The sequence below is a fragment of the Pelodiscus sinensis genome, chromosome 1 (genome assembly GCF_052426305.1).
Source record: "Pelodiscus sinensis isolate ZL-2025 chromosome 1, ASM5242630v1, whole genome shotgun sequence".
In the NCBI taxonomy this organism is placed as follows: Eukaryota; Metazoa; Chordata; order Testudines; family Trionychidae; genus Pelodiscus; species Pelodiscus sinensis.
The window spans coordinates 188,995,142-189,139,320 of record NC_143052.1 but is presented as its reverse complement, the minus strand read 5'-3'; the positions used below and the strand labels follow the sequence as shown (position 1 = coordinate 189,139,320).

Genomic DNA, 144,179 nt, shown 5'->3' with positions numbered 1-144,179 from the left:
TGTGGCTGCGTTCACTTCACAGTGGTTTGTTTTTGACATTTTGACCTTGCTGACCAATGCACCCTCCAATCTTTTCCATCCACCTTCAGAATACGTTTTCATGTGCACCGAGGTGTGTGCGAACGGGCACCGCTAATAGAAATAAAACAACCTAGCTGTGGGCACTCTGCTAATCAGCTGGGCAGCATTGGAATCTCTCCGGAGCAGCCTCACAGGCGCACCACTTAAAGGGAACACTGTGTGGACGCTTTTCCAGGTGGTTCTGTAACATGTTTTTAAACCATCCCCACTGCTCTTGCCCTGCACTGACAGCATGCTGTGGTACAGCTTAAATGTAGGGTGCATCCCAAAAAAATTCTCACTTAAACTGCCCCAAATTTTCACTCCAACCCTGCACACAGTGATGTAATTACCTCCATCAGGAATCAGAATGACACTTGGAGGGCAGGGCAGGCAGAACACAATAAGGCCATCTGCAGATTTTCCAAATCACCTAGAAAATGCACTCCTCTTTTTCCAAAAACTTCTGATGCACCAGCTGCTTCACTTAGATTAATAAATACATGTTCTACTCCAAACAGATGTGATAGCTACCCCATGACAGAAGCCCTGATTCTCCTCCTGAATGTTGAGATTAAAGTGACCCAAAGAAATTCAGTACATTAAAATTCAACCTATCACTCAATGGCAATAGGAGTTTTACCCTTTGACTTTGAAACAAAATACAGGTCTATGTAGCCTTTAAAGACTAACAAGATGGTTTATTAGATGATGAGCTTTCGTGGGCCAGACCCACTTCCTCAGATCAAATAATGGAAGAAAATAGTCACAACCATATATACCAAAGGATACAATTAAAAAAAAAATGAACACACATGAAAAGGACAAATCACATAACAGAACAGAAGGGGGATGTAGGGGGGGGGGGGGAAGGAGGTGAATGCCAGTGAGTTAATGATATTAGAGGTGGGGAAGGGGAGATGTCTGTGAGTTAATAGAATTAGAGGTGATAACTGGGGAAGCTATCTTTGTAATGGGTAAGATAGCTGGGGTCTTTGTTAAGTCCCGTGCAGAGAGTGTCGAATTTTAGCATGAATGCCAGTTCAGAGGATTCCCTTTCAAGTGCAGATTTGAATGTCTTCTGAAGTAGGATGCAGGTTAGCAGGTCATTCAGACAGTGTCCTTTCTGGTTGAAATGACAAGCAACTGTTTTTTCTTTGTGATCCTGTCTAATGTCTGTTTTGTGGGCATTGATTCTTTGGCGAAGTGTCTGAGACGTTTGTCCAATGTACATAGCAGACGGACACTTTCGGCACATGATAGCATAGATTATATCTCTGGAGGTGCAGGAATATGTATTCTTGATCTTATAACTCACTTGGTTAGGCCCAATAATGGTGTCAGAAGAGTGAATATGTGGACAAAGCTGGCAGCGGGGTTGGTTGCAAGGGAAAGTACCTTTGACTTTGACAGCCTTTTGGGCCTGTCCCAAAACTCATTGAAATCAATGGAAAGCCTCAGGATGACACTGGCCCTAACCTCATAGGTAACAATGTGTGTATAGTTTTATATACAGAATACATGGAAATATGTCAAATCGCTAGTCTTCCTGAAGATCTCTCACCTTGTATGATTACACATGCTCTGAAAGGAACTATCTTTACAACGTGTAGCTTTACTCATCAGCCTGCTCAATTTTAAAGTTAGACCAAAGGAGGAAAAACAATTATTTCAGTCAATTACTATTTAGTTTGTCACATTTTAGCCTTTTAAAAACTATACAGTCCCTGAAGGCCTCCTCTATTTATAGAGTGTCTGCTTCACAACTCATGGTTTCTGGGATAGAAGTAAAACTAAAGATTAACTTTGATGTTCTATAGCCCAAAGCCAGAACAGTTCATGAGATGCCCCTACATACGAAGAGCAGAACCTTCAGGGTATCAATAAGAACATGTTTTAAAACATATTTTTTTACTTATAATAAAACTCTTGTTTCTGAACTAAGGGGCTTTGGAAAATACATTGTTATAAAAATATTCCCATGGCTTATGATGTCAATGTGAGTAAGCAGGATAGCCACAGGACTCTGTGTTATAAGTACCATATTGTCAAATGGGGCATTGCTTGCGAACACTACAAATGTCATCTCTCATCCCTGGGACATAGGGGTCACCATGTACTGAACTGCCCTTCTGTGTTGGAGCTAGACTTCTCCTTGCCCTAGGTGAGTGCGAGAGGACAAATGGCAAAAGGGCAGTCCCCTCTGTGCCAGGTAGTTTTCATGCTAGCCAGATTGGAGCCTGATATACCCTCCTAATGGATGATGGAGTATCCCCACTCTTGTACCTTTGAGAGCTCAAAGAGGGATTGGGCCTCCATTGGAAAGCACTGGGCTGAAACTCAGGAGACCTAAGGTCTATTCCTAGCTCTGTTACTGATCTGCTTTGTGACTCTGAGGAAGTAACATTCTCTGTCTGTACCTGTTTCCACTCCCACCCATTGTCTTGTCTGTTTAGACTGTGAGCTCTTTGGGACTGAAAGTCTCTTATGAGACACTTGTAACAGGGTTGAACAAAATGAGACTTCTGAGTAGTACCATAATACTATATTCTAGCACAAACCTTTGCGGTGCAGGAGCGGGCATAGCGAAGATAGGGTGATCACTAATCCCTGACTGAGTGGGACAACACTGAAATATACCTTTCAAGTCCCAGCCCAAGGCTGAATGACTGGAATAGCATTTGTCTCAGATTCTCTGTGGCATTGCTCCATGCCTGCGAGAGGCTCAGGGCCGCATCAGCCTGTTTCCAGTTGAAAGGGATGGAATCTGAGGACCATGAGGTCCTGCCTCTGCTCCTTCTCTTATGCCTGAAGCCCTGCCACTGACCAGGCTAGAAACTGGAGCCAGATAGTAGTAAGAGCCGCCCAGGGAGCCTGGGCTGCTGTGAAGATCCCCAGACCTCTACCTGCCCTGGTCAGTGTACCTTGGGAGCTAGGGACATGAGCTGGTGGCTGCTGTTGAGTATCCTTGTCCCCTGACCAGGAATAAGTGGAAGGTCCATGGCTCTTTTACCACTGCCTAGCCAAGTGGCAGGAACTCAGAAAAGAGGAGGGGGAGGAGTGGGGCCACTGTGGGGGGTGGGGCTCCTGCACGTGTCCCGGTTTTGCACTTTGAAAAGGCGGCCATTCTCAGCACACACCATACTCCACATGGACCCATGCCTGAAAGACACAACTGAACCTGGCCTGCGTGTTATAAACTGATGTAGTGTAGCAGCCATCATTAGTCATTTCTGTAGGATTAGGAGAAAGCAGAGTAGCTAAGAGAGACAGAGAAAATTGTGGAGAAAATGGAGGTAGAAGACAAAAGAGCTCAAAAGAGAAGATGAAGAGAAGGATAGGAGAGAAAAATATGACTTATTATTAATTAATGGCATTGCATTAGCCCCTAAAGGCCCAGCTGAGATCAAAGTTCCATTGTGCTAGGCAGTGTACTGACACAAAGTAAGACACTGAGCCTAGCACAAAGCTTTTACAATCGAAATAGACACGCTAAAGGGTGGGAGGGGAAAGAAAGGTAAAGTGACTTCCCTAAAGTCACACAACATGCCAGGAGCAGAGCTTGACTTAGAACTTACATCAGCACCATTATCCAATTGATCTTGCTGCGTCTCAAAAATACATTCTGGATGCGATCCCAGACTGCAATAGTACCACAGCCTAGCAGTGAAGTCTTGGGAAAGGCTAATTCAAGAGGCCCAGAAAAGAAGTTTTGATGTGTCCTAAAAATTCCCTTTTCCTGCCACTCTAGATATTTGTAATTCCATAAAATGTTCTCTCCCTCTTCATGCAAGAATCACAGGTTCGCCATCTCCATCACTCTCCCCATGATTCTAGTAGAACAGGGGTCTCCAACCTTTTTAACCATGAGATCAGTTTTTGAATTTAAATGCAATCCAATATCAAACCCAAATACCCTTGCCCTGCCTCCTTTGTGCCTCTTCTCCAAGGCCCTGCCCCTGCTCACTCCATGCACTGTCCCTCCCCCATCCTCCCTCCCTTTCATCCGGCTGGGACAGTGGGTTGGGGTGCAGGCTCTGGTCCTGGATTAAGGGATCTGGAGTGTGAGAGGGGCTCTGAGCTGAGCTTGTCGAGGCAGTCGAGGTGGCAGAGGGGGTTCTAGGCGCAGGTTCTGGGAGAGTGTTTGGATACAGGAGAGCTCAGGGCTAGGGTAGGGGCTTGGGGTGCAGGAGGGGGTTCATACCTGGAGCAGGGTTTCGGGATGTGGGCACCAGCTGGGCACCGCTTATCTTAAGTGGCTCCTGGGTGGTGGTGCAGTGGGGCTAAGGCAGGATTACCCCAGCCCTGGCTCTGCACCACTTCCAAAAGCAGCCAGCAAGCTCCATCCCAAATCCTGTTGTGCTCCCCACTCTGCTCTGTGGCGATAGGATACAGGGTAGGAGAGGGGGCACCTTGACATCAGCACCCTCCTCTCCCTGCCCTGCCCTGCCCAGCAAGCAGAAGGCTCCTGGGGGTGGGAGGGGCAGCTCCAAAGAAAGGGCAGGAGATGCACAGCAGTAGGGGGAGGGGCAGCTGAAGTTCTGCGCTTGACAGACTCTTGGCCAAACCAGTCAGGATCCCCTGTCAGAAGCTCCAAGATCTACCGATAGATCCCCATCTACGGGTTGGTGAGCACTGTATTAGAATCATTGAAGATTAGGATTGGAAGGGACTCCAAGAGGTCATCGAATCCAACCCCCTGTTCAAAGTAGGGCCAAACCCCACCTAAATCATCCCACTTAAATCATCCCACTCTGGGTTTGACAAGCCAATCCTTAAAAATCTTTACGGATGGAGATTTCACCACTTCTGTAGGTAACCAATTCCAGTGCTTCACCATCCTCCTACTGAAATAGCTTTCTCTAATATCCAACCTAGACCTCCCCCACAGGAAACAGAGACCACAATAGCTGACTAATTTCACAGCAGTGGAGCTGATTGTAAAATCACCCCAAAAAAGGCCTACTTATTTACCAAAAAGAAGGACCTCTTTTAACAAAGATTTCAATGAACCTTTGCACAGTTTTTCTACCAGCAAATACATTGTGAGAAATTCTCAGATGAAAAATGGGGTTGCATGAGAAAGTCCTGACATAATTGTGAATAGTAAATACATTTCTAAAAAACCCCTCTGTTCATGAACAATTTGTGAATTGGGAAGAAGGGGAAAATTCATCACATACATTGTCACATGTTTGTCCAGCTCTCATGTGTAGAATATTTTGGCTGTTACTATAATTAGCAAATGAAAATCATGTGAAAAATCAGCTTGTTTCATAGTGGGAGACTGTAACGATTGGTTGGCCCAAAACATAATGTTGGGCTTGACACTGTTACCAATGAAGACAAATTCCTATTAAATTGTGTGGAGTGGGACTGGGCCCTGATTAACGTTTGCAAAACACGTCATCATTCCACGTGTCTACTTTTTTCAAGTCAAATATTTCAGTTTCCCTTCCCGCCTCCCCACCCTAACAGTCACGCAAATTGGCACATTCACAATGGAGGAAAAATAACTCAGTAAAGAGTCAGAGTCCATTTTCAAGTTTCCAGGAAGCCATTGAAGCAACAGCATGAGAAACCAATGATTTCCAAAATTATGCAAGTATCATACCGGAAAGAGGCACACACGAGCTTGCAGGAAATGGTTTTTACATAGCAGAGAATTTGGCGTTGGGGGTTGTTATTTTTGCATTGTAATTATTATTGGTTTTTTAAAAGTAACAAAAAGTTGTGGAAATTAATTGGACCTAATATTGCCTTCATATGAGTCTGAACAGCTTCCACTAACATCTATGAGAATTCTGGGAGAATTTCCTGGGGTGAAATTTACCCTGTGTAATTTAATAAGCATATTTTAAGTCATGGAACTTGCTTGGCATGACACTGAGCTGGGCTTTTTCCTGTAATATAACAATAAAATGGGTTCGGTCAGGTTTTCTCTTGCAAAATACCCTCTTCCTTTACTATATTCTCTGGCTAATTTACATGAGACCCTCTTCCGTTTGCTCTTATTTTTGGAGGCCCTGAGCTCTAAACCGTGCCCAGACAAACACTTGAGTTAGAAGAGGTCTCTTGGGTCCCTACAGTGCTGTGTATGTTTCTTCAGCAAAAGAATTTAGGGTCTAAAGTAAAGGTCTGAAAAGGAAGGCTGGGAGTGAAAGGGGGCATGGAAGGAGGAAATATATGTTCTTGTAATACAGAAGGAAGGTTAGGGCCCAATTTAAGCCAGGAGTGATGAGACAGTGAGAAGAGGACACCTTGAGTGGTGGAGATAAACACATGTGAAAAGAAGGAGCAATGCATATGTATGTTGGGATGCAGGGGCAGTGAGACAATGGAAGAGACACCCAGACACCGCTGGGAAGGGAATATTTTGGATGCTTCAGGCTAACATCAGTTATGTAATCCTTTGCCCCAATGAAGGAATGAGACATTAAAAAAAAAAAAAAAAAAAAAAAAAAAAAACTTTGAATCAACTTCAAATATTTGATTTTTAAAATCAGAAGAATATTTCTTATGGTGGTTTTACAGGCCTTGGTGTTAAATAGAACAAAGGTAGAATTCCAATGGCAGAGCACAAACACGTGCTAATGCAGTGGGAACCCATATCACCTTGGCACTAAGAGACATATCTATGGACAGCAGCAACAGCTTCCACTGAACTCTCTTCTGATAAAAAGATATCATACCTATATCTAACAATATTTCTAGAAAATAACAATTACATTCTTCAGTGGGTCAATTAGTTTTGATGTCTGTGACATGAAGACAGAAAAACCTCTATTCTGCCTATCTTCCCCAATGCTAGCTTTAGGCATGTGTCCAATACCAATATTCTTTAATAGCCTGAACTACTGATTGCTTTTTAGCTAGTTAGGAAAAGGGGCTTCCCCCGCCCCCAACACACATACACACAAAATCAATAATAATGAAAATTATATTCATTTTTATTTAAAAAAATCCATATTTTTCACATTTTTGTAAAAGAAATTAAACCCCCCCCAAAACAAACATTTTTCCATTTCAGAAAATAAAACCCAAATAAATTTAGCCAATCAGATAAAATATTTAATGTGACTGAAAATTTTTGCCCAAACAGCCAAATTTTTTCACATTTTTGGTTGCTGAAAACTAAAGTTTTTGACTTTTGTTGCTGAAGAGTACAATTGAAAGCAGGTATTTCTCATGGAAATTTCTCTTTTGACTAAAAAAGACATTTTTCGCTGAAAAAGAAACCATTTCAAACAAAACACTTCAACCAACTGTGATTACAGAACATATATGTTGCTATGTCATTCTGATGTAATTTATATTGTGGAAGCTCTGAAAGCTGCCTCTTCCAAATTAACTTTGCAATTAGTGTCACATACACTGCCATATGTACTCAGAAATCATGGGCACTGGTGTAGTATAAATACCTAGACTAGAGAGCATAGAAACAGACCTTGATTCAGCAAAATGCTTAACCATGTACATATATAGCTAAGTATATGAGTACAGTAGAACCTTAGATTTACAAACAACTTGAGGAGGGAAACTTGTTTGTAACTCTAAAATGCTCATTACTCTGAACAAACTGTTCTTTCAAAAGTGAATAATGACTTGATACAGAGTTGAAACTTTACTATGCAGAAGAAGAATGCTGCTTTTAACCAGCTTAAATTAATTAAACAAGTACAGAAACAGTTTCCTTACCTTGATAAATCTTTTTTAAATTTTCCTGTTTTGGGAGTTTACATTTAACACAGTACTGTGCTGTATTTGCTCTTTTTTTTTTTTTCTTTTTTTTTGTCTCTGCAGCTGCATGTTTGTGTACTTCCAGTTCCAAATGTGGCATGTGGTTGACCAATCAGTTTGTAAGTCTGGTGTTCGTAATTCTGAGGTTCTACTGTGGTTCAAGTAAGTCCATGGGACTACTGCTATGCTTCTAATAGCACATATACTCAAGTACCTTGTGTTATCCGGGCTAGAGAGAAAAGTCAATGTCTTTGTCACCTAAGTGACACATTTTCTTCAGACATAAATCTGTCTAGTTAATGTATAGGGTTGAACGTATGTCAACAGAGCACTATATACAAACATAACAGTTTAGAATACAGTAAGAAGGCAGCCTCATTAATTTACAATGACAATTGTTAGCTACACTGTTTGTGAGAAAAGATTTATACTCTCAAGAGGACAAATATCAAACCCTACATCAACTCACACATGAGAGTAACTCACTTGATCTTCATCAGAAATTTGTTTTTTCCTCTGACCAGAGATTTTCTGTAGCTAGCAGGAACATCATGTGCAGATGAGAAGGCAAAGTTCCAACAGATTCCAGTGTTAGTTCTTGCAAAATAAAAGCTGAAGTGTTACTTGCTTAGAGGTATTTTTTTTAAATATCTGTTAGCACCATCATTCTGTGCTCCGCTGTATGTCACTTGCACTTCTGCATGCAAAAAGGCCAGTTTGCATGAATATATTGTACAATGATAAAAGAGCTGAAAACGTTTCAAACCTGGTGGAATCTTCTAAAATCACCACCACTGTCCAATCCTGCTACAGATGGGATGTACTGCAGTATGTGTATGGTTGTTACATTTTCTTTCATACTGCATGCACTATAATCTATTTCTACTAGACATTAACATTATATTGGGAATTAAGATATGGTTAAAGCTTGAACACATAACAATCAAGTTGGGTATTTTAATGTAGCAGATGTCTGCCTATAACATGAAACTTTATTGAGATTCTGGTACCCAGCAGTCCCTAATTTGTTTTTTCTGAGGTGATTTATTTGCATCGAGTGTGGACAATTGCTGTGGATTAATTTTTTTTTCTGTTAGAGATGATGAGCAACACTGGCAAACTTAGGCCCCTAAAGTTAGGCTCATAACTAAATGGCCTGATGTTAAGAACAACTTTATCTGTGGGTTTTGCTCATGATACTATATATATTTTCGTTAGTCTATGAGGGTATGTCTACACTACCACCCTAGTTCGAACTAGGATGGTTAATGTAGTCAATCGAAGTTGCAAATGAAGCCTGGGATTTAAATATCCCGGGCTTCATTTGCATCTTGCCGGGCGCCACCATTTTTAAATCCCCGGTAGTTCGGACTCCGTGCCCACAGCTACACGCGGCACGGAGTAGGTAGTTCGAATTAGGCTTTCTTATTCGAACTACCGTTACACCTCATTCCACGAGGAGTGTAGATATACCCAAAGATACTATGGGACTACTCATTGTTTTTAAAGTGACAGACTAACACAGCTACCTCTCTGAGATTGATGTTAAGAGTAACTCAACACCTGCACTGCCCATGAGAATGCAGCACCCCAGAAAATTGGGATACAAACTGTTGGCCACATTTTTAGAGATAATTTAGGCACCTACCTTCCATTTATTTCAATGGGAGTAGGATGCCAAAATGCCTTTAAAAATCTGTCCCTTTATGTCTCAATATGGAGTGGAGTATCTAGTTTTACATATTCCTGTTTGAAAAGGTTTTTTTCTAAAGCTTAATGTAATTATAGATATGACGTAAAGACAACACACAATTTTCAGAAAACCACAGACATCTTTTTAATCAGTTCAAGTTCTGCCAGCACAGTCTGCAGCTTTCTTGAATTAGGGTAAGTAGGTAAGATCAGCCTGGAACACCACTGGTGCATTGAGGGGGACACTCTCCAACACCTTGGAAAAGTATCGATATTTGAAATCAAATGTTCTAAGTTCAAAAGCAATGTTCATTCTGCCTTCTGAAAAATACTTTTTCTGCAGTAGGGTCCTTATTTAAAGATATTAGGTGGTGCGGCGCTCAGTGTTGCAATGCCTACCTGGGTTAGGAGTCTAAATCTCATTTTCAAAGGGAACATAGGCATCTGGTAGCCAATGGAATTTAGGCTATAAGAAGCTAATTCCCTTTTCAGTATTACATTTTGGTTCCTAAATCACATAGGCATTACTCCTTAAACTGGAGCACTTAAGCAATGAAAATTAGCCTTGCACCCAAAAGGTTCATCCTCTGGGGAAGCACAAACTTCCCCAAAGCCTACTACATGGCAGATATAGTTCATCCAAACTCTTCCAGTAATAAATATTGAAAATATCCTCTCTGCCCCAGACAACGCTCCCTTTCCCAAATGACCTACCAAAAAAAGACAAGCCAAAGATATAAAAATGTTGGACAAGTAGAAGAAGTTGATGACAAAATTTTGGGACCCTCCTGGAACAATCACACTAGTAGCTCCTCCCTTTCAGAATAAACCAAAGATTAAGATCCTTGTTCACTGACACCATAGCTGATTGAAAGTTAATTACAGGCAAAACCTGGAATACAACATCTCAGCCCTTGGTTTATGCCACTGATTTAAAATCTCCCTCTTTTGTCTCATCTTACTTGCCATCACACGAATCAGAAGACATCCAAACCTTCACAATCATATGCTTCTCTCAGGAACCTCCATATCTCCAGTATATGGCAGAGTTATCATAGAATCATAGAATACTAGGACTGGAAGGGACCTTGAGAGGTCATCGAGTCCAGTCCCCTGCCCTCATGGCAGGACCAAATACTGTCTAGACCATCCCTGATAGACATTTATCTAACCTACTCTTAAATATCTCCAGAGATGGAGATTCCACAACCTCCCTGGGCAATTTATTCCAGTGTTTAACTACCCTGACAGTTAGGAATCATTCTTGTTGCTCTTCTCTGAACCCTCTCCAATTTCTCCACATCCTTCTTGAAATGTGATGCCCAGAACTGGACACAATACTCCAACCGAGGCCTAACCAGCGCAGAGTAGAGCGGAAGAATGACTTCTCGTGTTTTTCTCACAACACACCTGTTAATGCATCCCAGAATCATGTTTTCTTTTTTTGCAACAGCATCATACTGCTGACTCATATTCAGCTTGTGGTCCATTATAACCCCTAGATCCCTTTCTGCCATACTCCTTCCTAGACAGTCGCTTCCCATTCTGTATGTGTGAAACTGATTGTTCCTTCCTAAGTGGAGCACTTTGCATTTGTCTTTATTAAACTTCATCCTGTTTACCTCAGACTATTTCTCCAATTTGTCCAGATCATTTTGAATTATGACCCTATCCTCCAGATTAGTCGTAATCCCTCCCATCTTGGTATCATCTGCAAACTTAATAAGCGTACTTTCTATACCAATATCTAAATCATTGATGAAGATATTGAACAGAGCCAGTCCCAAAACAGACCGCTGCAGAACCCCACTTATTATACCTTTCCAGCAGGATTGAGAACCATTAATAACTACTCTCTGAGTACGGTTATCCAGCCAGTTATGCACCCACCTTATAGTAGCCCCATCTAAGTTGTATTTGCCTAGTTTATTGATAAGAATATCATGTGAGATCGTATCAAACGCCTTAATAAAGTCTAGGTATACCACATCCACTGCTTTTCCCTTATCCACAAGACTCGTTATCCTATCAAAGAAAGCTATCAGATTGGTTTGACTTGATTTGTTCTTTACAAATCCATGCTGGCTGTTCCCTATCACTTTGCCACCTTTCAACTGTTTACAGATGATTTCCTTAATTACTTGCTCCATTATCTTCCCTGGCACAGAAGTTAAACTAACTGGTCTGTAGTTTCGTGGGTTATTCTTATTTCCCTTTTTATAAATGGGCACTATATTTGCCCTTTTCCAGTCTTCTGGAATCTCTCCTGTCTCCCATGATTTTCCAAAGATGATAGCTAGAGGCTCAGATACCTCCTCTATCAGTTTCTTGAGTATTCTAGGATGCATTTCATCAGGCCCTGGTGACTTGCAGGCATCTAACTTTTCTAGGTGATTTTTAACTTGTTCTTTTTTTATTTTATCTTCTAAACCTACCCCCTTTCCACTAGCATTCACTATATTAGGCATTCCTTCAGACTTCTCGGTGAAGACAAACAAATAAGTCATTAAGCATCTCTGCCATTTCCAAGTTTCCTGTTACTATTTCTCCCTCCTCACTGACCAGTGGGCCTACCCAGTTCTTGGTGTTCCTCTTGCTCCTAATATATTTATAAAATGTCTTCTTGTTTCCCTTTATTCCTGTAGCTAGTTTGAGTTGTTCTATCCTTTATGCCATCCCAGGCTGTACAGAGACTTAAGAAATATGGTGATTTATTCCTGGGAGAATTCTGAACCACTGCATGTACACAGAATTCATGTGCCCCCAGAATTTTTTCCACAAAAACATTCTCTAATGAAGTGCTGTAGTTCCACTTTCTACCCACCAGAGATTGCTGTGCCATCAGAACAGAGGGCATCTACTCCTGTAGAGAACAGCCAGCCATGGAGAGTAGAGAGAGAGAGAGAGAGAGAGAGAGAGAGAGAAGAGGCTGCATTCCTCACAGCACCCTGCTCATGAGGCCAGGGGAGGAGGCATGGGATATAGGGGGAAATGGACAGCATGGTGCACATAGGACTGCTGAGAGGGTGACAGTCTGGTTTTGAAAAGGACTAGTGAGGGACAGACTGGAGCAGGGGATGAATTGAAGTAGGATTTTAGGGCCACAAGGGAAATGGGGAAGGAGCTAAATGATAGTGGAGGTACAGAGCCACATGAGAATGCGGGAGGAGTGACGTAACTGAGTGGGGGTACACGCACTCTTGGCAACTGGGGCAGACGTGTCTGACTGAATGGGAGAGGCTAGGGCTCAGCCAGTGTCTGCATGGGAGAGGCTCCGCAACTCCCTAAGGGTATGTCTACACTACCCTCCTAATTCGAACTAGGAGGGTAATGTAGGCATACCGCACTTGCAAATGAAGCCCGGGATTTGAATTTCCCGGGCTTCATTTGCATGAAGCCGGCTGGCGCCATTTTTAAATGCCGGCAGTTCGAACCCCGTGCCGCGCGGCTACACGCGGCACGGAGTAGCTAGTTCGGATTAGGCTTCCTAATCTGAACTAGCTGTACTCCTTGTGGAATGAGGAGTACAGCTAGTTCGGATTAGGAAGCCTAATCTGAACTAGCTACTCCGTGCCGCGTGTAGCCGCGCGGCACGGGGTTCGAACTGCCGGCATTTAAAAATGGCGCCAGCCGGCTTCATGCAAATGAAGCCCGGGAAATTCAAATCCCGGGCTTCATTTGCAAGTGCGGTATGCCTACATTACCCTCCTAGTTCGAAATAGGAGGGTAGTGTAGACATACCCTCTCTGTCCTTCCCCACCCACCTACAAAAACCGCTCCATATTTCTCCCTCCCACACCCAACAACCCTCCAAGTTCATTCCCAGGCTTCTTCCCAGCAATTACTGCCCTCTCGCTCCACACCCCTAGTTCCCTCAAGCCTTTGCACAGCTTCTGAGAGGTTCAGGAAGTACATTTCTGTACTGTAGTTTAAATGAATTATTACGCAGGGTTCTGTATCAATGCCTACTACAGAATCTATTTGTTGAAAAACATTTCCCAAATCTTTTTTGTTGTTAGGATTGTTACACACATACTTGCTAACAGGTATTTTGAAATAAATTACTAAATAGCTGAAACTGGCTATATTGTATTATTTTGACAAATACAAATGTGAAATTTTAAAATATTGAAGACAGAATTTTGTTTCTTTTTTTGGTGCAGAATTCCCCTAGGAGCAATGATTGTCTTTGTAATTACTCCACCTTTTAACCCTGGAACATTCAGAGTTCAAAACCCGTGTTCATTTGGGAGCAGCTACAGCCAGAAATGGCAAGTGGCCTTTGGTTACAAGGGCCTACTCATTCACTGTTCTAAATTAATTTGTTTTGTTGTTGCAATATGTTTCTTGTTCACCCAATTAATGTCACTTTAGTTAATTAAAGAGGCATCATTGGCTTATTTGGGTCTGGGAACATAAAGCTTTTCACAAACACAGAAATACACTTTGTAAATATACGTCTCCTTAACTATTTTAATTAAGAGAAAACATACTGCTTATGTCCAATGATTTCAATTTGTATTCAGTCAATTACTTTTGTTTTTTAAAATTACATTTCAGATACAATTTGAGAAAATAGTGTGATTGGGTTTGTTCTTTTTCACCACTCTGCAGAACTTGGAGTTAAGGGTTAACATACAATAGGAGGCTCTGACATGAACCATGCTAACTAGATATAAGAGTATTATGACATGAATATTAAGCTCTGGTTCTCATCTAAGGAGCTTTCAGAAGTTTTTGCAGATATTACTGCAGAGGGGAAGAAAACAACTCCTAAATCTAATCAATAGAGAAGCATGATCAAGCCCCATGACATTAGACAGAGGAACAGAAAAGCCATAATTAGGTGTCCTTAGTCTCTTTGAACATTGTGTAGCTTTCATAAGTTCTTTTTTGATGGCATAGCCCCAACTCTGTACTTCCTCATTCTGAACTTCAGACAGTAGAGGAAAAATGGTCATGGATCTATACGGTAAAAAAAATCATCAAGTTCTCCCAATTCTAGCACTTTTTTTTTTTCATACAACAGGTCCGATGATAGACATTTGTAACCCTCTTTTTTCTTCCCTGGGTTACTCGGGTGCAGGTCACACTCACATGTGTGCCTGGGCACCTGATGTTTTAACATAAAAGGAGATCCAGAATACCCCAGTAGTGAATTTGTTTAGTTGGGGATTCCCTATCCACCCCCTTGCTGCAATCCCTTGCTCCTAAAGAATATACAGTGGAGGTGGCTCCCCCTGGCTGGCCCTGTACATGCTTATGGTGTGCCTTGGGAGCCTCCAGGAAATAAAATTATTCCAGTAATAATCAGGAACTAACTCCAAAATAACAATTATAAATAAGATATATCTAATTGATTACATTAGAATTAACACACCATTACTTAACTTAAAGAAACAGGGTTTGTGGGGGGCCACCTCTCTCTACCCAGGGGGTACACCCACTTTTTGGGATCCTACGCCCGCTTGAGGTCATTCACTGGCAATTCGCACTCTCCGCAATGCCCACAAAGGGAGTGAGGGGAATCCGAACCCACCCTCTCTCCGGGTCCCAAACCAGGACCCTAAGGTGGGTAGGCTCTTCCCCAACCTGGTTGACGGGGCTGTCTGCCGCAATTCGTCAGCTCACAATCAGTACTCCAGCTGCCCACGCTAGGTTGCTTCCTCACCCTCCCCCCGGGCTCTCACCTGGAAGCAATTCCTCCCACAGACCAGCTGCTGTGTCTGCCTATACTCCCTCTTCCTCCTCCAGATGCCAGCCCTTCACCTAGGCCTGGTACCCTTTTGATGGGTCTGCCCATCTTCCTCCTGCCAATCCCCAGCATTCCCCGCCCCTTCGTGCTGCCCTGCACTTCCGGGTATGACTGCTTGCGTCCCGGTGTCAGCCTCTCCCTTTGCGCATATGCCAGGGCTTAGCACCATCGCTGTTCTCTCCCTCCCCTTGGCCCATGCCAGCTGTCGCATCTCCCGGCTCCGTGCCAGTGGGGTTCCAGCTTTCTGGCGGGGCCGCTTTCTCTGGCACCTCCCCTGCAGTGCAGGGTTCCACTGCCCCATCACAGGGTTGAACAGATTAAAAGTGAACAAAATCAATTAAAAAGGACACAGAAAGAAAGGAAACTTATCTATCTGGCATTTGCAGTGCCACCATTTATCCCACCCCAGAGTGTACACTCCTCTGGATTCAGAATCCCAGACACTTGCTTGTGTGGGTGCACTTGGAGGCCTGCAGCTGGAGTGGAGACAGCTCTGTGCAGGTTCTGTGTGTTAGTCCAAGCTGAGCAGCCAGCTGCAAAATCCCTCTGCCACTGAAGCAGGCCCCACCAAATGCCAGCAGCTCTGGTTCCCTGTGCAGATCACTCTGGCTCTCATTGCACCCAGACTCAGTTTGTCTTTTGTGCTCCGTCCCAGGCAGCACTTTTCCAATCAGCCCAGTTACTCACAGTTACCGCCAGTGTAGGTTTATGTAAGCTCTTCCCAGCCACAGGCACAGCCAGAGTCTCTCCCCTCCAGGGACAATCAACAGCAGCCCCCAAGCAGCCTGCTACATCTAAGCCCCAGCAGGCTCTCAGTAGCAGGCTGTAGCTGCAACACAACATCTCCTGGCCTGGAAACGGCTCCACACCAGCAGCCTGGCTCCTCTCTCAAAAATGGAGTGTGGCAGGGCGCTGGACCCTGTGGCGGCAGAGCCCTTTGAGCCCTGCACTTCCTGGCTTCCAGCGGAGGCTTTCACCGGTGAAGGCACAGCCCCACGACAATTATGCGCGGCATGCTCTCAGGCCGCCCCGGCATTTGTGGGGGTGGAGACCTGAGGCACTGCCACAAGACAGTGAGGGGCAGGGCCGAGGCACATTGGGCATAGCACAGCCAACACACCAATTCAAAAGGGAGTCGGGCCACATTGCGGGCAGAGGAGTGAGGAGAAGGCCAACTCCAGGAGGATGGAGGGTACCAGGGAGAGGGTGCCCCCGGCATCCCAAGGAGGGACGGAGGAGCTAAGGCCACCGGGACACAATGAAAGAGAGGCGGAAACAGGGTCTCCATAAGTACGGCAACGATCAGCCGAGGCAGTCAAGCGGAGGGAAGGAAGTGACCCAGGCCTGGGAAAGGGAGCCGCCATCTTACCCGTAGGTTGGTGAGATACGGGGATTGACTCCACCAACTGGGCAGTGAAGCCTATTCTCTGCCCTTAGGGTCCTAGGTCGGGACCTGGAGTAGGGGCGGGCCCAGGTCCCCCCTTCCGCCCTGCCAGCATTGTTGGCTAAGGGCCGGACTTGCCTAGGTCAGTTAATTCAGACCTCGGACTGAGAGACATGGACTTTCTGTGTGAGAGACTCAGTGGCACTCGGGGAGAATTAGAGGGTCAGTTGGTGCCCCTGTGATGATACAGCTGTACACCTGAGGGGAGCCCGAGGCATAACATGGAGCCCCGCCTAACTCTCTCTCTCCATGCCTGGAAAACCCACCATACCCTTATTTTTCCCCCAAGGGAGTCGTAATCACTAGGGCTAGATTGCAGCACAAAGGATCATAGAATCAAAGAACACTAGAACTGGAAGGGACCTCGAGAAGTCATTGAGTCCAGTCCCCTGCCCTCATGGCAGGACCCAGTAACATCTAGACCATCCCTGACAGATGTCTATCTAACCTGCTTGTAAATATCTCCAGAGATAGAGATTCCACAACCTCCCTAGGCAACCTATTCCAGTGTTTCACCACCCTGACAGTTAGGAACTTTTTCTCCTAATGTCCAACCTAAATCTCCCTTGCTGCATCCTCCTACAGCAAGAGGAGGATCCAAGTGTAAAAAGTAGAAGGCCCCTTTACATACAAATTAGATTAACTACACATACAAATTAGATTAACTATTGTATATGCCTTTAGCATCCAGTGATGCTATGTCAAAAAGAGGAAACAACAACAATTTTAGATTTCACACTTGAAAACAGTTTATTATCTAGTGGTTTAGTGCTTGTTCCTGGTCCCATAGAAGTCAATGGCAAATCTCTGATTTCTGTGGCACAGGTTCAGACCTTTAGGATTCAGGATGCATTAGTGTGCATGCACCATATCGGATACTTTTGTGATGTAGACTTCAGCTCTTAAAGGGGTACATTTAGAAGAGTAAACTCATGTTCAGACATGGCTTGTTCTGGATTGAACATGTTACTGTACATACCACCACAATGCCAACTGTTGTGCTGCTGCCCTTCTGTCAACACAGCCTTGCAGAAAACTATCTCCAACAGTAACCAAGGTGGGGACTCATAGCTCCCTTATTCTTGAATCTGTGATGTATTAACTGCAGGGCATAACTGCAACACTTTCAATGCTAACATCAGTAAGTACAAACAACATCTCTTCCCTTAAAAAAAGCAAAGCAAAAAAGCACGTTAATAAAATATGAGTTGCACCATTAGAAAGGCAAAAACTCAAGCACGATAGAAAATTCCAACCACTGCATTAACCATTGCATTGTGCCTAGACTATGTCATGTTTTCTATTTATACCTTACTGCTTAGGTTATAAAATGCATTAGAAGACACACCAACCATGTAACATGGCCTAATTTATGTTGAAGCTGGAGCCTTAGCTTTACCATTCTTTGACTTCTGTGGTTAACTATACAGCTTTACGGGGCATGTGCGCTAATACTTTTAAGACACCATCTCTCCTGGAGTTCTCAGGTGAACATGGAATGTTCATGTCATAATATACACATTGTAGTGTTGGAATTTTGTAGCTGCTTTCCCGTGTGTATCCATCCCATTTTCTCTCCTTCCCAATAGCTGTGTGGACAAAGCCAAACCTCATCTTAGGGACCGTAATTGTGGTTCATGCTCCTTGCACTATCTTCCCACTCAACTCATGGGCACAAAAGCTCATCACAGTGTGGCCTAAAGTTTTGGCATGTAATGCAATCAAAACCATGTCATTAGCACACAGCATCACCTCCTACAATGCCATCCTTCAAAACTAATAAACTAATTGCCCTGGAGCCTGTCGTCTTCCATGTAGCCACAGAGCAGACCAAGAGTATTGATGTGGTAAGTTCCAGTCTCAATTAAATTTCAGCCTCATCTAAACTTCTTGCTCTAGCATCAAGGAGAATTTTTCCTGACACATGCCCTTCAATCCAGGTCAGCACACAGTGCTGTGAAAGGACTCTTCTTACTTTAGCTTTTGCTTACCATTGGAGAAACACCATGTTTGCAAATGAGCAAGAAGATGAATGGCCTGGTTCTCATGTACACACAAAAAAACCCTTTACATTATTCTGGCAGTGTAAAGGGGCCTTAAAATAGACCTTATTTATGTCACTGTAGATGTAATTTCTGCCCACTTTAAGACCAGAGCAGAGGTAAAATGGGATTTAATGTAAATAAGAATCAGGCCTCAGAGACACTCTTTCTTTGCATTACAAACTGTAAAACCAACTTTTGATTCTTTTAATGAGTTTGAATGTTTTTAGGATTACACTTTAAACAGATAAGGCAGCAGAGAATGGAGTGTCTGAAGATACAGCAAATTCACTATTTGCAGTTACTTACCAAGTTCAAAACCAGTCCTACCAATTTATTTGGCTTTTAATTACTGCTGTTCCACATATTTAATTAGGTACTAATCCACCTCCAAGAAATCCGAGAGCTATGCTGGAAAACAATTACTTAAAAACATGATTAAAAATCAGGCAATTGCAATTCACTTGTTGATACAAGACACATGGCAAACTTCCAGAACAAGCTGTATCTCAGCTTTAATCTTAAAATCTATCAAGAAAAATCTCCTCTCCTTAGTATTGTAGACTTTCATTTCTCCCCAGGAGAGAGAAATCTTCAAAGATCTTCCTTTGTGTCATTTAATTGTCAAAGGGACCCCTTCTGTTACTGCTACCTTGCAAAGCTAACAAATTTACTTGGTTCACTGAAGTAAAAAAGTAAAAAGAAAGATGGACTATTGATTGACAGTGGTAGACTGATTTCTAGCAATATACTCCAGAAGACTCACTTCCTATAAGAGCAGGAATCACTGAGCAGTTCCTAGTTATTTCCAGCCAAAATATAACTTGTCATTATTTAAAGGGAGCCAGGCAAGTTAAAAATATTGGGAAATGTTTATGGATAGAAAACCTGCTCTGTCCCAGTATTGAATCCTGCCCATCCCAACCCTCAGGCAGGAGTACTTTGGAGAAGTTCCACTTATAGTAGAGAAAGAACTCATATTCCTCTGGCAGGTGCATTTCTTCATCCCTTTTCCCCACCTCTGAAGTTTGAAATGTTAGAACAAGGCTTCAGAGCAGTGTAGCAAGGCCAGTGCTTTCCCATGGCTTGTACCATCTGAGCTGAAGCCCAGGCTGCACTGTCTTCACTGTTATGGGTTTTGACAGGGCCGGCCCACAACATTTTGGCACCTGAGGTGGGGAGCTCAAATGACGCCCCTATGCCCCATCGCTTGGGCCAAAACTTTGAAAGCTCTCAATTCTCTGGATACTAGTGGTGCCCCCCATTGTCTGGCACCTGAGGCGGCCACCTCAGTTGGCCTCATGGTAAGGCCAGCCCTGGGGTTTGCCCACGATAGCGCATGATCCCATCTACATGTTTTGTTAGTCTTTAAGGTGCTACTAGACTACTTGTTGTTTTTTAAGTTTTTCCTGTTACAGACTGGCTACCCATCTGAAACTTTTTCACTGTTAGTGTTCCCCACACTAGCTGGATTCCAGCTAGCTCTGCAGACCTATGAAAAGCTTAAAAAGCATCCTGGTCACATGCTGCTTTCCTCAAGTCAGGAAGATGGTGGATATGCTGTAGGGGCTTCACAGTGGCAGAGTATAAAACAGGGAAGGGGCTGCCAGACAGATATTCTGTGGGCACAGGGAATTTCATATTTGATTGCATGTAGCTTTCAAGTGAAGTGTTGAACCATATAGCCTGGCTTATGCTCTTATTTAAGTGTCCTGTAACCCACTGAAAAATAGGAACCAGTCATGGGAGTAAGGCTTTCAGCACTAATCTTTAGTTTGTTTCTCATAGAGGAGAAATTGAAAATTAACTTGAAATTCCACTTTTCAGGCCCATGAAGGCCATTTCCTTCCTTGCTTTCCTTTCCACTACAGTAATAAAACAAAAGCACTTAACAAGTATACAAGAATAGCTTGTTTTTGTTTTGGGGTTATTTGGTTTTTTGTTTTGTTTTTACTATTTCTATACCAAAATGTGTATGAGCAGGGCAAATCAGACACAACATATGTAGCCATTCAAGGATAGAAGAACCACATTGTTTTTGTACAATTGTCCTTCTTCAACTGAGCTTTGCTATGAACAAAGTTGACCTTCAGCCACTGACAAGACAATCACGTGGGCTGGGAACTTTCACAACAGCTTCAATATGGGCTTATGATCACTCCTTACCCCTCTGGAACTGTATTTAGGAATACAGACTAAAAGCGGGGGGAATATTGGAGGCAAAATTGAAAGTTAATGGATTGCATAATGCTGTCATTGCTAATTGAAGGCCACATTTTAGTCCCATAGAGAAAGGGTTCTTCATCGAATTTCTTCATGACTGCATTCAGCTTAAACAGGAAGGTTAGGTCTTTGTGCCTCACCTTATAGCAAAGTGTGTTTTCTGATGAGGGAATCTGTAATGCACTTTTAAGCAGCTGCAAGCCAGAGTATAGAAGTCTTCAATAAGAGGTTTCAGAGGGGTAGCTGAGTTAGTCTGTAACAGGAAAAACTTAAAAAACAACAAATAGTCTAGTAGCACCTTAAAGACTAAATAATTACAAGAGGCTGATAAGAACCGTTAGCACCTTCATTGTTTGGTTGGTTGGTTAAGTCATTAAGATGTGGAAGATAATGTGTGAACCCTCCCAGTTCATACCATTTGCATAAGAATTAAACATGTGAATGAAGTTAAGTTCCAACCCTTCTCTGTGTATTTGGCTTCTGGAATTGGTCTGAAACAAAACAGCGACTTGGAGATCCATTAAAGAGTGTCCAGGAAGATTAAAGTGTTCTCCAACAGGTTCTTGTGTGTTGCCTTTTTGGAGATCTGTTTTGAGTCCATTAATTCTTTCCTGTAGAGACTGTCCAGTTTGGCCTCATTGCAGTGAGGCATTGCCAATAAGAGAGTTTTTTCATATGAGGAGCCTTATTGATTTCACACTGAAATAATTAAAAAGGAAAAAAGCCTGTTTGGAACCACTGTTAATTGTAAATGGTGAAATAGAAGAGTCTTATGGAAATAATTTACACCCTACTCCAAAGAGTAGAACTAGCATGGATAAGGCATTGAGCTACAAGCCAGGAACTCCCAAGTACTCATCTAATTAGAGACAAAGATGAGTCTTGTGTTTGCTTCTTCCTCTTTATTTTATTGTGGTAGCATATGGGAGGCCTTGTCAAGCAGTAAAACTTCATTATGCTTCAATTTGTAAAATGGGAGTAGTGAAAATCCATTATCTGTCTCATCCATTCAGAGGATAGGTTCTTCCCTGAACAGCTTATCTCTTACCATGGGCCTATATGGGCTTGGCAGAGTGAGGCCCAGCTCTTGTCTGAGAGACTCTAACCACTACTGCAGTACAAATAATAATAAATAATCAAATTGCAGATGACACTAAGCTAAGGGGAGAGGTGGATACGTTGGAGGGCAGGGATTAGGTCCAGAGTGATCTAGACAGATCAGAGGAGTGGGCCAAAAGAAATCTGATGAAGTTCAACAAGGACAAATACAGAGTCCTGCGCCTGGAACAGAAGAATCCCAAGCGTTGTTACAGGCTGGGGACTGACTGGCGAGGTAGCAGTTCAGCAGAAAAGGACCTGGAGATTATAGTGGATGAGATGCTGGATATGAGTCAACAGAATGCCCTTGTAGCCAAGAAGGCTAATGGCATATTAGGTTGCATTAGGAGGAGCATTGCCAGCAGATCTAGAGAAATGATTATTCCCCTTTATTCGGCTCTGGTGAGTCCACATCTGCAGTATTGTGTCCAGTTCTGGCCCCCCTACTATAGAAAGGATGTGGACGCATTGGAGAAGGTCCAGCAGAGGGCAACCAAAATGATTAGGGGGCTGGAGCACTTGACCTATGAGGCGAGGCTGAGGGATTTATTTAGTCTACAGAAAAGAAGAGTGAGGGGGGATTTGAGAGCAGCCTTCAACTTCCTGAAGGGGGCTCCATACAGGATGGAGAGAGGCTGTTCTCAGTAGGGAGGGATGGCAGAACAAGGAGCAATGGTCTCAAGTTATAGTGTGGGAGGTCTAGGTTGGATATTAAGAAAAACTATTTCCCTAGCAGGGTGCTGAAGCACTGGAATGGGTTACCTAGGGAGCTGGTAGAATCTCCATCCCTAGAGGTTTTTAAGTTTTGGCTTGACAAAGCCCTGGCTGGGTTGATTTAGTTGGGATTGGTCCTGCTTTGGGCAGAGGGGTGGACTCAATGACCTCCTGAGGTCTCTTCCAGCCCTAGGATTCTGTGATTCTATGAAATTGTTCCAGGGCCTTGCTGCGTGGCTTTGGGCCAGCCGCTGGTTAATCACCTGTGTCTCATGCTCCCCCTCTCTACAAAACCGTACTTCCCCTGCTCAGGATCCAGTTCCCCATCTGTGATGATTTACTTAATTTAGTAAACTTTGGAAAGGTCCCAGCTAGTAAGGTCCGTTATTGCTGTGGTCCTGCTCTCACACAGCTCATGAGCAGCTTGCCACTAAATTTAGTGGGAGTATGATCAGTCCCCATATGTAACAAAATGTGCATAGAGGTAAAAGGAAACCTTAAAGGACTGACACACTTTGAATTGTTTAGTATCCACCAGCACTAAAAAGAAGACAGTGAAGTTATTTTCTGTTCACTGTAGAGAGCAAAAATGGCGCGGAAGGTTATACAGTAGCCCTTCGCCTTGGACTACCCGAGAGCTGAGAATTCAGTGGTGAAAATAACTGAAATTTCTCACAAGCTCTGTTGTATTGCAACCCCTTCTTGGGGGAGGGTCAAGGCAGATGGTTATGGGGAAGGGGTTGTGATAGGACAGTACCTGTAAGAAATGCAGTATGGGTTGGAGTGCGAGGGGTGCTGGGCAGGAGGTGGGGGATGGAGGAGTCAAGGCAGGAAGGGGGCTCAAGGCAGGAGCACAGAGGATGTGGGGGATGCAGGAAACAGGGCAGGGGATTGAAGTTGTCGGGGAGCTCAGCGCCAGGAGTTGGAGGTGTGGGGGGAACTCAAGGCCACCGTACTGTCCTGCTGTTGGGTCCCTGGGGCTGGCCTGAGCAGTATGCAGAGCCCCACCCCCAAATCAGCCAGTCTCTTACCTTCCTGGGGTGCTTCAGCTTTACTTTCAGCTTTCCCCGAGATTAAATAAATGGTGGGTTAATTAATTTATGGGAATTTTCTATTATATAAGCTTCTTTTGAGTACTATGCCCAAGTATGTTTACTGTTTGTATTATAGTAGCAGCTAGAGACAGCAACAGAGATTGCCCCATTGAGCTAGGCAGCAAACATACATAAAATGAGAGAGAGTCCCTGTCCTGACTTGTTTACAGTCTAGCTAGACAAGAAGCCAACAGGGAAAATGAAGCATGGAGAGGCAAAGTGATTTATCCAAGGCCACACAGCACGTTAAGGGCAGAGCCAGGAACAGATTCCATGTTTTATGATTCAGTGCCTAGTGTCTCATCTATGTGGCAGTGCTGCTTCCTCTCTCTTCTGCCTCACACTTCTTATAGTTGCATGCATAAGAACGGCCATACTGGGTCAGACCAAAGGTCCGTCTAGCCCAGTGTCCTGTCTTCTGACAGAGGCCAATGCCAGGTGCCCTAGAGGGAGTGAACAGAACAGGCAATCATCAAGTGATCCCTCTCCTGTCATCCATTTCCAGCCTCTGACAAACAGAGGCTAAGGACACCATCCCTACCCATCCTGACTAATAGTCATTGATGGACCTAACCTCCATGAATTTATCTAGGGTTTTTTTTTTTTAAACACACTGTTAGGCTATGTCTATATTGCAGAGCTTTTGCGCAAAAACAACTCAAGCACGTTTTTGAGTAAGAAAATTTACTGTGAATCAAGAGACCAGAAGGTTTCTTGCTGTATGGGTATTCTTCTTTCTATGATGATTAACTCCTTTTTTTACAAGAGCTCTTGTGCAAAAAGATATGTGTGGATGGGAAACGGGTTTTTTGCACAAAAACAGCCTATGGAAAGAAGCGCAGATGCCCTGGTGGCCATTCTGTAAATGGCAATCAGAGCTTTCTTGTGAGAGAGCATCCATGCAGTCTGAATGCTCTCTTGTGCAATAGTGCATCGCATTTCTGGAAGATCTCTTCTTGCGGAAGAAGCCTGCAGTGTAGACATAGACTTAAAGTCCTGGCCTTCACAACATTCACTGGCAAGGCATTCCACTGGTTGACTGTGCACTGCAGGAAGGAAAACATCCTTTTGTTTGTTTTTAACCTGCTACTTATTAATTTCCTTTGGTGACCCCTAGTTTTTATGTTATGGGAACAAGTAAAAAACTTCTTTATTCACTTTTTCCAAACTAGTCATGATTTTACAGACCTCTATCATAGATTACCTTAGTCTCCTCTTTTCTAAGATGAAAAGTCCCAGTCTTTTTAATCTGTCTTCATATAAGACCAGTTCCAAACCCCTCATCATTTTTGTTGCCCTTTTCTGTACCTTTTCCAATGTCAATATAACTTTTTTTAGATGAGGCAACTACATCTGTATGCAATATTCAAGTTGTGGGTGTATCATGGATTTATACAGAGGCAATGAGATATTCTCTGTCTTAGTCTCTATCCCTTTTTTAATGATTCCTAACATTCTGTTTGCTTTTTTTGACTGCTGCTGCACATTGAGTGGATGTTTTCAGAGAACTATCCACAATGACTCCAAGATCTCTCTCTTGAGTAGTTGTAGCTAAATTAGTCCCCATCATTTTGTATGTATAATTGGGATTTTCTTTTTCCAATCTGCATTACTTTACATTTATGAACATTAAATTTCACTTGCCATTTTGTTGCCCAGTCACTTAGGGTGTGTCTAGACTACATGCCTCCTTCGACGGAGGCATGTAGATTAGCCAGATCGGAAGAGGGAAATGAAGCCGCGATTAAAAAAATCGCGGCTTCATTTAAATTTAAATGGCTGCCCCGATCTGCCGATCAGCTGTTTGTCGGCAGATCGGGGCAGTCTGGACGCAACGCGCCGACAAAGAAGCCTTTCTTCATCGGCACAGGTAAGCCTCGTGAAACCAGGTTTACCTGTGCCGATGAAGAAAGGCTTCTTTGTCGGCGCATCACGTCCAGACTGCCCCGATCTGCCGACAAACAGCTGATCGGCAGATCGGGGCAGCCATTTAAATTTAAATGAAGCCACGATTATTTTATTCGCGGCTTCATTTCCCTCTTCCGATCTGGCTAATCTACATGCCTCCGTCGAAGGAGGCATGTAGTCTAGACACACCCTTAGTTTGGTGAGATCTTTTTGAAGCTCTTCACAGTTTGCATTGGTCTTAACTATCTTGGTATCATCTGCAAATTTTGACATCTCACTGTTTACCCCTTTCTCCAGATCATTTATAAATAAGTTGAATAGGAGTGGTCCCAGGACAGATCCTTGGGGGACCCCCTAGTTACCTCTCCCCACTCAGAAAACTTACCAGTTATTCCTACTCTTTGTTTCCTGTCTTTTAACCATTTATCAATTCACAAAAGGACCTTCACTCTTATTCCATGACAACTTAGAGCCTTTGGTGAGGAATCTTATCAAAGGCTTTCTGGGTATCTAAGTATACTATATCCACAGGATCCCCTTTGTCCACATGTTTGATGACCCCTTCCAAGAACTCTAGTAGATTAGCAAGGCATGATTTCCCTTTACAGAAACCATGTTAACATTTCCCCGACAAATTATGTTCATCTATGTGTCTGACAATTTTATTCTTACTATAGCTTCAACTAATTTGCCCGGTACTGATGTTAGACTTACCGGTCTGTAATTGCCAGGATCACCTCAAGAGCCCTTTTAAAATATTGGCATCATGATAGCTATCTTCTAGTAATTAGGTACAGAAACTGATTTAAAAGATAGATTACAAACCACAGTTAATAGTTCTGCAATTTCCCATTTGAGTTCTTTCAGAACTCTTGGGTGATGTCATCTGGTCCTGGTCACTTGTTACTGTTAAGTTTATCAATTTGTTCCAAAATCTCTAATGACACCTCAATCTGGGACAATTCCTCAAATTTGTCACCTAAAAAGAATGGCTCAGATTTGGGAATCTCCCTAATATCCTCAGCCGTGAAGAGGATTTGGTTTCTCCCAATGACTTTATTGTCTTTGAATGCTCCTTTAGCGTCTCAATTGTCCAGGGGTCCCACTGGTTGTTTAGCAGGCTTCCTGCTTCTGATGTGCTTTAAAAAAATTGCTATTACTTTTTGAGGTCTTGGCTAGTTGTTCTTCAAACTTCTTTTTTACTTTTCTTATTATATTTTTACACTTAATTCAACAGAGTGTATGTTCCTTTCTATATTTCTCACTAGGATTTAACTTCCACTTTTTAAACAATGCCTTTTTATCTCTCACTCCTTCTTTTACTTGGTTGTTATACCACAGTAACACTTTTTTTGGTTCTCTGACTACGCTTTTAAATATGGGTATATATTTAAGTTGGGCCTTTATTATGGTGTCTTTAAAGAGTTTCCATGCATCTTGCAGGGATTTTACTTTTGTCACTGTACCTTTTAATTCCTGTTTAACTAAATTCCTCATTTTTGTGTAGTTCCCCTTCTGAAATTAAATGCTACAGTGCTGGGCTGCTGAGGTGTTTTCCCCACCACAGGAATGTTACATTTTATTACATTATGGTCACTATTTCCAAGCATTCCTGTTATATTTACCTCTTGGACTAGATCCTGTGCTCCACTTAGGAGTAAATCAAGAATTGCCTCTCCCCTTGTGGGTTCCAGAACCAGCTGCTCCAAGAAGCAGTCATTTAAAGTATCAAGAAATTTTATTTCTATATCCCATCCTGAGGTGATGTGTACCCAGTCAATCTGGGGATACTTGAAATTCCCCACTATTATAGAGTTTTTTATTTTGATAGCATCTCTAATCTCCCTTAGCATTTCATAATCACTATCACTATCCTGGTCAGGTGGTCAATAATAAATCCCTACTGCTATATTCTTATTATTAAAGCATGGAATTACTATGGAACATTTTGGTTCATTTAAGATATTTAACCTCGTTTGATTCTATACTTTATTTCGCATATAGTGCCACTCCCCCACCAGCATGACCTGTTCTGTCCTTCTGATAGATTTTGTACCCTGGTATTACTGTGTTCCATTGATTGTCCTCATTCCACCAAGTTTCTTTGATGCCTATTGTATTAGTATTCTTCTTTAACATTCCTTTAATGCAGTGGTGTTGTAGCCATATCAGTCCCAGAATATGAAAAAGATATAATTTCTTATCGTGTCACTCTCACCAACACAAGTTGGTCCAAGAAAAGATATGTCCTCACCCCCCTTGTCAAACTTTTTCATCACTCCTTAAGAGTGGCCCAAGTGAACTAAACTACCAGCAAGAAGGAGCTTACAGGTGAGGACCAACATATGTTATTTAGAGGTATATGCAGGAAACATACATAGTGCCATGTATGTCTACAGTACTATATAAAATATTAATAACATTCCCTTGTTCATACTTCACTTGAGTTTTTAAATGGATACCATTAGTCTCTTGCTTCCCTGAGTTTCAAATTAAGTCACAAACTTTGGCGGGGGGACTGTTTGAACCCTTTTATTACAGATGTTTGGTTAGCAGCAAGATACATTTGTAATAATAAACAATTTAAGACATGTTCATGACTGACTTGGACTAACATTATTACCTTTGTAAGTTGATCTTCTCCCCCATTGCATTATTTACAAGGTTAATTTTTTCAAGCACTATAATAAAATAATAAATAATAGTATTTTGCTCCTTCAAATACTATACCAACACTGACTAATTTATCCCACAGATGGCACATGATCTGAAGAAAGGGAAGCTGTTTTCTGTTAACTGTGGACAACACAAATGGGTAGATTGCACCGAGAGTCACAGAGTAGCCAAATTATGCAGTTTATTGGCAGAGCTCACAAAGGGCACATCTACACAGCAGTGTTATTTCGCAATAACTGATGTTATTTCAAAATAACAAAATGCACATCTACACAACAAGTTAATATTTTGAAATACTGTCAAGCTGGAGGATTTCTTACTTTGATTCTTGTAACCCTCATTTCACAAGGAATAAGGGAAGTCAGAAGAAGAGTGTTTTTCCTTCTACTTCCTGTTGTGTAGACAGCGCCAAAAGCTGAATTAAGCTATTTCGACTTCAGCTACACAATTGACGTAGCTGCAGTTGCATGGCTTAATTCAACTATTGCCTTGCAATGTAGTCGTGCCCAAATTAACTAAAAGAATCCTGCAGAGAGAAGATATGGAAGAGCTAAGAAAATTATTGAATTCCACATAGGATAAAGAGGGGGGAATCACACACACACCTAGTGATTGGCCAGGAACACTTGGTTCCATCAATATAGAAGTCCGAGCAACAAAGCATATAAAGCACTAAAGTATACAAAGTACAGGCAGTCCCCGAGTTACGCGGATCTGACTTATGTCGGATCCATACTAACGAACGGGGCTTTTCTCGCCCTGGAGGACGCGGGCGGCGGGACCGCCCAGACGCGCCGCAGTCCCGCCGCCCGTGTCCTCCGGGGCGAGAAAAGCTGCTCCACATCTCCCTGGTCTCCCCCTACCTCCCTGCCCCACAACGCTCGCTTCCCTGATAGCCAGGGAAGACTCACCAAAGGAGTAGGCCTCCAGGCCAGAAAGCCTTTCAGAGAGAGACCATAGACCTTTTTGGACTAGGCTGGTGGGCTGTATTTCTCCTAAGGCAGGAGCACTGAACCTTGGACTAGGCTGGTAGACCATATTTCCCTTGGGACAGGGGCAATGAACCTTGGACTAGGCCGGTGGGCTGTATTTCCCCTGAGCAAGGGGCACGGAACCCTTTACAAGAGGCTTGTGGGCCGAACTTCCCCTGAGTAAGGGATAGTGAACAGGGAGGTTGATATCATGGGGGGCACACCCTGTGACAGGCATGTGTAGACAGGCAACAGGGGTTTCTTGTGCAAGAAACCTCTATTGTTAAAATATCCATCAGAGCTTTCTTGCACAAGAAAGCGTCCACATTGCCATAGATGCTCTTGCGCAAAAGCACATCACTTGCGCAAAAGCACTTGGTAGTGTGAAGACGCTCTTGCACAAGAACTTTTTGCACAAGAACTCGTGTGAAAAGTTCTTGTGCAAGAAGCCTTCAGTGTAGCTGTAGCCTAACTGTTTGGACTGAATTTTTTCCATACTGGATGCCTGCCTCAGGCTGATTGCATCTATGATGCCTAAATTTGCTTTCCACCAAAACGGAAGATGATCCAAAAGGGTTCACATTTCAGGGCAGCAGACAGAAGGGTCTCTGACTAGCGGAGCACACTTCTCACCAGGGTGTGGGAAGAAACCCAAGATTCCTGAGTCTTTCCATTCCTTTGCTGTCAGCAGCTGTCTGTGAAACCAATGGCAAAGAGTGTATCTCATCCTCAGTTAGTGCTGGTTTATCTCCAAAGAGACAACCTACTACTGCTATCAGTTACTCCATTAGTTCAAGCAGCAGAGGTCTGCATGGCGGACCTAGAGTTTCCAGCCTTGCTGATGGCCGATGTAGGTGTCAATGTGATGCCACATAATGGAATTCCTTTTTAAAAACCCAGATGCACAACTAGTACTTGAAAGAACATTGCAGTTTCAAAGTCAAGCACTCAAATATAAGGAAAGATCAAAATTAGGATCACCTGTGCAACTCAGATTCATGTAGGCATCTCTTCCTTTGGGGGTGTGCTTGACAGTACAGTCTACAATTACATAATCCCATACTATTTTTCCACAGAGCCCCTAGCACTTTCTTCTAGTTATTCAGTGTGTGGGCCTCTCATATATTGCACACTGTTCAAACCCTGCCCTAGAGATAGAATTATTAATGTCCTCCTTGGCTTTTCTATGGTAGACATCACTACAGTGCCAAGGGGCCAGATTTACAAAGAGATTTAAGTGTCTAAAACACAAGTAGGAATTTTCAAAAGTGTAACTCATGGGTAGGTGCCTAACTCCTATTGACACCTCTGGGCGTTAGATGTCTAACCTTCTTAGGTGCTTTTGTAAACCAAACTAGGCACCTATCTGCATTTTCAGACACCTACATTTATTTGAAAATCTCCTCCCCAGTGTTTCACAAATATACACTATTTTTCCATAACACCTCCATAAAGTCAAAGGGTAGGATTATCCCTCATTTTACAGAGGGGGGGATTGAGGCACTCTAAAGAGACACAAGTCAACAGTATCTGTCAGTGGTGGCTGCTCAATTTGAGATGCCTAGAATCTGATTGTTGAGAGTACTCAGCTTTATATAGCAATGTATTGGCTTCAATTGCAGGTGTAAGTGCTCAGAACGTCTGCAAATCGGATGCCATGGTCTCAAGTCAGGCACTCAGAAAATGAAACACAGACTCGGGCACTCAGAAACACAAACTAAATCACCCGTGAAAGGTTTAATATAAGTGACTTGCCCCGAATCTCACAGGAACTTTGTGGCCAAGACATGACTTGAATCCAAGTCTGTCTTAACCATGAGACATCCTTTCTCTTGCTGCAGTTCCTCCTTCATTCATTACACACCTTCCAACTTCTGCAACAAATGAAGTTTGGGTCCTACACACAACAGCCTCCTTCGCCCTACGGTTCCCATCATCTCCAAAGCCGGGTCCATCTTGGGCACTGAAAGAGGCAGGGGTACGATGAAAATCGAGTAGGTCATCATGTAACTGAAGACCATATCATAGCATTGTGTAATTTTTGGCTGTTTGGACTTTGCAACCCAAACAACATTTGAATGTAGTTATTTTTAGTGTGAAATGTATCTTTGTATGACATTTTAAATGAAAGCAGAGATTCTAATACCATCACCTGACTCCAGACCTAGTACCTGACTAGACACATGGCTATTGTGCTTGTGCTGTAACCAAAACCTGGGTATAATTAACATGGCAGAAGAAAAAAGAGTGGGGTACGAGCAGGAAAAGCGCCCAACAAAGAGGAATGAAAGTGTATAAGACAGGGATGGCCAAACCAGGCAGGGTGGGGGGCCCAGCAGCACCAAGTGACTGAACTGGGCCAGCAAACCCTGGCACAAACTCAGCTAGGCACATTTACCATGTACCCCTCCCACACATTGCCTCTAACTTCTGCCCAGCAGGGACAGAGGTCTCAAGGCTTCAGCCCCTGCCAGGGCTCAGGACTTCAGCAGGAGTCAGGCTGAAGCCCCAAGCCCTGGCAGCGGCACCCCAGCTCTCAATCTTCTGAAGACTGTCATATGCAGTTTGGAGAGTGAGTATATTTGACCAGCCCCCACATAAAATAAGTCAGTGGTTCCTTAAATGAAACCTACTCATGCCGACTTATTAAAACATAAAACATCATTTCAATCACCTTAGTATTTTGTCCACAACCAGTGGGGAAGTTATGCACACGAGAGTACTGTATTTCAAGGAAGTTTTTGGATGTAATTATTTTCTGCAGCATATCCAAAACAATAAATATGCCGAGTGCATTATTTTAGCTGGTAAAAAACTGGTTTGAAATCTAAACAAACAGTAGACACACCACCTTCAGGTTTCTAACCACTAGCTGTTTGGATTCTGTGCTGTCTCTTCTGCTTAGAGTTCCAGGGAGACACTCCGATTCTGAAACTTAGGCCTATGACATGCTTGTATTCTGTGACCAATTCAATCAAAAATATAAAAATTTTCCTTTGTGTTAGCTTAGTGAATTGCCATGCATCTAGGGACACTGCTAACGCAATACAGTGTACACTGTTATCCACGGGCAGACAGAACAAAAAAGGGATTTGTTGCCAGTTTAAAAATCAAATATCATTTAATCAGAGACTTCCATTGTAATGTTCTGTTTGAAGTTTGCAGCACAAGTATAAATAAATATCACCAATGACCTAGCCACACTTTAATGATAAAATAATGGCATTTTTACTGACCTGCTACTTTCCCTGAGGAAAACTAGATAAAACCTATATTATAAATAATCCTGGCTGATAAGATTTAAGGGGAGGACTACAAAACATTAAAAATACTCAATGCAATTGAAGAGAAAATAATTTGCTCCTAGACAGATTTGTATTTTGCTGCTGACAAGAAGAATTAATATGAATATCCTGGTTACCCAGCTCCCTAATACTAGACTAGAACAAGCATACACTTGATGAAATTAAAGGGCAGTAAATTTGGAATCATTAAGAGGAAATAGTTCTCAAAGCAGCACATAGTCAGGCTAAAGAATTTGCTGCCACAGAAGGTCATCATGACAAATAATATGACTGTCTTTTTTAAAAGCACAGAATCACTTGATGAACACAAATAACATTGGCAGCTATGCTAGCTCAAATAAGGACAGCTAGGAAGGAATTCTGTTTCCCCATTCCCCCCCATCTACAACATTATTTCTTCAGACTCTTCTAAGGTCTGTTATAGAAGGGTGACATACCAGACTAAATGGACTACTGATGGGTCTGATCTATTATGTTAACTTCTATGTTTGTGCCTTCAAATAGCCCTACTTCTAAAATTCCATTGTTATATTTTGCCCAAGTGTTGGGCCCAGAGGAGAGTTTGGAACTTGAGTTTTAAGACAAGAATGTTTGTATTGTCTGAAGTGGGTTCAGTGGTATCCAAATCTCATAAACTGTTTGGGGAAATATGAATTAAAACGATAGAAAGCTCATGAGATCACCTCTCTCATAAATCTGTTGTTATCTTGGGCCAGATTCTTGTGACGATAGCTTTGAAACAAAACCAATTTGGATTTGATCCAAACCAAAACCAAAAGAGGCAGGTTTGGAACCAGGGATTGTAATCTCAACCCACATTCCCTCTAATTTTTTCCATCCATGTGTGGAATACATTTTGTTATATGCACTGAGGTACATGTGGATGTGCATCACCAATAGAAACACATGCTGCCAGCTGCGGACACTCTGCCAATCAGCTGGGCAGCACATGAACCTCTCCTGGGCGGCCGCCCAAGCGCTCATCTTACAGGGAACACTGATCTCTACCTACCATTCCCTATTTGGCCTCTCTCTATTTATATACTGGATTACAACCAAAAAACACTGACTGCTTTCCTAAGTTCTAATTACATCATCAATCAGAATAAAAAGAAAAAGAAAAAGAAAAAGTGAAGACTACTAAAGAGAGTGGGTCATTTGTGTACATTTACCTCAGCATTATAAATGGTTATTGTAACAAATCTCTGATCAGCTAAATTTTGTCTCATACACTCAGACCTTCACTGTTAACTGTAAAGATAGATTCAGCAATTCCTTCCCCAAAACATAAGCCCCTCCCACTTGTGCTAAAGGAGAATTTTTTATCACCACAGGGTTTTGACACTCAGCTGAACTGTTCTGATTCCATCCAGAAGAGGGCAATCATGCACATAGATAGAGCTCTGCAAATCCACAGCTATTCGTTTCATATCCGTGGATATCCGCATCCGCGGATGTAGGTGTCGATATCTGAGACTCATTTTTCCAGATACAGATGTGGATGCAGACACAAATTTTGTATCTAGAACCCTGCAAATGTTCGGGGATCCATGGGTATCTGCATCCGGGGATATGGATGTGGATAGCCGCAGCTCATTTTTATGAAAGTGGATATGGACACAAAGTTTATATCCATGCAGGGTTGTATACATAGACACACCCACTGGCCAATTTGACAGACCATAGATGCTAGTACCAATTTATTTCTCAGAGATTGGTTCAATAGCACTGATGGTTTCAGGAGTGAGTGCCTAATGTGGTTCTGAGATGCATTACTTAGTGCACTTACTTTTCAGAGAGATCAGTCATATGACAAATAGAAATTCCAATAACCCTTTTATGGATATTTTATTATTTAATTAATTTATTATTATTTTGCTTGATAGCATGTGGCTACCTACCTTCCTATAGTAGAATGTCTGCAGCCACACTTTACTCTTTTTGATTAGACTGTAGTTTTGCATTTGAGGCTAGAACTGTTAATCTACTCCCAATCCCACCATCTCTACAGCACTTTCCCTTTGCATCATTTTTCTTGTGTTTGCAATGCAGCAGGTGGCTCAGATAGAATTTCTGTTCCTCCCTGGAAAGCAGACTTCTTCCTCCATGGCCCAGGAAAGAAATTGCAATGTTGAGCAGGAAATCTTAAAATAAGATTACATGCACTGACTGTGCTAGCCAAAAAATCCGACCTGGCATAGTAGCAGCACAGCTAACGTGGCACAGGTTGACAGCAACATAGAAAAGTGCTGCAGTGTAGATATAGCCTGAGATACCTCCATTATCCCAGATAAGCAATGCAGCATCCAAGGAACACATCTGCTATTTTGGAAAAAAATTCGAAAAAGCGGATGCGCTCTTTCGCCATTCCTTTAAACTTCATATTACGATGAAGAAGGGATGTGCCGAAAGAGGACTTTTTTCCAAAATTTGGCACCATGTAGACACGCCAAATTTTGGAAAAGCCTCTTTTGACAGTAAAGTGGAAAAAGATACTCAATTTGTATACTACAAATTGTGTTTCATTTTCCGATTTATCTTTGCAGTGTAGACCTAGCCTATATAGTGGTTGATTCCCAGAGCATAACAGATGTTTCTGTTGTCTGTGTGCAACTATTCCCTCAGTAGTCAGCACCACTGTAAGTACCTCAGATAAGCACCATTATAAGGTGCCATAAATGTCCAGGTCACTCTGTGAAAAAAGAATAGATCTGATTTGTCACATCAATTGTATGGCAGTATAGTGCCACTGATATCAATGGGATTTCACCAGCATTGAATTTGTGTAATGCAATGGAGAATCACGCCCAGTGTCCATCAGAGGTCTTGATTCAAGAAAGCCGCAATCTGTGTAGAAGTGGGGGGCCCAACGTGGCAGGGGAAATAATATATTAAATATCCCACAGTATTCAACTAACATAAATAGCTAGAATACAAAATGTAGCCACATAACATTTCAGGTCTAATTATAGTACAAACAAACAAATAGATAAGCTGGGTGTATTGAAGTCATCAGGCCCTGATGAAATTCATCTTAGGGTACTTAAGGAACTAGCTGACACAATCTCAGACCCATTTGCAATGATCTTTGACAACTCATGGAGGATGGGGAGGAGCAAGAGGACTGGAGAAGAAAAAACATAATGCCTATCTGTTAAAAAGGGGGCAAAGGAGGACCTAGGAAATTACAGACCAGTCAGACTAACTTTACTACCTGAAACAAGACTAGAACAAAGTGTTTAACAATCAGTTTGTGAGCACCTTGAGGATAAGTAACAGACAACCTAGATTTATCAAGAACTAATCAAGCCAAACCAACCTAATTTCCTTCTTTGACAGGGTTACTGGCCTAATAGGTACTAGGAAGCTGTAGCGCTGATATATCTTCATTTTAGTAAGACTTTTGTCCCACCCCCAAATGACAGCTTCATAAACAAACTTGGGAAATGTGGTCTAGATAAAATTATTAGAAGATGGGTGCCCAACTGGTTGTAAAACCATACTCGGTGAGTTATCAATGGCTCACTGTCAAACTGAAAGGACATATCTAATGAGGTCCTAGACAGGGTTCTGTTCTGGGTATAGTACAAGTCATTTCTTTTATGAATAACTTGGGTAATGGAGTGCAGATCATACTCAGAAAGTATGTGGACGTCACCAGGCAAGGAAAGGTTATACTAGCACTTGGAAGGCCAGCATTGGAATTCTAAATGACCTTGGCATATTAGAGAATTGGTCAGAAATCATCAGGATGAAAAATTCAGTGATGTGCCCAGATTTATTTTTCCATCGGAGATCTCGCCTATGCTGTGTGAGACAATTACCTCCCTTGCCCCTTACGTAAGACACTCCAGTTAATACACCTCAGTATTATATTACCCTTTTTTGCAATTTGATCACGTTGTTGGTTAGTGAGTCACAAGTTGGATGCTAACCAACGACATGATGAAATTGCAAAAAAAAGGTAATATAATTGTGTGGTGTATTAACAGGAGTGTTTTATGTAAGACAAGAGAGTGCAGAGGACAGCAACAAAAATTATAAAAGATGTAGGTCAGGCTTTCTATAAGCAAAGGTTAAACAACTGGGTATGCTTAATTCTGAGGGAAAAAAAAAGAAAGGAGATCTTATAATAGTCTTCAAATATGGTCAGAGTTGTTATAAAGAGGTTGGTGATTGATTGTTTTCCATGTCCAGTGAAGATAGGACAAGAAATACCTGGTTAATCTGCAGCAAGGAAAATTTAGGTTAGATATTAGGGAAAAACTTTTAAATTATAGGGATAGATGAGTTCTGGGACAGGCTTTCAAAGGGAGGCTGTGAAATCCCCATCGCTGGAGAGTTTAAAGAATAGGTTATACAAACACCTGCCATAGATGGCCTAGATTTCTTTGGCCCTGCTTCAGTGCATGAGGGTCCATTCAGGGCTACATTTCTATGATTTTATGAAAACATCCCCTATAGAGGAGCTGGGTCAGGAAGCCAAAACAAACCAATCAAAATAATTATGTTCCCTTTAATAAGGCTTCCTGGAAGGAGCTATAACAACTAGTTCTTCATGTCCTCCCCTCAGAACCCAAAGTCAAGTCCTCCAAGTGTCTGAACTTGATCAGACTCAATCTCCCTTTCCAGGCCAGAAGATATCATCTCCTGTCAATTGCACAGTTTCTTGTCTTTTCTGCTATGCCTCTCTGAGTAGATAGTTTTCCCTAGCTTCTCCCAGAAGGTGTTTCATTGGCCTTTCTTAGGCCGCTCCAGCTTTACAGGTTCTTACTAGCTTCTTCCATGCCTTTGTGCCACACCTGCTCCTTCTTGAGCTCCACTTCCTGTTTGTTTAGATAGGCCAGGCCCAAGGGAAGAAGGGACTCTTTGAGCCCCAGCCGGTCTCTGAAGGGGGAAATGCTCTCCTACAAAGGACCCAGTTTTTATAGTTGTGCCTACCCAATTATTATTTTGTGGCCACAAAGTGGGTTGTTGCACATCCATAGGGCACATTGGTGCACCCAGTTATCTATTTGGACTAGGCAAATAAGCACATTTCAAAGATCAGGCCGGAAATGTCTGATAAGCAGTGTGTGTATTTTATTTCGAACAGACTCAATAGCCTGTTTACATTAAGGTCTCATTACAAATGTCTCATTTGTCCTTATCAGGCAAATAAATGATACTTGGTCAGAGACATACCAACATTTTTGTGTGACTTTGATAGAACTTTCTCTGGCTACAGAAGTTCCCATTAACTGCCATAATTAAAGGCGTCCTTCAGAAGATTGTGGGATGGTAGATAAAACACAGCTTCAGCTTAGCTTCTTTCTATAATAAGGTATAAATACACCAGCCCCATTTCATCTCCTTAAACAGTTCAGAAAGCCCATGTCACAATGCACAACTCATTTCAACTGCAGAGCAATGGATAGTAATTGTTTGCTCTGTCTTACTTCCCAGGATAGGAGAATGTTACCTAAGGACACTGCAGGGAAACATACAATATGAGTGAAGTTTGTGAAATGAGCATGTTGTAAGTCCTGGCTAATCAGCTGTGATGAATACCTTCATAAATGTGTAATAGCTATATCATATTTGGGAAGAAATGGGGGAAATGTCAGTTTCAGACTCACCAAACACAGAAAATTAGAGACAGAAAGAAATATTAAACCATCTGGACCAATAGTACATTGACCTGTACATAGAGAACCTGAGAGGCAGCAAGTAAACCAGTGTAACTAAATAACAAGTCTCAAGAGGGTTTCTGAGCTAAATGGAAATCCTTCAAAACTGGGAAATCTGACCTGAGGCTAGTCAGTAAACAGAAGCATAAATTACAGCAGGCAATAAATGACAGGGAAATTAGGAGAGCCAATAATAGGTTTCATGTGGCTAAAAAGGCTTACAAATGAACAAGAGAGTCTTTATACCTAACCAAAGAAGGAAGCCTGTTGGGAAAAAAACAACAAATCAGTGTGGCCACTGGATCACCATGAGTTAAAGACAGCAATCAAGGAAAATAAGGACATTACCAAAAATATTTTTAAAAATGATTTGAATGAGTCTTCAATGGTGAAGATACTGCACAGAGACCTACGTAGCACCTGCTCTTTATTAGCGCTACTCACAAGGACAGGGGTGCCAGAAGCAAAGGTGCCAGAATATACTTTGTTTTTTAAATTATAAATAAGTCACCCGGCCCAAAATGTACATCCAGGAGTTCTGAAGGAGCTCAGCATGCAGTGGCTGAAGTGCTAACAAAAACAGATTGTGGAAGGACTATTCAATACCCTGTTTATGGGATTAAGTCAGTACCTAACTAACAGAGACTAGGATAAGAACTAATGTAGGGCAGGATGAGGCAGGCCAGAATAGCCCACATCTGCTTGCTGTAGTGTTCTCTCTCACTCCTTCCTCTGAAGCATCTGGTGCTGGCCAGTGTCAGAGACAAGACACTGGAGAGAGTGAGATCTAGGGTCCAGTCCTGTGTACGGTGACCAATTAGAAAGTATGAAAAATCAGGGTATGGGTGGGGAATAAGGGGCACCTATATAAGAAAAAAACCTAAATATTAGCACTGCCACTATAACATTGGGACATTTAGTCATCCTAGATCCAGAGTGACAATGCCTATGTTCTTATTGTGATGATGACACAAATACAGCAGCATATTTAACTGGATTTACTCTAGTAAATCTGAGAGAGATTTTATAGCACATATCTTTTCAAGTAGATAAGAGTTTTCTTAGATCACTGATAGAAAACAATACCAGAAAGGCTTCAGAAGAGTGAATTGATGGCACACCATTAAAATCTAAATTTGGTCAGTTTTAGATCAGCTGTGGTAGAGCAGACCTTACTGCTTGCATCCAGATGTAAGTTCCTACAGTTAACCATTGGAAGCAAAATGTTGTTGAAATAAGATTGATAGAATAAGAAGGTACTTCAATGTAAAAACAAAGAAAAATGCGGTAAATTGGAATATACTGGCTTAAACACAGAGAAATGAAGCTAAGTTATATCTGCTATGCCTTTGACAGTCTTAAGGGCCTTATATGCTTGTCTGATCATCAGCTCACAGCCAGTGTAACTAAGCAAGCAAAAAGATAGGGAGAGAGTAAATCAGAACTCTTACGTCAATTACACCACGTGTCTCTGCCTGTCAGACATTCACAAAACATTATACAAGGAAGGGATGTAGAGATGGAAAGTGTAAAATAAAGTAGATGGACCTTGGCCCCAAGTTATTCCCATTTTTCCCTTCTCAAGGCTCAGTGTTTATAGCCACAAGGATATATAAATTGAATCTCTTTTCCCGCCCCGCATTTTAGCTATTGCTCTCATTCTGAGTCTGCTCTTCTTTCTTCCATTACCAAACCAACATGCTCAGATAACGTTTACACGTATTTAGTTAGGTCCCAAACAGGCTAAATATTTAAGCACATGCTTAAGTTCACTCCTGTTTAACAAAGCCCTCAGGCCCAGATTTTTAAAATAATACATTTTTAATTAAAAGAGTTATCTTAGAATCTTGGAAAACTTATACCAGACTTTGCACCTTTTCCTTCATATCACTGATAGACCAAATCCTTTTTTACAGGATGACCAAAAGTCACATTCGCGTAACTAAGATAGAAAAAACTAGCTTAAAAAAAAACTGGTTTAAAGTAAAAATAAATGAGCTATAAAAAAAAAAAAAATCACAAATAGAGAAAAAGGGAAGTTGATAATAATGAAGGTATAAAGAAATTAAAACTGTTGAAAAATGAAAAGGGAAGCAAAAGATCATAAGGGGAAATCTATGGCAAGCAGAGTTAAGGACAAGAAAAAGGAGGAGAGTTTCTAAAGTGTGTTAGAAACAAAAGGAATCTTAATAATGACCAATGGTCCATTGGAAAAGGATTGTCAATTCTAATAATGCAAGAAAGGAAGATGTAGTCAATAAATATTTCTTTTCCATATTTGAAAAAATGCCATATTATATATTCATATCATATGATTAGGATAATGAAATACTCTCCATATCCACAGTAATAAAGAAGAAAGTTAAATAGCAGCTATTTAACTAAGACATTTTTAAATCGTCGGGTCCAGGTCTAGATAACTTGCATCCAAAGGTTTTAAAGGAGCTGACAGGGAAGCTCACTAAGCCATTAATGTTGATTTTTCAATAAGTCTTCAAACATTGAGCAAGTTCCAGAAGACCAGAAAAAATGTAACGTTGTGCCCATTAAAAAGAGATATATGAGATGAGCCAGGTAATTATGGGTCTGTCAGCCTTACATCAATCCCTAGCAAAATAATAAAGCAGCTAATATGGGACTCTAGTTATAAAGAATTAAATGAATCTGAATCAAGATGGGTTTATGGAAAATAGATACTATCAATCTCACTTTTTAAATGAGATTAGAAGTTTTGCTGATAAAGTGAATATAATATAAAGGTGATATATTATACATGGACTTCTGTAAAACATTTGATCTGGACCTGTACAATATTTGGATTAAGAAACTAAAATAGCATAAAAATCAACCTGAAACACATTAAGTGGATTTAAAAACTATCGGAGAGATCTCAAATGTAATTGTAAGTGGAAACTCATTATTAAGAGGGGGTGTTTCTGGTGGAGTCTTGCAGGGATCAGATCTCAGCCCTACCGTACTTACCCCTTTTAATTGAGGACCTAGAAAAAAAGACAACGAATAGACCTGCAGCACCATAGGGTATGTCTACATTACCCCGCTAGTTCGAACTAGTGGGGTAATGTAGGCATACCGCAATTGCAAATGAAGCCCAGGATTTGAATTTCCCGGGCTTCATTTGCATAAGCGGGGCGCCGCCATTTTTAAATCCCGGTAGTTCGAACTACCTAGTTCGTGCCGCGTGTAGCCGCGCGGCACGGGGTTCGAACGAGCGGGGATTTAAAAATGGCGGCGCCCCGCTTATGCAAATGAAGCCCGGGAAATTCAAATCCCGGGCTTCATTTGCAATTGCGGTATGCCTACATTACCCCACTAGTTCGAACTAGTGGGGTAGTGTAGACATACCCATAGAAACTAACAAAAAATGTAGATGGTACATTGTGTGGGCATAACCCACTTTGTGTAAGTTTTTTTTAGTTACGGACTAACACAGCTACCGCTGTGAGACCTAAAAAAAAATATGAAATCATGTTAAAGTTTACAGATGACACACAATTAGGGAAGTGATAAATAATGAAGAGGACAGGCAACTGATACAGAGCAATCTGGATCATTTGGTAAACTGGACACAAGCGAACATCATGTGTTTTAATACGGCCAAATGTAAAGTCATACATCTAGTAGCAAGAATGCAGGTCCTGGGATACTCTGGCTATGGCTACACTGCTACTCACATTTGCATATTTTCTTCCGATTCTTTTTGCGGAAGAGGTTTTGCCGTGTAGATGGGGCCATTTGTTGAGAAAAACCCTTCTTCCACAAGATCCCTTATTCCTCAAAAATTGAAGTTTAGAGGATCTTGCAAAAGAGGAGCTTTTCCAACAAATGGCCATGTCTACATGGGACTTTTTATCGGCAAAACCTCTTCTGAAAAAAGAATCGGAGGAAGATATGCAAATGCGAGAGTGATTTGCATATTCTCTTCTGCAAAAAAAGTGGCAGTGTAGCCATACCTACACTACACTGAAAAAGACTTCAGAATCATGGTGGATAATCAGCTGAAAATGAGTCCCCAGGGCTACACTGTGACCAACAAAGTTAATGTGGTCCTGGCATGTGTAAAGTGCTGGCAAATGCAGAGTAGAAGTAGAGAGGTTATTTTACCTCTGTATTTGGTACTGGTGCGAGCACTGCTGGAATCTTGGGTCCAGCTCTAGTGCCCTCAGTTCAAAAGGAATGTTGATAAATTGAAAAGGGTTCAGAGAAGAGCCACAAGAATGATAAAAGGATTAGAAAACCAGACTTACGCTGATAAACTCTAAAGGGTCAATCTATTTAGCTTAACAAAGAGAAAGTTAAGGGGTATCTTGATCACACGTTATAAGGACCCATGTGGGGAACAGGAATTTGTCTACTAGACTGAAGAGCCTTCTATTATCAAATGTATAACAAGATCCCATGACTGGAAGCTGAAGGTGTATAACAAATTAAGGTGGGAAATAGAGCACACATTTTTAACAGTGAAGGTAAGTAACTTTCTGAAAACCTTACCAAGGGTGGTGGTGAATTATCCATTACTAGACATTTTTAATAATAAAGAGTAGATGTGTTTTTCTAAAAGACATGGTCTAGTTGAACCTAGGAATTAATTTATGGACCTTCTCTAGCCTGTGTTATCCAGAAGGTCAGGTTAGTGTATTGTAGAGGTCCATTCTGGGTTTATAACATATGAGTCTTCACCATCAAATGTGTTTTACATGATCTGGAGTAAGAACAAACTAACCTTGATTATTTTCATGCTGGTCCTTCATATCCTCTCTCAGAATAACACGAGAGATTTTTCAAGTGTTAACACCCTGATCTTTTTTTCCATTCAGGACTATGAAAGTCAGTGATTAGCACAGGTTGTCCATTCTACCTTAATCTTATTTTGGTCATTCATATTGCTATTGGACCTCCCTGGTCTGAAACTCTCAGGACCTGAATGGTCCTGAACAAGGGAGTTTCCCAGACTGGGGAAGTCAATTCCGGCCCCTCTTCTGATGGACTTCTGGCTTTCCCAGGGTCTGTCAGAAGATCCAATCTCACCTCCTGGCCACCAAGTTCCCTGCCCTCCAGTCTCTGGGCCCAGTTCCATGACCAACCTCGGGCCTCCAGACTCGACTCTGCAACCAACCCTGGGATGTGGGGCTCCCTGCTGCCAGCTGCTGGGCTCCATGGCCAGGCACAGACCACTAGGCTTCACTGCTCCCAGCCACCAAGCTCAGCAGCAGCCACTGGGTGCTAGGTTCCTCTCCTCCCAGGCTCTGCCACTGCTGGGCTGTACTGCCCTGGGGCCACCAGGCTCTGCAGCCAGCCCTGGGCTTCCAGGATCCCAGCTCTGCTCCCAGCCACTGGCCTCTTGTGACTTTCTAGTCCAGGGATTCACTGTTCTAACAACATCCAGTCCTGCTGGACTATGGATGTTGCTGGACCAGAGAGTCCTGGACCAGAGAGGTTAAGCCTATACTCTGAATGGGAGTTTTGCAAACACAGAAAGAGAGGAGTAGATCCCCAGTTCATAACATTGTAATCATACAAAGCTCAATCTGTTTTCACCTTCCTGGTACAAGTAATCCTCTTGAAATTAATGTGATTAATTCTGTGAGTAGAGCAAGCTGGTTTGACTCTGTAAGTATACTTTTTTTCTTATAAGAAAAGAAAGTGGTGGCACACCTCAGGTCTGCCTACACTGCATTGTAGCTTGAAATAACTTATTTCATAATTTGGCGCTGTCTACACAGCACCTAATTTTGAAATAACCCACTAGTCCGAAACATCCCTTACTCCTTGTGAAATGAGATTTACAGGGACATCAGAATAACAAGCCCGTTATATTTCAAAATATATTGCAAAGTCTCGTTGCAGTGGGCAGCCTAGGAGGCTGGAGGGCACCCTGAAAAATAGTTTAACATCTGTGACTTTACTGCTAGGACCGGGGTCCCATCACAGAGGGCAGCCAACAGGCTCTCAGACGCCCTGAATTTATAGGAAGAGCTTATTACACCTCAGATTTTAGCTGCTAGGATACAGAAATCCCTTCGCAGCGGGCAGCCTGGGGAGGCTGAGAGGTGCCCCAAAAGATCTGTCCCCTGGAAGTGACACGATCCAAAATGCCCAAGCTCTTCCTATACCTGTCCCTTTTGACTGGCTGAAGTTCTTTTGTTTGTGTTCGGTTCGGGTACAGCAGCACGGGTTCAAGTCAGAAGCTTGACACACACTGGCTTATTTATAGGAGAAAGAAAGAGAAAAGAAATAAAGAAACTTGGTTCAGCATATATATATTTATAAGCGAATGAGGGCACCCCACTTATTCCCAAAGTTTATAGCTAAATCACCTTACCAAAGGCAGTTTACAATAGAAATGAAGCAGCTTGACTTAAGAAAACTATAATAAAGTAACTAAACTTACAACAGAGTGACAATTAAAGTGTACACATAAAGAAAACACATTGCAGGTACAATTCTCACCCCTGCGTTCCAGACTTGGCCTGGCCAGCGTCTTTCTCTCAATCCCTCGGGAAGAAGTAGGGCGAGGTTGGGCGTCCCACGGACCTCGGGAGACAATTAATACCTGCCAGCAGGTGTAGGTGATTGGAGCTCAAAGGGGGTGGGCTACTGAACCCTCTTTATACCCCTTGGGTCACGTAGGCTTCTTCCTGGTCTCAAGTGGCCAATTAGGAAAAATGGCTTTGAATGCCAAGTTTCCCATGAAGGGTGCAAAGCATAAGTCACACCTGGGAAGGTGCAGACAATGGGCACCTCTGGTATGTGATGGGCGAAGATTCCTCTCCTGAGACAGTGTAGGCATGTCAATTACTGATACTAGCCATCACGGCGACAGGAGGCCTCCCAGTTGTCAGCTAGCCCATTTACTGTTTGGTTTCTGTTTATGGTAGAGTCAGGGACCGGCACCACACCTGCGTTCCCAGGGCATCAAAGGCTGACTGCCTTTCTCTTGCTCTCTGGGGGGGGGGGAAACAAGATGGGGTTCGTGTCTGGCTACAATACCATACATCAACTCTTAATTGACAATGCAAATCATCAAATGCAAACCAATCCAAAAGCATAACAAAGATAAAGCTGGAATTTGCAGGTATGAGGTACAGATGAGCAGAGAGGAAAAAAGCATCTAAAAGAACACAGAGTTCACAGAGGAATGTTCCCTGTTAAAGATAAGATGATGGACTATTCTACAAACTCATTAAAAGACCGTCTAAACTGCACACCCTTTTCAGCAGTGTGTAGAATACATACATAGCAAGCCCCCCTAGCAGAGGTATAAAGAGTGCAAATGGTGAGACTCTGTTTAAGCAAGTAAAGACATGGCTGACCTCTGGAGGGTGTACTCTATGAGGCCCAAGCGGTATCTCTCCCATCTACTGCTATTTTTAGCAGCCCAGTGTCCCACTTACCTTGCTGCTACCCCCGAAGAGAGCCTTTCACTAGCACCTGTAGCTACACAATACAGTGAGTGTAGACACAGCCTGTTTTTTCTTTCAGCGTATAGCTACATATCCCCTACATGCCACCACCACAAATGATGCACAGTGAAGATGTACCCTAACACACACACGGATTGGTTGAACCTCTCTAGTCTGGCACCCTGGGGTGCCAAACCAGAACATTTGCTGAACCACAGGAGGTCAGTATTGTCTAGAAGCTTTATCAACTCTTCCACTGCTAACTGGGCTGTTAGAGGACATTGAGGGGTAAATTAGAGCTAAATAATAGCACAGAACACTGAGAGCGAGGAATAGTGGCTATAAACAAACTTTATGGAACCACAGGAAACTTGGCCACATCCATGAGAAGTGGACATCCTGTTAACTAATATGCCGGATCACAGATGTTGAGGTTCAACCTGTAACTATTATTGTTCAGGGGTGCTCAAATATTTTCAATACTTGAACCACAGCTTGAAAGAGAGATTTTATTTATTTGGATTAAAAATAATAGAGAGACATCTAGCCAATGATCCTGCCACATCATTAACAATGCCATTAATACAGTGAAATCCCAGCAGCAACAGCACTAAAAGGTCCTATTAACAGGAACCCAGCCAGGTGCCCTCCAGAAAAGCCTTCCATCCGTTCATTGTTAGGTTAGGAAGCTTAACCTCAATCTGAGCCACAGCACTGTGCCCAAATAGCCCTTTTGCATTGTGCCCAAATAGTCACCAAAGCATATGAGCTGTTTCCTGCCAAGGGCACACAGCAAGTTTCAGAGTCGTTGGTTTTGGCTGAATGGCATAGGAAGCAAGGCAATCCCTCAACTCTGTGGGTTTCTCATAGACTGACATCACACAAATCACTTCCCAGTCACAATCACCTGACACCCAGGAGGGAACTACAGCAGCAATTGATGGGGGAAATAATATAAGGAAAGTATGTCCCATTCTTGTTAGACAGCTTCTAATGCTTCCCTTAGAAGCTGGGAACAAAGAGGAAAAAAACAGCATCATGTGAAGTAGCAGCAGCATTCAGAGTCCAGTCCCATCGCTGCAGCCCTTTATAACAACATCAGTGCAGCGCTGCTTAGCCATTATGGTAGCAATTCATTTGTATTCAAGGAAGGAACTAAAAACAACGCAGAGAACTTTAGTAACCATCAAACATATATGATCATTTTCTTTTCTCAAAGAAAAAACAAAACAAAACCCCACTAAGATGTTAGAACCCACTTTACATAAACTTAAACTCTGTTAATGAGGATAGGAAAACAGACAAAATTGTGTCATCACAAAAGGAAGTCTCCTGTTGTCCTCAAGATTGGATTTTGACAACCTGCAGTGGATGACGTGTGTGGTAGCCTGAAAGCACGTAAAAGGGATTCGCTCATGTTAAATTGCGCAAATAAACCCCCATCGCCACTGAAGACCAGACATTCTTTGAAGGTGAAGGATGCCAGGTCTGCATCTGAATATTTTTTACTGAATTGAAAAGTAAACCATTTCTTTCACAGTGGCACAGGCAATGGCATTACTGGAGAAGAACAGATTGCTAATTTCACAGCACTTCAATATAGTGTAGCAAGACCCTCAGCAGTGTTCCCCCTAAACTGTGGGGCAGCACAGCTTCCCAGGTGATTAATCAGCCCTACCCAGTCAGAGCCTCAGGGCTCCATGCAGGGAACTGGCTGACTGGGTGGGGCTGGTTCACCACCTGTGAAGCTGTTCTGCCACACGGCTTAGACTTAGAGGGAACACTGGGCCCCCAGAGTGTCTTAGAATGAAATATGCGTGTCCCTAAACTCTGCAGTCTGTGGTCCAAATGCTCGCAGTCAAGCCTGCAGACAGTGAAGCAAAAGAGGCAACTGCTGCCCTGGGGCCCAGCAATAATAAAAGGCCTGAGGCTCTTGGCCACCACTGTTGCTGCTACTGCAGCATCGGTGGTGCCCAGAACCCCAGGTCCTTTAAATCGCCACTAGAGCACCATGTGGCAGCTCTATGGCCTGGGGGGTGGGGCACTGTGCTCTGAGAGAGACTGAGGCCTATGATGGGGCTGGCATGGTGAATTCACTGCCCCGGATCCCCTTTCTCTGATTGAGGCCATAGCCCTTCCAGGAGCATGGAGCCCACCCCCCTACACACACACACATTGCCCAGGGTGGCTGTTGGCTCCCCTGTTCTCAATTCTCTCCAGACAATGAGATCAGAACTAGAACAGGCCAAAACTTTCCAGTTTGCAGGAAATGTAGATATTTTGAATGTTCCACAAACTGGAAATTTCATAAAATGATTGTTCTGGAAGCACTAACCCATGGTATCAGCCACCGTGGCTGCAGCTCTGAAGCACCCGTACCATGTAGGGGACAACTAGGTTCACCGGCTCAAGCTGGTACTTTCACAACTTGCAGGCTCTTTTCTCTGGACCCAGGAACCAAGCCCCAGGCAGAAAGAGGGCTGCCAACTTCTCAGCAGAGACCCTAGAAGTCTTAGGGGTCCCTGACCCCAGAATAGTGCACATAGTGGAGTTGCATCAGGACCGGAGCACTTGAAGGCCCAGGGTCTCCAGCAGCCTACCAGTTACCAGGCAGGAAACCAGGAAGGACACCTTTCTGCAGGTTGGCAAAAATTCATCAGATCCAGTATGTTTCCAAGAAATATTTCAGGTTTGTTGGAAAATTCTCAGCCAGCTCTAATAAGAACATCTTCATTCACGAGGGACAGATAATGTGCTTTTAAGTGGTGCTTTAAGAAATGCACTCTTTGGCTGTGTCTACCCTGCACCATAGGTCAAAATAAGATATGCAGTTTGAGCTATGCAAATTGCATTTCTTATTGCAAAGAGATTTCAAAATAGCTTATTTTGAAATTTGGCGCTGTCTACACAGCACTTATTTTTAAATAAGGCACTATTCTGAATCATCTCTTACTCCTCATGGAATGAGGATTACAGGGACGTCGAAATAGCAAACCCGTTATATTTCAAAATAACGGGCATGCTCTAAAGACGCGGAATAGCTATTTTGAGATATCTCTGATATCCTGAAATAGCGCTGCAGTGTAAATGTAGCCTTAGAGTACTGCCAGTATAGCATTTATTTACCCCAGATACAAGGTCAAAATGAAACAGCACAGGAAATATGAAAGAAAAATGGAATCTGTAGAAACTCCAGTGTTAATAAGGCATTGTTCAAACTACTAGAAATCTTGTTCTACAGAGACAATAGTAAACTTAATATGACATACAGACAAGCATTCTTTGAAACCTGGTTTGTCTGCTTTTCAGAAATTGGCATGCATAATCACCTAATGAGAGAAGCCCCAAACCGCACTTAGTTGGGAATTTATACCTACCTCCTTGGGCTCAGTCCACATTCCTGTCTCTGGAGGACATCCAGAAGAGTTGCCTATAAAGTACACCACTTGGGAAGCAGTGAGGGGCAGTCTAACAATTAAAGGGAGCAGACTCATCTAGTCAAGTTCTGCATTTAAACATGGCTGCATTAATAACATGTAATTTAAATGACACATTGCTTCTATCATATCAGTAGATTAGTAGATTACAAAAAATCTGATTTTTAAAGCCTTGCATTATCAAGAAAAGCTGCAAGAAACTGGGCATTTTAAAAATTAAATTGTCTATCTATGACACAAAGGCTGCCTCAAACCTGCAGATGGGAACAAGTCTCTTGTAAACAGGTGGAAGACCCATGGGAGCTGGGTAGAAGCAAGTGCTGTCTCTAGTTAGTGGTGAAGCTGCTTAACCATTAGAACTAACAAGGGAAGTGGTCAATTCTCCAGCTCAAGGTATCTTCAGACCAAGACTAGACTCCTTTCTAGAAAGTATCCTTCAGTCTCACAAAAGTTATGGGGCTCAGGACAGGAGTAGGGAGATGAAATGTTAATACCTGTGATACACAGGTGATTGGATTAGATGTTCTAATGGTCCCTCCAAGGCTAAGAGGCCATCAGCCTGTGAAATCTAGGTGGATCCAATCTTTAAAGAATGAAATCACCACCAGAACACCACTCAGCATGCTCCAGGTGGTGGCACTGAGGGCTGGAGAGGAGGAGGGGCTGGTGTGGTGCACTCACTGCCCTGGTCTCACCCTTTCTGCCTAAGGCACCACCCCTTCCAGGAGCATGTTACAAGAAGGCTACCAGACATTTTTACCACATCTCATCTCCTCCATGTTTGCTATTGAAGAAATTCTGAACTTTTTGGCAAGTTGCAACAGCAGCAGAAACAGGAGAGCCAGAGGGCCAAGCCCTGCCTTTTTAATGTGGGTGTATTTTTAGGTGTCAGGATTGTTCCTCCCCTGCAAACTGCAAGTCATGGGCAGGCATGCACAGAACTCACTGAAATCAGTAGCTTTTCCATTGTGTTCAATGGGTTTGTTGCCCTGTATGCTGTTTAAAACACAGTTCCCAAGGGATTATTTTTCCAGTTAAACTGTTTGCATAGCAAAAGAGAAAAATATTTTGCATAGGACACCTGGTCAACAGTACTTAATCTGCTTGAAATGACACAGAAGGAGCAAATTAATGGGCCTTCTGAATCCTAGAAAAGCATGACATTTTTAATTGTTTTCCTACTGTAGATTAAGCCTGAGGAAGAATCTAATGCCTGAATCAGGAAACAACTGATTCCTAAGCCATTTTGGTGACATTTTGGAATTTATTTTTCCTTAATCATTTTTTATTTCCAGTGGTTTGGGGAAAAAATAACTATTTTGTAAAACTTTGCTTAAAAACCATTTTTTTAGCTTTTTTTTTAGCATTTTTCTTGGTAGCAAACTCTGATTTTCTTCTTCCTGCCCTGCCAAATCACCTTCATTCCAACCTGGAACAACAAACTCTGGAATAAAAAGGTAGCTCTATAGCTAAGACCATTAAATCACTGGTTTTTGCTCAGGCCCTAAAGACACTTGCTGGTCAGGAACCACATTGAAAGCCTAACCCCACTGCCCACAGGATACCAAAGTGACACAGGATCATAGCAGCTTTTGGTCACAACTGACCTGCTAGATTCAAACCCGTGATCTCAGAGTGAAAGGCTCTATGACCAGGCCCTCTGATTTTGACCAACTGGCTACGTCTAGACTGCATCCCTCTGTCAACAGAGGGATGCAAATCAAGCACGTTGAAATTGCTAATGAAGCCAGGATTTAAATACCCTACGCCTCGTTAGCATAAACATGGCCACCGTTTTTTTTCTGAAACACAGTTTTTTTGAAAAAAACCAGCAGTCTAGATGCGGCTCTGTCAAAAATGAAGCCTTTTTTGACAGATCCTGTATTCCTCAAAAAATGAGGTTTACAGGATCTGTCGAAAAAGGCTTTATTTTTGACAGATCCACTCTAAACTGCCTTTTTTTTAAAAAAAAAAAAAAAACCTCAGTTTCAAAAAAAGTGACAGCCATGTTTATGTTAATGAGTCACGGGATATTTAAATCCCCGCTTCATTAGCAATTTCAACATGCTTAATCTACATTTCTCTGTCGACAGAGAGGTGTAGTCTAGACACACCCACTATGTCAAATTCTGTTCTTAGACAGCCTGAGGCATAAAAATCAACAATGGCTTGGACCTGCTGTAGTACTAAGATTTGGCAGTTTTCCTTGCCAATGATAGATGCATTAGGAGGGTTTAGGTTTTGGGCCAAAGAAAGAACTAAGTGGACTCTGACCAAGATCAAAATTACAGAGGATAATTTTTGTTTCATTGATTTTTTCCTCTTTTGGCTGGGCATGTCCCTTCTAGAATTTTTCATCAGTATATGAGCAGGTTTTGTTTACACAGGATTACAGGGATCACTAGAAAAACCTGTTTACACTTTCCAGCACCTGGCAAGACTTGCAATGACCTATACTAGTAAAGAGTTAGGGAATTTATTGGTCTAAGTCACCTCCAGCATGCTGACACTGCATCAGTCTTGTGTCTAAACTCTGAACAAGTTGGGTGCAGTCCGATGCCCACCAGCAGCTTGCAATGCTCCTCACAGTAAACACACCGATTGCTCCATGGGAAAAGGGAGGGGATGTTTGTTTTTCCCAGAGTTCTGTGGCCATTATGAGGTGTGGATCTCTCCTATTTCTCCACACACTCCCTTTACTCCATTGCTACCCTTTATCATCCTTCCCTCCAGTGAGCCTACTATTACCTCTCCACGACTAGCTGATGATACATCTACACTGCAGAGCTTTTCTGGGATACCGAGCTCTGCCACATCCAAGGAACGCATCTGCTTTTCTGAAACATTTTTTCAGCATCGCTGTAAACCTTGTTGTATGAGGAAGAAGGAATATTCCAAAAGAGGCTTTTTCCCCAACATTTGGCCCCGTGTAGATGGGCCAATTATCGGAAAAGCCTCTTTCGGAAGAAAATTTGGTTCTTTGGCTCTTTCGGTTTGCAATTTGTGTATATCTTTTTCCAACTTTTCCGTGAAGTGTACATAGCCTGAGAGTTTACATTCCTTTTCATTACACCTATCTCCATTCCAGTGCTCCCTGTTGCTTGCACTTGTATGTGCCTTTCACCTTGGCATTTAAGGGATGAGGGTTTTGCCTCCATAGCACTCCTGGCCGACAGATTGAGAGAATGGGATGGAGACCCATGGATTAAAAAGATAATAACCATCTTGTTCTTTACATTGTCTTCTGTCACCTATCTATATTGTAAGTTGCATACTTGACTTGACAAACCACCACAGTTAATATACAACTTTTTCATCCTGCCGCTCAAACAAAAAGAGGGCTAGGAACTACCTCAATATATGCTTTAGGTTTGCAGCTGAGTGCTCTGCGCCCTACCTCTTCCCTCAGAAATTCAGCTGCTGCCTTAAAGGTGACCTGAAAAGGAAACTCAACATGGAATTAACGCCTTTAACCTCCAGTTTATAGTCTAAATGTCCCCAATATGTCAGCTGTGGGAACATGTTCACCACAGAACTCAACTTAAAATTCCCTCTCTAGAGCTGTGTTAGCCTTGGTGAGAGAAATACGAGAAGTGTTCCAGAATGCATCATCTGCCATTGTGTTTCTTAACATTTTTGCTAGCAAGGACTGGCTTGCTGCCTTCCTGAACCATCTCAGAGAGATCTCAGGGATGGATGCCTGTTCATAAACCCATCACTGAGAAACACTGCGCTACCACATCTGTGTTACTAGAAGTGCCTACGGTTGCTAGATTCGGTTGCTAGATTCCCATGCCAGTAACAATCCCGAGACAAACACTCCTTTGACTCATTGAGGCATCTGTATATAAATTGCATCTTGCATCTCTTCTACACATAACTGACTATTGAAGTCAATGAGAGTTTTGCCATTGACTTCAGTGAGGCCAGGATTTCATCAGAGGACTGGAGTATGCAAGAGAGTGCTACAGAGTATGTATTGTCCGTCACACAAGCTTCCTTTGGGACCCTGAGCAGTTGATGGTGACAAAAAGAAACCAAAGAAATTACAGAGGTTAAAAAGAAACACTTCTCCACAACACTACTTTAAGCCAGAGAGTGGGCAAACATGAATGTTTTGGCTCTAGCGTCAAGTTTAACTTCTAAAGCATTAGACAGAACGAGCTTTAGGATTCTGGGAAAGACCAGCAAAATGATTCTTTCCCCCTCTTCAGATGAAAGGTGCAGTGTGGCCAGTCTCCACGGTTTTGTCACAAGCTTCATTTATTATAGTTGGTGTTTTTCTAAAACAGGGGTCACAAAATCCCGGCCCAAGGGCCATCCTTGGCTGGAGCAGTTGTGCAACCTATCCATTACCAGTCCCCAAGCTCCTCCCCTTCCTGCCATCAGTCCCCCCTTGCCACCCAATCCCCCTAGCCATGGCTTCAGGGATCACTGGTATGGCAAAGCCTAACAGCACAGTGGCACTGGTTTCCTTTCTCCTCTTCCCTCCCGCACTCCCCTTGACAGGAGGGGCCACAGGAAAATGGAGCACTCTGGGCACAAGCCTGCCCCGTGATCCCCAAAGCCACATGCTCGGGGTACCATGGCGGGAGGGAGGGTGATGGCAGGAAGGGGCAGGGCTTGTGGGCCAGTAACGGATGGTGTCCCTCCCCCTTCCCCGCCAACCCGCAGGGGTCCTGGGCTAGATTGCACAATCAATCTGACTGGGGATGATCCGTGGGCTGGGAATTTGAGATGCTGTTCTAAGAGCTCCAGCTCCTAGAGTCAGATGTTTAGGCGAGAAGCTCAACTGTTATTTCAAATTATTGTGCCAGTTCTCCTGGATGCATGAAGTAACTTCTCAAGACTGATGCCATGTCTACAGTGTTCTTTGTCCGAAAAAAGATACACAAATTGCAAACCACAATTTGCATACCTTTTTCTGGGTTTTTTTTGGGGGGGGCGGTGGGGCGGGGGAGAGAGGCTTTTCCAACATTTGGCCTGTCTACACTGGGCCAAATGTGGGAAAAACCTTCTCTTTCGGAAAAGCACTTATTCCTCATAAAATGAGTAATACAGGGATTCCAAAAGAACACATCCGCTTTTTCTGAAACTGTTCAGAAAAGCGTTCCCTGGATGTAGCAGAGTTTTTCCGGGGTATCCCAGAAAATTTCTGTAGTGTAGACATAGCCTGAGAATCAGAAGACACATGAAAAGAATCCCACATTTTTATTTTAAAAAAAGTTCATGATTTTTAAGCCAAAAGTTTATGAGACAGACATTTTTGTTCAGGGATGGCAATAATGGCAACCTTTGGCCATTCTGAGATGGAGCCGGGGAAAATATTATTATTGTCTGACAAATTCTCAGGAAAAAACCTCTCAATGACAGGTTAGAAACTTGTGATGAAGAAACTGACATCAATGCTGGAGACAAGGTAGGTGAGGTCATGTCTTTTATTGGATGAGCTGGTGTTGGTGAGAAGCTTTCAAGCTTAGGCTTTAGCTATTCTACAGAATTAAGTCAATGTAAGGCAGCATATATCAACCTAATCCTGTCAGTATATGCACTCCAGCTTTGCTCCCACCAATGTAAGTGCCCTGCTACTCTAACCTAACTCAAGCTCCACAAGAGTCATAGGGGTTATGTCAGTGTAGTTAGGGTGATGCAGTGCCCGTGTAGACACTGCGTGTTACTTACATCAGCTGTGAGCTGTCTTCCTTGACAATTGACTGGAACTGTGAAACTGACGAGAAAGCTGGGCTATCACCGGGGGAGGAGGGGGGGCAGGGTCCAGCTAGAGTCCCCTATACTGTCCCTGCTGGGTTGTACACACACCACTCTCAGCTGCCAGTTGGGCAGCCTCCCAGAGGTTCTTGGCTCCACATTGCTGGAGCCCAGCTGCTCCTGCTGGCTCTTGATTCCCAGCTATAGCTGGGCTCCCCAGAGGAAGCAGGGAATACAGGCTGAAGCCTGGCTCAGAGCAGGGAGCTAGTTGGGCCTAGCCTGGCAGCTGCCCAGAGGCTCACAGCTCCCCCCGCTGGGAGACTGGCAGCTACAGGAAGCCAGCAGCCTGGGGGCGACGGAGGTGCATAGCCAGGCTCCTGGCGGGGATCTGCCTACAGAGCTGATCCAGCCTCTCCTCCCCCACTCTATCAGTGGAAGCGCTCCTGGTGCGGATGTGCCCCGCTGATTCAGGGCGGCTAGTGTGAATGTGAACCACCACAAAAAAGTTGACCTCACGTAGTTTCATTTACCTTTCGAATGTAGACATGCTCTTACACAGAGACCTTCTTTGGGCCTGGGAAATGAGCAACACACCTACATACAGTACGAGGTGAAACAGATTGTTTAGTGTAAACAGTTAACATGGACTGCATGGGACTTTTCAGGGTGGAAGTGACCTGTGAACACTCCTTCCCTAGCCTGGGATCAATATAGCTACAACACTGAGCATCACCAAAGACAGGTGACACCTAAGGACTTGTCTATACTGCTACTGTACTGTGCTGTAACTTTCTCCCTCGGATGTGAAAAAACAAACACACACCCAAGCACAGCAAGTTACAGCACTATAAAGTGCCAGTGTAAACAGGCTGCCAGTGCTGGGACCAGTGCTCCCAACACTGTTAGCTACTTCCTTTAAACTAGACATTGTACATTAAGCCCTGGACTCTGGGCTACGCAGGCTCCAGCAGCAAACCCTACACTTATACCTTTAAAATGCTTAATTTCCAAAGTAACGGTGTTCTGCTGGCGCTGAGAACCAGAGACCTGTAAGTTGGCACCACCAATAAATAGAATTTGTACTGGCGAGTCAGATGCTAGGAACAGATTGTGGCACTACACACCTAAATCACTGTATGCCCAAACTTACAGATGCAAGAACAGAGAGTCTGGCTGGGCCCCTTTGGAAACTTGGCTTTAAGTGCTATTATAGTACAGCAACCTGAGTGGTACTGGAGGAACTTGCAGAGATGCAAAATTCCGTGAGCAGGTGGATGTGTGAGTGAGACAGACAGTCAGCAAAGCAAGGGAGCAATTTTAGACAGAACTAGGGAACCTAGGATCTGCTCACTGAAACCAAATATTTGTAGTTAGGCTTTCAGATAACCAATGGGAACCGCTGCTGAAATGATGAAGAGCTGTCAATCAGCATTTAAATAGTTATCCACCTCAGTGAGGCACTGCAAGATTCTCAGATGACAGGGACTATACAAGTAAATTATTATTTCTAGGAGTATAAAACAACTTCCCTTTCATCCTTGAGAGCACACGCCGAGGAAGGCTATAAATAATTTCAACATCTGTTTCTCTAGTTAATAAAGTTTAATTTTTTAAAAAACATGCCAATGAATTTTGACATTTTAATGATTTGGAAGTGGTTTGGCAGTACAAAATCTGTCAGCTATCCAGCTTACTCTACATCCTTGAAATTGTACTCCTGAAGATCAAGAGTCTTTTACAGCTCGTTGAATAAACTTCCAGCTATCACTAAAGGCAACTGTTACTGTACCCAAACTTATTAGCAGAAGATTAAGATTTCCCTGCCATTAAAAGTGGGCATTTATGTTCCCTTAGGGTAGAATTCCTGGCCAAGTTTCTCATAAGGCAGACTCATTGGTCTACTTACCTGAGCACAAGCGAGTTTTTTGGTGTAAGTGAACATCCACTCCAAAGGTTCCAGCTGCATGCTAGCTTCCCAGAATAGCTAACTACAGGGCAAGATCACAGGCTGGAGTGAGTTATATTTGTAACCCAAAAAACCATAATGTTCATATTGCAAAGCATCAATTATGAAGAAATGGGTACCTAGTGCTGTGAACCAGCTGTTTAATTAGTTGACTGTTTACACACAAAGCCTGTGATAAATAAAGCATAAACACTTATTTAGGCATGTACGGGTTCAGAAAAGGTTTGCTCTGTTTGGTATTGTAGGTTTATGGTCAATATTTCTATTTAGAAAAGTAACAGGATTTGTAAATCAATCCTCTTTTTAGCTGCAGGAACTAATGGCAACTCAGAGGAACACATTAAACAGTAATATCATAAATATCTCCTTAAACCTTATTTAGTAGTACACTGAGTACCTTTCCCTTTCAGACTGGGATAGCAGGATTTCTACATACTGTCTCTCAAAGAGCCTTGTGATGTTTCCATTATCCAGTTGTTTCAGACTTCTTCCCCTTATCCTGCTTGTCTTGCAATCGAGAGTTCTGTTAGTGATTTTATTACAGCAGGATCAGGTCTGTCACAAGGAAAAAGGCCTGACAGTCTGTGATCTTTCTGAGGCTACATCTAGACTAGGGACTTTTTCCAGGGAGGTATCCCGGAAAAACACCACCGTATCCAGGGAGCGCGTCTGCTTTTCCGACATTTTTTGCAAAAGAGCAGACACACTTTCGGAAGCCCCTATTTTCCTCATTTCATGAGGAAGAAGGGCTCTTCCAAAAGAGATTTTCCCAAAATTTGGCCCAGTGTAGATGGGACACATTTCGGAAAAGCCTCTTCCAAAAAAACAATCGGAAAAAGGTACACAAATTGCAGAATGCAATTTGCGTACCTTTTTCTGATAAAACTCCGTAGTCTAGACATAGCCTGAGACCCCAACACTACAGTGACTTACACATGCACTTAATATTAAGCACCCATCCAATACATACATGGATTTTTTTTGAATGTGTATTTATAAGCTGGGGATTGGAACCAAAACTAAGTAAGAAATCATTTTTACTCTATACTCTCAAAAGCATTAGGAGAACGGCAGCCAAAGCATGTTTATACACATACAGGCTCTGTTGACCCTCCCCTCCACTTTGCAAGGTTGGAATCTTGCAGTTGCCATTTTTGTTACAACAGAACACAAGATCCCAGCCTCAGACAAAGCTTTATTGAGCCAGATCCAAACAGACGCAGTTAAAAAAAAAAATTCTACAGCGAGAAATGATACCAAACTGGGTGGGGTTGCAACTTCTTTGGAGGATAGGGACATAATTCAAAATGACCTTAGCAAGTTAAAGAAATGGTCAGAGGTAAACAGGATGAAGTTTAATAAAGAGAAATGCAAAGTGCTCCACTTAGGAAGGAACAATCAGTTCCATATATACAAGATGGGAAGCGACTGTCTAGGAAGGAGCATGGCGGAAAGGGATCTAGGGGTCATAGTGGACCACAAGTTGAATATGAGTCAACAGTGTGATGCTGTTGCAAAAAAAGCAAATATGATTCTAGGTTGTATCAACAGGTGTGTTGTAAGCAAAACTCGTGAAGTCATTCTGCCGCTCTACTCTGCACTAGTTAGGCCTCAGCTGGAGTACTGTGTCCAGTTCTGGGCGCCACATTTCAAGAAGATGTGGAGAAATTGGAAAGGGTACAGAGAAGAGCGACAAGAATGATTAAAGGTTTAGAGAACATGACCTATGAAGCCAGGCTTCATGAACTGGGCTTGTTTAGTTTGGAAAAAAGAAGATTAAGGGGGGACATGAAAGCTGTTTTCAAATATCTAAAAGGGTGTCACAAGGAGGAAGGCGAAAATTTGTTCCTCTTGGTTTCTGAGGACAGGACAAGGAGTAATGGGCTTAAAGTGCAGCAGGGGAGGTTTAGATTGGACATTAGGAAAAAAATTCTAAATGTCAGGGTGGTCAAATATTGGAATAAATTGCCAAGGGAGGTGGTGGAATCTCCCTCTCTGGAGATATTTAAAAACAGGTTAGATAGACATCTGTCAGGGATGGTGTAGACAGAGCTTGGTCCTGCCTTGAGAGCGGGGGGTTGGACTCGATGACCTCTCGAGGTCCCTTCCAGTCCTATGATTCTATGAAATGTGAGTGACCTGCCAACAAAAGTTAACTGTGTTAATTCCCTACTGTAATGTAGTGTGGACAAACAAGCAGCTTAGTTTTAAGATGAAGCTTGATACATTTATAAATGGGATTACCTGGCAGGGTTGCCTGTGATAACAGGGAATGGGCATGATAACTAAGGAATTCCCTTCTCTGTCCTGTGTTCCCTTTTTGGTTTCTTCAATGTGCAAAGGAATGAATAGTTTGAAAAGGTGGTGGCTATGAAAGCAATCCTGCCTTATGTGAAATTAGACATTCTTGTCTTTGTTGTAGGAACCTGCAGATGAAGGGAGAATAGCAGGGTAACTTTCCCTCCCATTTTGCTGGTCACTTTTTTTTTTTTTTAAATAAAATAATTTGTTCTTATCTTTCACCTAATTTTTAATTACACTTCTTATGGCGACAGCATCATCTTTGTAAAAGTGAAACTGCAGACTCCAAGAGCAAGATAGCAAATTCATTCTTTCCTTTTAATAGAGTATTTGCAGAGCAATATCACTAATAAATCCCTCCAAAGCCTGTGGAAATCAGAGTTCAATTTCCAAATTGGTTTCTTAATCTCCAGTCTAGTAGGAGTTACAGGAAGAAGACTTCTAGACACAGCATGCCCAATTGGGAGCATCCTCTCTATCTAATCAAGCAACCGCACTTATGGACTTTTGAAGGACACCACAGCTTTCTCTCCTTGCTGGGAAAGATGGTTGATGCAACGAGAGGCTAGGGTAATTGGGGGGGGATGAGGGTGGGAACTGGGGATTTCCTCCAGGCTCTAACAAAGACACAGAAAACATCAAGAAGGTAATACTCTAGTGCAGGGGTTCCCAAACTTCTTTGCACTGTGATCCCTCCTTTTGACAATGAAAATTATTTCATGACCCCAGAAGGGGAGACTGAGGAGCTGTGGGGCCAAAGCCCAAGTCCCACCACCACAGGAAGGGGAGCCAAAGCCCAAAGGCTTGAGTCACAGGTGGGGGATTTATAACCTGAGCCCCTTGACCCAGGACTGAAGCCATCAGGCTTTGGCTTCATCCCCGGGTTCTGGGGTTCAGGCTTCAGCTTCAGCCCTGGGCCCCAGCAAATCTAATGCCAGCCTTGGTAGCCCCTTAAAATAGCAGAGATTCTCAAACGGTCCTGATCTATAGCTTGAGAACCTCTGCTTTAGTAGTAATACCTACCACATCTCCCCCCGTTTTCTTCATCGCTACAGGAATAAGGGAAAGCCAAAAAATTATTCGATTTTGTTTCAAATGTCTCTCATTGAAAAGCATCAGGTGGCTCCAGTTTATAGCAGAACAGAGGACAGTAGCTTGCATTTTTCTGCTCACACGAGCTCTGACATTCTCAGAAGTACCATCTGGAAGTCTCTAACCTCTCCCATAGAGAGTGTTTATCTGTGCCTAGACCAAACCTTGGTGACATATTCAAAATAGTAAGTTAGAATGCCTCAAGGAAGGATATATGTGTAACCTTTTATAGTCTTCAACAATACAGCTTACTTCAAATCACCTTTATTAACTTATTCAGATTTTTTTTAAAAGTCATATTACTATACAGTATACATTGTCAGTTTTTTTAATCCACTGTGTATGAGTACAAAGTCTGTAGTAGTCTTACTGAAAAAAAATGCTATTTTTAGACTCCTGATGGGTAGACAACTTCATCAGATGTAATGCTTTACATGGAAAGCAAATCAATTTCTAGAATGGTCATCAACTATTAAGATAAGCGTACAAATTTAATTTACAACAAAAAAGAAAGCTAAGGGTTACATTAACTCCAGATGCCACGTGATTATATGTACATAGACAAAAATGATTACCACAATTATATCCCAAAGCAGGGCTAAAATAAAAAGTTTTAGCTATGATCTTTTGGATACTCATTTTTTCTTGGTATATAGTTTGTCTTCATAGTTGATTGGGATTATTCCATTACACTCTTCTGTTTTAGATACGGGATGCTTTAAAAAAGTAGGTCTAATTACATCAACATCACGTCCTAAATATTCCATCATTGTTGAAATGATTGTAGGTGGGCCATCAAAGTCTACCAAAAAATACCTGTAATGGAAAACATACACACCATTAAACAAAATGTGTGAACTGCAAAAGCTTTTATTTCATAGCATTATTCTGTTGAAATTGCAAAATCGAACTACCAATTCTCTGAAATTAATACCTTATGTTTTTTCTAAACTGTTTTTAAAACAAAGCTCAGTAGCATTATGGATTTTAAAATATGGGTAAGTCAATTTAGCCAGAGGTACACAACTAGAAAACAAGATAAAAATGACCATCTTTCCTCTTCACGGGGCATCATTTCTTGCCAGTGCATGTGACGAAGTGGGCTCCAGACCACCAAAGTTTATGTCCAAGTAAATCTGTTAGTCTTTAAGGTGCCACGGGACTCCCAAGACTAAGGTGCCCCTTTGTTTATGCCAGTTAAACAAAATGTATGCTTTCCCTCCTTGAATTCAATTCTCCTCAGGGATTCTTACCATGTGGAGAATGGAGTAATGTATAAACTTTAGATGTTTGACACTGACGTTGGTTCATTGTATGGGTAATATTTCTTTCATCCCAACATCACTTAATAACTATGCGGAAGTTTAAAATAACAAGAAGTAAGGGGGGGGGGGGGAGAGAAGAGCTGGAGCTAGCCCAAATGAGCACGTATTCATTAGTGACATGTCTTAACGTACGAAAGCTGAGGATGTATGTTGAAACTGTGCACTTCTGACATTCATTCAGCAGCTCAGCATACTGTAATGTAGGTCTTGCTGCTTGCCATGAGGTCTTATTTCACACACATACAAAATGTCTGATATTTTTAGCATCAGGCAAGCATTGCTTGTCAGCCTTCTATTTATCTGTGACAGACGTACAGGAGCTTGCCTATTGCAAGGACAATCCCACTCTCCATTTATATTTCAGCCTCCCTATGTCACTTCTGCAACCACTCATTAAACCAAGTAAATCATGTGTTGGAACTTATTCCATTTGTTCATTTTTAATTTTCAAGAAATCTTTTAGAACTCCTGTGTGATAGAGCAAGTGGCTTCACAAACATATGCTCGTCCCATTTTGGAGGAGAGAAAATAACTGGATGTTGTATTTGGGTGTTTGAAAATTAAATCCTTGTGCAATTCCTATATCCTTCAATGCCCCAAATGTGTTCAGACAGCAATCCCCATGGCTCTGGTATATTTTGAGTGATCTTACGACAATGATCACGCGCAGGTGGAAAGTTAACAAATATATAACAATTTGGCACTGTAAATAAGGCTGTAGTTATGGGGACATTTAATCCCTCAGCTTGTTTTTGGTAAGGCTTTAACTACATATAGTGCAATACAAAAGAAGACTTAGCTATCTCTCTGAAGTCCTATTAAAGATTAAAAGATTGGCTGCTCACTGTAGTTTCCAACTGCAACATTCAGTAGACAGTAAAGAATTCCCATTTTGCTTTTTTGTTTTTAAACTCCTGTACGGAAGCATTTATTGAAGCTATGGGAATGAAGATAACTGCTTTCTCTGCCCCCAATTATACTTCAGCAGAATGCAAAACTGAGTCAAACACAAAAGGAAACTATATTTTCTTCACATATAATCCAGAACAATCCATACTCAGAATAAGCAGAGTACCAGTTAGTTTTACCTGGAAATTATAGCTGATATGTAGTATTTTGTCCCTACAGTACAGGCCAGATTCTAATGCAATCTAATTTTGGATGCATACAGGGCAATACAAAAGTGCCAAGATATGCAACAAGCGACAGGCACCCAGACTAGAAACTGGACCTAAATATATGTCAGATTACGGAGTACAGAGAATGCGTCAAAAACAAAAAGTTAATATAATGACATACAAGGAAAACAGACTCTTCTAATCGATTATACCTGTAATATGAAGTTCATTAGGATCAACAGGCATTCACTGAGAGAACATAATTCCCCCCACTACGAAGGGACAGTACAAAAGCTATAGACGTGGGTACACTGCCACTTGGAGCAAGCCTGCAGCCCAGGTAAACAGAGGAAAGTTAGCTCTGCATCAGCTAGTACACTAAAAACAGAGGTTTGGAGGTTGCAGCGCAGGCAAGTGGCTTGGGGTAGCCATGCGAACTTGGACCCTGGAGGTTGGGCAGCCTTAGACTTGAATGACTGTGTCTTGCATCAGGGTTGAGGACGGTAATGCTTGGTCCCTGGGCAAGGTGAAGGGCCAGCTCCCAGCCCTCCTGGAAGAGGCAGGCAGCTCTTCTGCGATGCCCATACTGTGCACACTGTGCCATCTGGGGCTGCAGAGGAAGTGGCCAGGAGCCTCGGGCCCAGGATTGTAAGCGACTAGTCGCTTTCCCCCCACCCTTGCTGCCTCAAGCAGAGGTAGCAAGCAGGGGGAGCAGGAGCCAGTGCTGGGGGGAGCCAGCTTAAAAGCCGGTTCCCCCCAGCACCATCTCCGCAGGTGACAGGGGAGCAGCAGGGACTGGGCATCAGCCAGGATCCAATCCTGTATTCTATACTGGAGTAACTAGTCCCGTTGGGGCAGATCTTCATTCATTTAAGAGACAGAGTCGCAGTGGGGGTAGCTGCCAGGACCGGGAGCTAACCCCGCTGCGGCTCCCCTGCTCACTGACTAATCGACTCGTCGATGGAAAATCCATCAAATTGTTGATTAAACTATATTTAACATCCCTACCCAGGCCCTTTTAAATTGCTGGACCCCAAGGCAGCTGTCCTTGTCCACCGTGGTCAGCAGCCTTGGCTAGCCTGCTGGCTCGAGCAAAGCTAACACAAGTCTGTCTACCTAGGCTGGGAAGTTTGCTCCCCACTGCAGTGTAGACATACTCTACATGCCATTTACAGGCAGAAGTGGAGCATAAGTGGTGCACAGGTCTTGTGCAGGGTTGCTGTACAGTGGTGAATGCTACACACAAGGAGAAAACAATAAATAAGGATTTCTTTAACCAAGTATTCCCAACCCAGTGAATGTGTCACAATGGATACTAATGATCTTTTGTAGCAGAAGTATGGCAGTTTGGAAAACTGTATTAAAGTACTGATTTCTCTGTATTAGGCTTGGAAGGCAAAATCTCCCATGAAGTTAATTAAGGGACCCAATCCTGTATTCTATACTGGAGTAACTAGTTCCCTTGGGGCAGATCTTCAGTGGATGTAAACTGTCATTGTTTCACTGAAGTCAGCTAGAACATTAACAGTTTATACCCCATGACTTCAACAGGAATTGTTATATGAAGAAACTTGGCTCATGAATGCTATAATGAGAAGTAATTGCAAAGTCTCAGGGGACTTCAACGGGAAGCAGGATTGGGCCCAATAAATTTGGAAAGCCTGAAATACCTTCGTACTTTCTTATCTCCAGTAAGTCACATACTTAAGACACACACACACAGGGCGCAACAATTTAGGTAATCTACTCGCCATGGGAGAGTAGATTATAGCCCGGCATGGCACCTCAGCACAATCGGCGCATGCACAGCGCAGTCTGCACATGCGCAGCGTGCTGAACTGTGCAGCTGGCGAGCAGGGCTCACCGCAGCTTGGCAAGCCCTATATATATATATATATATATATATATATATATATATATATATATATATATATATATATATAAGGAAGGAAAATCCTATTTTCAGTTAAAATATTGACTACCAAAGCAATGATGTTGGACCCTAAAATCCTTTCATAGTTACAACCAAAAAAGGAAAGGCAAGCAAGTTCTAATATATCGTACTACATCAAGGTTTGCATGTTCTTTGGAAATTAGCAACACCATTCATTCATGAACCACCCACCCCCCTCTTCCATGCTATTTTCAGTTGGCCTTTACAGAATTTCATTCCATTTCTAAATGCAAGTTGTGTGCTGCTTTTTACTGTGCTCCTAAAACTGCACTAGCTTTTCTCCCCAAGGAAGGTTTACATCTTTGTGGTCTCTCACACATAAGCAGACAGTGGAAATTTCCACTGACGCACTGTAGATAAATGAAGGAGAAGCAGGGGGATGGGAAGGATGAGCTGCTCCAGCACATCTCCGTCTTTTTCACGGAAGAAATACTTTATCTAAAGATACAAAAAAATGCTGCAGCTGGCAGAATGTAATTTATAAACAATACCAATCACCCTGCTTTCAGTGTAATAAAGCACTAATTGCTCTAATCTATAAATAGGAAGGGGAAAACAATAAGTCTTTTTGTCTTTTGTTTCCATTAATGTAATTGTGCTTAAACACAAAAACAAAACAAAAATCCTGCTGTGATTCATGAGATGATCTGGAATCCTGCCCAAAAAGACAGTATCTAGTCAATGAAATATATTTAGAGATAGATTTAAGTATTTAAATAATAGTGCACACAGCAGCCAACCATTTTTCTTAGTTTAAAACAGTAAGCTGTGAACAAACATGCAAATATTTGCAGCTACTATTTGTCAGGTGACCAAAATAAAACACCAACAAGGTTGAGAGGAAGGAAAAAAGAGAATATAGGAAAGAGACAGGCTCTTTTGCAAGCACAGCTGTAAAATTGAATTGCAGCTCTCTAGGAGTTAGCAAAGTCATCATAGGAGAAATGCAGGAAAATTCCACTGATACGTTGTGAGACCACAGTTATTTTTGTAACCCTGTTTTACTGTAAACAGAAGGATAATTTAAATACAGGACAGCAGAATATTTATCTGCTGAAATGTCAGTGTTATCAAAGGAAAGTGGCATTTAATTTTTATATATCTAGGCTAAGATTTATTTCAACCTTTAGCCCCAACATTACCCACATCTCCGTTTTCAAATGGGTACTTCGACTTAGATTCTTAGAAGGTATATGGGAAACACCTAGGTCAAAGCTTGCTTGTAAATCCTCCAGGGACATAGCTCTCAGGGTATATCTACACTACAGTGTCATTTCGAAATATCTTATTTTGAAATAGTTATTTCAAAATAAAATATTTTGAAATAACACGTCTACACACAAAATGCATTTCGAAATAGCATTTTGCTATTTCGAAATAGCGCATCCACACTGAGTGGACACTGAATAGCATTTAAGGTTGGCCAGAACCAGTTCCGGCAGGGCATTAGGTCAGGACTTACTGTGTGGGGCTGCTGCCTGAGGCTATCTGAGGTCTGTGATTAAAGGGACACCCCCCCCCCCCCCGACAGCCAGTTCTCAGGTTTCCCTGCTTGCTAGTCTACCTCGATGAGGGACAGCAAAGCATTTTGTCTCTGCGTGCTCTGCTTGCCCTCACTCGGGACACCACAGCACTCCGCAACATGGAGCCAGAGCTGCCCCTGGGCACTCTGGTGCTTCTCTTGGACACGTTTCTGTGAGCCCGGCTGCATTTTCTGCAGGCTGCCATCCGGGAGGTCCATTGGGGGGCTGTCAGTATCCAGGAGGCCCTGCGGGAGAGCTTCCACCTTGAGGAGCACTAAGAGCCTCCTTGGTCTGCCCCACTCAGGGCTTGTGCTTCATTCCTCCCTCATGTCCTTCCACTTACCCCCCTCCTTAACCCCCCTTCCTGATATCAAATACAAAACACGCATTTTTATGAACACAAACTCTCTTTATTGAACAAAACTGGGGGGAGAGGGAGGAATGAAACTCTGGTGAGACTGGGGAAAGGAAGCGGAAGATGGGAGGGGGAAACCCGAGAGGAGGAAGCTAGAAGGGGAAAGCAAGAGGAAGAAGGGGGAGGGAAAGCTCAGGGCTGGGGGTCTTGCCGGACCAACTTGATTTTCATGCAGACTTGCTCCTGGGTTCGCATGGGGCCTTTATGACAGGATAGCTGCCAGCCTGGCCACCAGACAGCCACGTTCCTCCAACTAGTGCGGAGATCACGGACGTTGGGGGCATCCCCCCCAAACCTGAATAAAGTCCATGATCTCTACCCTGGACCAGGAAGGCGCCCGCCTTCTCCTGGCCCTGGCAGGCTCCTGGGAGCTGGCAGACTGCTCCTGGGGAGTGATGGACGGCTGGCTGTCAGTGGCTTGCTGGCTCATGTTTTGGGGCCAGTGGGTCAGGGGCAGTGACTGCTGGCTCTGGGCTGTCAGGTTTGGAGCTGGCACAGGCACTGTGGCCAGAGTCAACCCCTTTAAGAGCTTCTGGGAGGGGAGAGGGAGAGGAGTGTTCTTGGTTGAGGCTGGAGTGGCCACCAGGGCACCCTGGGAAGGCTGGAGGTCCCCTATTTTGATGTAAGTGTCTGCACAGCACTTATTTCGAAATAGCTATTTCGAATTTGGTGTTATTCCTTGTGGAATGAGGTTTACCAAATTCGAAATAAGCAATTCGAAATTGGCTGTGTAGATGCTAGGAAAGTTATTTCGAAATAACGACTGTTATTTTGAAATAACTTTGCCATGTAGACATAACCTCTTTCAGTTCTCCCTTTCTCTCAGCACATGTCGTCTGAGGGTAAGTGGCCCTCAATCTGATTAGCTACTCAAACTTTTCCACATGCTTCCGGTGACTACTTGATGGGGACATTGGGACAGAGTATTTAAAATCAGGGTAGTTCAGCAAAATCCAGGAAGTATGGAGAGGTTGAGAAAGTCAGCAAGAGTGCAGGCTCTAAACTACAGATAGGATGGAAGCATCCACCAGGGCTCAGCCTGCAGGACAAGAGGGGTGACATTATAATGAGTTACTAGATGTTTCTGCCAAAACTAATCTAAGTGTAAAATAGTTACTGGTAATGTAATTTTGATATTTGAAGCACCATTGTTAGACATTAGTGTTAACACCCCACTGAGCTGAATGGAAATTCTTCTTCTTCTCCTAGCTTGTGTGTTAAATCTATCTGCAGACTCAAAAAGACTGCTGTATACTTCCACATCCACAAGGATTTCTGAATTTTGTTCATGACAGGAAGGACTAATATTAATGTTTTATTTTTAAAAGATGTTTTAAATTCTGCAAGAAAAGAGGCCAGTACAGTTATTGTCAAGAACCAGCTCAATCCAACCCCTGGCATCCAGTGATGTGAGTCTACTTGGAGAAGGCTGAAAATATCATTAACACAGTTACTCTGAGGTCTATACAGCTGGATATTTAACTGAGCTGATACCAGAGGAAAGCTCCATTCACCAGCCAAAGGTTATATATGATTCAGAGAATTAGACAATTACCATAGACTAGAAATCAAACTCTGGATTACTTAACTGAAAGACACTGCGGTGTTGAATAAAAATGACTTCTATACTTGGCAGGATTAGATTTTTATCAGTACAAGTTGGCAATGTTCTTTTCCATCCATGTGTGGATTTTTTTTCCATCGTGTGAGGAATAATTTCTATGTGTACCGAGGCACATGTGAACGTGCCCCACCAATAGAAACACAAAACCTAGCTGTGGACACTTTGCTAATCAGCCAGGTGGCATTTAAATTTCTCACGAGCAGCCACACACGCATATAGCTTATAGGGAACAATGAATGTCAGTAAACATCAATTCAATCATATACACACAAACCAACAAAAAATATTTCCATTAATAATACTGGAAATGTACAGATAGTCAAATAGAGAAATATGCTGTCTGAAAACTTTATTAGAGTTTAATTTAAGGATTTTAATGTGTATATTTTGACATGTGTGATGTTCACAATTTGTGTCTTAATGGTTATAAAGATTTAGTTTTTTGAATTTCAACACCTGCTGCTATTAAATAATTCTCCGACACCCCCTATAGTTTGACCTCATTATGACTTCCTGTAACTATGAAAATTTAAATAGATAAAACTCTAAAGAAATGCTTGAAAATGAACATCGATCTTATCAAAATTATAACCCATAAAAATCAAATTCTGCCAAACTTATCTAGACTCCAGAAGAAGAGACACCAATATGAATAGCAATGACCCCTCTTGTAATTGTATGGGAAAATACAAAAAGACATTTGTTTCTTCTAATTTCTCACTGGATAAAAGGAAGTAAGGTGTGAGAAACTTGCAACATTGTATGAACAGGCAGCAATTACACAGAGATCCTGTACTGGTTTTGTTTGTAATATACATATAGCTTCCAAAAACAAATGGCGGCTCTTACTACATTTAAAATACAGAGCTGCAGCGTGGGTGGCTCCAGGAGCCAGTACAAGCCAGGACTGCTCAGTCTCGGCTCAAGCCGGCTCCTCTAGCCCCACTACAGCTCTGCAGAGCAGTCCTATCGATTAGCCAGATAACCACAGTTTAACATCTCTAATCAAGGTGGTAGGGGTTAGTGAATAAGGATTCAAATCCTCTCTCTCAGATGGAAATGCTGTTCTCTAACCTGCTGCATGTTTAAAAATAATTTGTACAAGGACAGCAACCACCCTCAAAATACATAGCACCCAGAAGCAGGAAAGCCTACTACTTGGCACTTGCACAATAGTGCTTCTAATAACCAAACCACTTTAAGAACATCAAAATTGTTAACACTTTTCTGAGCAATTTCCCTCAATTTACATGCATTAGGAAACTCAGGTACAGAGACTTAAAAGGAGACAATCCTGTCCCCCTATGGAGAGGACAGAGCCACCATCCATTGCTGTGTGCGTGTCCTGTAGACCTATCTCCTCAGAAAGAGGGGACTTTAGGGGTAGAGCAGCTAGTCAAACTACTCCAGGAGTCTAGAATAACAACTATAGAGTAGATCCACTATACGGAGCTCCCCAAAACTCAATTGAGTTACTCAAACTGAAATCCCATATGATATTCCCAGTCTCTCACAGAGAAACACAACCTAAGTTTCCAGATTTCTAGTCCTGGGTTCTAGCTAATCATCTATGCCATTTCTTATGCCCTCTCTATGACCATGGTATCTGATCAACTCAAGAAGGAAAAGAATCCTAACCCACACAGTAAGAGAAGCTCCAAAAATCCAATACCACATGAAGAAAAGTAAGATCTGAATTTGCTGTGTCAGGAAACAGGAGCAGTCAGCTAGGGCCAGGCAGCAGTCCTAGACCCCTGGGAGGAGCCACTGGCTGGCCAGCATGGCCCTGGGCACCTGAAGGAACCACCGTCACTGGAGCAGCATTACCCACAATGCCGTGAGTAGCCCCAGTGAGTCCTCCAAGACTTCCTAGTCCCCAGCCCTGACTCCTGAACATCCCCACCCTTCCAAGCAATGCCGGGTAAGTCTTCTAGTTAGCTATAAAAGAGCAGTTTTTCTGTTCAGGACACTTTTTTTTTTATACCTAGCTTTCAAAATATACACTAATATTAACTGCTTCCCATCTTCTCACCCTTACTTAAATTTAAAGGATTAGTTATACCTTTCTTGTTTCAGGGTATATACCCACCCCCACCGAGTTCCTGAGAAAACTAATTATGGCTACAGTGTTTGCACAAGACATGGTTTTCAAGGACACTATAGATAACTAGAAGGTAAATTTGTACCTTTAAGGTGCTGCCCTTCCTGTCAACGCACACATTCTCCCTTCACAGTCAATACAGCTTGCTGATTAAGATCAAAGTAATTGTATAGGCCAGCTGAGATCTTCAAAGCTGACTATGGGATTTACTCATCCAACTTCCATTAATGTCAATGGTAGCTGTGTGTCTAAATCCCTTACAGGCTTTGAAAAAAATCAAAACATTAAAATTAGGGATGTAAGCGACTAGTCGACTATCCGATAAGCAAATGCTTATTGGACAGTTGACTAGTAACTTGACTAGTCAGTTTCCCCCCTACACCTATCAGAGAGAGGCAGCAAGCGGTGGGGGGTGGGGGAGGAGAAGCAGGATCCAGTGCTGGGGGAGCTGGCTTAAAAGCTGGTTCCCCCCAGCACTGTCTCCATGGGGGAAGGGGCAGGGTGCAGCAGGAAACTGGTGGCACTTCTGCCTTTGAAAGGTACATTTCAAAACCAGAAGCGCTGCCAGGAGCCTGAGGACGTGCTGGGGACTCAAACAATCCCCCGCTGGCCCTGTGTTCCCTGCTTTTGAAATGTACAAGAGCCCTCCTGGGCTCATCAGTTAACCATTAACCTTCACAGTTACACACAAGCCCCCACCTCCCCGTGGTGCTGCTGCCTCCCTATCTGATACAGAGGCAGCAGTGTGGGTAGGGGCAGGCAGCTCCACAGGAGCTGGAGCTTGCAGGGAGCCATCTTAAAAGCCAGCTCCCCATGAGTACCAGCTCCCACCTGCCTCCCCTCCCCCCCAGACTGCTGCCTCTGTATCAGAGACAGCAGTACAGTGGGGGGAGGGACAGGCTGCTCCCCGGGAACAGCCTTTCCCCCGCGTAAACATGTCACCGCTGAAAATTTCATGTTTACCTTAATAAACACCTTAATAAACAGTTTAACAACATCCCTTGTTTTAAAATGCCAAGGAATATTCAGTTCAACAGAGGCGGCTCCCATTATGGTGTGAGAACCATGAAGCACTTTTTGTGGGGATTGTTAAGAACTGGCAGGGTCACCCTGTGCTGGCTCTCCACCTTATTTCCAAAGGAGAAAAACAAAATGGGTAGGAGGAGCAGCTGAAACAAAGAAAAAGCTGACAGTTTAATTACTGTTTTATCCGTCCCGAAAAAAGTAATCATAGTAAAGACAATCAAACCCCATTATATAATTTCCTAGTGTTACTTTTTCATGTAAACAAACCTCATAGCTGGCACAGGGATGTGATATACCTCTGTAAGTGGAAGGCAGGTGGTTCATGTGATGGTCACTGGGAAGAGATTGTCTTCCCTGGTCAATCTCTTAAAATGAGGGTACATGTTTTATTGAAAGAGTTCTCACACTGTGTACTAACCAGGAAGCCAGAGGTTAGCAGTGGATTCAGCACACAGTCCAAGCCTACAAGCAAGCTCTCCACATGGGGGCAGGGTACACTTTATTGGGCTTGGAAGCTCTGGGAGGGGCCCAGTTATGGCTGCAACACCCATTAAAATGAGTCCAAAATTAAGGCTAAATTGTAGATCATGCCTGAGAATATTTATAGGAACTTATTTCCCTATATCTACAATGCTACTGTCCTGATCTGAGAGACTTGTTGGAGTCAATCAGAATTCTCAACACAACATTCTGAGCAGTAAGTTGCTGAGCCTCCTGGTCCAGCCCAGGCCCTTCTCTAGACTGGGGTGTGTGCGCGTATGCAGGTTTGAGACGGAAAGAGAGCTTTGTGATCCTCTGTGTGACATGGTCTATCATTTCAAGATCAAGAACTACTGACTCCTTATGCATAGGCAGGATGGAGGGACAAAGCAAAGCACCGTAAGACTGTGGGAATCAGTGCATGCCCAAAAATATATGCAAGTAAAGGTGTAATTCACTTATAAGGGTGCATCTACACAGCAGGGCTTAACTCAAAATAAGCTACACAAATTGAGGTATGTCAATTGCATAGCTTATTTCGAAATTGGGAGCATCTGCACAGCACTTATTTCGAAATAAGCTACACAAATTGAGGTAAGTCAATTGCATAGCTTATTTCGAAATTGGGAGCATCTGCACAGCACTTATTTCGAAATAGAGTACTTTTCCTCCAACTTCCCTTACTCCTTGAACAATGATGGTTAAAGGAGTTGGAGTAAAAAGTCCTCCAGCTTGACAGTATTTTGTCACTATTTCAAAATAACTACCTGCTGTGGAGATGCAGATGTTGGGTGTTACCTTGTTTCTTGCTTCAGAAGGGTTAGTATTCCCAGGAGCTAGGTGATCCACACAATGGTAACTTTCTTGGAACTCTTGAAATTATTGCTCATTATGACAGCATCACTCATGACCATTTGATTAAAGTCAAACATAAGCAAATAGTCCATTTGGTCATAAGCATGGCCATACTGGGTCAGACCAAAGGTCCATCCAGCCCAGTACCCTGTCTGCTGACAGTGGCCAATGCCAGGTGTCCCAGAGGAAGTGAATCGAACACGTAATGATCAAGCCATCTCTCTTCCTGCCATCCATCTCCACCCTCTGACAAACAGAGGCTAGGGACACCATTCCTTACCCATACTGGCTAATAGCCATTTATGGATTTAACCTCCATGAATTTATCTAGTTCTCTTTTAAACCCTGTTATAGTCCTAGTCCTCACAACCTCCTCAGGCAAGGAGTTCCACAGATTGACAATGTGCTGTGTGAAGAACTTCCTTTTATTTGTTTTAAACCTCCTGCCCATTAATTTCATTTGGTGGCCCCTAGTTCTTATATTATGGGAACAAGTGTCCTTATTCACTTTCTCCACACCACTCATGCTTTTATAGACCTCTATCATATCCCCCCCCTCAGTCTCCTCTTTTCTAAGCTGAAAAGTCCCAGTCTCTTTAATCTCTCCTCATATGGGACCTGTTCCAAACCCCTAATCATTTTAGTTGCCCTTCTCTGAACCTTTTCTAATACCAGTATATCTTTTTTGAGATGGTCCTAAAATGTGACACTAGAGACAAGGGAACTGGAAGAAGTTTTTCCAAGGTCCACTTCACAAGTATCCTACAGATCTTTCTGAGAATTTTCTGTGTGATATATTGCACCTGAAAAAAAATCTTCTAGTCTATTTTTGGAAAAGAATATGAATTACCCATACTTATTAAATGAGATTTACAAAAACATACTGCAACTAGTTTTCAGTGAAGTGCACATAGCCCTAAGAGCTTTTTGCACATTACCAGGGACAGCGGCCTAAGCCAAAAGAAGCTTCAGCATGCTGACACTCATCAAAAACTGCAAGTGTTCTATTATGGGGAAAGAATGCTGAAGCTACCTAGCTATCTTGTCTACTGAGTGTGAACTTGCAAGAGAAATTGATTTGGGGGACCAATTCATGATTTTGCAATGAAATAAACCCCCAAAAAATAAAGTTAATTGGCCTAATTATAAAATGTTTGCAGTCGTGTTGGTACATCAGAATGAAAAAAATCCAGACATTGATAGGATAGAATAACTTTATATTAACCAAAAAGTTATAAACTAGTCAGAAAACTTCTAGGACTGTCAGGGTGAGTGCTATGTTAAACAAAAACAACAAAAGGGGCATTTTTCAGACATGTAGAATATGTAACTAATTTCAGAATTAAAACAAACTTTTTTCATGGCTCATGAAATTGTATGCATGATATGTGTGTAGGAAGGGGCCTGTGTTACTGGGCCCGAAAAAATTATTATTGAGCCCTGCCCACAAGCATCTGAAAATAAAAGGAAGCAATCAATTGAACAGTTAGCTCCATTGACTCATACAGCGAAACTGGCACGCAAGGCTCTCTGAAAGATTTGGAATTGTATCCTGTCTCTTATTAGTTTAATGCTGTCTACACCACTCATAGTAGCCCTTTAGGTTCCTTCACAAGTATCATGAGAGACAGTGGTGCTGTGACACTTACAGCTGAGTTAATGAGAAAGAGGTATTAAACAGCATTAAAAAATTGCACTTTAAAGAGAAGATTAAGGTATTTTTAATAAAAGGTAGGTTGCTGGGTGTGGATGTAGTTCACTGTAATATTTTGATAAACTACTCTTCTTTTCACACTGTTACATTTTAGACAAAACAATTAACTATCCTTAGAAGTGTTGTAGGGAGGGTAGAAAGTGACTTTATAAGGTGGATTTTGAACTGGACTTTTATTTCCTACTGCTAGAATGTGCTTAATTACCTCAGTTCCCTATGGTCTTGCACACAGAAAATATCAGATGGCAAATCCACAGTGCTGTCTGATACATGAGAGCAAACACAGCATAGGGGACCTCCAGGGAAACACCCCCCCTTACTATATGCACAGCTTGAAGAGCACTGTCAGTTATTGAGGTTGCCCAGTACTACTCCCTGTGAAGACCCTGTTTTCAGTGGCTCCTAACCTTGCCAAACTTAAATTGTTTGGGCTGATACACTGGGGGTCTGCCTCAAATTGAGGGTTGCTGTGTGTGTTGGTAGCATTTTTATTTATTTATTTTAGCTAAAAGAATTTAGAGATTTCTAACAAGGCCAAGAAAAAACGTGTTGTTTTGTCCATTTTAAAAAATTCTTGAAACCTTTCTCTGAACAGTGCTAGCCTCCCATGCATTGGAGCAGGGAACTGAATTTGGCAGGGATGTGCCTCTGGCCATGAAAAGCCACATAAATGTGGCCAAATTGTTAAGTCTGAAAAAATTGTAGTTTGCACTGGCTATAAAGACCTCTTAAATTTCAAAAGCTAAAATCTCTGATTCCTTCCCCAGTGAGCATGCGAGAGCAGGGGTGGGCAATAATTTTTTTTTGGAGGGGGTGGGGGGGGAGACGCCAAGATTTTGTAAAGCAGTCAAGGCCCGCATTTTTCTGTAGCAGGTGTTCAGGGTCTAGGCTGGAGGTTGGGTGCAGAAGGGCACACGGGGTAAGAGACTGGGGTGTGGCGTCTGAGAGGGAGTTTGGATGAAGGAGGGGGCTGTGACCTGGGTCAGAGGAATAGAGTGCAGGGTCTGGGAGGGAGTATGGGAGCAGGAGAGGATTCTGGCCTGTGGGAGGGATGTAGAAGGGGGGTATAGAGTCTGGGAGGAAGTTATGACCTGGGGCAGAGGCTGGAGAGGATGATCCGGGAGAGGGAGTTGGGGTGCGGGAGGGGCTAGGATGCCAGAGGCAGGCTTTGGCTGGGAGGGGCTTACCTAAGTGTCTCCCAGCCAGTCGCCCTGCAGCTGCAGCCCCAGACCGCCGGAAAATGCAGCCTGCTCCCTCCACGTGGCTCTCAGCTCCAGGAGCGGGAAGAGGCTTGGGCTGCCCCCATGCCCCGGGCAATCTCTCAGAACCTATATTGACTGGTTGTTTCCAGCCAATAGGAACGGAGAGATTGGCTGGGGTCAGTTCCTGTTGGCCAGTTGTTTCCAGCCAATAGGAGCTGAGGATGGGTTGGGAGCCAGGGGAGATCACACGAAGATTCCCCCTCCCTCCAGAGCAGAGAGGTACATGGAGCAGCCCTGCGCTTAAAAAAGCAACTGCTGAATGCATGAGGGTCCCAGCAGGTGGGTCTGTGGGCCAGATCCTGTGGTTTGGCGGACCAGATCCAGCCCAAGAGGTATCTTGCCCACCTCTGTGCTATAGCCTCTCTCAGCTCCTGTATGCCACTTCACTGCACATGCACCATCCCCATGAGCATGCGCCAGTTCAAGAGTACAAGAGTGAACAAGAACTGGACATACTGAAATAGAGATCAGGGAACCCATCTCTCCCGGTCTGATCGCCAACCCCCCCCTCCCCCAGTGCTGCCATCCAAGCAGCACGGAAGAATAAGCAAGCTGACTTTAATGCAGAGGAGACAAAATCCATACAGGGACGAGGGAAAGGAGTAGATTGGGATAAGAAGACAGACTAGAGGGTGGGAGAGAAGGGGAGAAACTGAGATGGGTCAAAGAAATGAGGATTTGGAAGGGGAAAGGAGGCTGGAATTTGGAGCTGGTGACACAAGTGAGAGGGATGAGCAAGTTGGCTTTTGTGAGGAAAGATTCACGTGACTGGATGAGATTGGGGCTAGGAACCAGTGTGGGGGCCACTAAGGGCAGAGGGGAGGGGAAAGACAGATCTGACAAAGAGCTTAGTGAGGAGCCAGAACTGGGCCAGGAGACAGGGATAAGCAGCCAGGGAGATAGCATACTGAGGTAAGGAGCGAAACACACTATGAAACGTACAGTTCGCAGTAACAGGGCCACATGGACACCTAGTGCATGTCACACTTCTGTGCTGCAGGTTCATCCCGACCTACAGGGTACTATTTCATCATTTAGATAACCTCTATGATTGCTGTGCAGCCTTGTCCTTATGCACTGTAATAAAAGACTGTAGCGTATGATCACATTTTCCTATAAGACTCCTGCTTCATTCTGTGCACAGAATGGACCTGTGCTAGGGATGAATCTTTGTTGTGAGTAAAGGAGGCTGTTTGTTAGGACTCCGACTCATATATTGCAGAAGTTGACAGACATGTAACGAACGTGGTAGGAAGCAAATAGGAAAGCTCACGGTTAAGACAAATGAACAGTGCCCTGGAGAGATGGATTCTATCCCTACCTTCACCACAGAATTCCTAAGTCATGCTGGGTTGCTGCTTGAACCCAAACATTTCACAGGTGGTCACTAACCGTGTGTTCCTCATTTTCTGAAGTCCCGACTTGACCCTGGGGTCTGATCAGTTCAGAAGTGCAATAAAAGCTGTGCTTGAATATATAATACAAAATACCCTGAAAAGTAAGGTCTTAGGCATCTCAAATTGGATATCCAAAATTACTAGATAATTTTGACTTTAATCTGTACCTCAGTTTCCCATTTGCACAACACCCACAACGCCCCATGGGGTGGGCAGGCCCATTGACAGAGGAGGCAAAGGCGGCAGCTGCCCCAAGGCCTAGCAATTTAAATTGGCCCAGGGCTCCTGGCTACTGCTGCAGTGGAAACTGCAGTGACCAGACCCCTGGGCCCATTAAATCAATTGTGGACTTTTGAACAGCATGCACCACGTGGTGCTGAAGGACTGGATGGGGAAGGTAAGCCTCCTGCCCTGCCCCTTCAGCCCAAGACCTTACCCCTTCCACCGGCCCAAAGTCAATCCTCCCTCCACCTTGCCCTGGGCCCAGCAAACTCTGGGAGGAGGATGAAGATAGATTAATATTTGTGAAACACTCATATGCTACAGTGCTTGAGTGCCATAGGAAAGCTCTCAAGGAAATTAACGATTCTGTATTCAGAGAAAGGTTTGAACAGTGTGTAGTAACTAAAGTTTGGGGCCACATATGTAATCAAGAAAATAAAATTTAAAACACTGAATAATTGCTCATTCAGTGCATACCAATCATCCTATACACTGAACGAGACGGGACAAATTAAGGTTGCCTGGGTAAATTTAATTCTGTCATTTCCTTACTTCTGAGGGCTTGACTTTGCAACTTCAATGTTCTTTTCACATAGCTGTTTGTATGTAATTGAATAGGGCACCAGAAACATACTCAACAAGTGATAGAAAATGTAGCCTCAGAGCTTAAGATCCCACAATTTATTACCTAGATCCTATGAACATGTTATTTTCATGTTTAGAATATGCGTCTAAACACTGGATAATGGCTTGCAGAATTAAGCAACTCACCAGTACATGATAATTACAAACACCAGGAAGGGAGGGAGGAGAAAGGGAGGATGGTCAAACAGTGCTGTTGCTTTGGTTAGAAATATGCACATCACGAAGGTTTCAAGGTGTTGTTTGAGTGGGGGAGAGGGAGGAGGAAATGTTTGTTGGTTTTATTTTCCCTTTTTAAACTGGCAGAGATTCTCTCTGACTTTACACAGGAGAATAAAAAGGTCTTCTCAAGTGGGATAGAATTTGTGAGTAAACCATGAGCAGAGTAGCTAAGAAAGGTTGTGCAGCTTAAAAATGCATCTTTTAAAGTGTACGTGATTTTCCCTTTGCATGTACCCAACCTACCCAAAGAAGATTAGTTTTCATAATGGCTGGCCATCAAATGTCACATTTATGTTAAAAATATTAAGAAAAATGTATTTAATTGTTATTTTGAGTATTGTATGCAGCCGCTATGTAATACTTGTTGCCTAGCAACATTTCTCAATCCTTGCAGGGGCAGCGTTCATTTCAGAGGTAGTCTCAAAGAGTTTAACCACAGAAAAGCACACGTTTAAGCAATCAAAAGGATGAAATCTTCATTATTCTCACTGCATCCAGGAAGAGAGTTCATATTCAATGTACTAATGCAGCATATCACAAATACATTCAGCAAAAACTATTCCCAAAACAATCAAGTCATTATTGTACTTTCCTCAAATTATTCAGATAATCTTAACAAAAAATCAGCATAATGGAAACAAGTACAGTAGACTTCCGATAATCCGGAACCTATGGGACTTAAGTGGTGCCAGATTATCAGATATGCCGGACTATCAGGTGGTACTATAAGCTGGTTATATATATATATACACTGTATACATTATTTACTGTATATAAAGTGTTCTTAACCCTTTTTATTGTACATACTGTATACAGTATACTATCATGTTTTAGTTTTTTAAAGCCTTTTTTACCCTTTTTGCTCAGTTCAGCTGCTGCCGCTGTTACCTTGTGACTCATTTTTTGCCGAAGCTCACTCACTAGGCTCTTGCCATTTCGATGTCGGACTATCAGGAATGCCGGACTATTGGATGCCAGACTATTGGAATTTTACTGTATGTCTTACAGGGCACATATGGCAGATAACAGTTCAGACATGTTAGAATATAAAAAATCATTACTGTCAATTAGTATTGGCATTCCATTTACAGTCAATGATTCCTGTTCTTGTTGAAGTCCTGTCACTAGCTTCTGCAGAAAAAAATTAACTTGTCCATGAGAATGCATAGTCTTTATTGTGGAGGATCCCTCACAGTGGGTATGCCTACACTGCAGACAGACAACTGCAACTGGACCATACCAGTTGACTTGTGTTCATGGGGCTTGAACTAAAGTTGTTTAATTGCAGTATAGATGTTGGGGCTCAGGTGCAGCCTGAGTTCTGGGAACCTCCCACCTTGCGGGGACCTAGGACCTGGATTCCAACCCAATCCCACACAATTAAACAGCCCAAGCCCCACAAACCTAAGTCAGCTGGCCCAGGCCAGCCATGGGTTTTAACTGCCACAGACATTCAGCTGGAACAAGACTATTTGCAGCACTCTCTGGTTTATGATTTACAATAAAAACTAGCTTGAACAAGATAAAAATACTTAGAAGTCAAAGCACTTTACAACTGATTATGCTTTGGTCATAGGATACTCGCTTGGGTTACCCATCTCTGAAATATTTAATCAGATGCCCACAGAAAAGAACAAATCATAAATGTTTGCAATTAAGGGACTATATATAGACCATACCCTCCTTTTCTGTGATCTTGATTATGCTTGTAGATTTTATATGGCAGTGATCTTTCTCCCAGATTTTCCAAGTTTCTCACAACTGCTCCTTTCTCCATCAGAGTTTCTATCGTACGCTTCAGGGCAGCGGCCATCTCAGGCTTCCAAAAAAATTAAAAAAAGAAACATTCAGACATTCAAATTTGGTTCTAAGTTAATTAGAATCAATTAATGTAGTTACCTGATTAAACCGTTGGAGGAGGGAACTCTTCAATACAACAAGCCAATGAGGAACAAACTGGCATCAATTAAAAAACAGAATTTTGGAAACTGCAGCCCTGAAGCAAAGCTACCATTGAGTTCAATGACACAAAATCAGGCTCTACCAATGGAAAACAAACAAAATTGTCAATAAGCCTGATTCTCCTCTGCTCTGTACCTTGTATAGGCATTTATACCAGTTCACTCTTACCTGCAATCGTTATGCATGCTATTCAACCTAGTTTAAATAAATACAGGAGGGTTAGGGAAAATAGTGGTTTTAAGGCTCTAATCAGATTCCGATGGACCATTAACACGATAAATAAATCAGTGAATTAACAACAATTTCTCAGCCCTATAAAATGGCATAATTTATGGTATTATTCAACATAATAACCAAATCAATTTAAAAGCGTAACAGCAAGCTTTGGCTGATCATAGATACCACTGATTAGCAAGAGACCTATTTTACAAGTCCATTTCAGTTATGTATGTGTAAAAGGAACATGAACTTTTCTTTAGATTCATGGGGAAACATTTCATTGACTTCATAAATAAAGCCAAACTTTTGCTCAGATTCCAAACATTTATAAAATAAGGAATTAAAAAGGACGATATATAAATTAAATCTCCTCCCAACGAGCGATGGTAATTATCTGAGTAATGCCTAGACTGAGTTTCCTTCTTAGAGCATATCAAGGCTGGTTTGTAGTTTTTAGACCACTTCAACACTCACACTTCACCATTATTTTATTTTATCTTAACTTATAGCAGAGCTGAAATAAATGTTTCAGTTGAGTTTCTCCAGGATTGTTGGAACTCAGTAAACACCAGGGAACACCAAATTCATCTTACTTCTGACACAGTAGGGGTACGTCTAGACTACATAGCTCCATCAACAGAGCCATGTAAACTAGTTTACCCGACGTAGTCAATGAAGCGGGGATTTAAATAATCCCCACTTCACTAAAATAAAAATGGCCGCCGCGCTGTGCTGACGATCAGCTAATCCGGCACAGCGCAGCAGTCTAGACGCGGCACAGTCGACAAGGGAAGCCTTTGTTGACCGTTCCGGTATGCCTCGTGAAACGGTATGCTTCCCTTATTTAAATCCCCGCTTCATTGACTATGCCGGGTAAACTAGTTTACATGGCTCCGTCGACGTAGTCATGTAGTCTAGACGTACTCTAAGTGATGTTGACGGGCAACCCCGAGAACCCTCATGTTGTTAATACTAAGTTTCTGGATGCTGGTGTGAAGTAAAAGTACTTTGGGGAAACAACCCCTGTATGGAGAAGGGAAAACAAGAGACTGTAAGTAGCTATTCCATCCAAAAGAATTATAAAAAATATGCCATATTTAGATACTTATATAACATCTCACATCAAAATATATTCCTCTGCTCATCTGCTTGATATGATGGCTATAGCTGGAAACAAGAAAGCTAGCAAAATATAGCTAGCAACATTTTAAAATAGTTAGCATTTAAGTAAACATACCACCATTAAGTCTCAATCCCTCTCAGCCTGAAATGACCTTGTGCAATTCCCCACTTATTTGTAAAATAAGTTAATATTAGTTGCCTCCCTCTAAGGTAGCAATCAGACATCTTGATTAATAACAGCTGTTACTAGAATTCATGGTCTCCTGTCTTGCAGCTTGCTATACACTACCCTAGGCTATAGGATCTCTTGGAATGGAGTGTTTTCCATATGCAAGGAAAATTCTCCACCATCTATCACTAGCCATTTTGTAACTCCATTTTACATTACTACTATGGCATGAAGCAGCCTTAGTGAATCAGAGAATCTGGCCCAAACTACAGATGTGAATGACTAAGCAAATGCTTATCAGATAGTCAACACACTAGTTGACTAGTCGCTTCCCCACCCTTGCTGTCTCTATCAGAAAAAGGCAGCAAAAGGGTGGGGGGGAGGGAGAAAGAGGAAGGGTGCTTCAAAGCAACAGTGCTACATGGAACTCGGGGTCAGCTGGGGACTGCTACCACTTTGAAATGCCGCAGGGAGCACAGGGCCAGCGGGGGAGCGCTTGAGTCCCCCGCTGGCCCCGTGCTCCCCACAGCACTTTCCCGTTTGAAGTACAGCAACAGTCCTGGGGCTGTTGCTACACTTCAAAGGCACAGGCACCCTTATCCACTAATTGAATAGTCAATGCAAATTGCATCAATTATTTGATTAGCCAATTAATCTAAATTTAACATCCCTAGCCAAACTCTATACAAGTTCTTATACTCCATCACTGTAGTATCTGAGCACCCAAGTTCATCTGAATCAGGATGCCATTTAAAATTATTATAAAGCAGCCCTGCATAGGTAGATTACATAGTTCCCTCTTATAATCTTAAATCATAGCAGTATTCTCACCAGAGTCAATGGGAACTTCTTACAGGAATTAAGACTGCAAAAATCTGACCCAAAGTTTGTAACGGCAATAGTTTTACAGATTGTGTTATGGGCCAATCGGTACTATATAGAATAGCACATGATACAAGTTTATAGATTCATGATGTGATGCGTAGATCTGACCTGAAGGTTGGGGGGGGGGGGGTGAGAAAAAGCTATTTCTTTTGTGTTAACAGAAACAAAACTACTGATGTGTACACGTTTTTACATATTTGAAGTCAGATAGCAATGGAAACTCAAGATATTACTATCCTTCTTAGCAATGAAAATAAACAAGAAGCAGTTTCAGAAAAGTGAAGAAAAAAAACCCTGCCTAAGATCACAATGTTTACACTGCAGGACACCTGTAATGCTTCCAATGCCAGACTGAAGAATATACTTCAAAAGCTGCAAACTCTACATGAAAAGCTGAAAATACATTCTTAAATAGCAGACACTAACATTCCAACTTTCCTCCCATTCAATGCTGCTTGGTTGCAGAAGATTATCACAGAAAATATCTGTCATGTCAATGAATAAAAGTAGTGTTAAATTTATGGTTGTAACTTGTTTATATGAAACGCCACACCCTTAGACAAAACTCCAATACACAGAGACCTGAAGTGATCATTTTAGACAAATAGCCACATGCCCAGCTGCAATGTTGTAAATATTTTTAAAATCCCTTAAGCTATGGGATAAATGTATTCCTCAGCTTCCCTCACTTTTTCAACATGTGTATTCTTTTTAGCTCTTTTATAGGTGCCATTAGCACCTTACTGACTGGTAGCATCACAGGCTTGCCAATGGAATTTCAAGAAAAAAGTTCCTTACATTACCAAAATGAACCCACAGTTTTCTACATTAGGATTAATTTGTGTGTTTTGTAATCTCTCTTCTTGAGGGAAGGGAGCTTTGGAAATGTAAGCTAATTGTTGGCTTTGAAAGGCTGCAACTAATTTTCCCCTTAATATTATGGGTTTTCATGGTTATCCCAACTCCATCACCCAAACTGGACAGGGCTAGCTGGCCTTTTGGAACCCAGACACAAACAGACACAGGTCCTTTGATTTTCTTCATAGGACCCAGCCAGTTCTGAATACAGAGAATAGCATTTCCCAGGAATCAATCACTGCAGCTACCATATTTTCCGGCGTATAAGACGATTTTTGATGTTAAAAAACATCCCCCCAAAATCGGGGGTCGTCTTATACGCCGGTATGCGGTTTTGCAAAGCCTCGGGGGAAGCCGGCGGCGGGGCATCCCAGGCGCTCCTGAGCTGCCCCGCCGCCGGAGACCCTCCGCGGCTTTGCAAAGCCTTGGGGGAAGCCGGCGGCGGGGCATCCCTGGTGCGCCTGAGCTGCCCCGCCGCCGGAGCCCCTCCGCGGCTTTGCAAAGCCGCGGAGGGGCTCCGGCGGCGGGGCAGCCCCGGCGCGCCGGGGCTGTCCCGCTGCCGGGGCGTCCTCAGAGGCTTTGCTCCCGGTGTCCCTGGTCTGCTGGGGACCGTCTCCAGCAGACCAGGGACACCGGGAGCAAAGGAGGCGAAGGGGCGCTGGGGTATAAGACGAAACCCTATCTTTTAACTAAAAAATTAGGGGGTCGTCTTATACGCCCAGTCGCCTTATATTCCAGAAAATACGGTAGTTTACTTCTAGCGGACTCCTATACTCAGAAGCCAATGTGACTCTAGCATCAACATGTGAGGAAAGAGTGAGGATAGAGCTCAACGACTGCACGAAAGTTTAATGTACAAAGCACTAGCAAAAGCAACTGAGTCCTAAATAGTAATTCTAGCACTCGTTACTCTCTCCTTAGCCAGTAAAGTCAGAGCCTTTGGACTTAATTTTCGCAAAACCTCTGTCTTTAGAATAAGAATAGTTATCTACCCTCATTAGGGTGTTGGGGTGATTAGATAGTAACAACACTACGTATTTTCTACTAAAAAGACCATATACAATCCTCCTCACTCTATGATTATTTGGAGATTTGTCCCTTAGAAGACTTAGCAGTGAGAACTACGCATGAGCCCAACCGCAAGCAGGTGAACGCCACTCCTTTCACAACAAGGGCTGGTGGTGACAGTTCCTCCCCCCCTTTTGAATATATAAAACTAATCAATTAAATTTGAGGTTGCCCAGGAGAATCAATTTGCTAGTTGTCCTGAATCCTCATGCCAACCCTGTGCATAAAACAGTGTGATCAAGACAAACATGAGTTGATTACATTTGGGAGAGTGAAGACAGAGGCATTACATAGATCACAGGTGCCTGCACCAATGAAAGATGTTATTGGACACATCTGTGGAAAGAGTGGTAATGTTCATCTTGCTTCTGCCCATGTAATAGTCCTGCAGATAGAGGTCTCCAGGGTTGTCAATTGGAAGCATTCACAGACATTGAAGCCACAAAGAAAGTTTATTTAAAGGTTTCACTACCTCCATGTTGCCAAGAAATTATAAACAGATTGAGATCTCACTTATAACCGCAGTCAGTACTAGTCCAGAAGCACTTCACCCACACTGACCTTGCCTCCCCTTTCTCTTCACCAAGCAGTCTCCTCAGCAGTCTCCTCTTAGAGGATCTTTTGTATATCAAACAAACGTCATCTACATGAGTTGAAAGCCATTCCAGACACAGACTTCTTCAGGTTATAAGGGCTCTAAAAAGGGAGAAGGCTAAGGAGGCAAGTCCTCTTAAATCAATATTTACTACGTGAGGAGAGCTGCACCATTGTAATTATATCTAGCAAGTGGTAGAGCACTCCTCCAAGAACATGCTCATTTAGGAGAATATTTAATATTCCCAGCATGAAAGAAGTCCATAGTACAGTCTTTTATCAATCATGTAAAATTAGAACAGCGACGAGCAAGCATAAAAAGAAGAGCGAGGAAGGGACAGAGGGGTGGGAAACATGTTTTTTTATGCTAGTTACAAAACCACCCAATAGTCAACAACCTGAGAGAGGACACTGAACAAGAAACTGCCAGCCAGTCAGGTTCCATGGCTTAATAATCCTGTAGCACAGAAACAGGCAGTAAAAGCCATTCAGTTCCAAAAAGAACCAATGTACTCTAACTCTGTGGCAAGCTGGACCTAAATTCTGGGGCAAGGGCCCATGGTTTCTAACCACACAGACAACATATTCTGTGACGGCCTGGAAATTCTACAGCAACATCAGACAAAGCCTTTGCAAGGCTGGTGTTCCATAAAAATTGATCATGCACATTTTGCCTGTATTTTAAAACCGAAATTAGACATTTGGACACTCGAGATTTTTTTTAAGTTACCAACAATACAGTAACTCCAGTGTTACTTTAATCTTAAATTCAATATATGTTATATGGCTATTAAGTTTTCATTGTACTGAATATTTTAAATTGACATTTACCCTGTAGCAGGGTGAGTCAATTAAACAAGAACAAAATCATAACAATGTAAGGGCTTTAAACTGATTGAAATCTTGAGGGGGGGGGGGGGCTAAGAAAGGGGAAAAAACATGCCATACTACATAACTAACTCTTTGCAGGCAGGAAAGATCAACACTACAGTTGGAATCAGAGCATAGTAGGAGGAACAATACTCCATTTAGGCAACTAAAAGGTAAAAAGAGTGAAGCAGAGGAGATAAGAAGGGGAAAAATATAACTAGAACAGGAAAAGCACAGGTAGTCAAGAGAGGCCTCCTCAAGCCCCCATCTCTTCCCAAGAGTCCTAAGAGGATGGAGAAAAGATACACACAAAATACTTAGGAGCGAATCTGAACACACAAAACGGACTTAATTGCTGCAGTGACAGTAAGTCAGTATAACTTATATTGACCTAATTTTGTAATGTAAACTTCCCGGATGCATCTAGATTGGCATGATTTTTCGGAAAAGTTTTCCGTTAAAAGCATTTTCGGAACAGAGCGTCTAGATTTGCGGAAAAGCGTCCGTACCAATCTAGACACGCTTTTCCACAAAAAAGCCCCGATCGCCATTTTCGCGATCGCGGCTTTTTTGCGGAAAACAAATCTGAGCTGTCTACACTGGCCCTTTTGCGCAAAAGCTTTGTGCAAAAAGGACTTTTGCCCAAACGGGAGCAGAATAGTATTTCCGCAAGAAGCACTGATTTCTTACAGTAGGAAGTCAGTGCTTTTGCGGAAATTCAAGTGGCCAGTGTAGACAGCTGGCAAGTTTTTCCGGAAAAGTGGCTGATTTTCCGGAAAAACTGGCCAGTCTAGACACAGTCGCCATGTCTGTGGTGCATATCCTTACCAGGAGCTCTTACACTCATTTAACTATCATCAGGGGCTCAGAGCCAAAACAGTCAATGTAGCATCTACATTAATACGGTGGTAACCTTACTTTACCGCATCAATCTATGTACCAGGCCTCTTGCAGAGGTAGAGCTGTTCGGTCAGTGTAGTGAGCAACTTATATCGGTGTAAGCAACACTATAGCATATACATGCTTAAAGTTACGACAACATAAACTGAGCAGACCTTAGTTTTAGGGTGAACAGTTTTTCAGCTAATGATGGTATTAACACAAAACATTTAAAGTCAATGGGCACCCCTGATTAAATTATAAAAAAAAGTTTCCACCACAATTAGCATTACAGTTCCCAAGTTATATTGAAATAGGATTCTGGTGGTAGGAAAACAGAATTTTTTTTAAGTTGTGAAATCCAGGTCAAAAGTTCTTGAGAGTTTACACTTCTAAGGAAGTCTAGGTAGGGTGGCTGTCAAAGAATAGAAAAATTAGAAGCGAGTTGCAAGGGAATAATGGTGAATGTTTAACCATGAAGCGACTTTACCACAATTTGATACACCAGCACTAACGAACTAGAAACATACGTCCTGCGACTGATACATAAAAAGTGGCAGTGTCCCTGATTTACACACCACTGGCTGTTCACAAACCCTCCCACTCATTTGCCACCAAAACCTGACTTACTTAACCCCAACTTTGTGAACCCCACTGATTATTTTTGGGGGTATCTCCTAGAAGTTAGGTGTGATGATACTCAGAACTGCCATGCCCACGGTCCTTTGCTAATCTAGTCCTTAAATCCCCCAATGCTGGCTTTGGAGGTTAGTTTGCAAAGCAATATTTTTGTTTTATCCATTTAAATCACTGCTCTGGGGTGGGACTGGAGACTAGGGGTTCAGTGTGCAGGCTGCCCAGGTGAGAGAGGACAACTCCAGCCCTCTCTCGCTGCACCACCTTGGGACCAGGGGAGAAGTGCCTCTGCAGGGCCACTGCAGCTACAGCAGGAGCAGCTGGGGGGAGGGGTGCATGTCCCCTAGCTGGGGCAGGTCCAGATTAGTTTGTCCTGAGCTCCTTAGCCACAGGCAGGAATGCAACAAACTGCTCTTCCCCTCAGTCTCTGACAGAAGGGAACAGCCATCAACGTTCTCATACAAACTGGAGGAATGGGATGCCTGGGGGGGGGAGGCCCGAATGTGAGAGGAGGCAGGGAGGCATGCTCCAGACTAGCCCCTTTCACCTGCCTGGTGATTCTGTCTCTTCTATGTGGTTTTATGAGAAGCAGTCCCATTCCCCACACTTTCCATTTTCCTGGCACAATCAATCCCTGACCTTGCTTTAAGTTAGAATAAGAGGAATTCTGTATACAGAATTTGGTGGTCCTAGCTCTTACCCTTTAAGAGGAGTTCTTGAACAAATGGATGGACAGACAGACATTACTAAAATATATAGTAAGACAAGCACTCATATGCAAGTACACGTTCAGTGCCACACTCAGACATCCTTAAACTAATCAAAGAGGCTGAGATGTCTTACAATGAATACAATCAGAAGACAAACATGGAGGGGATGGTTTTGAGGACAATCCAGGCAGCAAGGGTTTCCTAAACTCTTCAACTATCCCAGCCTTCAAAGTGAGAAAATACTGGTCAGAGGCTGGTGTAGAATAATTGGTTCATGTTCATGAGGCCTCCTCTTGCTGAAATGATCAACTCTGGTTCTGCAAAGTCATCCGTAGTCTGGTCAGGGCATGGATGCAGGAGAGGATTCCTGCCTGGAAAAGGGATGTACGAGGGGGCAGGTTCTGGGAAGGAGATGGGGGAGAGAGGGGCTGGGGTGCTAGAGGCAGGCTCTCATCAGGATACACTTCAGTAGTTTCTTTACTTAAAGGGCAAGAATCTTCGACTTTATCCTAGATCAGGGGTCAGCGTTTCCCCTAAACTGTGTGGGCAGCACAACTTCACAGGTACTTTACTAGTCCCTCCCAGTCAGAGGCTCAGGGCTCCCCCCGGGCACTGACTGACTGGGCAGGACTGATTAAGCACCTGTGAAGCTTTCCTGCAGCTCAGCTTAGAGGGAACACTTTGAGTGGTGGGCAATAATTTTTGTTGGGGGGGGGGGAACCATGCCACGATTTTGCTATGTAGTCAAGGGTTGCACTTTTCTATGGAGGGGCTGTGGGGTCTGGGAGAGAGGCTGGGGGCAGAAGGGAGCTTGGGGTAGGAGACTGGGGTTCGGGAGTGTGGGGTCTGTGAGGTAATTTGGGTGTAGAGGGCTGTGAACTGGGGCAGAGGATTGGTGTCTGGTGCAGGTATGTGAGTAATGTAGGCTTACTGGGTAGTCGAGTCGACTACTTGTGTCGTCCCCCCCCCCCCCCCCCCCCCGTCCTCTGTATCAGAGGCAGAGAGAAGCAGGAGTCAGTGTTTGGGGGAGCTGGCTTAAAACACCATCTCCATGGATGGCGGCAGCCGCAGGAGGGGACACCATGATGCAGCCTCTGCTATGTTGGGCCCCCCGCAGACAGGGGCTGCTGGACCCAGCACAAGCAGGGACTGAGCAAGCCCGACTCAGTCCCGGCTCATGCCAGGTCTGGGACCTAGCCCTGCTGCAGCTCTGCATTTTAAATGTGGTAAGAGCCAGGCTGCCTGCGTACCCACCTCCTATTACATTTAAACTGCAGAGCCATAGTAGGGGTAGCTCCTGGACCTGGCTCAAGCTGGGTCTGAGGAAGCTTTCCCTTATCAACTAATCATGTACTTAATAAAAATTAATCAACTATACAATTAGCGAATTACCCACCTCTTAACATCCGTAGTCTGGTCAGGGCATGGATCAGGAGACGATTCCTGCCTGGGGAATGGATGTACGAGGGGGCAGGTTCTGGGAAGAAGTTGGGGGAAAGAGGGGCTGGGGTGTTAGAGGCAGGCTCTGATTGGGATACACTTACTTAAGCAGCTCCTGGCCAGCAGCACTCTCAGGCAGGTTTCCCTCCAGCAGCCCCAGACCACAGGTTGGCTGTGCATATGGCTCTCTGTGCTCCTAGAAGGGGAGAGGCTTCATGCACTGCCCATAGCCCCCAGCAAAATCTCTCAGCTCCATCTGGGTGGTATCAGAGGGGGTATGTCTACACTACAGCACTAATTCGAACTAACTTAGTTCGAATTAGTTAATTCGAACTAAGCTAATTCGAATTAGCACATCTAGACTTAAAAACTAGTTCGAATTAGCATTTTGCTAATTCGAACTAGCATGTCCACACTGAGTGGACCCTGAACGGAGGTTAAGGATGGCCGGAAGCAGTGCCGGCAGGGCATCAGGTTAGGACTTAGAGTGTGGAGCTGCTGCCTCAGGCTAGCCGAGGGCTGTGCTTAAAGGGACCCGACCCTCACCCCGGAGAGACAGTTCTCAGGGGTTCCCGCTTGCAAAGCAGTCCTGGCTTGGAGTGCCCTGAGTGCCCACACTGGGCACATCACAGCACTCGGCCATCAGCCCGGCTGCACTTGCCACAGGCTGCCATCCGGAGGGGGGTCAATCAAGGGGCTTCAGGAGAGTTTCCACCCCGAGGAGCCCGCAGAGCCAGCCCAGTCCTCCCCATCGGGGGCTCGTACCCCATTCCTCCCTCACCTCTATCCACTTACCCCTCCCTAGCCCCCCTTCCTGATGTACAAAATAAAGGACACATGTATTGAACAAAACTGAGGGAGACTGGGAAAAGAAGGTGGGAGAGGGTGGGAGAGGGGAGGGCAACTAAAATGATCAGGGGTTTGGAACAGGTCCCATATGAAGAGAGGCTAAAGAGACTGGGACTTTTCAGCTTAGAAAAGAGGAGACTGAGGGGGGATATGATAGAGGTCTATAAAAGCATGAGTGGTGTGGAGAGGGTGCATAAAGAAAAGTTCTTCATTAGTTCCCATAATAGCAGGACTAAAGGACACCAAATGAAATGAATGGGTAGCAGGCTTCAAACTAACAACAGAAAGTTCTTCTTCACAAAGCACATAGTCAACCTGTGGAACTCCTTGCTGCAGGAGGCTGTGAAGGCTACAACTAGAACAGAGTTTAAAGAGAAGTGAGATCAAGTCATGGAGGTTGGGTCCATGGAGTGCTATTAGCCAGGGGGTAGTAATGGTGTCCCTGGCCTCTGTTTGTGGAAGGCTGGAGATGGATGGCACGAGACAAATGGCTTGGTCATTGTCTTTGGTCCATCCCCTCTAGGGTACCTAGGGTTGGCCGCTGTCGGCAGAGAGGCTACTGGGCTAGATGGACCTTTGGTCTGACCCAGTACGGCCATTGTAATCTCAGGGCTCAGGGTCGGGGGTCTCACTGGACCACCTTGATTTTCATGCCAACCTGCTCCTGGGTGGCCAGGCTGGCAGCTATCCTGCCCTAGCCGGCCACTTTCCTGTGCCTAGTGTGGAGGTCGTGGATGAGGTCCACGATGTCTGCACTAGACCAGGTGGGTGCCCGCCTCTTGCGGACCTGGGCAGGCTCCCGGGAGCCGCCAGCCTGGTCCCGGGAAGAGGCGGAGGGCTAGGTGGCAGCGGGTGGGTGGCTCAAGCCGTGCCAGGTGCAGGGTCTGCTGGCTGGGTGCTGGCAGGCTTGCACCTGGCACGGGCATCGTAGCCAGCCCGTGCCCCTTTAAGGGCTCCGGGGCCGGGGGGGGGGGGGGGCAGAAGAGTTTCCCTGGTGGTGCCCAGAGTGGCCACCAGGGAAACCTGGGGAGGGCTAGCCTCCCACTAGTTCGAATTAAGTGGCTACACAGACCTTAATTCGAACTAGGCGTTAGTCCTCGTAGAATGAGGTTTACCTAGTTCGAATTAAGCGCACCGCTAGTTCGAATTAAGTTCGAACTAGTGGTTTGTATGCGTAGCGCCTACCAAAGTTAATTCGAACTAACGTCTGTTAGTTCGAATTAACTTTGTAGTGTAGACATACCCAGGGTTAGGGTTGTCAGGTTTTGAACCAGACAGTCCAATATTTGAGCTCTCTGTTTGGGAAACAAATTGAGAAAATATAAACGAGAAAATATAATTAACTGTCCGGTATTTTCTAATAAGATGTCATGTAGATTGTGATGTAATGTCAAATGTGTCCAGTATTTCTGTTGAAACCATCTGGCAACCCTACAGAGGGGTGGGGGCATGCTGAAGCCTCTCCCTCCCTTCCTTTTTCTCCACAGCACAGAGAGCACCATATGGAGTAGCTAGCAGCTTTAATCAGCACTGCTCCGTGCTACAGGGGTGAGCATGGGCCGGATCAAAAGGCTTCGCGGCTGGATCCAATCCACAGGCCGGATCTTGCCCACCCCTGCCTTAGAATCTTATACTTTGAATATTTCACTCCAAAGCCTTTGGACAAGTTAGATGCAAGGCTGACTTTGAAGCCATGCAACCTAGTCCAATCAGAATTAATTTAGATCACTAGCTAACAGCAAATCCAGAGACATCTCATTTAGACCAATAATTTTTAAATTATTCCAGGTGTTATATACGAAGACTGAATGTCTGTGATCCTTGAAAACAAAAATCCAGATAAAAATCCAATCTGATAAAGCTGGCATAGTCTTACACCAGGAAAAGTTCCTAAGATGACAGTAGGTTACCAGTTGACTGGCAGTTCAATATTTAATTAAAACAATCCTATAAACAGCCGATTTAGAAGAGTCAATTGCTTAACCAATTGCTCTCCAAAACAACAAAGTTAAAAAATAAACGTAACATAACAAGAATGGCCATCCTGGGTCAGACCAATATTTAGCCCAGTATCTTGTATTCTGACAGTAGCCAATGCCAGGTTCCTAAGAGGGAATGAACAGAACAGGTAATCAAGTGATCCAGTCCCATCTCTCTATTCCCAGCTTCCAGCAAATAGAGGGTAGACACACTCTGCTCATTCTGGCCAATAGCCATTGAAGGATCTGTCTCCATGAATATGTCTAGTTCTTTATATTATAATTTTGGCTTTACAACATCCTCTGGCAAAGAGTTCCATGGGTTGGCTGCCTGTTCATTGTATGAAGAAATACTTCTGTTTTTAACCTATTGCCTTTTAATTTCATTTGGCAACCCATAGTTTTTAATTACAAGAAAGGAATAAAAAACACTTCCTTATCTACTTTCTCCCCAAGTCATGATTATATAGATCTCTATCATATCCCCCTCTTAGCCTTTTTCCCCCAAACTGGGAAGTCCCACGTTTACTAATCTCTCCTCCTATAGAGAGATTAGACCAAGGTCTAATCACTGAGGTTCTGTGGATCAGGAATCCATCTGACTGGGAATGTGGTGTTACACCTGTTCTGGATGAGGTCACACTTCCCCTGAAGGAACGTATACGCAACTTGGGAGAACTCATGGATCCTTTTCTAATATTTGAAAACCAGATTTCCTCGGTGGCCTGGAGAGCTTTTGGGCAGCTTCGATTGATGCGCCAGTTGCGACCCTCCCTGAATAAATATGACCTGGCCCTGGTGATTCGTGCTCTTGTTGCATCCCAACTGAACTACTATAACATGCTCTATATGGGGCTGCCTTGGAAGAGTTTTCAGAAACTTCAATTGGACCAGAATGCAGCTATAACTAACAATCACTATACAGAGCGCATTATGCTGTGGCTCCAGCAGCTGCACTGGCTTCCGGTATGTTTCTGAGCACAATTCAAGGTCCTGGTTGTGACCTATAAAGCCTAAAACAGGTTGGGACTGAGGTATACATCTTCTCCTGTATGAACCTGCCCAGGGATTGAGGCTCTGCTCCTTGTTCCTCCACTTATGGAGATAAGGCTGACTTCTACACAGAGCAGGGCCTTCTCAGCCTTTGCCCATAAGCTATGGAATTCCCTACCCCAGGACGTTCATTTGGTGCCAACACTGCCATTGTTTCAGCTAAAGCCACCCTTTTTACTCATGCTTTTATTGGTGCTTGAGTTTCTGGGGGTAGGTGAGGCCCACCTCTCAGTGTGTCTTAGTAGGTTTTATGCTTCCCCCCGCCCCCAGGATTTTGTATTCTATTCTACTACTTTTTAAAATATTGTGTTTCCAAATATTGTAAGCTGCCTCAAATATTTTAAAGAGGTGGGGTTAAAAATAAATAAATAAAATACAATTTAAAAATAAAATATGGAAACTGATCCATAGCCTAAATCATTTTTATTGCTCTCCTCCCCACCCCCCCCCAAATCTTTCCCAATTCCAATATATATTTGTTTGACTTAGGGAGAACTCTGTGAATGTCATATTTGAATCTAGGCTATAGGTCAACAGCTCCTCTCCGTAAACCTTCATTGTGGCAGAAAAGTTAATATTGATAGAATTTGAAGTAAGATTGAAATTTTTATACTTTTATATTATTTTTATATTGGGATAGTCGCATAAGCTATTTCTCAAGCTGCATTCCACCTCTACATTTCTATGATTTCTCTCAGATTTCAACATCTGTATCCATTCTCTCCATGTCACCCTCCCATGCATTATACCATAGTTAATTCACACTGGCTACGTCTACACTATGAGTTTGCAGCAAAAAATATGCTAATGAGACACTCATTTTCATGAGTCATGATCTCATTTGCATATTTTCTGACTCGTTAGCATATTTTTTGCCAAGCAAACTCAATGTAGACATAGCCTATGTTGCCCCACTGCATGATCTCTCACCTACTTAAAACTATTTTCTTACCCCCATTCACCTACCAGTCAGACACTGATGTGAATGACTTAAGTAAGCTTGGCAGAATTCAGTTTTATAATGGACAGATTACACCAATTTATTATGAGAAATTATGAGCAGGGGAGGTCAGAGAGTTTAAGTGACAAGTATTGAGATTTAAAAAGTTGAAGCTTTCTAACTGTTAAAAAACAAGTTGTCAACACCCCATATTAAAGAGATGTACATTGTATGTTTTTGATAAGAACTTGAGCCAACATTTTTCTTACTTTGCTTATTAGATGTTTATTATTAGCAACCCCAGTAGATATTTAAATTCTTCCAAGTCTCATCACCACCACCAAGTCACATGAAGACCAGACACAAAGCTGGCTGCTGCAGTTCAAGAATAGGGAGAAGCCAATCAGCTCCTCACATCAGCTGCCAGAAAAGGAGAGGATGCTGGAATTGCTATTAGGACTGTTTCCAGGCCCAGCATGGAAGCCCTATCTTCTGTAGCTTCTGCCCTGTAGATGTCTGATAAATATGAAAACCCAACCCAGTAGCAGCTGGCATAGAACGATAGCATTTTCTTCCCCCTTGTGGCTGCTGGATAGCTGAAGGATGATCATATAGTTTACACTACAGTACTACCACCTAAGGAGTCCCAATCATAGATCAGTTCCCCAGTATGCTAAGCAGTGTACAAACCACACAACAAAACCCCACAGTCCCTGGCCTCAACAGTTTATGATTAAAGGCCAAGATTTTATCATGACTAATTTTAGTACGTCACAAACAGGTCATGAGTTATGAACAAAAATGCATGGAAGCCTTGTGACCTGTCTCTGACTCTTACTACAAATAAATGTGACAAAATGGTGGAAGAGGGGTGTCCAGAGCTCCAGCCCTACCACCCTGGAGTGGAAGCAGATTCCATGAACATCTTAGCTTCACTTATGGTTCAAGTAATAACTCTACCCCCTCCCTCTCCATTCTTTTGCAATCTCCCTTGACAGGAACAGCTGCAGTGCTTGCCTGGGCTGCCACTCAGAGCTTTGTCAAACAGCAGGTGCTGCTCCAAACTATTATGACTATCAGTTTAAATGGTTTGCTTTTGGTTGCATCTGCAGGGTGATGAATATTTTCAAAGCACTTTCCGCACTTCAAGAAATATCTTAGCAGGATAATACCATGGGACTGGAAGAGTCAGAGAGACCAGTCCCCTGCTACCGCAGGCAACCCCCATCACAAAATGCCTTTTATAAATTCTACTTGGGTTGGGTCTGGCAGCAGAGGCATGGGTACTGTGTGTGACCTCCAGAAGACAAGGCCACATTGGTTTCTATTCATAGCCACAAAGGGCAAAAAGTTAAGGTTTTTAAAACTTGATTTTGCAGAAAATCATGTTAGTGGTCCTCATGCTCTAGTAAGTAAGGGTACATATACACAGCAGTGCTATTTTGGAATAACTGACGTTATTCCGAAATAACGTAACTGCTTGTAGCGTAGACGCTGACTATTTCAACATAACATCAAAATAATGGCAAGCTGGAGGACTTCTTACTCGAACTCCTGCAACCCTCATTTTACAATGAGAAAGGGAAATTGGAGGAAGAGTGCTCTCAGACTTCCAGCTGTGTAGACAGCGCCAAAAGCTGAAATAAGCTGTTTCAACTGAAGCTACACAATTGACGTAGCTCACATTGCTTAGCTTATTTCGGGTTTAGCCCTGCTGTGTAGACGTACCTGAAGAGATATTAGAACCAGATTCCGCGGTCTGAATGACGTCATTTGAATCACCCTTACAACTCCCCCAGCCCTGGGGCAAGATCATTCTTCAGCATCAAATTTCAACCTAATGAAATATTCATGGATGCCCACAGCCCAAGATGTCCTTTATAACTGTTGAATGCTGGGATGCCCAGAGATGTCCCATATCTCAGAGGCCAGAATGTACCATGAGAACCATTATATCATCTCTAGGGCTAGTGAAAGCTTTTGCTACATCAGAGGGAGTCATCTTGGGGAATCCTTACGCCAGGCTTCCCTTTGCAACACCAGATATCATGAGTGAACCTGAGATTAATAGTCATCTTCTCAACCTTGTGAGCCCATTGATTTAACTGATCTCCTTCTCACCCAATAGCTGGCAGCAATGTAAGCAAACAAAAATACTCTTGTTAAAAAAAAGTTTATGAAACTAGTTAATGGTATCAAGAATGGTTGCTGTCCATTTTCAGTATTACAAAACATGATTGTTATAATGCAAATTTACCATGCATTCCTATCATTCTGCAGAAACAATATTCTCAAAAGAAACATGTTTCAACTAGAATGTGCTGTTTTATCCAAACAGAAAGCCATCCTGGGATGATCACTCTCTCAGGCACAGGGATGTGTATTTGTGCAACCTAAGCAGGCAGCTCCCACATCACTAGCGAGAAAATAAAAGCTAAACAGTTTGCCACCACTGTCCTCCTGTTGAGTCTCTCTCAAAAGGACTCAGGAGTTAAAGCTGGCAACTGGCATGAAGGTGCCGTCCACCTGCTCGCCTGGGCCTGTACTAGTCACTTAGTTGGGTACACCAACCTAACAGATTCTGCAGCTTCAATGCCGTGCACGTCAAGCAATTTTTTGCTGTCACTGGCCTCAGCTTCAAGTTATGGAAGTAACAGTGTTTAATCAAATGCTGTCTCCAGGAGGGGTGGGAGCCAGGAAACCACACGTACCATGGTAAGTGTATTGGCTCTTGATTTCTGGCCAAGTTCTATAACTATGTTCTGCTTACCTAAATTCTTAGGTAGTTGTAAGTAGACTGGGATATTCTTAAATTGTAAGCCATCCAAAGAAAGTAAGTAGTCATTAAATTCCAGTCCAGACAGGGATGCATTTTAGTGGTAGTTGTGAAGTGAGAGACAAGATTTATTAGAAGTCACTGAAGTTAAAACACAAGACAACTTATGGTATCTACAGTTTCTCCCAACTAACTTCAGAATACATGTGTTTGGGGTTCCACCTCCCTGCCCCACTTCTATTGAAACTTTTTACAGAGTACTTTTTGACAGGACATAATGTCACGGTAAAGGAATGTAAACTGCAAGAAACAGTTCAAAGTATCCAAATACTCTTTAATAAGAGTTTTAGTTTGAAGACAAATGCAGTAGGCAACATAATATGCAAACAGTATACATAGGGTCAACAGTGAGAACAAGAGATTTTCCATCAGCTTTACTTCAAAGTTTTTATAACAATATAATACTTTATTCACTAGACCAAAATTAACTTATCATACATCATTTCTATAACAAGAACGTGTAGATACGAACAGTAACAATTTACAAGCATAATTAAACATATTAATTCAGCAACACTGCTAAATCTATATTCCTACTACAAGAATTAACATCTTCTGTCTAATAAGATCTCATTAGACCCTTTAAAAAACCTTACCAAAAAGAGGGCTGGACCCAACCTAGATATGCCTGATCTGCATCCCTGATTGGTTCATTCCATCTCAGTCTGGGGCCATAGGGGATGGTGGAGAGCAGAATTCAAATGCTATATGATATTGTTTTGTTTTGGTCAGCAATGTATTTTAGTTGAATAGTTAAAAATAAGGCAGTTCAATAACTGGTATTTTATATAAAAGCTTCAGAAAATACAACAGCAACAAAAACAGAAAAGTATATCACAAAAATTTAAGAAAAAAGGTATATCAAATATACAAGGTAAAAGCAGCATCACTTTGACACTACTTTTAAAAAAAGATTTCTGTAATGAGATTACAAAAAGAATTTGCTTTCTTCTTGAAGAAGACTACTAACATTTTGCACAGCAACTATTTTTTTAATAATCACCTCATTTAAAACGTGTATTCATAGACATAGAATTGTCATATAACATCATCACCATCTTTGCTCAGAGTGTCTGACTTTATACAGTGAAGCTGACAATTTAAAAAATGTCACAAGATGTCACTACATAATCTATTTGATAGAACAAAAATAAAGCAAATGCTTTTAAAAACCAACACCATAAAGAAAAACCCCACATTGTTGCGTAGACAAAAAACTAAACGTGAGTATTTTGAGATATCACAGTAAAATCAGAAACTCTAGTTATATATTGATATTCTACAACTACTCTTTACCCTAGCCTAATTAAAGCACATTAAAACCACTGAATACACAAACATTTTCTTAAAAGAAGACTTTAAAACAGTGCACATAAGTTTACTTTAAAACATCACATGTAACAAGGTTAGTATTAATTTTAAAGTAACTAAGTTTAAGGGCATAGAACATACAGTTACTGAATATTTTTGTTTTGTTATATGTTACTAAATCCAAAGCATGTCTCAAAACAAGAGATTAAGGATTCCAAAGATTTTCTCCAACTTCATCTTAGTATAAAAATATGAAAAAATAAAGCTGAATGTTTTAAACATGCAATTATCTTTCACTTTGGGTGTTCAAGCAGAAGTCCTTTGATGACTATCACCACTCAACCCTCTTGTGAAACCTTAAGAGAAATCTTTCACACTAGCCAGGTGCATGACACATCAGAAGCATCATCCTGGCCTTCATGGTATTATTTGTTTGAATGGAGAACGTGGAGAAGAGGCAGAAAAATAAAAAAAGTGGTGGAAAATATGCAAAGCGTGAACTAAACTATCATGTTCCCTTCTGAAGATCAGTGAAAAGAGCTATAAAACTTTGGCAGAGAATGACATTAATAGAAACTTCTCCAAAACCAAAAAGGGAATTTTTCAGAATGAAGTGCACACAACTTTAAAGAAGCCTTCTCCTTTTAAGATAAAAAGGAGAGAATTTTTTTTAAAAAGTTATGGTGAACAAACTGGTGTCACTTAAAATTAAGCAGTGTCAAAAATAGGTGTTGTGTCATGGTTCAAAGCAATAAATGGCCAGTTATGTAAGGTTGAGTAGGAAAATCATTTTGGATGCAAGTCCAAATCAACAATTACTGGCCAACAAGAGAGGCCAGGTACTAAAATATGATGGACCAGCAGTCTTAATAGAAGATCCTATGTTTGCAGGTTTGCATGAACTAATGGCAAACCAACAGCATACATCTAATCTGGGTTCACATCTAATCTGATGAGATCATAAAATCATAAAACACTAGAACTGGAAGGGAACTCGAGGGGTCATCGAGTCCAGCCCCCTGCCCTCATGGCAGGACCAACCACCATCTAGACCATCCCTGATAGAGGTCTGTTTCCAGAGATGAAGATTCCACGGCCTCCCTAGGCAACTTATTCCGGTGTTTAACCATTAGTTGCAAGACAGATTAGAAGCATGTTTACACTATTCAAACCCTGAAAATTTCTTGTGCACTGTAGTCCATAGCATGATTCGAGTTAGAGAATGAATCCTCCTAGCAGCACTTCCCCAATGCACAGAAAAATACACTAACTAACCCGAAGTGCAATTACCTGCAGGCAAAGGGGGGGGGGGGGAAGGAGGGGAGAGAGGAGGGAGATTTGTAATGCCTCATGAGAGCCAAACATCCTAACAGAAGGGAATGGGAACATGGTTTTGACCTCTCATGATGCAGTATCCTCCCTACCCAATATCAGTGGCAAAAACCCACCTCTTTTCTTTTCAAAGCCTGGGTTAGCCGCACACATGCATTAGCCAAAAGAATACACCCCACTCCGCTGTACGCTCATCTGAGTATTACAGACACATTATGCTTTATTCTGAAGTATTTCCAGAGCCAAGGCAGAAGCCACCACATGGAACGATATGCTGTGTTCAAGTGGCCCTGCTGAATACCATGGAAAGAATTCCCAGTGGCATTGCAGTCAAACATGGTGGAGCACTATTTCTGATCCCACAGACTGACTGGTGGAATCACATCAGTATACAGCTATAGGATGATGAGCAGTGGCTGCAGAATTTTTGAATGTGGAAGGCCACTTTCCAAGAACTTTGTGCAGAGCTTTCCCCATCCCTGAAGCATAGCAACCATAAATAAATAAAATTAGACCTGCTTTGACAGGGGAAAAGCAAGTGGTGATAGCTCAGTGGAAGTGAGATACCAGACAGCTACCAGTCAGTGGGAAATCTATCTGGAGTTCATAAATCCACTATAGGAGTAGTTGTGATCCAAAGGTGCAGGACCATTAATCAGCTTCTGCTAAGAAGGGTAGTGACTTTGGACAATGCACAGGACACCGTGGATGGTTTTGCTACAATGGGGTTGTCTAGCTATGGGGGGGGGGGGGGGGGGAGGAAATAGATGGTATGCATAAACCTATCTTAGCACCAAGTCATCTTGCAAAAGAGTATACCAACAGAAAAGAACACTTTTCAATGGTGTTGCAAACACTGGTGGATCACTGGTGGAGCTTCACTGACATCAACCTGGGATGGTCAGGAAAGAGGTGCATGACAATGTGCATCCTCAGGAACACTCCTCTGTTTAAGAAAACTGTGACCAGGGACTTTATTTCCAGATTGCAAAGTAACTACTGATGTTGAAATGCGGACAGTTATCCTGGGAAACCCAGCCTACCCCTTGCTGTGGCTCACGAAGGCAAGCACCAGCCACCTGGACAGCAGTAAGATGCAATACAGCAAGAGCCGAATAGTAGTGTAACGTGCCTTTGGTTGGTTAAAAGGGTCGTTGGCGCATTTTGCTTACTGGGTTAGACTTCAGTAAAAGCAATATTCTCATCATTGTCACTGCCTGCTGTGTGCTCCATGAGATTTGAGAAGGAAAGCAAGAGGACTTTCTGTAGCAGTGGAGCATGGAAGTGAATAGGTTGGAAGATAACTTTGAGCAGCCAGATACCAGGGCAATAAGAAGAGCCCAGCAAGAAGTGCTATATCTGTAGGAGACTTTAAAAGACTACTTTGGTGTTAGTACTGGAACAATCTGCACTGCTTACCTGCACTGTGCCTTCCCATACAATCCCCTCCACTGCATCTGTTTTCCTGCACCTCTCCTTCCCCTATGCTTCAAGTCTCCATGCTTGGAATAAATAAAGAGTATTTCAGTCTCTAACCATCATCTTAGAAACACAAGATACACAAACTTAGAAACTGAAAGAACAGGAAAATAATTTAACCTTGGGCAAATGGATGTGATAAAACTTGGAAGGGAAAAACCAAGCCTGCTGGTGTCTGAAAGCACAGAAGACTTGCCCATCAAAGGTCTTGAAATGGCTGTCCTTTGATCTTTGCACCTTCCCTGGTGCTGAGTGGAAGGAATTCTTCACCTTCTCCTGCTGCTTCCTGGAACATTTTTGAAGAGGCATTGGGAGCACGGTTATGTTTCCCAGCCATTCTGCAGAGGCTGTCGAGGAAATCTAGCTGCAAGTTGTTTTTCTTGAAGCTCAACCAGATGCCTCACGTCCAGCTGGTCCCTCATAATCCACAGCATCACATCCTGAGCGGCACACTCCTGCTCCTCGGAAGTGCTCCTGCTCTCCAGGTCCAGTTTTTCAAACAATAAAATCCCCCAGGCTCTTAGCTCTGTCAGCTGTCCCAAAGGCATTATCTTGTTGAACATGTCATTCACACATTCTTTTCTCCCCTCCTTCTAATCTGTGAAACCCTCTCTGCCACTGGAGGACGTGCTGAAGGCCAAGCTTACCATTGGAAGACAACCACTGTCAGTGCCTACCTTGGGTCTAAGTGCAAGATTGCAATTTAAGTATCTCTTTTCTTGGGTCTAAGTGCAAGTCAGAACATTATCAGGATCCCTATCTATCGAATGAACTCATCTGCTGATCCAGCCATGGTGAGCATGGCCAAGCAGTTTGATTTACAGGCCTTGTGCTGCAATTTGTGGAAACCTGTGTTAGGAGCACAGATAAGTAGGTGGACAATTCCCCCCGCCCCATTTAGCAATGTTTCTTTGAGACAAGGGACCGGTGTTAAGCCTCCCAAACTGCAGTTTTTGTTGAGGTGGCTGGGGCAAGTGGAGGGTTGCAGCTATAAGAACACAGGAAGCCCACCCACCCCCTTCCCTTAATGTTGCTGGGCTTGCAAATTGAAGTCAAAGCTGATCCCTTCCAACCAAACCATCAACATGTTAGGGAAACCATCACTGAGGGACCCAAAACCACCATGGGTGGGGCCGGGGGGGGGGGGGGAGGGGAAATCACTTGCTCTGTTTGCAGTATGAGCATTTGTGGATCTTATGTCAGATCAATCCTCCCTATGTGACTAAGTGATATCCACGTACTAAGGGCAACAGAGGTGGCACAGGAGCAGATGTGGCAAGCATTTGGGTACAGAATGGTCCTCATGCAGATGCTGTGTGTCACACTGATTCCAACAGAATTAGTCCTGCCATGGTGTAAGAAATAGGTAGCCCCAGTGCCCTTTTGTAAAGCACTGCAGAATACCTCCATGAAAGTTTCCCATGGCTCTCCATGGAGGATTCTCAGACCATCCCTGTGCACATAAAACTTTTTTTTTTGGGGGGGGGGGGAAGGGGAGGGGAGAAAAAACCCACACGCTATAGCTGTAGTAGACACTGGGAAGCAGATACCTTCTGCATATAACTTCTTCATATATTAAAACATATATATGTACTCAGCATCAAGTTCAGCTGCCATATGGTCCTGCGACTGGGTAGACTGCTAGGGGTTAAAAACAACATCTGTCTCAGTGAGAATGGATCCCCTGCTCACCTGTCTCCCATTTTGCTGCTCCTCATTCAGAGCATCCGCCTCATTTTTGCCTGAGGCTGTCAGGGACTCAGACTCCTGGGAGGTACCCACACTGCATTTGGGGGTAGTGATGGGGTCACCACCAAGAATCGCATGCAACTCACTGCAGAAGCAGCATGTCCGTGATGCTGAACCAGAACAATTGTTCGTCTCTTCATTGTTCAGGTCTTCTGGACCATCTGCCAAAATTATTTGGCTTTTCACATGGCACTGCTTTGTATTCCTGGAGTAGCCCTTCTCCCCTAAGCCTGGCACCATCTTTTTGTAGAAGTCTACATTTCTTCCGCTGATTTGGAGCAATGTCTACACGGACCTCTTTTTTCCACGGACCAGTAAGATTCACCACTTCCTGCACACTGTAGGCTGGAGCACATTTGGCCTTTGCCTCTCAACCAGCTGGGCCAGGGAGCTAGCCCCACACTGATCAAACAGGGAATGTGAAGCCAAAAGAGTTCCCAGAGCTTTAAATAGGAAAGCATTGTTTCCTGTGTACCAGACTGAAGAGCAGTGGAGTTAAACTATCTCTAGAGTGATCACAGTACAGAACTGTGTGACATTTCTTGGAGGCCAATTCAATCAACTTATACAATTCTGCTTCTACTCTGCCTCTCTGTTGACTCCTCTAAGTGCTCAAGAACAGCCATACTAGATCAGAATAAAGATCCATCTAGCCCACTATCCTCTCTTCCACCCACAGCCAATGCCAGGTTCTCCAGAGAGAATGAACAAGTAATCAAGTGACCAATCCACTGTTCCTCATTCCCAACTTCTGGAAAATAAAAGCTACGGACATCATCCCTGTCCATCCTAGCTAAAAGCCATTGATGGATCTATCCTCCATGAATGTATCTAACTTTTTTTGAATCTGCTATAGTCTTAGCCTTCACAATATCCTCTGGCAAGGAGTTTCATAAGTTGACTGTGTTATGTGAAGAACTACTGTTTTGTTTTAAATCCACTACCTGATATTTCCTTTGGTGACCCTAGTTATGGTTTACGAGAAGGAGCAAACGCTTCATTTACTTTCTCCACACCAATCATGATTTTATAACCCTCTATCATAGCACCCTTGTGATGTCTTTTCCAAGTTGAACAGTCCCCGCCTTAACTTCTCCGAATACAGAAGCCAGTCCATACCCCTAGTGATTTCTGTTGCCTTCTAAGTGGTAAACATCAAATTAAGAACTACGGTTCTTGTGGAGGTGGAATAATTAAATTGATGTTTCAGCAGAACCTCAGAGTTATGAGCACCCCGGGAATGTGTGTTATAACTCTGAAACATTTACAACTCTGAACAAAACATTATAGTAGTTTTTCCGCTTTGAAACTTACTATTCAGAAGAAAAATGTTCCTTTTAACAATGTTAATTTAATGGAACAGCTTCCTTACCTTGTCTAAAAAAAATAATTTTTTTTTAAACTTTCCATATTTTTAGTTTTCATTTAACACTGTACAGTTCATGCTACTTCCCCCTCCCCATCTCAAGTGCCGCCTGACTGCATACTTCCAGTTCCAAAGCAGATGTGTAGTTAGTTACATGTTCAGTTCATAACTTTGGTGATTCATAATTCTGAGGTTCTACTGTAGAGTAGACACATTATTAGATCATCAAAAGGCAGATTTTGTCTACTTATGTTCGTAGTGTAGCCCAAGCCTCATTTATGAAGATAGGGAGAAAATATAGGCTTTTTAATCAGTTTCCAACAATGACAACATGTAATCATAATTAATCTAACACAAGGGTGTCTTACTCCTGTAAAGCTTCTTAGTAACAGACTGCTCACCACTGGAAATAAACCTTCAGAACTACTGTAGTATGGACTTTTAGTATGAAAACCAATTTGAAATGTAAAGATACAACCAAATAGACCTAAGTAAATTTTAGTATTCAAAGTATGATCTAACTCATGCCAATACACTGAAACTACTTATCTTTAAAAGTGCAGATGTAATATTCACCTATTCTTGGTGAATATCAGATGCTGTTAGAGTTAAAATTTAATTGCTGATCATAAGTGTGCCCAGTATCATATACCCATTGTCCAGTAAACAAGAGGGCTTTATAGAAAAGAACAGATCTGGGGGGGACAAGGGAATTAGGAAAGCAACTGTAATAGACAGGCTGCTGTCTATCTAGGTGTAGACGAGAAATGCTTCTGGCCCTATTACTGTATGAGACACCTTAGGGAAGGAGTAAAAAGGACTGAAGCAGTGGTAGTAAAGCAGACGGGGTCCCTGAGCTAGCCTACCTGTGAGAGGCAGGTGGTGACAGTAATTAAAACTAGATCAAGAAGGGCCAGTAAGCAAACCTCTAATGCCAGGTGCTGATGAAGATGTTGGCAGATCATAGGATCTAGTGCCTGTTAACATCCCAAAGATGGTAGACCACACCCTCCACATGTGCCCCTGAGCACTTTATTTTCAGGAGCTGACTACATATATAAGCTCTTCGTCCTTAGCCCACTCTGTCCCTACACAAAGAGGAAAAGGCTTCATTCCCTTCCTCTTCCTAGTGTAACCATTTAGATTTAGGGCAAACCCATCCAAGTTTTTTTACTGTTTATATGCAGGGTAGAGGGTAATATTCAGTTATCTTTGTATACCAAGCAGTCATGTACCCCAATCACACCTCCAGTAACTATAACTTATGAACTTGAGTTTTCATTTATACAGAATCTTTATATTTCTAAATGATAAACACATGGTAAAGAATTTTTCTATATGAAGCAACCCATTTCAACAACAGCTTTCACACAGCAATACAAAAAACTAAGCCTCGGCCATGTACAGTAATTGTCATTATCTACACTACTCAACCACAGCTCAGATGCTCACCTCAACTGTGATGCGCACAGTGTTCTACCTTCCAGTGCAAGATCTAAACAAACCTGATAATGAACAGTAGTTGAGGTAGAACATCACTGCATCTATACAAGCCACAGATCTATCAGCTTCAATTGCTATTTCAAGATTATGGTAAATTACTAGTTCAACTGATTAACTAGTTATTGAAGCTTCAGGGAGTAGCCGAATTAGTCTGTACAGAATAAACTTAAACAACAAATGGTCTGGTAGAACTTTATAGACTAACAAAACATGTAGATGGTATCATGAGCTTTCGTGGGCTTTTCTGGACATCTGAAGAAGTGGATTGTACCCATGAAAGCTCATCATACCATCTACATGTTTTGTTAGTCTATAAAATGCTCCTACACCATTTGTTATTTAACTAGTTATTGTTGACTTAAATAGCTGTTCAGTGATCCCTGCAGTACTATGCAGCAAGATGTTTTTCTTCCAATATTCAATACCTAGATTCCATTATCTACCATTTTTATTCACCTCAAGTAGCACATTATTCTGCTAGTAGTCCTATTAAACCAATCGGCTACTCAGGAAATTAAACCGGGTATTAAACTTTTTCCAATTTGGCAAATCCTTGATACAGTGGTCAGTAACAATCCTTGGAGGGGGGGGGAACCCACACTTTAGATCTCATATTTTGTACATTACCATAATTTGAGGGTACACAAAAGTTATTTTGCTTTTCCGCATATGCATCAAAAAAGAAAAGCCCAGATAAAGATAGTGAAGCTGCCCACTACATTCACCTCCTTCCCACATGGACTCTTTCATACTATTCTTTTCTAACATAAGTTAGAATGAAAGAATACTGTGTTAAATTGAGAGTGGTTATTTGTTGCTTCCACTTCCCTTTTCCAAAATAGCAATTTAGAACAAATATCCATGGCACATATTAGTAACATTTAACAGACTGCATTGCATTTAACTCAGTGATAGGGTTGTTTGTTAAAGTCCAGTTGAAACATATTCAGGTTCTCATTTGAGAACTTGGGCAGGTCTTTTAAAAAGTAATAGCATCCATCTGGAGCTTGCTCCCTAAGGAGAGGTTAACCCTGCTCACTACACAGCAAAAAATACAGAAGTTTGAAATGGGGTGGAAGTGAATTTTTTTGGTCCACATTTACTAGACATTACAAATAAAGTATCCACCCCTTCCCCGGGTCATAAGCTAAAGTTTACAAAAAGTTATATGGAGTGTATTATCTCAGTCTGAAATCTGTGACTAAGTATGTTTGGTTTCTAATTTTATGGAGGAGATGGAAGATGGCTGCAGAGTGATAGAATTTTCCAAAATAATATATGATGAGATAAGTGCATCCAGAATGCTGTTTTTTTTTTTTTAATGTAAGTGATTTGTGGAATTTCAACACCAAACTTTTATACACAAGTTTTTAAAAAATGGAAAGCTGCAAGTAAAATTAAGCAGCAACAAGTTGGTCAAGTTAGTAGAAATATAAGAGGATAAATTATGTATGGGTATCTTTATATTTAGATCAACGGCACTGGTAATGCCAATTACACACTTATATTTTATTTTCACTTTAATACTGGACTGAGCACCTTAAAGGTCTTCTTTAAAAAAAAAAGCCACCTCCTCTTTCTTTGTTGCACCCCTTTCAATACTGCACTAAAAACCACACTCTTTCTTATGTAAGGAGAGCTAATCAATGGTCTTTAAAATTGGCTAAAAAGTTGATTTTACAATTATAGTGTAAACAATGTCTGAAATGCAAGGGATGTATTTTTTAAAAATATATATATATATTCACAGAAACTTGTATCTGCCTGTGTATGTTCAGCCATACCCTTAAAGCCTCACCATTCACAAAGAAAAATAGACAAACATGAATATTCCAAGTGAACAGACACAGAATAGTCCAATATTTAGTAATAGTTTAACTTTTGGAGTCTCTTCCAACATTTGCGAACAGAGAGTCTCTTCCTCCATATCTTGGTTGTCTCTTTTGTTCATGTCTCTACTTCTAAAGCCACAGAACCAATCTATGAATTTCCAATGCTTCTCTCTATTATCGGTCTCTTCCTCATGCTTTCTCTCGCCCATGAGAGCCGCCTGTCCATTTGAATAACAATCAACGGGTGTCTCCACTTCAGAGTGACTTACAGAAATCACTGGATTGCTATCATCTCTGCAAGTAACTAGAAGATTGATATCCTCAGGCTTAATATTCTTAATATTTTCTTCAGATTTGCCATTTGGCATGATATGATTAGCATTTTCATTACATTTCAAGATGGTCTTTTCTTGTAATTTATATGGATCCCCTTTTGAAGCATTTTCTTTTACAGATCCGATTTTGAGAGACCAGAAAGTGGTTGTTCGAATTTGTTCCTTTGTAGGTGGTGGTGTAAGCAGGCTTACTATAATAACCACAATTCCAGTGATCCAAAACAGAGCAGTAGCAATATACATGTAATGGATATTTTTGATGAAACCTGGCCTAGTATCAGGCTGGTTACACTCAGGTACACGATAAATAAATGCCAAAATCAGCCTTATAGCTCCAAGAACAAACCCAACCATTCCACCACAGAATGCTCCTTGTTCATTGCAACGCTTCCAAAATATACCTAACAGAAACAGAGCAGCCACTGGTGGAGTCAGATAATCTGCTACCTCTTGTATATAGAGATACATCTGGCCCCCTTGCATTTCCACTATTATTGGAACCCAAGCAATGCTTATAATTACCATAAAAGCAACAAACACTCTTCCTACAATCATTAGTTCTCTAGATGGTGCACTTTTGCGTATGAGTTTATAGATATCAAGTGTAAATATGGTGCTGGCACTGTTAAATATAGAGTCCAAGTCACTCATCAGTGCAGCAATCATTACAGCCATCATAAGGCCCCGCAGACCAACCGGCACAAGTTTCATCACCAAACGTGGATAGGCAATATTAGAGCATCCAGCTCTACTTCCACAGACTTGCATGCAGTGTTCTGGACTGATACAAGCAATGTCATCTGCAAACAGTATACGTGAAATCATCCCTGGGATAACTATAATAAACATAGGCAACAGCTTTAAAAACCCTGCCATTAATGTGGATCCTTTGGCATGAGCAATATTTTTTGCCGCTAAAACCCTCTGAACTATGACTTGGTCAGCACACCAGTACCATACAGAAGCCGGAGTCTGCCCTAACAGAAATCCAGGCCAAGGAACATCTTCATCTGTTGGCTCACGTAACATTTTAAGAGCATCAGGCTTTGGATGGACATGACAAAAGTTGGTATTGGAAAGGTTGTAGGTCAACAAGATTGATGTAATATTTGGTGTTGCCAACATGTATCTTCTTTTAACTTCTTCAAACCCACCAATCTCCACCATACTTATGATCATCAGTGTGAGAGCACCAATAATCATAAGCAGCGCTTGAAGAGTGTCTGTGTAGATGACAGCCACAAGACCTCCAGTCACAGTCAACAAAGCAGTCATGCCAATAAGCAGGATAACTGACAAATAAAGGTTCCAGCCCAGAGATTCTTGAATAAAGAGTGCACCTGAATACAAATCAACAGAAAGTTTGGTGAAGATATAAAGAATTAAAGATAACGCTGCAAAATATATTTGAATTCTATGTCCTCCAAAGCGTTTGGACAAGTATTCAGGCATGGTATATACTCCTGACCGTATGTAGACTGGGACGAAGACCCATCCTAATAGCTGTAAAAGCATTAAGGCGTTGAACTCCCATGCACCTACTGCAAATCCACTTGCTGCTCCAGATCCTGCGAGCCCAATGAAATGTTCACTCCCAATATTGCTCACAAACAAGGATGCACCAATAGCTACCCAAGTCATAGAACGGCCTGCCAAGAAGTATCCACTTACGGTGCTTCGATTGTATTTCCACATGGCAAAAAAGCCTATGCACAGTACAAGCACGAAGTATAGTGTCACAATGGCAATGTCTGCTGTTTCCAAAGAAGCCCTCATTTTTATAAACAAAATGATTTCCAACTGCCGATGTCCAATTCTCACCCCCCAAGCAGTCTTTAGATAATATGTGAAGTAGTTTACATTTATCAACACTGCAGATCAAATTCTTTATCTCTTGGTTTGCTGTCTTGATGGTGGTGGTGGTGGTACACTTGGAGAAGACAGATTTATTTTCTCCGCTTCTTAAATGGAAATTTGAGAACTTAGCACGCACTCTGTTGATGTAGGAGAAATTCTTAGCTGCAGCTAAGTCTAGTGAGGCCTACTGTACCAACCCTGCAAGGCAGCAAAGACAAAAGACAAAGATTGAATTAGAGAAGGATTTCACTCAATTTATGAGAAAGCTTTGAAGACTATCTAAAACAAATGGCTGAACACAAGTCATTTTCTCCTAAATTTTATTTGTGCAAGATACAAAACAGAATTTATCAAACCAAGTATTGCCCACTATAATATTAAGATGCAAATATAGTATTATATGCTTCTCAATGGATACGCTACCACAAGAGCATAAAGATTAAATGGCTTTTAAATCAGATACACCCAACACAATACAATCTTCCCCTCACCCCAAATCCTCAGAGATTAAAGTCTCTCCTTAAAAGACATTAAAATAAGCCTTTCCTCATTTGAATGTGTCTAGGAAGACATTTTACATTATGAAAAAGTTTATTTGGATATTTCTTCTTCGAATTTTCCCAAGGATTTCAACCCTCAACAGCATAGGTCTTTCTTGCTAGCTCCTGAAGTGATGTCACAATTCTGTGTTTGAGACACCAGCCTGTTGCCATGACTAATACAGAAATAAAATCATAATACTGCTACTACATGTCAGGGATGTAAAAACCCATTTAGTTGATTAACCGATTAAAGGAGGACTGACAGGAGAGGGGACTGCTCCAGCCTGTCCAGAGCAGCCCCTAAATGCAGCAGCTTCCCTCCACCCCTGTGGGGCTAGAGCAGCTTCCTGCCTGCACCAGGTGGGGAGCTGCTCCAGGCCCCGCCTCCCATAGTTAAACATTCACATCTCTACTACAAATATCAAATAATGGTAAATTTATGACTAACTCTAAAACCGGGGTTATTCTGCAAATTACAGAAAAACTGATGTGCGCTGGACCCCATTTTTGCTGTTTAAACAAAGTATATCAGTGTGCAGGGATGGGGAGAGGAAAACATTGTTTACACTTACAAGGCAAGCAGAACAAGGCCTGAACACACCTTGATTTCATTTCTCTCTCCCCCCATGCATATGTGCTTCTCTCTCTGTAACTTGGTGAATTTTGAAGACCTCAGCCAATGAATTCTGAAGTTTCATGTCACAATCTAGGTGACAATAGGAAGAACCCTATTAAGTTTGGTGACAAACTAGAAAAAAGCCTCAAAAAAGGGCATGAGTAGCCCTTCCTGCAGCAGACCAGGGTGCCCCACAGCCAGGAGCTGCTCCAGCATCTTGGCCCAAGCAGCACCCATCTGCGGGTAGGGTTGCCAGATACCTTCACAAAAAAAAATCCCAAACAGGCAGGGAAAATTTGGTTGGCAGAAGGGGGGGAGGGAGGGAGGAGAAGAGACCAAACTTGTTAAGCCTTTAAATTACTGCACTCCTCGCTTCCCCTGCCCTCGCAGATGCCTTCCATCTGAGGAAAACAGAAAATACCAGACATTCTACATGTCCGGTATTCTCTGTTGTTTTTTTTACTGTATGGAAGGCCAAAATACCGATCTATCCGGGCAAAAACTGGACACCTGGCAATCCTAACAGTGAGTAGATGTTATGTTCATTTCTCAATGATTTTTTTATCTTTTTGGGATACAGTAGTATTCTTATACAAACTATTATTTGTCGGTGGAGTCCAAATGCAGTTAACAATAAACTTTCAGTTGACAGTTTGCTTTTCCCAAGCAATCCTTATAAATTCTCCATGGTCCAAATTGGGAACAGGTAGAATAAGGCTGAACAAAGTTTGTAGGTGAAAACCTAAATATTCAGTCACCATGAGGAATGGCAATCAGAGTTTTCCATTCTGAATTGTAAGACATTACAAGGTAGAAAGAGTTGAACACTAGTCAAATATTTCAGGCCTTGAATTTTTTCTAAGGGGATTTAAAAAAAATCCTTATGCAAAAATGGATTGGTAGGGATTATGCAAATGAAGCATGAGAAAATGCTAATCCATGCTTCATTTGCATTGCCTCTTCTGGCAAAAGTCATAGTGTAGACAGCCTCATTTACTGAGGCAGATGGCAGAAATGTAGTTCTGGTTGTCCTGGACTGCTTGTCCTAAACTAGGGATGTTAAATATCGGTTAATTAAATAGTTGATTAACCTCATGAATTCTTATAAACTATTCTATAGTCTCCGGGCAGCCCCTGTTCAGGGCGGAGGGGTCTGAGCTCCCAATTGAGCTCATTAGGCCTCAGTTGGAGTAGCGTGTCTAGTTCTGGGCATCACATTTCATGAAAAATGTAGAGAAATTGGAGAAGGTGCAGAGAAGAGCAATGAAAGTGAAAGGTCTAGAAAACATGATCTATGAGGGGAGGCTGAAGGAACTGGGCTTGTCAAAATCATGAGACTCAGACAACAAATCTGTTTTTAAATTCTCCCACGAATAATTTAAAATGTACACTCATGCCCAAAAAGTACTGCAGTAATCAGATACAGTAGTAAAATCAGATGTGCTGTAACAGTATACAAAAAGGCAGCTAGTATGCATATTGTAGTGTACAGTCCAGCCATGACTAGAACGCTTACAGAAAATAGTTTTGCATTAGTAAGTTTGTGTGTCACAACTGAGACACCACTGGACATGTACTATTTATTTTGGTTATAATGTTAAGAACTTTGTTAGAACCTGTCAACTAGTACCAGGGCCAAACCATGCTTTAAATAAATAGCTACTTTTCAAATGCATCATTTTTTCAACTGTCAGGCTTGGTTTGCAGTGTTCAGCTTTGGAAAAGCTTTGAGGGTAATTTGCTGGGCAGAGATCAGATGAACAAAAGAAGGGAGATTCATTTCACTAAGGAAAAAGGAAGAATTTCCAGGGTTACGCTGTAATTAAGTTCAATAAAAAGCTGATATAAGAAGCTACTCTGAATTGCTGTAGTAGTGAAGTAGGTCTACACAGTAAAGAAAAATCTTCAGTCATTTCACTGCAGTGTACAGGCAGTCCCCGAGTTACGTGGATCCGCACTTACGAACGGGGCTCTCGCGCCCCGGAGCTCTCAGGCAGCGGGACCGCCCAGAATGCAGCGGTCCCGCCACCTCGACCTCCGGGGCGAGAAAAGCTGCTCCGGGTGCCCCTGGTCTGCTGGGGACTGTCTCCAGCAGACCAAGGACACCTGGAGCAAAGCCAAGGAGGCGGAGGGGTCCCGTGACTCTGAGGCTTTGCCAGAGTAAAGCCTCAGAGGCGCGGCACCCCGCCACCGCTGCCGCTTTGCTCCCGGTGCCTCTGGTCTGCGGGGGGGGGGGGGGGGGGGGGGGGGGGAGGGGCGCACAGCTAGTGCCGCCTCCCCTCCCCCCGCAGACCAGGGAGACGTGGAGCAAAGCCCCGGGCCTGTGGTAGAGCAGGTGGGGCGCTGCCCGTTGGTCCCGCAGCACCGCTCCTTGGCACTACTGGACCAACCCGGCAGCACTCCAGCGGCTCTGCCCCAGGAGTCCTGATTCAGCCGCTGAAACAGACTTCCACAGACTGCTCAGGGCGCTGGCCCCAGCCCTGCACTGCCATAGGCTGTTGCCGGCCCAGTCCTGTGCTGCTGGTGGCTGTCCCGACCCGGTCCCAGTGCCACAGACTGTTGGAGGCTGCTACCAGCTCCTGCCCCATCCCTCTGCTTCAACCCAGCCACTCCTGGATTGCCCTCCTGCCACTAGACTACTGGGGTTCTCTGATCCAGGAACATCTGTGATCCTTTGCCAGACCAGACAATTCCAGTTTTGGCTGGTGCAACCTGTACAACAGATTCAGGATAGGGTTTATAAGGCACACCAAAGCACAAATATTATAAAAACATACACTTACCCTGTTGCTGGAAAGGGAAAATGGCTCATACACAAGTCACCAATTTAAGATCTGTATGTCTCTAATGTTCATGTGGATGATCCAACCAACCACCATTTAATGCTTGGCAGTCTGGAACATTACAGGTAAGACATCTATAGTTTATGACAAGAACTGTTGGATCACTCTTAGGGAAGCTTTCCCAGCATGATTTTCTGATAGATGCCCATTTAAATAATCCACAGGGGGAGAACAAACCCACAGCTGCAACCTGTAATGCTGCTTCCCCTATCTCCTTTCTTTCCAGCTGGTAAGCAACTCTGCTATGTTTTTCTTGATTCTTATCACCAAAGATATAGTCTATCCTAGCAACATTCACTAAGAGGAAGGGACAACATCCAAAATATTCTCCTCAACCCTCCCTGCCCCCCGCCCTCAATCTCTTTTCAAAATAAAAACTTGTGTAAGTAGCTGCAGGAGTCACATTATTAAACTTATGCCTTCATTAGCAAGTTAATGGGCACATCTGTGCACACCCTTGCATGTTAAATGTCATTTCCAGACAGACTTCTTAAAAAGGTGGAAAAACATTAGGTTCTTCACAAAGCTATGCATTAACTGCCTCCTATAAACCTGCAATCCCTACATGGCCCAAAAACCTTTCCAGGGTATTAATGCCCCCAATTGAAAAAAAGGAGCTGCCCAACCTAGTTATTAGAATCTGAGTATGTATTAGAATTAGTAGTTAATCCACATTTTGTCTATTGAAGTGATCTTGATAACTTTATTATACTAGAACTTTCCCTACGGTATTTAAGATATACAAGTTCTTCAGATGCTGCAATAATACTCCCTCCCCCTCAGTATTTTGAATGAGTCTAAACAAGTGCAACACCTCTATGGATCAGAGTGCTTTTCTGATAAGCTACACACAACTGTCTTTATGGGGTAATCTACTGCATTTTGTCCAGATCCTGTGCATCATAGCAATTTTAAGTATACACTGTTCTAGACAAGTTTGAGTTCCTATCTATGCCACAAAAGCAAATATAGTATGTAGTAACTGGAGCTACATGGTTCCATAAGACTGAAGGATGAGGTGACTAAAAGCATTGTTGTTGGGTTTCACATGTGTCTCCCTTTAACATTTTTGTAAAAAGCAATTCTGTTAAGAGTTTTTCTACTTATGAGCTCTGTAAATATCAGCATAGTAGTCCTAAAAAAGTAAAAAGTTGTGATTCTTTTTCTGGCTCATTCATCAGCTCTGTTGATGCTCAAACAAATAGAATCAGGCTCACTGACTCATAACCACTGACTCTGAAATGCAGGAGTAAAAACTTGATCTGTAATAAGTACAAAAAGCAGAACTGTTGAGTAGAAGTGCTTTAATAGTCATTTTTCTGAACAGCCACATTTTAAGCTCCTTGAAATTATATTTTACTGAAGCAGTGTACAATCTGAATAGTCTACTATACCAATATGTACACCTAGTTAACATTAGGAGTAGGTTGATAAGCACAAAAACTGGACAGAGGTTACAAATGAACATAGGACCCTAGGCACACTATAGTAATAGGTCAGTTACCAAACAACATGAAGATTCTGTTTGCATGTCTTAGTAAAAATAAAAGATGAAGTTAAGTACCCAAACAAGACTGATTTAAGTTCCACAGATACTGAGCTTCTTCTGAAATCAATAGGAGCTGCAAACATTCAGCACCTCTGAAGAGTAAACCACTATTTTTAGCAGCCAAATTTAAAATATTTTGCTCAGGTCAACAGCTGGTATAGTGATGGTCCAAGTGGACAATGACCAGATAAAAATCAGAGGACAGTTGACAGGACTAGAAAAGCATCAACTGCATATGGTTAACTAGTGGCTAAGCTTCTGTATTAGTGATTCCTCCGCAGTTATAAAAGCCTATCTAGGATCAAGAAAGGCAAGCTTTCACTGCAGTGATGGGAAAAGCTAGAAGAAAATATGAACAGAGCAAGGTGCCTGAACTAAAGGATCAGATAATGCCCAGTCAAGAGCCTCAAAAGAAGTGTAAACAGAAGAATGCAAAGGAAAGCGAACAAGGTATTTTAACAAGTTTTCAGGTCAAAGTGGTAAAACTCAGAGCCATGACTGGCTTAAGCTATCCTGCCAACTAAGCCAGGATGGCATCCTTGTTGGCAGTAGGAATGTAAAATCCTGGTTAATAAATTAACCAGTTAAACAGCTTCTGCTTCCAGCCCCCCTTGCACACGAGGCTCCCGGCTGCCACTGCCAAACCCCCCCCCCCATGCTTGGGGAGGCTGGCTTCTGCTCCAAGCCACCCACATTCGGGGGGGCAGCTCCCTCCCAACCTCTGCAGGGCTGGAGCAGTCCTTCACCCATGACCTAGGACTGCTCTCGGGTACAATTTCCTCCTCTAGAAATCAAAGTTGAGCCATGCTGACACACAGCTTTAAGAAGTTTTCACTGCATGCAATACATGCAGAGTTTAAAAAGTTAACCTGGAGATGAGGTTAAGGAGTTGTGGGGGGAGGGGGAAGGAAACACACACACACACACACACACACACACCCCCCCACCCAATAGGTATTACCCAAACTATTTATTAAACAGAATCTCTGAACTACATAATCTTAGTACATGCAAGACAGTGTCCATACTCTACAGCAGGGCTAATCAACGTACGGCCCGTGGGCCATTTGTCTGCGGCCCGCACTGCACTTTGGGTTTATGCAGGGCTCAACATGCAGCCTGTGGGTGGGAACCAAAACAAAAAAGTAGTCAATATGATTGTCTTTTGTTGATACGAGTTTTAGTAGTTAAATTCCTGGACTGCTATTGGTCATTGAAAGTGCTGTCACAAAATCAGGTAAATATTGCATTTTATTAACATCAGCAGAATTGACTTAAATGGGGCCTGTATGTTGTATAGTCTTGCCTTAATCTTTGTATTCATGCCCGTCAGTGTGAAAGAAGCTATTTGCATATATAGTTGCATCTATAGGCAACCACACTTAAGTTATGACCCTCAGCATGTGCTTTGAGTATCGTTGTGGCCCCCACGGCTTCCAAAGTTGAGTAGCCCTGCTCTACAGAGACTCACCTAGTGGGTGAAGACAGTCATTACATCACACTAATACCAGTCATTACTTAAGTTGATTGTTTTCTTTGGAGAAATACTTAATATGCACTGCATTCCAAAAGACTTCTGTTGATGAATCAGTGCAGTAGCTAAAGTTATGAATACAAGTGATTTTTAAATGGGAGTTTCTCCATAGAGCTCTACCAGTATCAGCAAGTTCAATTCTAGGGCTTCTTTTGTACAAGTGGCTGATAATGCCAACCTCTAAACTTTTTCTAGTGTCCCATGGGAATTAGTATGAAGTCAAACTTTACATTTTGTTTCCCAAGCCTTTATAAATCCATCACTATTCTAGGCTAAAATGCTCTCACCATTAGATCACATGTATTTTCGTGATGAGACTAAAAGGCAAAGGCTTCAAAAAAAAAGTGTGCCAAAAAGACAGTCCACTAAATCCATGCACAGATGCTAAATATGTGGGGCAGATTTCAAGGGATCTGTTCTTCAGGTGTGGAGGCAGAAGAGGCTTATTTTTAGCCAACATTACTGGTTCACAATCAAGGCTGCAATTGCATTTCTGGACATTACCCTCATGGACTGAAGCTGTTAATGTGAAATAAGGCCATAAAGCTGATCTAAATGTTGTGCCCTTCCTGAAGGTTTCAGCTATGCCCCCATCTCGCCCAGTTCTCCCAAGTGGCATTTTATGTGAGGCCACAAATACTGCACTAAAAAGTGCAAGGCTTTCTAAAGTGACATTGCGTATGGCAGCGGTTTTCAAACTACAGGTCAGGACCCCAAGATAGGTTGCAAACCATATTAATGCGATTACAGGGCTGGTGTTAAAACTTGATGAGGTCTGGTCCAAAACCCAAGCTTCATCACACTGAGCCAAAGCTGAAGCCTGAGGGCTTCAGCCCTGGGCTGCAGGAGTCAGGTTACAGGGCTCCTACCTAGGGCTTTAGTCCTTTGGTGTTAGCTTTGGTCCCCCAAGCCCAAAGTGGTAGGGCTCAGGCTCATGGAGTAATTGTTCTTGTCACAGGACGTCATGAGGCAATAATGTTTGTAATCCTCTGGTATAGGGATAGAGATTAAGGTTGAAGGTAGGTAGTAGGGATATGAAAGTGTAACCATGTACACAATTAATCTGTGAGCCCGGGCTCATCAGTTAGCCATCGCGCTTACACTCATGCTCCTAGTATGCATGGGGAGCCAGCATAGAAGCCGGCTCCTGGCACATACACACCCCCCCCCTCCCACACATGAAACTGGGGATGTTAGATAGAGTGTATTTTATTAATCATGTAGCCACAGCTATTTTTAGTGATTATACAGTTACTAAAATATTTTCTGGGGGTGGGACCAGCAACCAGTGCACTCTTGGCCTTACTCCCAGGGAGACCCCTGCCACTCCATGCTGCGGTCTTTATATACAGCACAGCCCGCAGCGCAGCCAGCAACCAGGGAGCAGAGCCAGTGCACACAGGGACCTAGCTGCTGGCCCCACTCCCGGGGAGCTAGCTGCGCTGCAGGCTCTGCAGCATAAGCTTTATACTCCCAGCTGCTGCCCCAGGAGCCAGCTTTTAAGCTGGCTCCCAGCCCTCTTCCCAGTTCCCGGCCCCGCTCCCAGGGAGCTGGCTGATACGAAGCCAGCAGCATGGGGTAGCAGCTGGCTCCCTGGGAGTGGGGCAGGGAGCTGGCATGTAAAATGTTACGCTCATTTTTATCCATTAACCACTTAAATGGTTACACTATTACATCCCTAACACCCACAGAACCACAGAGTGTTTTGGGGAACTGCCGTGGCAAACGGAGCACGGCGTGGGGCCACCACTCCCAGGGGCTAGTGCCCTGCGCTAGCTGTAGCGGGGCGGGGCATGGCACAGCTATGCCAGAGAAGCAGCCATCTCCATATCCTGTCCAGGACTGTAAAACCATAACCATTTAAACAGTTAACCAATATACCTGGGTTTACTGGTTACCATTAACCGTTATACGCAGCCTCCCACCCCTCTCCTGAGGAGTTGGCTGCCACCCCGCCCTGCTGGCTCCACATCAGAGCCAGCAGCCAGCTCCCCATGATCCACGTTGCAGCCGGAGCCAGTGTGTGCTAGGAGCTGGCTTAAAAGCCAGATTCCAGCGTGTACTGGATCCTGGGGAGCCAGCGGCTGCCCTGCTGCAGGCATGTGTAACCGCTGAGATTTTCAACAGTTACACAATTACTTTTGTTGCTTTTTAACATCCTTAGGAGCATGCCAGTGAGCCTAGTGTCCACCCCAGTGGGCAGGGCTGGAGTCAGTACAGTTGTGCCAGCTAGAGTAGCTGCTGGCACAAAGGGATAGCTCCTTTGCCTGTAGCCCACCCAGTTCAACAAAAACCTTTCCTCAGACCACCAACCAACCCTCCATGATGACAAAATGGGTGCAGGAAGGGGGGGCAGTGCAGGGTCTAGGCAGAAAATAGGGTGCAGGCAAGCCCGCTGATGGTGGGGCATATGCCCCAGGGCCCAGTCATTCAAAGGGGTCCAGAGCTCCTTTGAACTGCTGCAAGAGTGCCACTCCACATGGCTTTGAGGGCTGGGCTAAGCCACCGCAGTCCAAGCAGCACAAAGGGACAGACTACCCTCAGTCCCCGCTGCTTCTAGGGGTGCAGAGCCACCTTCCCTCTCACCGTGACCTAGAGCCTGCAGTGGCTGTCGGCATCACTGGGCGGAGGAGCAAGGGAGGGTACAGGAGTAGGGAGGAGGTGCAGGGTCTGCGGGGGCCGGAGGTGAGAAAAATCTTACCTGACTTTGCGCTTCCCCTGCTGCTCCCAAGAACCGCATCCTATCTCCTGCTGCTCCCATTGGCCACAATTCCAGACAATGAAAGCAGCAGGGAAAGCATCAAGGCAGCACTTCCCCATGCTGCCACTCCCTCAGCCCAGGGCAGGGATAAGAAAGGGGAAGGGGAAGAAAATGCATTGTGCAGAGCCATTTGCTCCTCCTGCAAACCAGACTTGACCCTCAAGACTCACTCCTCGCCCAAGGAGGAAGCCAGCACTAGGACTCCAACCTCTGAGGTGGGGGGAAAGGAAAGAAAGGGTTGAGCCTCAAGCCGTGGCCATGGACCACCTAGTTTGTCATCAAGGTATAACTGTACCTTGAAAGAAATGTAATTAAACCAATACATCAATGGCACTTGCCCTTAGTTAGAATTAAGATTAAGCTAGAGAGGATAACAGAGGGGCTAGAAATGATCTCCTCTGCTCTGTCAAAATCCCACATCCGGGACCAGTCAGGTCCCAAGAATGCCAGAACAGAGAGAGGTCCAACCTGTATTATAATCCATACGGTAATATTCCTAGAAAAATTTACATACAAGCATTGCAAAAGAAATTGCTTCCTCAAGAATAATTAGAGCAGGAGATGGGGCACTCACAAGTAGGGATGTTAGCGACTAGTCGGCTATCCGATAAGCAAATGCTTATCAGATAGTCAAGTAGCCACTCAACTAGTCACTTTCTTTCCTCCCCACCCCCTCGCTTGCTGTCTCTATCAGAGAGAGGTAGCAAGGAAGGAGCAGGAGCCGGTGCTGGGTTCCCCCCAGCACCATCTCAGCAGGAGGCAGGGGCACATCAGGGAAACAGCGCAAGCAGGGACTGAAGCACTCCCCACTTGCACCGGTTCCTACTACCAGCACTTCTGCCTTTGAAATGTAGAAGAGCCCTCCAGGGCTCTTTCAAAAGCAGAAGTGCTGCAGGGAGCACAAGGTGAGCAGGGACTTAGCCTCCCACAGAGGCAGCTCAGGAGCCAGGAGCTGGTGCTCGCAGGGAGCTGGATTTCAAGCCAGCTCCTTCTGAGCCAACTATCTCCCCACCCTGCACTGCTGCCTCTGTATTAGAGGCAGCAGCCTTGGGGGGGGAGGGGGGAGAGAGAAGCCAGTACACGCAGGGAGACAACTTAAAAGCTGGCTCCTGCCTTGCCCCCCCCTCCCCATGTGTAAGCACATAACTGCTGAAAATTTCAGCAGAGTCACATTTACAAAAGTAAACTTATTTTATTATTCCTAACATAAAACATCTATAGATAAAAAGTAAATATAGGTTGAACCTCTAGAGTCCGGCACCATTCAGATCCCAAGGGTCCTGAACCAGAGAATTTGCCAAACCCCGGGAGGTCAATATTATCTAACAGCATTACCAACTTTTCCACTGCTTACTGGGCTCTTAGAAGACATTTAGGGACAAATAATGCTGGACCACAGACTTTGGTGGACCAAAGAGGTTCAACCTGCACAAGCCACGTTAACCAAGAGGAAAGAAATAGTTAGGATTTTATATTTTTTAATAAAGGTCTAATCTGCTTATTAACTTCTTCTGTTTTGTTTTTCTTCACAGAAAAATATCAAAACTGAGATCTGGTTGCTGCCTACATAGTTACTTTATTAGAGATCAAGCTGTCTGGAGTCTGGGCTTCCCTAAAATTGCTGAAAGTTCTCCACAGCAGTCAAAGTTTAATGAAAAGTGGCAACTTGCTTGGATGTTAAACATGTTGTAAAACAGTTAGCATGTAAACATAGCAAAGTCAAACTGAAAAGCAAGAGAAGCCTTAGAGAACCATAATATATTAATCGTTTGCTCAAACAGGAGAACTGCATATGAACAGAAGTTAACTGATCGCAGGGTCCCTTCAATCAGTTACAAAACTGAGTTCACCTCAAGACCCCTGAATATTTTCTTCTCTTAAAGGAATAAAAAAAATGTAACATGAAAGTAGACTGCTGAGTCAGTTAAAAGAAAATCTGTGTAACTGTAGGATTTATTGAAGACAGGTATGCCAACTCACAGGTCAAGCTGCAGCAACAGGCAGTGCCACAAAAGGGATCAGAGTACAAGTCCCATGACTGTCTGGGAGGCATTTCCTAGAAAAACATCTCAGATTGCCCCCTTCAGGTCAGTCTGAGGAACAGCATTAGAGCAAGACCATATTCCTAACAGTCCTCAGTGACCAGAAGATTCATCACCACAACTTGGACACTAGGCAGGAAGTTTCCTGAAGAATTTCCCTTTCCCCATACATCTAATGCTCTGCTACAATGCCTTTAACACTGGCTAGGTTGAGGGCAAGTTGAGAACTTAACAAAACTTAAACAGTACTTACTCACAAAGTTATGTTTCATTACCTTCGTGTCACTTTAAAAACCTTAAGGTTACAACTCTTCAGGAAGCACGTCTCCATACTTACGTGCACCAACTATAATAGGGAGCCTTCTATCTAGAGTTCTGCAAATATATGCTTTATACCTATGGCACATAACCTGTTCGAACCCTGCAAATTTTCAGATATCTGCAGATTTTTATTTTTTTTTGCATATGCAAATACAAATACCAAATCTGTATCCATGCAGGGCTTTATCGCTACCCTTATACTGGCCATTGGTTAGGTTTGAGAAAGATTTTCAAAAGTAGAAGTGGCAGTCAGGTATTGTACTCCCATTCAAAGCCTGTTTTTGAAAAATCTGTCAGAGATATTACACAATTCGCACAAAATCAGTACCCCAGCTGGACAGAGACAGAACCCAAGCCTCACACATTATTCCTGGGATTGCAATTGCAGAGATCTCAAACATGGAAACACTATTTAAAAACTTTTTTCTAGAAAGCCACCTATAGGGTTCTTTGTTTAATCAGGACATACTAAATAGTATCAAATTAAAATCTAATTTATTCAGGACCTAGTTGTGTATATTAATAATTCAACTTCATAAATATTGACTAATGTAATTAGTCACAGGATTTCAAACTATCAGCCCAAACGGAATTTGCTTGCTGTGGTGCATTTACATCACAGACTTAGTAATAATTTTTGTGGTTAAGAATCTTTAAAAAACAAAAAGTTTTTAAACCAGCATGCTGTGCAGGGAGTGTTCTTATGGGACTCATTAAAACAACCCATTTCTTGAAATTCAGCACCACCACTTAGGTGAAGCAAGGGTTTTAACTGCACAGAAAGTCAAAGTATAGCAAGACAGTGTAGACAGCAAGTTAGTTTACCATGAGCAATTAAAACAAGAATTAAGATGAATTCTAGATTTTAGAGTTACGATACAAGGAGAAATAACAAAAAAAAACTTCTTTACCTAGCTTCATTTTACAAGTTTCAAAGGGGTAGCCGTGTTTGTAACTGAAAAAAAACCCTTAAGAAATAATAGTCTTTAAGGTGCTGCAAGACTATCAAAAAACAAAGATGGTATCATGAGTTTTCTCGGGCACAACCTACTTACCAGGAAAGCTCATGATACCATCTACATTTTTTCTTAGTCTCTAAGGTGCTGCAAGATCATAAGTTTTTTTTTCATTTTACCAGAAATACAGAGTAGTTAACCCAATTGTTTAAATTTGCAGGAATGCTTTAAAACAAAGAACATTTGTTAAGAAGTTACATATTAGAGAGTCAAACTTCAAGAGGATTTTAATTGTTATTGGTTTTATTAGAAGTGCATAACTGCAGATGGGAGACACTCTGTAGCTATCTCTCTGCTTCACCATGTTCTAACCCCAGAAATGCCTGTGAGGCTCTTCAAAAGCCAAGGACTTCTAGTCATGCTTGCAATATAATATTTTATTCATGCCACACTGCACTGTCAAATCTATGATACTTTCCTTCCCAATTCAAAGACAGAAAGCCTGCAACATATAACGTAACCTCCACCCCTCACTTTTTTTTTTTAATTTTAACAGAAGCAATATGTAAAAAGGAATGGAAATATACTAGCGTTGAGCACAAGATAATGTACTTAAAAAACAGAAAAGATGGAATTAAATTAATAGCAGAAAATTAAACATTTCAGCAATTATATATAAAAATGGTTAAAGATGAAAGTCAGGTAGAGCACATGAAAGCATGTAATTTGTGTGATTAAGACTTAAAAAGGTACCTACACGAATGGAAAAGCTGCTGCATTTAGATATTAGCATTGTGTTAAGGACCCTGTGCTTTAAGCTTTCTAGCAGTGGATAAAGATGGGCTGTGGATGTAGCTTAACACAGGGCACAGAGAAGAGGAATACTGAATATCCACCAAGAGTCCTGCCTACATTAGGAAAATTAAATGTAAAGAAACATACATAGCCAACCGTAGTTTGGCTTCCAAGTGCAGACCTATGAGCAATTTTTGTGGATATTTTTTTAAAGTAGAGCATCACCTAATCCCATTCCTAGGCATTGAAAACTCTGGCAACCTTTGACATTAGTGACACTAGGAGAGCTCTATCATTATCAAGAGAGCTCAACTGGCATTAGTAACAGCAGACATCATTTGTAAGATTTCCTTAGCAGGGGCAGGGCCAGCAGGTCACAGTACACAGAAAGGAACCTCGTGGGAGCAAAAGCATGCTTTCACCCTTCCTTGCTGTAGGCTTCCGGGAGGAGCGCGCACACCAAGCGCCTGCTGCTCTAACTATTCAAGCACCTACTACATTGCTGAAAGCGTGCCCGGGCTGAGCCCTGCCATCTGTGGGCTTGGCACATCCGTTATGAAAGTTTTTTTTTTTTTTTAAACAAGGTGAGCCCTGACCCTTCTTTCGTTACACATGGAGCCCCGGCCTATTGGAGGCCTACAGGCGAGGGGAGTAGCGACAGCAGAGGGGCCAGCGTGCAGCGAGGAGAGGGCGGGGAAGGGCAGCAGGCATGGCTGCGGGTGCAGGGCGGAGAGGAAGTCCCTTCACATGGCCAGTCACTTCTCTCCTCCACACCCCCCATTTGTCCTGCAGCCCCAAGCCCTGGGGGAATCCCCCCCCCCCGCTTCTTTCCTTTACTCCCCCCGCGCAGCCCCAAGCAGCCAGCGGCACCTGCGCCTCCAGCCGCGGCCCGGCCCAGCAGCAGCAGCAGCCCCGGGCAGCCGCACTCACCCGCTGCATGGCCTTCAGGATCAGCGCCAGCTCGTAGCGGGGCATCCCGGCGGGCGCGGCGCTGCTGGCTCCCGGGCTGCACAAGCGGGAGGCGCGCGAGTGTCGCCGCTTAAAGGGCGCCGCTGCCGGCTGCGCAGGCTCCACAGCGCCGCCCCGCCCCCGGCCCCCCCCCGCGCGGCAGGCGCCGCCTCCCCCCCCGCCCTGGCTGGGCTGGGCCGGGCTAGGCACGCGCCCCCCTCTGGCTGCGCTGGCGGGGGAAGGCGGCTGGGGGGGGGGGGAGCCGAGCCGCGTGCAGCGCCTACCCCGCCCCCTCCTTGCGGCTGCCGCTGCTGGTGCTGCAGGGAGTGGAAGTTTCCACTGTGCCCGCCCCCCCCCCCCCCCCACACACACACACACAGAGCGGCCCCGAGCCTACCCGGGAATGGAACGCACACAGTGCGCACCCCCTGCTCCCCGCCCGGGACACCCGGCACCACAGAGAAGGGAGGGCAGCAGCGGTTCCAGAAAGAGCAGGGACACACCCCACTGCGGCCCCGGGCACACACCCTGCTAGTGATACACACCTCCGGGTCTCTCCCCCACCTCCCGCGGATAGAGGTGACTCTGGCGGTGCACTGCCCCCCTGTGGTCCTGCCAAAATTGACATTGAAAAATGGGGTGTTTCCATATGCCCTCTCTCTGCCCCTCAGGGTGACCTTCCCTGCGCCCCTTCTTCCACAAGCACCCATGACCTATGTCCCCAGATAGCCAGTGCCACAGATACCCTAGGCCCAGTGACTGCCTCTCCTTCAGAGACATGCTGCCCAGCGTTCCCCTTAAGATTTTCCAACCATGAGCAGAGTGAGTTTTGGCTGGAGTGCCAATATGGAGGTCATGTGCACTGGTTTGGATGCATGCCACCCTGGTACTCAAGTTATTAACACACATGTTCTCAGCTGCAGGAGCAACCTCTCTCTCCCCCACCCCCTATCCCTGGTCATGTGGCATATCCCATTTCCGGCCACCAGAGCAGACACATGCACCCCCGCCATGCGGTAGGTCCAGGTCCCCCCTACCCTCTTATGCGGCATTAGGGTTGCCAGGTGGTTGAAACAAAAATACCGAACACCCCCCCCCCCCCCCCAAAAAAAACCACTGGGAAAAAGGACTCCGAGGATTTATTAAGCCAAAAACATTTTTTTTTCAATAAAACAGCATTACAACAGCATGTCCCCTTTAAGTTCAGGGATAGGAACAGGGGAGCAGTTGAGCACTAAGATCGAGGGGAAAGCATTGCTTCCCCTAGGTCTTTTGGCTGTCAGCCTTGGGGAACCAGGTAAGCATGGGGGCTGGGTTGGGGGGCTGGGGATGTTGGGAGCCAGAGAGGGAGACTGAGTGCTGAGTGTTTGTAGGGTTGCCAGGTGCCCAGCATTTTCGCCTCCTGGCTGGGGAACAATTCAGAAAATACTAGACATTTTAGGTGTCCAGTATTCTCTGAATTTTTTTACCAGACAGGAGCCAAAAAAACCGAACTATCCGGGTGAATACCGGACACCTGGCAACCCTACGTGACATGGTCTACCCTACCCTCCACTGGAGCAGGCCTCTCCCCCCTGCCATGCAGCCACGGCAGATCCCGGCCCCAGCAACTCCCTCCCCATGGCATCTCAGCTGGCCCCACCCATCGTAGTAACCGCCTGCTGCGCTAGTGCTGCTGCATGGCTCTCCAGAAGGGGTGGGCGGGGAAATAATTTTTTGTGCACGGCTGCGCAGGAGCACACCTTAGCGGAAACTGATGCTGCCCATACGCCTCTCAGTGAGCCAAACCTCTCGTTCCCCTCCACATGCACACACACTATGCTCGTAGAAAGAGAACACTTCAGTGCCAGAGAGTCTTAACACAGGCCAAGGCAACTGCATCTGTATTCCCCCTCCATGGTCTACCAAGCACATTTACTTTAGGCTGCTGGCACCTCAGTCTTGGACAGAGACCTGCATCTTGCCGCCTCCTGACCAGGATTTTTCTAGACTACACAGTTCCCTGCCTTCAGTGTGATACTCCCAGCAAGCCAGACTGTCTAAACAAGGCAGCATCTGCAGGTTGCTTTCTCTCCAAATGTTATGAATAATTTAATTGCCCATAGGTATAAATTACCACCGAGCACATTAAAAGCCATGAAGCCACAGCTGTGTTTTCCTTACGGTTCCAAGATCCTGTCTCAGATCCAGAACTGAAACTGGGCAGATCAGCCTGTTTTTTTATGCAGATTAGGCCATTGTCCTCCAACCTCCAGGAACAGGCACTCAGAAAACAATTACCTTCTCAGGAAAAACTTAAAAAACAATCAATAGTCTTGCAGCACCTTAAAGACTAACAAAACATGTAGATGGTATCATGAGCTTTGTGGACACAACTCTTGTCTTCAGATGAATGGAGATATGAAAGCTTCAGTTTCAAAATAATAGGGGATGGGTGAGAAGGGAAAAAAGGGGGAAGAAATAGTCCTATTTTTTCTTTTTTTTTCTTTTCTCCCTCTCCCTCCCCCCCACATCTCATATTTATTTCAAAACTGGATCTTTAATAACTCCATTCGTCTGGAGAAGTGGGTTGTGCCCATGAAAACTCATACCACCATCTACATGTTTTGTTAGTCTTTAAGGTGCTGCAAGACTATTTGTTGTTTTTTAAGTTTTTCCAGTTACAGACTAACTCAGCTACCCCTCTGAAATGTCTCAGGATAGAGTATCAAAAGACTGGGATTTGTATAAGCAGGAGGACATTTGAATTAGCCTCTCCCTAGATATGTCACACTTATTGTCCCAAAAATCCATTCTTGTGTGGCACAATTGTATAGTCCTTTGAATTCACAGCCCTCACATCACATCTCCCTCCCTAGACATGTCATAATCCTAGCCCACAATAATATATAAACTTTTCATTTATTACAATGAGAGTTTTCAAGTATATTGCATGAATTTGCTATATCTGTCTCGCATTCACATACGTACTCTCACTGTACACCTCAGTGATACTCTCTGGCAGTGACACCATTATCACACATACATGCCAGTACTTCAAAAGCATTCATACACATCTCTGTGCCCACCAAAAGAGATACCCTTATACATACAACTACCTGTTCCAGACACATGTCCAACCTGCCCTGTGAATCCTGAAAGAAGCACTCACCCATACTTGAAGTCCTTCCCATCAGGAAGGTGGACACGTCCCTCATGAAGGGAAAGGGACACGTGACTCTCCAAACACCCTGGGTGGGAGGGACATGGGTCCAGGGCCTCTGGATGACCAATGGAACTAACAGGGGACCCTGGCCCCTGCAGCAGGGTTTGGGCCCCCATGCACTTACTGGCAGTGAGGGAGAAGCACGGCAACCCTGCTCAGGGGAGGGGGAGGAACCAACTCCTGCACTCACTGGCAAGAAGCAGAGCAATATGGCTGGGAGCAAGCTAGGGCCACTTCTCCCCACTACTGCCAGTGAGTGTGGGGAGCCCAACCCTTACTGCTGGCACCAGACCCCAGGTAGTTCCTCAGGCCACATTACCTGGGGGAGTGGGCTTGGGAAAAGAGGCATGGCGGTGGTAGAGCAGAGCAGGGACAGGATGGGACAGGGAAGGGAAGGGCCTGAGGTGAATGGGGTGTTGTCCTAGCCCTTCCCCAGGTTAGAGGTGGTGCATGGAGAAGTCACGGGGGGGGGGGGAGCCATGTAACTGGTGTCCCCACTGTATCCTTCCTCATCAGTCACCCCTGCAGCCTACATATATGTTAAAGCTCTGTGAGGCCTTTCATCTACATCAGGGCAATAATTTTTGACTGGGGGCCACTTCAGAAATTTTTAAGTGACCCTGGGCCACCCAGAAGGGGCCTCAAGCAAAAGAGGTGGGGCCAGGACACTTCCATGCTTCCTTGCCTACAAACCCTGATTGGTCTGTGGCAATGCTTTTTTTTGTGATGGTACTGCCCTCCAGACGCAGTACGAGCACCTCCAGTCAGAGCTTAACAGCTTTTCCCCAGGAGTACCAGCACCATGTGAGTTTTTTTTTCTTTTTTTTTTTTTAACAAAAAAAGCACTGGTCTGTGGGTGGGAGAGTGTGTGAAGTCTTTGTGTGCTCCCCTCCCTGCCCCCAGGTCAATCAGGGGAGCCTTGCAAGGGAGCGCATACTTAAAGTCACCTGCCTGATGAGCAGCAGCTGGCAGTTGATTCTAAATGCCAAGCCCCTGGCAGGGTGGGAGGAGACTTCGTGCGCTTCTCCCTGCCCCAGGCCCTGATTGGCTTGTGGGCAGGGGAAGCGCTAAGACTCTCACTCCCTGCCCTCAGGCACGCAGCACTTAGAGTCAACCATCAAGGTTGACTCTAAGTGTGGCACACTCCCACATCCTTAGGCTCTGATTGGTTTGAGGGCAGAGCAGCAGCAGGACTTCTGCATACCAGATCCACCCACTTGGTGGGCGAGATCCGACCCATGGAGGATCCCTGATCTACTAAAACAATCTTTATTGAGACCCCACCATCACTCCAATACTTGATGTTCCACAACACACACACACTTTTAGAACCTCCATGCAGGCACATATGTCATTGAAGTCCTCACATACCCGAACACAAATACATACACACAAGCTTCCCAATCACACCCCTTTATGAAGCATCCATGTATGCCTGTGTGGGAAGGCCCTTTTCCATATGCACCCATTCTTCAGCTCCCTTGCTCCCTTTCCCCCAATCACTCCTGCTCCATACATACACTTGAAAAAAAAAAAGGTGACTGGGCAACAAAATGGTAGATGAAATTCAATGTTGATAAATGCACATTAGAAAACACAATCCCAACTATAAATACAAAATGATGAGATCTAAATGAGCTGTTACAAGTTGAGAAAGCAGTTTTGAAGTCATCATTGATAGTTCTTGAAAAACATCTGCTCAGTTTGCAGCAGCAGCCAGTAGAGCTAACAGAATGTAAGGAACCATCAAGAAAAGGATAGATAGATAGATAGATAGATAGATAGATAGATAGATAGATAGATAGATAGATAGATAGATAGATAAACACCACTGTAAAAATCCATGGCAGACCCAGACCAATCAACAGCAATTCTGAGCTGCAGGGCAGAACAGTCAATGGGCCCCCCATGCTCACACAAGCCATGCCCATGCAGACACTGTTCACCTGACATTTAGGGCGGTGTTGCGCCTGCGCTAGCTTGTGGTCAGCGAGCTGACAGCATTGCTTCCATGTGCCTGCCCAGTAGGCTTGCCAACTGTGCAATTTTGCAGACCTAAGACCCTTTCCCCATCGCTTCCATGAGGCCATATCCCTGTCTCGCCCTTCTCTAAGGCTCCATCCCTCATTCATTCCATTCCCCCTTTCCTCCATTGCTCACTCTTCCCCCTCTCACTCACTTTCACCAGGCTGGGGAAGGAGATTGTGGTGCAAGAAGGAGTATGGGTTGCAGGCTCTGGGAGGGAGTTTGGATGCAGAAGGGAGCATGGGGGGCAGGGTTTGGAAGGGAGTTTGGGTACAGGGTGCAAGCTCTAGGCTGGGGGAGGGAGTTTGGTGAGGGATCTCAGAAAGAGATTGGATGAGGGAGGGGCTGCAGGGCTAGGCTCAGGGTGGGAGGAGTTTGGGTATGGACTCTGGACTAGGGCAAGGGGTCAGTGTACAGGAGGGGATGAAGGATGCAGCACTTAACTCATGCAGCTTCCAAAAGCAACCAGCACACACCTCCAGCAAGAGTTCCTAGGAAGAGGTCAGGGGATGCTTGTCAATGCCCACAGGCACCAGCACCATAGCTCCCACTGACTGAAGCTCCTGGCGTATGAGGCCTGCAGAGTTGGTGCTCAGAGTGGAGGCAGGTTGCAGAGACACCCACCATCAGGGGTCACAGGAATATGCCAGCCGCTTCCAGACATGACACTGAGTGAGTGCAGGCAAGGAGTCCATCTTAGCCCTGATGCACTGCTGCAGGTAGCAGCTAAGGCACCCTGGGGCTCTTTTAAATCACCCAGGCCCCTGGGAAATTGCCCTATTTGTCCTCCTATCAGCTGGCTTGGGTACACCCACACTTTGAATAATGCATGCACTTCTGGTTGCTCCAGCTCAAAAAAAAGATATTAGAATGGAAAAAGTACCAGAGAAGAGCAACAAAAATGACTAGGGGCCGTGGAACAGCTTCCATTATAGGAGAGATTAAAAAGATTGGGGCTGTTCAGCTTGGAAAAGAGTCAGCTAAGTGGAAATATGATAGGGTATGTCTACACTACCCCCCTAGTTCGAACTAGGGGGGGTAATGTAGTCATACGGAGTTGCAGATGAAGCCCGGGATTTGAATTTCCCGGGCTTCATTTGCATAAAGCCGGCCGGCGCCATTTTTAAATGCCGGCTAGTTCGGACCCCGTGTCACGCGGCTACACGGGGCACGAACTAAGTAGTTCGGATTAGGCTTCCACGAGGCGTACAGCTAGTTCGGATTAGGAAGCCTAATCCGAACTAGCTAGTTCGTGCCGCGTGTAGCCGCGCGGCACGGGGTCTGAACTAGCCGGCATTTAAAAATGGCACCGGCCGGCTTTATGCAAATGAAGCCCGGGAAATTCAAATCCCGGGCTTCATTTGCAACTCCGTATGACTACATTAACCCCCCTAGTTCGAATTAGGGGGGTAGTGTAGACATACACATAGAGATTTATAAAATCATGAATGATGTGGAGAAATTTACTGAAGAAGTGTTATTCGCATACCAGAAGAACCAGGGCACACTCAATTAAATCATTAGGCAGCAGATTCAAAACCAGTTTAAGGAAGTTCTTCTTCACACAATGCACAGTCCACTCAGTGGAACTCACCAGGACATTGTGATGTTCAAAAATATAACTACGTTCAAAAAAGAAATAGATATGTTCCATCAATGGATAGGTCCACCTGTGGGTGGTGGATATCAAAGGCAGGGGAACGCCCTTAAGTCTCCCAAATAGCCTTGCAGGGCCTCCACTGCCAGTCTCCCCTCAGGCCCCTTCCTGCTTCCCAGTGCTGTGTTGCAGGAGGCTCTTTCGCCCTGGTCAGGGCCCCAAGCTGGGGATGGAGCTACTAGGACATGCACTCCTTGGCTTGAAGTGTTTTCCAACACAATGGCTACGTCTACACTGGCCCCTTTTCCGGAAGGGGCATGTAAATTTCATGAGTCGTCGTAGGGAAATCCGCGGGGGATTTAAATATCCCCCGCGGCATTTAAATAAAAATGTCCGCCGTTTTTTTCCGGCTTTTAAAAAAGCCGGAAAAGAGCGTCTAGACTGGCCCCGATCCTCCGGAAAAAGTGCCCTTTTCCGGAGGCTCTTATTCCTACTTGGAAGTAGGAATAAGAGCCTCCGGAAAAGGGCGCTTTTTCCGGAGGATCGGGGCCAGTCTAGACGCTCTTTTCCGGCTTTTTTAAAAGCCGGAAAAAAACGGCGGACATTTTTATTTAAATGCCGCGGGGGATATTTAAATCCCCCGCGGATTTCCCTACGACGACTCATGAAATTTACATGCCCCTTCCAGAAAAGGGGCCACTGTAGACGTAGCCAATGGGTTTACACTTTGGTTTAATGGCTCTGAGCTCCCCCACTATAAAAATTGTGCCAGCATTCCTGTTTCTACATATCATTATGTTGCATATTAATGGCCTGTTATCTTGGAATCTCCGTTATCTTGGAATCTCCGAGCTCTAGAAGCGAGTGATCTCTCCTTGTGGAAAAGCAGAGACTCTCCTTTTTCCAACAATATACAGCCTCTCTGTCTAGCCCTTATGGGTTGAAAAATATCAAAATATAAACTTGTCACAGGATTATGACTGAATGCTTTCAGTTTCTCTGCTCAAATCACGGTAGTTTTTTGTGAAGGGTCTTGGGGGATAACAGAAATTCCATGTTGAGGGTGGGAGGGAGAAATCATTTTGCTGCCAATTGTATTATTGTTTGTTTGCTCGCTGTTCTGGAAATGGCTCAGAATTTTGGAATGTCAGAGTGGTCTGGTCCCAATGGGATAGATTAATTGGGCAGAGTGCAAGCAAGACAGCATTAGAGCTGCTAGTCTGGCCAAACTATAAACTTTTGAAAAAGTGCAGTTCACACAGGGGCATATTTACAATGAAACATATTGTGCCCTGGCACACCCTCCCCTCCCCAACAACATCGAGCCCCCAAGGCCAGGCAGTCCAGCACTGGCAACCCCCACAACGCTATGCAGGGGTCTGACGCTCAGTGGGGGAGACAGCCCCTCTGCAGAGAAGGGTGCAGGAGGAGCAAGAGAGCAGGGAGGAAAATTTGACAAGGGCCACAATTTGTGTGGTTGCATACACATGCAAACATATATGCAAATAGCTTCTTTCACACAGCGCTCCTGGCACCTCCCCTCCAGGAGGGCTAGAAATACCGACACCCTGTACCCGTCTGTTCCAGCCAGCCCATCTACTTGAGTCATTCAGTGCTAACCCTGCCTGGGAGATGCCTCACCATTGTGGAGGATGTTCCCAGTGGAGGCCATGTTCAAAGGATCCCACTCGCTGGCTTTGTGTTGAGCCCCGCGTAAACCCAAATCATACTGTGGGCTGCAGGCCGCATGTGGCCCCTGGGCCGCATGTTGAGTAGCCCTGCTACAGAGCATGCTCCAGCCACAGAGTACAGGGTGAAGCTGGACTGTCCCTGTAATTTCCATTCTCTGCTGGGGTTGGCACCAGAATTTGGAGCAGGGAATAAATTTGTTAGTTTTTAAGGTGCCACTGAATTCCTTGTTGCTTTTTCTGAAACAGACTAACACAGCTCCCTTTCTGAACCTTGTTTTGTGTGTAGACTTAATTGTCACAGAGCAATCCTCAAACCCAGGTTAATTCAAATAAATGTTTAATTCCAACATGTACAAATACATTAATTATATTATTAATTATACCAAAATATAATCTCATAACCTTGTAAGCAGATGAACAAAACAACAACAAAAGTCAAACAAATGCAAATCCTTCCTGCTTCAACAGACTCCATTTCTGACTAGCCCTGTAGGGGAAAATGTTTTAACTTCACTAGGTGGAATATCAAGGTTTTCAGGGTCATTCTTCCTCCTTCAGCATGTGCTAATGGAATTCAGAGGGGCTTTTATGCGGAGTCACCTTTCCAATAAGACTTAAGACCATTTTTCTGCCTCCCACTCCTACTACCTCTCTGATTTCATTTAAAGCATGAGCTGGTCAGCCAATTCCTGTCACAGAGACCTTTGGCTATGTCTACACTGATCTATCAGAAAAAGATACGCAAATTGCGCTACACAATTTGAATACCTTTTTCTGATAATTTTTTCAGAAGAGGCTTTTCTGAAATTTGGCCTGCTTACACTGGGCCAAATTTTGGAAAAGCCTCCTCTCCTCTTTTGGAAGAGCACTTCTTCCTTGTGGGAGGAGGAAGACAGGGTTTCCAAAAGAGTGCAAAAAAGCGGAAGAGCAGACGCCTTCCCTGGACACGGCAGAGTTTTTCTGGGATACCTCTGGTATCCCGGAAAAAACCCATAGTGTAGACATAGCTTATAGATAACAAATATCTGTACAAAAGTATCTTATCCCACTACAGCCATCTAGGGATACAACCTACTTTAAACTGTAAATGTGCCAAAAGAGCAGGCAGGAGGTCAGAGGGAGCTGGTCAGGATCTGTTAGCAAAAGAGAGTATTCCGAAAAATGGTCAGATTATGCCAGGGAATGTGGTCATTGCGGGCATGTTTATGCCCTCTTTACAGATTGGCTGGTGAGTAAACCACAGGCAGCCGCCAATGATAGCTCGGGACACGTTTTGCTGCAGCTCAGAGAAGCAGCATTATGCATCCCACATCATGCATTCCACAGTCTTCAAGAATCCTGTCTGGCATGACATAAGAGTATTCATCCAGCAGTTTGTCTGTACCCTCTCACAGGGCCAGCCAGAGCAGGGTTTAATCCTTGATTATCATGGAAAAAAATCACACCGCTCTTTATTAAATACATACATTTATAAACCCACTAAGTCAAATTCTACCCTTCATTGATTATAGCAGAATTATGCTATATAGAAATCTGGTTCACGAAGTCATATCAATGTAATTTAAATAGATGTAAGATTATGAATATTCTAAATATTTTCAAATTGTTTATGCACATGTAACCCACAGAAGAGGCTCATGCTTTCAGAGCAAGTCATCCAGGGTTCAGTCCTCACAGATGACATTACTAAGGACATTATTACAAATATTCATGTAACAATTTACGTATTTAGAACATCTTTTTATCCTTTGGAGAAGCTATATTTTTACAGATGTTTCAATTGTTTGGTAACTACTGCTTCTTTCTTGGATGGAAATTCGGCAATAAAGCCTTATTATTATCATTTCAGAGCTGGGAGGTGCCACACAAGTACTTCAAAATAGAAAGAATGAAACATTTTGGACAAAGTGAGACCCATATCTGGACACACCCTTTCTTCACAAAACAAAAATCACTTGGACAAATTGTAAGATACTGTGGGGTTTGTATTACCCACATATTTTGAAGACACTCAGCTGCATCTCTTCTCAACAAATATAGTCAATGGTGTCACAAAAACGTCACAATGCCTGCAAGAGACTAGCACGTGGAAAAAGAACAATTCAAAAGTTCAAACTGTAATTAGGCAAGACTGAAGTGATGCTGGTGGGAACAGGGAAACCCTCTCTCTCTATGGAGGGCACCAGTCCACCATTTATTGAAATAATCTGAAGTCTCATTGTTTTACTGCAATCATTTCTAATCCCAGATGCTCTAGTAGCAACCATTGATGTTCATTCAAAAGCAGGAGATACAGATCAGATCCTAAACCAGAGTCAGGGCTCCTTTGCAATCCCTCAGTACAGTACAAAGGAGCCAAAAAGTGGCTTAAACAGTCATCTGAGAAAGCTCCTGGTGTGGGAGATGATATAGCACTAGAACTATAACAGAGTTTAAAGAGAAGCTAGATAAATTGGACCTTTGGTCTGACCCAGTATGGCCATTCTTATGTTCTAGCACTGGCCTGGGCCTTCTTTACGGTTTATGGTGCTCTACGCAGAGGCGGGGAGTGGAGGAAGAGGAGCAGCCACTCTAGGGCAGTGTTTCCTAATTTTATTTGGACACGGAACCCCTAGGGTTGTCTTTAAAAAAAAAAGGCCCCCGCCGTGATTTGTCGAGGAAAAAAAACAAAGTCACAATGCAAAAATAGCTCTGTTTCTTTAAGGCGGGCGGGAGAGGTGGGGGGAGTGCCGCCTCCTCATGGAACCCTTACTTTCACACCAATTGGGAAACACTGCTCTAGGGGATGGAGGCTGAACTCAAGACCAGGGGGCAGGAACAGAGCAAAAAGGCAGAGGCCCAGGAACAGGACTGTGCTGCAGCACCTCCAAATTTTAGGTGGGTTCCCAGCTGGCTGCACCCATGGTCCCAACTTCAGCCCAGGGGTTATGAGATTTGCCCATTACTCTTGCATATGTTCACTTATTAGGATTACACTTATGGGGGACAGGGAGACTAATAATTCTATCAGTGTGCTGCTTGTGCTCTCATATGGAACTGAATTCTCCCAGCTGCCAATTCCCTCCCAATGGAGCTCTCCTGCAGGAACTATGCTCCCCAGGACTGGGTTCTTCCCACCTTAGAATCAGACAAACACACAGACACTCACATTCACTAACAGCATGTCTGAGAGAGGACTGGTTAATCAGCACTCACAAGCTGACCCTTATATGTCCCTGGACTCAGTAGGCTGGGTTGCACAGCAATGCCAAGCTGTGACCCTCATGTGCCCTTGGACTCAGTGGGCTGGGTTTAACAGCACTTTAAGCTGCCACCCTGATATGCCCCCAGGGTCAGCACCTCCCTGTTCTCATTTTCCCACCACAACTGTTCTGCTAGTAACTTACTTGATGAGCAAACCCCACAGGATTTGGGGGCACTACAGGGTACAAGCTTAGCTTAGGTACAAGAAGTGTTGTTGCAGAGTGAACGGGAAAGCCAAAACACCCCTGAGGGAGAGAGAGAGGGGAAAAAAAAGAGAAGCGAGCCGCTTAACAATGGAAGTTATTTATGTCTAGGTAGTAGCCATGCAAGGGGCAACAAACACACAAAACAGTTGTAATATTAAATCTAACCATTACAATATTAAATCTAAATGAAATCTGATTACAAATGTTAGGGCTAGCAAACCATATAACTGATACATGAGGTGGGGTCTGGAGGCTATATACCTAGTGAGAGGTGTGGGGGTGAGAGAGAGACAGAGAGATCTCACCACTCCATGAAGCTGGAACTAACTGGGGTTCCCAGATGGTGATGGTAGCTGTGGGGAAGGGGGGAGAGAGATTCCAGAGGGCTGAACACAGGCAGAGGAGAGCAGAGCCCCCAGTACAGTAAGGAGCAGATGAAGTCCCAATGGAACTGATGAAGACTTTCTATCCAGGCCTCAGAACAGTTGGCTTGTGCAAGGTAGGAGTTTTTGTAGGGCATAACAATGGTTCAAGGGGAGCACTGGATTTGTTTATGGGTAAACAGATGGCTGAGGGAGTATTCTAAAGTTTTGTTTAGGCTAGACTCTAGAAACTGATCATGCCTTGCTATGCGTGGTATTCCTTGAGAGAGAGTTCATAATGGCTACGTCTACACTTTTCCGAAAGGGGCATGCTAATTTTCAACTTCGTAATAGGGAAATCCGCGGGGGATTTAAATATCCCCCGCCGGATTTAAATAAAGATGTCCGCCGCTTTTTTCCGGCTTGTAGAAAAGTAGGAAGTAGGAATAAGAGATCCTCCGGATCCACTTCGAAGTAGGAATAAGAGATCCTCCGGAATAGGGCTTTATTCCGGAGGATCGGGCCAGTCTAGACGCTCTTTTCCGGCTTTTCTACAAGCCGGAAAAAAGCGGCGGACATCTTTATTTAAATCCCGCGGGGGATATTTAAATCCCCCGCGGATTTCCCTATTACGAAGTTGAAAATTAGCATGCCCCTTTCGGAAAAGGGGCCAGTGTAGACGTAGCCAATGAGACTAGGCAGTTTCAATATTTTGGATATCAATAGAGGATCTATTACTAGAGTCTGATAATTACTGACTTGTGAGCAGCCATGGGTTCATTAGCATCCAGAACAGAGATTTCCCATCAGGCAGTGCTTTTCTGCTTTCAGTATCCCATAGTTCAGTGAAGTTTCTCCTTTGGAAGTGCTGTTCTCCATTCTGTATACTAATGTAGATGTCCACCTGTTCTATCTTCCATGCAAATGAGGCAAGACGTGTTTCCTTAATTCTATCACCCTTGTCTGGAGGGGTTTAGGTGTTCTCCATGCGTATCACACCCTGGCTCCCTAAGAACACAGAGCAAATAGATAACACAGGGTTCCACCGCAACCCCATCACTGGCCCTGTGCTCAGGGTCCCAGTTGCCACCCAGGAATCCATATCCAGCATGCAGCTGCCTAGGGCACCACTAAATTTAGGACACCTGATGCCCCAAATGTAATGGTGCCCTAATCAGCTGCATATTCTGTGTATGCCTAAGAATCGTCCTGGCACTGACATAAAGCCAATATGCTGTGCTTAAATACTACAGTGATACCTACAAATACCCTGAATGGTTGGATAGACAGCACACAAAAAGGACCACAAATATATGACCTTGGGATGAACCACAACAATCCAGCTCATCTCTGAATTTTTGGAATTTGAATTAAATGGAAGTTGGAACCCTGATCCAAAAGCCATCGTTGATTTTGGTTTTGCAAATGCAAAAATGGATCAAGATTTTGCAAAACTAAGATTACCTCAGTTTTTGTTTCAGTTCTAACATGAGCATGTAAGAGTCTTAATTTGTAAGTAGGATTCTACTCTAAAAATCACCTCCCTAAATGGCATTATGAGTTTCCATGTTTATTGTGTCTCAATGATTCTCCTAGTAAAATTAGCTCAGTTAACAAGTAAAAACATATTTTTTTCAGACCTTCAGTCCTGCAAAAAGTCTGCGCTCTGAGAGCCAAACTGGATTCTTTTCAGTTTATGCATTATTACCAGTTTAAAGCTGGCACAGGTTTTCCTATGGTCCTAGCAACATATGAACATTGCATTCCGCAAGTTTGCACGGAGTTAGCAGACATGAATCTGTTCAAAAACTTCTTGTGATGCACAAGATAGAATAGATACCGTTCAGCCTTCCTTTTCATTCATGTTAGTCCTGCAGAGCTAGGGGTAATAGAAGTAAAAAACAAATATGAAAGAATAGTCAACACATATTTATTCTCTTTTGAAATAACTGCTATTTTCGCAAAGTCACTTTAAAGAGTACAACTGCACTTTATGGGATTTAATTTTATACAGTCCCAAATACCAAAAGATCTGTGAGTCACCCTTCAACATTTTATCTTGCACATCACTTCAAAAGGATTATTTAAGATCTTCACACACACTTCTTGAACTCTACTGAACAAAAACAGATATCTTCCTAGTTTTCATGAAGTAGCAGAAATTCCTTAACATGTTTTTAATTATAGGAATTTATATGGCAGTATTCCTGTAGTATTTAGATACATTGTACATAGTGATGGCATAAGTGAAAACCATTCCCATGGATAGGGAAATGTTGTACATCCCATGACCAGTCTCAGGACTATGAACATAAAAAATAGAGATCAGAAAACATAACATGCATTGAAACCTTTTTTCAGCTTTTCTGAAAGATACAGTTCTTCTGTGACAAATATCTTAAACTTTTTTCCTGGCTTTATAGAAGATCAAAGGATTTGCTTTTTATTTTCAACCCTGCATGTTGTGCTCTGTAATTTGACACTCTTTAAGCAAGGATGGTGCTGGAGGCAAGAAGGTGAACGGTGGAATTTTCCATCATCTAGGCAAGAAACAAGGAAGTTAAAATAGCTTTCAGATTTATGTACACTGCTGTACAAAAAGGGCATTATAGCAATTCACCTTGAGAATACTGAAATTAGACACAAAAATGGACACTGTGGGACAGTGAACTGTATCACTGCTTTGCAGGATGTGTAACTGGCTGTGTTGTGCATTAGGATGTTACAAATCTGGGAGGTAGAACAACTTGTACTATCCCACTCAGTAGAATAACTCATGCCAAGCACAGGGAATTTCTTTTGCTATGTGTGAGATGTTAAGCACATATAGTTCCCTACTCCCGTGCAAAAATGTGCAGAAGAGAAGGTGCTACCAGTGCCTCTCAAGATAAATGGCTTGTTCTTTTCACATTGCACTACTTCCCCATGTTTCCAGTTTTCATGGAAAGTCAACATTCACAGGAAGGCTGCAAAAACACCCCACTTTATTTTAATATAGGCATAATGTATACACTGCTCCCCAAACCCCTTTCCGCTCTGCTACCAGCGACACAGCAGTGTAATAATGTTCGCATGCTGCCATGCACCTGCAATTACCTATGCTAAGTACTGTGTCTCTGTCCATTTAGACTACAAGCTTTTTGGGGGTAGGGATCGCCTCTTATTATGTATTTTACAGTGCCTGTTATAATGGGACCCCAGTCTCTGTATGGGTCTCCAGGCTCTAATGTAACCCTTCTGACAGATGGGGCCAGCAGCAGCCAGGACCAGGTTCAATATCTAGTGATTCTTCCACATCCATCCAACACAAAACCCAATTGAGCCTCTAGCCAGTAACCTGGGGAATTCACACACCAGACCTAGGCACCTGGGGCCAGTATCCCAAAATACCCCTGCTGTCTAGATGCAGCCTTAAGAGCTCTGCAAGTTAAACCTTTGTTTAGTAAGGTTCCTTCTGCTAACTGTGAGCTGTTCCTTTTGGGACAGATTGAGCACAGTCCTGCTTTTTTGTATTCCCATAATAATTACAAACATTGGTAACCATATTTCAGCTATTCCTGCATTTAATACAAACATAGTTGGTGTTGGGTCACAAATTAAGTTGATTGCAATGCGCAAAACATGGCTTCATCTGCTGAATATCTAGCAAAGCAGGAACAAGCTATTTACATAAACACACTCAGGTTCAGGTCTCTCCCCCTTTCCAACCAGCTGTCAGGGAAGCATTCCTTCAGCCCCAGCTTATGCTACTATAAATACAAATAATTAATAAAAGTACAATAAAGAATAAATAATGTGACTTTTCCATTGATGGTCACAGACTATAGCTGAAGTTAATGTGGCTCTGAGCAGCATTTATACTACAGGTTGAACCTCTCTAATCCATCCCTCGGGAGCTGACTGGTGCCGAACCAGATAATTTGCTGGAGGTCAATATTGTCTAGCAGCTGTATCAACACTTCCACTGCTCACTGGGTTCTTAGAAGACATTTAGAGGTAAATTGGAGCTAAATAACAGTACAGAACACTGAGAGCCAGGACAGCAGACTGTAAACAAACGTTATGGGACCACAGGAAAGTTGGCCACACCCATGATAAGTGAACATCCAGCTAACTAAAATCATTCTGGACCACAGATGACGCTGGACCAGAGAGCGCTGGACTAGAAAGGTTCAACCTCTACAGATTTTCTGGGGTATCTAGCAAGCAGAGAGAGGGTTCAGGCAGCTTAAAGGAGCTCCATCCCCTCTGGCTATCCGTTACCTTCCCTGCTCCCTGTTGTGTGCTCATGAGGAAGGACTACAGTCAGCTACATTCCAGAGCAGTAGCCTTGATCTGAACAATGGGGTAATGTCACTTATCTTGGATACCAAAGCACAGCTCTCCCAGTTGTTCCATCAGCACCAACTGCCAGCTTAAAATACTACTCTTCCAAGTTCTGATCATTTGAACAGTAACACTATTTATACAGTGCCAGTGCCCTATGTGTGCCAGGTGCTTTACAGATGGATAGTAAGACAAGTACATGTATCAAAAAGCTTATAACTTAAGGACCTGAATCTGCAGTCTTTTATTCATATACAGAGCGCTCATTCATACCAGTACTCCTGCAGGAGTAACATCTGAAGGAATACTTGTGTAAGTTCTAAGTAGTGTGAATAAGGGCTGCAGAATCAAACCCCTAGCAAACCACACAAACAAGTTCTGTGGGAAGGAACACAATATAAACAAAGTGAACTTACCATTAACCTACAAAAAGTAAGCAGTTTTACAGACTGTATTACTGAGTCTTTGAGAACTAGACAACTAACACTAGAAAATGTAATCTCGAGAACAATCCTCCTTTGGCAGAGAGGTTGACTAAATTAAATTACAGGTCTATCAGCTTTAGTTTTTATAATCCATTGTGTTTTGATAATAAACTAGCCTATTATCTATTCATGGATGCCAATGAATCTTAAACTTGGATTTATGCTGTTTCAAAGCCAAGGGCTTTCATCTCTTTCTGGTCATGCCATTAGTCAGATTACTATGGAAATCAGCGGTGTTATAAGAGTGTCAAATGGCAGGAGAGCAAATAGCAGCATCTCGTACTATTTATAGGAGATATATTTCCCTTTTCAAATGAATGTCAAAGTGTTTGTGGAAGAATTAAATGTTCTTTACTCTTTCCAGATTATCACCACCTAGCATTATTTATCACCCACACAGGAATGTTCCAATTTAAACTATTATTTGACTTACCACCTGGGTGTGCCAAAAAGTCTGCATGTTGACAGCATTCAAGTGACAAGTTAGATTTTTTTTTCATGCTGTGTTACCACCACAGGTCACTCCTTAGTTAGAGGATTGCTAAACAAAATGCTTCTCCAAGAAACTGCTTTCTAATACTGGGCCTTTGTCAACTGAAGAGTCAGACATTCCTTTACCTGAAAAGATGATCTGTGTGTTTCTCTTTCTGAATTCCCTTTTAAAACAGAGAAACAAGTTTCCATCCTTGAATCTTGGAGTGGAAATAGAAAGGATTAATAGTTAGTCTATAGTATGACACCATGTTCTTTGACAGGGGAGTTCTCAGACAAAAAGGAAATACAAACAAAATAGTAGAATTTTCCTTGATGAGATATGTTTTAGCTGTAGTTCTAATATGCTAAATGCAAATTATTAGAGATGAGCTGTAAACAGAAATAATAAAACCATTAACTTTAGCACCATTAAAGTTAGGAATAGAAATCACCCATTAGGTGCCTGCTGGAGAAAAAATGCTACTTATAATAATATGACAAATGTACCAAATAGCAAGAGAAAGAGATATTCACATAATGGAAAAGCGCATACAGGAAATTTTAAAGTCCTCTGCATTTCAGACTTGCCAGCTCCCAACACACAGGTGTTAATTTTTTTTAGCTTCTCCTTAGTTTACACTTTCAGTATGTTAGATATTTCAAGGTTTGGAAAGGAACACATTATCCTATCTAATGCAGGTACCAGGCACAAAAGGCAGAAGCCATGCATCTGCTTTTGCATGGGGGCAGAGAGATATGCTCTAGGGAGAATGCTAGGTGGGGAGGGGAAGATAATGAACCATTTAGCAATGCTGTGCTACTCACCATCATATGCAGTTGAAGGTTTCAGCAGCAGTACAACTTTCTGGGTACATCTAGACTACATGCTTCTTTCGAAAGAGATTGTCGAGACAGCCACAACTTTTTCAAAAAGAGATCTGCTTTTTTGAAAGAGAGCACCCAGGCAATCTGGATGCTCTCTTTCAAAAAAGCCCTGCTTACAGTCAAGAACGTCTTTTTTCAAAAGAGCTCTTTTGAAAAATTTTGAAAAAAGGCGTTCTTCCTCGTAAAATGAGGTTTACCACTGTCAAAAAAACCACCGCGTTCTTTCAGTTTAATTTTTAAAGAACACAGCAGCAGTCTAGACGCAAGTGAAGGTTTTTTTTAAACTTTTTTCAAAAAACCCTGTAGTCTAGACATAGCCTCTGTCACATGGCTGAAGACTTATCACCATTGTCCTATTGGTATCTATTTCCCACCCTTAATGTGACTCCAGCACACTCATGAGGGAAGAGGGACAGATATTAGAGGTTGTAAACTTTGTTGAGCATGGTGTAAATTTTCTACACTATAGGTTTACTGCCTATGGACTTGGGGACTCATAGAATATCCATTAAAGTCATTTAAAAAAAATTATTGACTTCAGTAGGTTGGATCAGAGCCCAGCTGAGCATGCCTGCCCAGCTCAGCAAGTACTCCTCTCTCCTCCACAGTAGCAAGTGACCTTAACTGTAATGGCTAAATTTTGATTATATATTCCAGATGTACACGCAACCAGAAGACTAAAAGGAAGCACTGAGAAGCAAAACAGAAGTTGGACATCTTCTTTCTGCTTCCTCCAGATCATC

At 43.3% G+C, this 144,179-nt stretch overlaps 2 protein-coding genes and 1 long non-coding RNA gene across 3 annotated transcripts; 1 reads left to right on the top strand and 2 right to left on the bottom strand.

Moving 5' to 3' along the window:
• Nucleotides 1-60,565: 60,565 nt before the first annotated feature.
• Nucleotides 60,566-125,054, bottom strand: MRPS6 (mitochondrial ribosomal protein S6). Its single transcript, XM_075911333.2, has 3 exons — nt 124,920-125,054; nt 79,877-80,016; nt 60,566-61,133 (listed from the first exon to the last, which is right to left on the bottom strand). The coding sequence occupies exons 1-3, from the start codon at nt 124,962-124,964 to the stop codon at nt 60,953-60,955; spliced, it is 366 nt and encodes a 121-aa protein (XP_075767448.1). The 5' UTR covers nt 124,965-125,054; the 3' UTR covers nt 60,566-60,952.
• On the bottom strand, nt 97,520-125,058 carry SLC5A3 (solute carrier family 5 member 3). Its single transcript, XM_075911325.2, has 2 exons — nt 124,920-125,058; nt 97,520-110,228 (listed from the first exon to the last, which is right to left on the bottom strand). The coding sequence occupies exon 2, from the start codon at nt 109,947-109,949 to the stop codon at nt 107,808-107,810; it is 2,142 nt and encodes a 713-aa protein (XP_075767440.2). The 5' UTR covers nt 109,950-110,228; nt 124,920-125,058; the 3' UTR covers nt 97,520-107,807.
• On the top strand, nt 106,010-121,546 carry LOC142820981 (uncharacterized). Its single transcript, XR_012898024.1, has 4 exons — nt 106,010-106,096; nt 114,196-114,260; nt 115,862-116,030; nt 121,408-121,546. It is a non-coding gene; the product is annotated as an uncharacterized LOC142820981 (long non-coding RNA).
• Nucleotides 125,059-144,179: the final 19,121 nt, after the last annotated feature.

What these genes read in the sequence shown, in the direction of transcription:
- SLC5A3 (XM_075911325.2), bottom strand. Translation starts at nt 109,949, where the DNA reads ATGAGGGCTTCTTTGGAAACAGCAGACATTGCCATTGTGACACTATAC.
- MRPS6 (XM_075911333.2), bottom strand. Translation starts at nt 124,964, where the DNA reads ATGCCCCGCTACGAGCTGGCGCTGATCCTGAAGGCCATGCAGCGG. An exon ending in TCCTGAAGGCCATGCAGCGG is followed by an intron (nt 80,017 to 124,919) that starts GTGAGTGCGGCT and finishes TTTTTTTGGAAG; the next exon opens with CCTGAGATGGCCGCTGCCCT. An exon ending in CAAGATCACAGAAAAGGAGG is followed by an intron (nt 61,134 to 79,876) that starts GTATGGTCTATA and finishes TTTCCATTACAG; the next exon opens with GTATTTTTTGGTAGACTTTG.